Source organism: Tursiops truncatus, chromosome 16 (genome assembly GCF_011762595.2).
Source record: "Tursiops truncatus isolate mTurTru1 chromosome 16, mTurTru1.mat.Y, whole genome shotgun sequence".
NCBI classification, from domain to species: Eukaryota; Metazoa; Chordata; class Mammalia; order Artiodactyla; family Delphinidae; genus Tursiops; species Tursiops truncatus.
In genome coordinates, this window is record NC_047049.1 from 27,022,687 (window position 1) to 27,163,042 (window position 140,356).

Here is a 140,356-nt window from a genome sequence, read left to right on the forward strand (position 1 = left end):
AGTCATTAGGCCAGGATGTTCAGAGAGGCCTAAGGCCAGCTGCTTCTAGTGCTGAGATAAGGAAGTGAGGAAAGTTGGAGCTAATATCTAAGCTCCTAGTGCTGCCAGATTTTTTGGGAAAAAAGAAAACCCAGGGAATCTAGTCCACCCTGCAACCATTGAAGATGAGCATTGGCTGCTGTTTCAGGCAAGGCTGGCCCTCTCCAGCTCTCCACAGTCCCAACCAGGCTTACTTCCCTCACATAAGAATCCTGCTGGCCGAGCTTCCCTGGTGGCACAGTGGTTAAGAATCTGCCTGCCAATGCAGGGGACATGGGTTCGAGCCCTGGTCCGGGAAGGTCCCACATGCCACAGAGCAACAAAGCCTGTGCTCCACAACTACTGAGCCTGTGCTCTAGAGCCCACAAGACACAACTACTGAGCCCACCTGCCACAACTACTGAGGCCTGCGCACCTAAAGCCCGTGCTCCACAACAAGAGAAGCCACCCAATGAGAAGCCCACACACTGCAACAAAGAGTAGCCCGGCTCGCCGCAACTAGAGAAAGCCCGTGCACAGCGCGTAGCAACAAAGACCCAACGCAGCCAAAAATAAATAAATAAATAAATTCATAAGAAAGATTCTTGCTGGCCCATGTGGCCTTTGAGTTTATGATCCTTGAACTAGATGGTTACTTCAGCTCTAACATACAAAAACAATAGCTACCCCTTATCAAATGGTTCCAGTGTGCCAGGCACTGTGGCAAGCAATTTACATACATCAGCTTATTTCAAACTTACAAAGGTATTATTATTAACCTTAATTTTTAAATGAGAAAACTGAGGTTTGGACCTGTAGGTAAATTTGCCCACTGTCACACTGACCAGTAAACAACAAAGCCAAGACTTGAACCTGGGGCTGCCAACATCCAAGGCCCGATTCTAACCATCACGTTTGTTATCCTGACGATATCGCTGTATCTTTGTCAGCCTAATTCCAGTGCAGCTGGAGCCAGAACTGCAGCTGGTGTTTTATAATTTAAACACCCTATATTCAGGAGCCAAGCTGTAGAAATACAGGTGAGTGTGCGCCCAGACGGCAGATCAGGAGGTGGGGAGGTGGTGGGGAACCTCGTTGGTCACAGCATCTGGTCATCTGAGGCCAAAGTGCTTCAGGGTTGGCATCAAGAGAAGACAACAGAGATGAGCTGGGGCTTCTGGGGAGGTGGCAGGGGGGAGGCAGGTCAGTCCCCCGTTAGAGGCCTTGGGGAGAACCTCCAGCGCCTCCTGGTGCTGAGACAGGCGGGTGGGAGGCGACAGGTGTTACAGCTGATACCTGAACTGCTAGAGTTGGCAGGAATCTTCCTGGCTATAGGTGGCTAGGGTGGAGGGGATGGTGACTGGAAATGTGGTGGCTCTCTGAGCTGGAGGGCAGCGTGAGCCCCTGAGCCATAGGGCCTAGGGGTCCCGCCCCAGCCTTCCTCATTCTTGTCCCTCTCCCCTCCTTGCTTGAGTGGTCGGTCTGTGGTGACCAGCGAGGCTCCTCTGCAGGAGGCAGACAGCGACCTCACAGGGAAAAATAGCATCGGAGCCCTCCTTAGATGCAGACACACAGCAATTTACCCAAGGCCTCTGGACCACGGCCACGTGCAATGCGTGAAGGTAGGAAGGGAAAGGAGGAAAGGTCGCGTCCAGGGGCGCCTCAGCTCGGCCTGGGGGCTGGGCCGCAACGTGCATGGCCCGGCGGGTAGCAGGGAGGATGAGGCGCCGTCCGGGGGCGAGGGCACCGAGCGGTTCCGCGGCCCAGTCAGATGGGTGGCCCGGAGCCCTGACCCCGGCGGTTTGGGTGGGGTCCTGCATCCACGGCGCGGAGCGCCCTCTGCGAGGGCCGAGAACGCCGCAGGCAGATGGCAGCGCCGGGCTAGGTGGCCGGCGGAGGGAGCTCCAGCCCCGCCGGGGGAGCGGGGTGCGCCCCATACCACCTGCGCGAGGGCACCTCGCCTGCGGGAGGAGGGGCGGGAGTCCGAGGCGGGTCGGATTCCCAGCCAGCTCTCTCCTCACAGGAGGCGGCCCATTATCCGGCGTCGTTAAAGAGCAATTAGATGGAAATTAAGCCGAGAACAAGTATTGATTATCTCATTAAGGCCGGGGGAGCCCTTTCTGTCGGTGAGAGTTTACCGCCGCTCACCCCATTATCTGCAAGGTGAAAGCCTGCGGTCTTCAAAACCTAGTGAAGTATTGATCTGGTCTCCATCCCCAAACCCAGTCCCGCCCTTCCCCCCTAGCGTATGTGGGTTCTAGAGAGGTGACACGAGGGGTGTGACGAGGTGGAGGAAGAACTCAGGCCCCCACTCTCTCGTCTTAGTACTTCCTCTGTAGTTGCCTTCATTTTCTGCTCCCAAGTCATTTCCCCCCTGGAGCTGAGGGGTGAGGAGTAGGTGTGGGGATGGGAGAGGAAGATCAGAGACAGTTCACAACTCTCCAGGCCTGGAGAGATGAGAATCCCCTAGTTTTACATCCAAGGAAAAGAAACTAGAGTCGAGACTTAATGGAAAGAATTTGCCCCTGTTGACACAGAGCGTAGGGTGCATGTGGCGCCCAAACCCCTGGAGGGAGGGGGAAAGGCTTAGTTCTGGGTGACCACCATCGCCAAGGAAGAGACACCTGGGACCACCCCACACATTCCTCAACGCTTAGAAACCTCAGAATTCAGAAGGGGCTTCCTCAGGATCCCAGATGATGTGAGCTTTGGAGAAAAATCACAGTGTGTTGGACAGAAGAGTTGTTTTCATCCTGGCTCTGCTTCTAGTTGGTTGTGTGACCTCAGGCAAGTCACTTTGCCACTCTAGGCCACGGAATCCTCAAAAGAATGGAGTTGGAAGAGCTCTAAAGCTCTTGAGTCCTCAGGCACCATAATCTGACCGACTAAGTGCTGAGCTCCCAGCTGGCAGGCAGCTGTGGGCCCAGCTCCTGCCTGCCCTCCGGGAGCTATGACCTCAAGGGAGAGAAAACATCAAACTGATAATTACAGAAATAAGTTACAATTATAATACGAATTAGAAGAAAGAGTGCAGGTGCTGTGAGGGTGCTTAAGAAGGTGGTGGGGGAGTTTACACAGGAAACAGATATTTCAATCGAAAAACACAGGGAACAAGCCTGTTGCCCACTCATCCATTCAACACACAATTACTGAAGGTGCTCCAGAGCTCATGGTGAGCAAAGCGATAGTCCCTTCCCCCTGGAGCCCCCAGTCCAGTGGCGGAGACAGACAATAACGTAATCACACAGATAAAGGTGAAAGCACACATATGGTACATATACTGAAAAATATGACACGGGGAAATGAGCAAGAATAAGAAAAGGAATTGACTTGGGGGAGAGGGGGTCAAGGAAGCCTCTCCGAGAAAGCGAAGGTCAGTCCATCATTTAAGGTCAGAAATCCTTCAATCAAACCCTGGGGTTGGTGGGGGAGACCCCTGAAGAGGGTGCACCTGCCTCCCCTACTCGCCTAGCCTCAGAACAAGCCCAGGTCGGAGACAGAGCAGGGCCTAGAATTCCGGTCTCTGACACTCCCGACACCACTGTGGGACTCATCCGATAGCCTCAGGGACGCCTGGGGGCGGAAAAGGAGGTGGCAAGAGGGATGGCGGCGGCGAGTGGTGCGCCCGGCCCGCGCAAGGTTGGCCCGGCGCGGAGCGAGCGGCGCTGCAGCCGTATCTGGGCTCATCTCCCTGCCCCGAAGCTGGGCAACTATTAATCTTGGTTGACGGTTTCTAATGTCCTAATTGGGAGGTGGGGAGAGCGGCCCAGTCCGCCCTAAAGGTAGAAGCGGCTAATGGGCCTCTTCATCACCGCCAGGAGCCAGGAGCGGGTGCCTGGCGGAGCGCAAGGCGTTGCTGCAGCAGGTGAGACGCGGAGCCGGCGGCGGCCCTTAATGAAGCTGTCGGGGCTGCGGCGGACCGAGAGGAAGCTTGGGGAGGGAGGCGGTTCCGGGGGTGAGAGGACGGGTCGCCCATTCCCGTCCGAAATCCCAGCTGTGGGGCTCACCTGGGCGCCCTTTATCTGAAGAGGCCTCCTGGGGGCACAGGGCTGGGGGGAAGGTGCTGGGTTAGACCTGCGTAGTTAGGGATCTTTTCAGAGGAGTTGGGTGGGATACACGGGGAGGTGGAAGGTCTGAAAGCCCGAGTCTCCCTGCCGTAAGCAAGGGCCGGGCACAAAGTGGGCGCTCCGATGTTTGCTGACCTACGAGGCCTGTGCCCGACGTGTGCAGGGGGTAGATGTTAGGAGCAAGTGTGAATTCGCGGGCATCCATGACCCCATGGCTCCAGAGCGCCTCGTCTTTTCCTATTTGCGCTCCTTCCCCCTCTGTGACTCACCTTCCCTTCTGGGGCGGGTCTGTGAGCTCCCAGTCCTCCAACTCTCAAGCGCGTCCCCTCCTCCGGCATATGCTAGCGGGACCTGCCGCTAACCCAATCCTCCCAAGGCAGCCCTCCTCACCCCCACCCCCATCCAGGTCCAAACTGCCCGGGGAAGCAGGGTTGGGAGGGGATCGCCCATGCAGCCGCTCCTCAGCCCTCCCCTGGGGCCCGCCGCGCCGTGGAGCCCCGGCTTCTCTGCGAGATTCGCCGTCTCTCGCTCGCTGTCAGCCTCTTTCCCGCCCGCTCCCCGCTCCAGCCGCATCAGAAATATATTGTATTCTCACCTAATCCTGTTCAATTACAGCATAATAAAACACATAATAAAAACCTAATTCATTTTTCTCCCGTGCCCACCATCTCCCGGCATCTTTTTGCTCGGGATTAAAAATTTGTCTTCATGTTTGTGGCACCGCAGTCCCGGCGCCTCCGCATCTTTAATATATGAGCCGGGGCGCTAGGGACCCGCCAGTTCTGCAGTCTTCGCGCCGGGAAGGCGCCCACCAGTCACCTGAGGATGCGGGCGGGGAAGTAGAGAGAAGCATAGACCTGCATGGGGGCCCAGCGGCACCCACCCCCTCCCTCCCCGGGGATGGGGGCGGATCAAAGGCCCCAGATTTCCGGGGGCCGAGAGATAGCGCGTCTATTTGTCCAGCAGACCCAGTGTGGCCTCCAGGGGGCGTAGTGTGGGGCAGGTCTCTGGAGATTTTACCAAGGAGACTGGGCTACCTGGTGCAACCCAGCTGAAGGTGCAGAGCAGAGCCGTCAAGGCGGCGCCCCACTGTCCTCAGCCTCTATCCTCTCCTTTGTTTCTGATCTTCTGAGCTGACCAGGTCAACACGGCTCTGACTTCCAAGTTAACACCACCATCCCCAGTCCCTAGGGACACTCTACCACCCTCTGATCACATTGTGAACACCTGTATCACTGAAACAAGATTAGGACTCCCCAGAAGCAATTATTAAGAATTTAATAAGAGAAAGTTTCCTACAGAGGCACAGTACTTGCTGAGCTTACAGAGGGGCCAGGTCTGAGACCCAAATGCAACCCAGTGATATTCCCTCATTCCTTCATTCATTTAGGGCAGGGGTTCCCAAATTTTCTACATTCATGGAGCCCTTAGTTTTTCAGTGATTTTTTCACAGTACCCTAGGCCAAAAGAAATATCTTAACAATTCCCTTTAAATACTTAGGTCTAGGGCTTCCCTGGTGGCTCAGTGGTTGAGAACCTGCCTGCCAATGCAGGGGACATGGGTTCGAGCCCTGGTCCGGGAACATCCCACATGCCGCGGAGCAACTAAACCCGTGTGCCACAACTACTGAGCCTGTGCTCTAGAGCCTGTGAGCCACAACTACTGAGCCCGCGTGCCACAACTACTGAAGCCCGTGCGCCTAGAGCCCGTGCTCCGCAGCAAGGGAAGCCACGGCAATGAGAAGCCCTCACACCACAACAAAGAGCAGCCCCCACTCGCCGCAACTAGAGAAAGCCCGTGCGCAGCAACGAAGACCCAACACGGCCAAAAAAAAAAAAAAAGTACTTAGGTCCAAACAATTTAATAAATATTTACATCCTAACTCCTTCATAGCCATTTGAAAAACGAACACACATAAATTGGAAGAAAAAAAGAATATTTTTTACATTATTCTTAAGTTCGATTACTAATGAATGGAATGTGTGTCTGTTGGGCTCTGCATAACTTCTCAAAACTTGGAATCAGCTTGGATACTGCCACCAGTTCCTGTTCCACCCTGACTTTTGTGTAATTCTTGCTGTTTGTCACAGCAACCATCAAAAACCCAGTTTTGCAAAGACATCATTGAAAGTGATGTAGCACAAACTAATTTTGAAACTGTGAACTACCTCAAGCTAGTAGTTTGTGCAGTGTCTAGCAAATGTCGAGTATTGCTGGATTTCCCTCAAAAACTTTAAATGTCTGGCAGTCCTATGAGTTCATTGTGTCTCAGTATACAGTTTGGAAACCACAGACTTAGGGAATCTACCTGTTTTCTTTAAGCAACAAGCCTCCTTAGTGGTCTTGGAAAGGTTGGGACGGCTGAACAGAGGTCATCTGATTTGGCCACAGGAAAAGAACTTGAACCTTATGCACAACTCAGAGGTCAGATATAAGGAGGGGAGTCTGACAGCCTGGGGGTTGAGGTGTTAGTCTTACATCACTGTTATCCAGCACCACCTTCCACCCCACTGTACCTTGGTGCCCTGGAAAGGAGGTCATGACAATGAAACTATATCACCAGAGACCAGCAACTCTGCGTGGGACTACTCTATAGGAACTGGACAAGAATGAGGTGAAGGTGTCTCCTTTCCAGCATGCCTTAAATGATGGCTGCTCGGTGCCCTCCCCAAGAAGTGGCAGAGGTGGAGGGCAGGTCAGTACCCCCGGGAACTGCCAAAAGGAAAAGGCATTGGCATGTGCAAGGAAGCAGACAGCACAGTTGGAGACAGTGGCTCTGATTACATGTTAGATACTTTCTCCCTCACCTCCCTGCATTTAGGACTCCTAGAGAGACACAGAAGAGGGAGGGCTGAGCTCCTTCTCTTACTGGCTATCATATGTAGGGACATCTCTAGGGACAAGCTTCATTTTGCCTAGGGGACTTTTCAAGCCACATTACCCCCAAGATTCTGACATGCCTCCTTGGGAGGACATGCTCCCCATCCTTGAGGCTGAAAATCACTGAAGCTGTGAGCCATTGTTTCTGTTGTGAATATGTCATATCTTTTAGGTTTGTTGAGGAGTAGAACAGATTGAGAACCACTCGGTTAGTGGTTAGTAACCTAGGACCAACATATGAGTGGGGTTTAGGGCACTTCTGGATTCCACATTCATTTATTCAGGAAACATGTATTGTGTACCTACTGTGGTTCGGGCACTACTATAGGTGCTGTGGGCATATAAAAGTGAAGATATGAGTAGTTGCTTAATGGGTAGAGAGTTTCAGACATGCAAATGAAAAAGTTATGAAGATCAGCTCCACAACAATGTGAATATACTTAACACTACTGAACTTAAACATGGTTAAGACGGTTTTTATGTTATGAGTTTTTCATCACAATAAAAAGTGAGTATCGGGCTTCCCTGGTGGCGCAGTTGTTGGGAGTCCGCCTGCCAGTGCGGGGGACATGGGTTTGAGCCCTGGTCCGGGAAGATCCCACATGCCACGGAGCAGTTGAGCCCGTGCGCCACAACTGCTGAGCCTGCGCTCTGGAGCCTGCGGGCCACAGCTGCTGATCCTGCGTGCCACAACTGGTGAAGCCCACGTGCCTAGAGCCCATGCACCGCAACGAAGAGTGGCCCCCACTCGCGGCAACTAGAGAAAGACCGCGTGCAGCAACAAGGACCCAACGCAGCAAAAAATAAATAAATAATTTTTTTTAAAAAGTGAATATCACAATAAAATGCTGCCTGCCCTCAGGTTTTTCATTTAAGCTGGAGAAAATCATTCGTATAGGATCAATAGGAATGTGTTGTAGCAAATACCAATCAAGTTAAGTCCCAGCCAAAGTGAGCGAGTGGCATGGACATATACACACTACCAAATGTAAAACCGATAGCTGGTGGGAAGCAGCCGCATAGCACAGGGAGATCAGCTTGGTCCTTTTGACCACCTAAAGGGGTGGGATAGGGAGGGTGGGAGGGAGGGAGGGAGACGCAAGAGGGAGGGGATATGGGGATACATGTATACATATAGCTGATTCACTTTGTTATACAGCAGAAACTAACACACCATTGTAAAGCAATTATACTCCAATAAGGATGTTAATAAATAAATAAAGAGCAGTAATTATAAAAAACAAAACTTACGTCCCAGCTCACAACTGCCCTTCTTTGAGAACAGCCCCAACCACAGAGGTGGACCTGAAGTAATGATGTGTAGTGTCCTTGCAACTTGACCCTGACCTCTGGCCACCTCCTAGGGGTAGACAACTGATCTAAGCTGTACCAATTTTTCAAGCTTGAACAGAGAGACTGAAGCTGGCTGAAGCTGTTACCTTCATGGCAGTGTCCATATACTCCCATTGCTGAGGCCTCCAGAACTGCCCAGCTTCTTGCCCTTTCCAAGGCCTGGTTGGTTAGCTCCATGTCTGATTCTGAGAGCTATGGCAGAATCCTTCCAATACATCCCTCCATTTACCGAAGCTAGCCACAATCATTCTCTGTTGCTTTCTACAAATAACTTCAATTATAACCCAAACCAGTGGTGCTCCTTCTGGGAAATAAAAGTTGTCAATTGAGGATTTGCTGGTGATAGGGGAGGGGAGGTCTTCAATCAGAAAATAGCATGGGTGGTTGATTTATAGATTAAAATAGCAAACTCCTGTTGCATAAGCAAACACTTTACCCTGAAGGAGCTGTGTATTGCTTGCTACAGGCACAGGGTTATTTTCCTACTGGAGGTATGGGGATGGGAGGAGGACAGAGTTGTGGAAGTAGCCTAAATTATTCCGAGTTCCTCCCCCATTCTCCTGGTCGTTATTCAGTTGCCAAATGTCGCTGGTCTGAGAAGACTGGAAGGAGGAAGCTGGAGGAGGCTGTGGCCTGAAGCTGAGGCTGCTGTTGCTGGGCTGGGACTGCCAGTCAGGAGAAAGATGTGTATAAAAGAAGAGAGAAGGGAGCAGCCCCAGAAGCTGTCTTTTGGACACTGATCCAGCTGGTTCGAGGTTCCTCCACAATTCCTAGCAAAATGTTGCCCGGCATCAGGACCTGAGATCACTGCAACGTGCGGGGAGACTGAGGAAGAGGGGACCGAGAGAGGTGCCTTAATGCCTGCCCTGCACGGGGCTGTGTCCCTGCAGATGGGAAGGCCCTCTTCACCCAACAGCCCATTTCTACTCAGCGCCAGGCACAGAGCCACACTTAGCAGAGTTCAGTGAACTGTGGGATACAAGGGTGGAGAGACGGAGAGGCCACGGCAGGCGCAAGAGGCAGGACCAACAGCCTCGCAGGCCACTGGAAAAAATCGGGGCTTGGGACCCAGGAGGGGCCTCGCGTGATTCCTCACTAACCTCGCGGATTTCTAGGCGGGAAGTCAAAGGGCGGGCCCTGGGATGCTCTTGGATTTCGAAACTGGAAAGTAGGGAGGGGATTTGGCGGATTTAACGGTTCAGTACCGAGGTCATCAAGGAAGCGGATCTTTGACGTAGGTTCCAGGATCAGGTAGGCGAGGCGAATCGTATCCCCGGCCTGCGGCGCTGAAGTCACTGCCCGGGAAACGGGAAGGAGGCGGAGCCGGCCGAATTTTGACTGACAGGAGCCAAGCAGGGGCGGGACTCTGCTTCTGACTGGCTGTGTCCCCCACGAGGGGCGTGGCTCACCTATGACTAACAGGCCCAGGGGCGGGGCTGGCTTGAGACTGACAAGCTTGACGGGGAGGAAATGGGACTTGGTTTTGGCTCTTTGGACACCAGCCAGGGTGGAACTAGGGTAGTCTGACTGGCATGAGTCCACAGGGCCTGAGCTAAAGCTGGCCCAAACCACCTGTCCTTAAGATGCCGGCCATTAGCCCCAGCGACCAAGGAAAAGAGCAGGATATGGCCACCTGGTCCCCTCCCTATGGCCAGGGTAAGCCAGGCCTCCAGGTCCAAGCCATTTTTTCACTTCGAACATAGGCCAGGAGAGAGGAAGAAGGCTGGGGAGGAAGGCCAAGGATGCAGATGCAGGTTCCCAGAGAGGGTTCCTGGAGTCTGAGCACTGGGAGGAAGAGAGGAGGCCCAAGAATGGGGCCGATTATTTAACTGTGAGAAAAGTGCTATCTCTACCCAAATGCTGACTTCCGAGGAAAATTCCAAGCATGTGGAGGCAGTCTGGAAAACATGCCTGGCTAGGATTTGCCCCTAGAGAACCTGTGAAATTAGCTTAAACCAACCGTTTTTTCTTTGAGAAGCTGGTATGGAACTAGGAATGAAAGATGGCAGGAAAGCCTTCCTTCTAACTGGCCCACTGGTGCCCTGACCAGCCTTCTCTCTGACATGGTTTAGTATTATCTTCAGAGCACAGATAATTGTTATTAAATGTTCTTAATGATTTTGTTTTACAGAGATTCCAGCACCTCACTCCCCAAGTGGGTTTCTTTTACCTAGATTTTCCAGTAAAAGTGCAAGGCCTCTTTTCAAGGGTATAGCTGTGGGCAACTTCCTTAATGTCTTTAATAAGCCTGTGTCTTTGCTATGAATGGACATAACATGTCCGGCCTCACAGGGGTGGTTGTGGAGATCGAAGGAGACAATGAACTTAAAGTACTTGGCTTCAGTAAGCCTGCCTGGCACAACAGGGAAGGACTCAATGAGCAGTAGCTGGTGTCACCCCCACTGCCCATCAAGTAAACTCCTACTTCCTAAGAGGATCGAGTGAGCGCAGGCCAGGGTAACGGGTCACTTGAGGCTGTTGTGGGACCATTCAGCTCTAAAGATTTCTCCTGACCACCTAGTGTGAGAGCTTTAGGCTGGAAAAAAAGGGAGATGAGGGGTATTTCCTGCAGGGAATAGGGAATGGATTTTGTTATAGATTCATTCACGTTTATTCTTTTGAATCTTCCTAAGCCGAGACTTGGGGTAAGAGAGGCAACTATTGGGGGAATTCCCTGGTGGTCCAGTGGTTAGGACTCTGAACTTTCACTGCTGAGGGCAGAGGGTGCAGGTTCAATCCCTGGTCAGGGAACTAAGATCCCGCAATCCACAGGGCCAAAAAAAAAAAAAAGACAACTATACACTGTTTAATAGTAGCTCTCACCAGTTTTACACAGGCATGAACAGGACTTTGGGCCTTATTTTTCCTGGAAAAAAAAAGGCGGGGGTCATAAGCAGGGAGGGAGTAGAGGGCCCTGGGGTCGGGGGAAGGGGTGTTAACTAGCAAATGGTCCCGACCAGGCTTGTTCCAGTGTTGCATCAATGAGAGTGTGTAGGGGTGTAGAGGTGTGCTGGCGCCCTAACAACTTCTCTGATGGAGCCAGGCAGTCCTTAGCCCTCTAGCCTTCCTCTCCCAGAGGCCACCACCCCATGCCAAATGCCTGAAGGGAACCAAGAAGCCCAGAGCCTGAGTTGGTTTGTAGGTGTGTGATCAGCAAACCCGCATCCCCCGCCACCGCCCCCGTCCAGAAAAGAAGGAAATGAAGCCAGCACTCCATCTCCTGAGGGAATAGAAGGTGGAGGCAATCTACCCACATCCCTCCTACTTTAGTACTCAGGGTGCTGATGGAGGACTGATTTTTCTATACTCAGAGCTCCCTCTGCTGGGGGCTGAGGCTCCCTACAGAAGGGGAGGGAAGAGACTAAGAACTGAACTTTGTAGGGAGAGAATGGAAGGCCGCAGGCAGCAAGCTCTTCCTGGACACTCAGGACATAGAATTGAATGAAGATCAAGAAGTAGACAGGTTTTCGGTTTATTGAGTAACAGTGGCACCATAACTTTTATTACTGGTGGCGGTTGTTTGGGGGAGCAAGAAAGTGCTCTTAGAGGATCGCACTGGGGCCTTCACCCCACTTCAGCCAGAGGTCACAGGAGTTGGAGTCATGGTCCAGCTCTGCACTCCGTGAATTCACCAGCACATATTCCATCCCCAAGTCCACCTCCCCTATGGACCAGCCGTTGACTGCCGGGCCCTTCCTCCTCTTGGAGGTGGGGGTGTGGGGGAGCAGGGCCAAAAAGCCTCAAGAGAAGGAACTAAGATCAGGATCCTGCTGAACGTCCAGCAATATCAGTGGAACACAAAATCCCCTGTCTTGAGATCATATGCTCAGGGCCTAGTTGCCCTTGAGGTGTCCTAGTTACAGCCACTCAGACACCTGTGGAGTTTAAGCACCGTTCCCACGCTGTGTCCCTCCGTAAGAGGGTGCAGTGGGGGCTCTTAAACAGGAATGCTTGCTCTGCCTTTGTGGCTTTTTGGTTAGGGGAGGGGGTTGGGATTGTAACTTTAGACTTAAGGTTATGATGTCTTGCGGCCCAAGAACTCCTAAGATTGTGCCTGAAGATGCCCGTGCTACAGTGTGGGGGAGATGGGGAGATGGCAAGAGCAGTACAGGACACTGACACTCCTTTGTTCTAGCAGAGAAGAGGAGAGGAGATGACCCCTTCCAGGATGTAGGGAATGCGATAAGCCCCCTGCCTCCCTTATCTTGCCATGTCATCCTCTGCCAGCCCAGTTCCTGAGTCAGCTTCGGAAGCCAGGAAGCAGAAATCTGAAGGATTCAGCCCAGTTTAGCCTGCTAGTGTCCCTCAGTCTCTGTCCTGAGATCCTGGGTCTCCTCCTGTGTCCAGAAGGGGCAAGGTTCCATCAGGAACGACTCGGCTGGTGGAACTGTTTAGGCGAGAAAGTCCCATAGCCTGGCCGACTGGCAGGTGACAGGAGGCCAAGAAGGGAAGCCAGACATGAGGACATCCCAGGACAACCTGTACACACATGTATCACATATGTACATGTGTAGACACACTAGTGCAGAAGGGATCATGTGATCCTGCTCTTTGAAATCAGAGGAGAGAAAAAGGCTACGGGGGCACCTCTCCCAGCCCAATGGATTGCTGGTCTCAACGGCTGCTCCCACACCAGGCCCCCGCCCAGTACCAGGCAGATGGAAAAGTGGCAGGGACGGCAAGGCTCCACTAAAGCAGCAGCCCAAGGAGGTGAGAGAGGAGGCCAGGGGCTGACGCCCCCTCAAAGCCCCTTGTTGTAGTAAACCGCTTCGATACTGGGGTTTTGCTCATGGATCTGAGCTCTCAGCTCCGGCTCCAGCCTGCTCACGTGGATGGAGCTGCAACAGAACAGCGCAGGCAGGCTGAATGTCCCTTGAGCCCACCCCCTCAGCTGGGTGCCCCCCGATCACCACCCCTCTTCCTCCCAGGTTGCTGAATCTTCTCCTTCGACTGCCAGAGGCCCAGATCACTGTCACTCCCCCACCCCCAGAATAAGCTGAATGCCTGCCAGGCCTCCTCCGGGAACACACTGAAGGAACCTAAATCAGCTGCTCCCAGAGACGTGGAGACCTGTCTGAAGCCCCCAGCCAAACCTGGGGGCAACACTTACCTTCTCTGGGGGAACAGGGCACAGCACAGGGGGGTGGCAAATACCAGGCTGAGGGAGAAGAGTGTTGGAAAGGTTTGTGAAGCTCTGATCTAAGAGTGTTCCCTCCCGGCACCCCACCCCATCTCTGGAGACAGCCCCTAGGGGTGGAGACTGATGAAAGCCAACGATGACATTAGGTTCTGGCCGAGGAAAGAGCCTCCAGAGCAGTGACCCAGAGCGCCACAGCCAGTGACAGAATCAGGAATTAAAGGTGCATGAAACTCTGGGCTGGTACCAAAAGGTATATTTCCATGGTTTCCGTGGTGGATGTAGAACCCCTTCGACTAGATTCTTGACCTTCAAGAACAGAGATCACTCCTAACACACACAGTATGCTCTACAGGTGTCCAAGACCCCTACCAGCTGAATGTATGATGTATTTAATGTATTAAATTATCTTAATTATCTTATCTTAAAAGCAATAAGACCCCCCCACATCCACCACAGAAAGGATACTCCCACACATTCTAGCTAACTCCCTGCACACTTACCAGAAGCCCACCAGTCCCACCTGCAGGGGCGCCCCCAGCCAGGGGCGGCGCTGTGGGGAGAGAGAGAGAATGTAATGGTGTGTGTCCCCTGGCCCCCCTCACCCCTACACATTCACCCACCGCGGCTCTATCCCATCAGCGCTGCCTTTGAGCCTCTGATATGTGGCCCTTTTCTTTCCCCCAGTCCCATAACAGGGACTCACCACCCTGCACTCCAGCCAGGCCCATTTGCTGACACCCTCCCTAGCGTCCCACCGCCCATCTTCACCTCTCTGAATCGCTTCCCACACTTCCTTCAGGAGCTGCTTTCTTCAGGAAGCCTCCTCTAACCCTCCACTCCCTCCCTCCCATCCCACTGCGTGAATCTGTCCCTTTCCAAACACATCTCCTACTCTGCACACCCTTCTTGATTTGCTCCAGCCTTAGAGGCCACCGATCTGTTGCTCCATGTACATGGCTGGCACTCAATAAATATTTGCGAATAAATGATTCAACAAATGAGCCAGAGCTTGTATCCCTGTGCCTTGCTTCTCCGTCCTGTTCGCATGCGGGTGAGCCTGTGTGTGTGTCTCAATGTTTTTTGTAGCTGACAGCACGAGCACGATATCAAGCGTGGCTGTGATAGTCCATCCCTATGTGTGTCAGAGGTCTCTGGAGTGACACCAGCTTTCTTCAGGACAGAAGCCCTTTCTTTCCTTCCCTTCCCTTCTCCTCCTGCACCCTCAGTGTTCCTTCCTTCCAGCTCAATTTATTCTTGCTGAATGAATTAATGAAGGTGGAAGGGGTAGCACAGGGGTGAGGCAAACAGGTAGCAAGTCTTAGACTCAAGTCAGGTTGGAGAGGAAGTTGGGGACCGGTCACTTCTGCCCCCAGTCACCACTATTTCTAGGACGGGAGAGGTGAGAGTGATGTACCTTTAGGAAGTCTTTCTTCTCCAGGGTGTCCATGATCACTGGGGGAATGGCTGAGGGGAGAGCAGGGCAAGGAGGGAGGGAGTTAGTAGAGTGAAAGTCAGGACCCTAAGGAAGGGGCGATCCCCCTTTGCAGCTCCTCCCACTCCCCCCAGAGTCCTCAAACCCCCCGAATAACGGCACCCCCTTCTCTTAGAGCCGCCCCTGCCTTACCCATGGCAGGAATCGCCATGCAGATTCTTGACGTCACCACCTGGAAGATTCCTTGCTTGGCTGCGGCCACCGAGTGGCCAAGCCTCTGACCCTGTTCATCGGTCACTGGGATGCCCACCTGCAGCTCTCTGAGAAGGGAAGGGGGTGGGGGTCAGATCACAGGCCCCAAATCTGACCTGCCATGCTCTCACGGGCAGCTAGTCCCCTCAGACAGCCTAGATTCAAAGGCTGGTTCTCCCACCCCAGGATCCCAGCACCAGACCGAGACTAGGCCCAGCAGCTCGTGTGGCTGGCTGGTGTGCCTACGTGCACCCTGGGCGTGCACACGCCCGGAGCTGGGGCCTCTCACCTCTGCCTCATCAGGGGGATGTTGATGCAGTTGGCAGCTGCCACAGCTGCAAAGGGCACGAATCTGCCAACCAGCGGGGGCAAATGCTGGGGGAGGAAAGATGTCATTTAGTGCAGGGGTCCCCAACCCCAGGGCTGCAGACCGGTACCTGTTAGGAACTGGGCCGCACAGCAGAAGGTGAGTGGCAGGCGGGCGAGTGAGCGAGGCTTCATCTGCCGCTCCCCATCGCTCGCATTACCGCCTGACCCATCTCCCCACCCCCGTCCGTGGAAAAACTGTCTCCCACGAAACCGGTCCCTGGTGCCAAAAAGGTTGGGGACCGCTGATTTAGTGACCCTAAGGGCCATGGGGTGGTAAGGAACTCTGAGGAGAGAGATGGGGAGCCTGTAGGTTGGGGTGGAGGAGTGGTAGGGAAAAAGGAGGCAGATAAAGCGTGAACTGAGGGGGGGCAGTGGAATGGGGGGGATTTACCTTAGTGAGGGATTTGAGTCCCAGGGCCGTGGCCACAGCCCCGGTGGTAGCACTCACGTAAGCCGTTCCCAGCTGCCTGTGGACGGAAGAGCCAGGACACAAGGTGGGAGGTAAACAGTCCAGCATGTGGCTCTTTGCTTCAGGGACGTGAGGCATGGGAGGGTGGCCTCAGTGCAGAGAAACGTCTCCCCTGCTCCAGGGCAGACTTGTCTGGAAGCCCCAATCCCTACCCTTGAAGAGGACTGGGTCCCCCAAAGCATACACAAGAAGACCTCAGGCCCTCAGTCAGGCCAGGAAAGTGAGTGGGGGGCAGGCTGAGAGGAGGCCGCTGAGCCACTGGCTGCATAGGCCCAGGGGAACAGGAGAGAGCAATGGAGGGCCGGGAGAAGAGTCCCTGAAAACAAGCTCTCACCCCCCAGTGATGGGAGCATCGCCACTGCGGTTGGAGTAGTTAACGATGGCATTGAAGGACTGATTCACCCACTGCCAGAACACCACGGTTGGGGTCTTCCTGAGGGAACAAAGACACTTACTTCCACAGTGTCCCACATCCTTGGACACTGATAATAAAACCCCAAAGGTTAACCCCAAACCCTCAGGAGGGGCCCTGTTGATGCCCCTAGAACGTGCTCTGGTGACCCCTACATGACCCTCCTTACACAAACACACCCATTGTCTCTGGGGTGGGAGGACCCCGGGGGCTGAATTCTGAGGAATGGAAGGGATTCTAACGCAAGCTCTCACCCACCGACTATTTTCTGCCCAAACTGGCCCAGAGAGGAAGTGCCTAGTCATCAAGTCACACTGTACCTTGAACAGAGCACCCAGGGAGGAGACACACAGAATAGGACCTGCCTGTAGAAGGTGAGCATGCAGCCGGTGATGGTCATGTTCATGGGCACCTGGGCTGACATGCGGCCAATCAGGACCACCTTCTCCCCTGTGTCCGGATGGAAGGCAGAGTCGTACACATACTTGGCCCTCCAGAGCTGGTCCTCGGTGAGCCCTGGCGTCACCACGCCGGCCCTGCAGAGGTTGGCAAGGAGGAGACAGGCAATTCTAGGGGGTAGATCTGCCCTCCCAAGCCCTGCCCACCCAGCTCAGGGGAAGTCTGGGCAGAGGACCAGGCACTTTGGCTCCCAATTTCAAAACAAAGGAACTACTTGTCTCTGGGGAAGAATCATGTCTTGCCAGAGGGAGGGCTCCTATTTCTATTTCCCTTCTAGCCACACAAAGAGGGGTGCCCTTCTGTTTCTGCCCAAATGCTAGGTCAATGCTGGGTAATGGTGGTTTCCAATGAGTCAATGGCTCATTGGCTGGGGTGTTGCATGAGTTTTTCCTCCTGGAGACAAGGAGGCTGCCCTCCTACTTCCTTGGGACTCAGCTGAGCCCCTCTGTCCTTGCAGAGGATGGCCCAGCAGTGGGACAGGTCCTTGTACAGGGTTTGTGAAACACAGAGCAGCCCCCTACCCACAAATATCGACACCACCTCCTCAACCCAAACACCCTGAAATCCTTTAAGTTAAAGTTCTGTGCCCTAGTTGTCTGTGATTCCAACCGAGAGGGCAAGGGAGTGAAGGGGTGGAGGAGTGGAACAGGGTCACGCTCAAGTTAGGGGAGACAGGTGCAAAAGGTACTGTATTAACAGCAGGGAATGAGCCCCTGTGTTAAATGGGGTTGGGGGTCACCTGTAGTTCTGTACGATGTTCCGGGAAGCTTCTAGCTGTGCCCCAGACAACAGCAGATTTCGGGGGTCAGTCACAGTGAAGAAGTGCCGGGCTCTGCCCAGGAAAGTGCTCTGGTCCCAGCGAGGTTCCTGGATATTGATATCTAAGGGCAACTCACCCATTTTCTGCAGGGCAGGGACCAAAGTCAGAGGACTCCAAGGAGGGGTCCAAGGGGTCCACATGGGGGAGACTTTGGTGGTGCTGCCCTGGTCCCTGCCAATCCTTCTAGAGCTCAAGATGACTCTAGATAGGTAAGCAAGGATGTGGGGAGGAGCTGTGTTCTAGGCAATGTTCCAGCCCCCCTGGGCCACTAGAGAACATGGCCAGGAAAACAGATGTCCTTGCACTCTGGCCTGATACAGATTTTCATGAGTGAGGATTTACATGTGTGTGGTTGACGCATGAGCAGCAACTAATCCCATGCAGCTACTCTTGTGCTCTGTATGCACAGAAATGCAGATTATATGCATTACACATCCACGTTGATGTCAGCTTTAGGCCCCAGTTGCCTTGAGACCTACATACAAACCCCCAAGGCTGTTTGGGAAGATGGCATAAGCCATCTCACTCCCCAGGCCCTGACTGGAGGACAGCAAGGGTTCACTGGCAACTCCAGGGCTTACCTATTCCAGATCTCAAACAGGGGACTCTGATGCCAGCCAGCCAGGTGTGCTCGTGGGCATGCACAGTCCCCTCTCCAGACCCATCTTCCTCAGCCCACACTGTATGGCCCAAGGCTCGCCTTGTTCCCTAGCTGGGCAGGGCTGGCAGGAACACACATCCACCTCTCCCTGAGCTACCTACCTCTAAAGGAGCAGGATTCAGTGAGTGAACCCTCCACTCGGCACAGAGAAGAAAGCCTGAAGCATTCATCTGGCCATGTTGGGCAATATCCTACAGAATGACTAATTCTCTCCAACCACACTTCCTCCCTCACAGGCAGACACACCCTCCCCTCTAACACACTTACATTCACATACCCACACACAAAGACACCAGCATACACGCCCTACACAGACCTGCAAACAGGGTGGACATGCCCTGCATACAAAGACCGTTACTTACACACACACACACACACACACAGCTCATATCCATCAGTTGCAGACACTTGAATGTGTGACCATACAGAGTCTCACCCCCACATTCCCTCCCCAACCAACCTCCCCTCGTGCTTTAGAGCCGAAGATGCTGAATCTCGCAGGACGGAGGCAACTTTCCTCTCTGACTTCCAGCCCTCAAGCCCCTCTCCCCTGACCCCCGAACCCCGCCCGGCACAATGGGCACTCACGATTTCCTAGGCTCCTGGGCTCCCGTCCTCTGCAGCTCTCAGTCCCGCCTTCCTCTCCGCGCGACGCCCCCGCCCTCACATCCATCACGGGTAACGTCACGCGTGACGCTCGCCAGCCTGAGGGGCGGGGACTCCCTTGGCGCATCCGCCCGGCGAGGCCAGGGATTGGCAGAGCCTGGGGGCGATGGGTGTCATTTAAGGGCGACGCCCCCAGCCCGGGCCACTGAGACCCGGCCCTACGCTGTCTCCCAGAGCCAATCCGACCTCAGGGATCAGTTCTGGTCACGTCCCCAACCCGAGAGAGGAGGGTAGGAGCTGCCCCATTTGCTTGCAGTCCCCTGGCTGGCCTCGGGAGGCACCCGGCCTCTACAACCGGGGGTCTAGGTGCCCGGGGCGAAGGCGGGCGGCGTGGAGGGGCATCCTCTGACGGTACGCCCAGAGAGACTCGGGTTACCGCCCGGCTTGTTTACTTAATGGCTGCCTTGGCAGTGGCCTCTGCCTACTTGGACCCCTGGTCTCCTACCCCGGTTCCCTCAAGGTCCTCTCGCAGCACCTTGGCATTCTCACCCCTTCACAGTCCGGTTCTGCTCGTGCCTGTGCCTCTTCGGTGTCCCCAGCCCTTTCCTCCTCCCTAGTCCCCTTTATACTCCCCTCTATAACCTCTAGCTCCACTGAGTCCCCAGTTTCCTTATGCCCCAATCCCTACCCCTGCATCACAGACCCTGGCCACAGTCCCTGCCCCGGATGTGAAGGGGCAGAAAGCTCAAGGTACCTCTGTCTGCATCAAGAAAGTGGATCAGAAAGAGTCTTCCTCCTTCTAGTGTCCTGGAACCAGCTTCCCTGCCTTGCGTCCTTTCCAGAACTGGGTGGCCAGAGAGACACTTTCTGACATAGGAGGATGCATATGAGGGCAGCGCTCAAACACACACACACACACTCCCAACTCACCCAGTCACCATACAGAGCATGCGTGCTGCACACCCAGGTGCCAGCCCGCGCTCCTGCCCACCGCAGGCTCACGCCCCGCTCTGCCCAGGTGGCATTCCCTCGCTGAGGCCTCAAGGGTGACCGCGGAGGGGTGGCAATTCCATGAGCCCTGGTAGCTGGTTTGGCTTGGAGAAGACGTGGTTCTGGGCTCCCCTGCGCTGAACCGGTAGCGGGAGCTGGGCGAGCTGAGTGAGACCAAAGGCCTAAGTTCGCGGTGCGGGATGGGGCACCAGAACTCGAACTGGAGCGAGTAGAACACAGAGGCCCCAGCCCAGATTACAAACGGCCGACCGGGGCACCCAAGGGAGGTGGCTGGAGGGAGTGATTGGCGGCCCTCCCAGCCAATGGGAGCCCGGGGCTGCGCTGGGCGGCCCTATTCCTTCAGCCTCGGCGAGGCTTGGGCGGGGATCCCCCTGCTGCTGCTGCTGCTGTCGCCCGCGCCCGCGGGCGGGCGAGGCTGGCGGCTGCAGCACGCGCGAGCAGGTGAGGGGGGCCGGGAGGACCGAGCCGGGGGTAGGGTGCTGCGTTCTAGGTCCAGGAGCTGCTCTGAGGGATTTGGCCCAGGTTTTGCGCGGGATGTTGGGGGGCTCTCGCCAGCAGGTCCTTCCCCCAAGGCTGGGAGAGGTTCACGCCCCTCTTTGGACGGGAGGGAAGGGGGGACAGAGGGGACCGCAGCCTGGGGCCTGGGGATCTCTGGGGCCCTTGGCTGCAGCTGTCCCAGGTTCTGAAGCCCCTCGAGGCGCAAGTCCCTGGGGCTGGCCCCCTACCCACATACACAGGAGGGGTGGTTCAGCGAACTGTACTGGCCCAAATTTCTCTCACACTGCTTGCAGCCTTAGGGCCGGCAATATTCCCATCTCCACTATCTCAACCTCTACTGAGGACTGGGGACCTACCGGAGTAGATGACTCAGCTGAGAGCAGGAACTAGGGGTGAAAGAGAGGTTCTCACCCACCTTGTTGTATAAATGGCTCCAGAAGTCCACAATGGTGGCTGAACTGGGCAGTTCTCTGGCCAGGGGGTGGGAGAGGTGAGAGGCCTAAGGCATGGGAGGCAGGATGCTCCAAGCAGGGGGTGGGGTGGAAGTTCTGGGGGGCAGCGGAGGCAGCATTCACACCCCTTCCCCAATCTCTGCTCTCCTTGTGCAGGCCTGGAGCACACACTCCTGAGAGGCAGCAGAGATCAGGGACACCAGGTCCCTGAGATCCCAGTCAGCACAGAAGGCTCATGGAGCCTGGGGCACGTGGGGCCCTCCTCTCAAGGGCTAGCAGGTTCCCTCTGGACCTGTAGTGCACCACCCCCGTCTAGCCACCATGGCGCATGGCTTCCCAGTGGGCTTCGACCCAGTGGGCCTCAGAGACCTAAGCTCTGGCTCTCTGAGCTCCCTCTCCTCCCGAGGCCACCTGGGCAGCGAGTCAGGCTCTGCAACCCGATACCTGCTGAGAAAGCAACGGCGGCTGCTGAATGGGCCCCTCCGTGGAATCCGAGCCTCATCGCCCATGGGCCGTGTCATCCTCATCAACTCCCCCATCGAAGGTGGGAGCAGAGCCCAGCCACCGGGCCGGGAACTGCGGGTGGGGGTAGGGGACAGCAGGCACTAGGTAGGAGAGGGCAGAGCCAGTGTGGGTGGGGGAACTCAAGAAATGGCAATCATAGGGATGCAGGGAGAGAGAGCCTCTGGTAACCCATAGACTCTTCCTCATCTACCCTTTTCTCACCTTTAAGCCGATCCTTTAGTGTTCCAGGATTGTGGAGAGGTCAGAGGTGGGAGGTCTGGCATGAAGGTAGAGAAGGGGGGTGTGGTATGCCAGCCCCCAAGGAAGCAAGGCAGAGTATTAAATTGGCCCCTCACTCCTATGGACTCTTCCTTTCTCCAGACCCATTCATGTATGACTTTGGGGGGTGGGCAGGACGGAGAGGGACATTCTTCATCAACCAGTTCATTGTGAGCCCAGCTCTGTGCTGGGCTGTGAGGAGTGAATGTCCAGCTGGACAGAAAGAATTAAAGGCTTCAGGTGCAGAGGACGGAGACAGAGGTAAAGTGGAAGATGTTGCAAAGAGTGGGGAGAAAAGGAGGGTTGAGGATAGGGAGGGAGCCCCAGGTCTGGGCCCTGAGGGAGGGGGACACCTAATCTTATGTAGTTGCTTAACGTTTCGTTGCACACCTATTGTATACCAGCTCTCGTTAGGTCCTGTGGGAACCTACAGAGAAATAAGGCTCAATCTTCACCTTCCAGAAATTTCCAGTGTAGCAGGACTTAGAGCAATGACAGCAGCTGGTGGTGGGGTGGAGATATCACAGACAAGGTTGAAACGGAAAGCATGGAATATGATGGGTGGGCACTTAGGAGACAGCCTGGCTGCAGTGACAGATGTGAGGCGACAAAGAGCCGGTGACCAAGGCAGGACCTTGAATACCAGCAGGGGAGTGGGGCCCCCTGGGCCTGGGCTTTCCGTGGGTGGGACCAGATAAGTATCTCCAGCTCCGCTCTTCTCTCTCAGCCAGCAGGGCTCCCCTGGCTGGATCCCAGACTGGACTTTTCAGCCTGCTCCTTCCCGCTGACTCAGCTGGGTCCCTCTGTCCCCTACCCAGGGCACCAGGGCAGGGGAGGAGCATGTTGCTCAGGGAGCAGGCTTTCCTGCACCAGTGGCCCATCACGCTCACCCCCATCGTCCACCAAGCCCGGCCTCAACTTCAGGTGAGCAGCAGGGCGGCATGTCATTCTGGACATGGAGCAGAAGTCGCCAGATAAGCTAGGAAACACAGAGGGGGAGAGAGGAGGTACTGTAGCACGGCCCTTGCAAGTCCCATCGTATTGGAAGAACTACGTCATACCTCCCCCTCACACGCCCACATACTCCATGCCCAGCTGTGATGCGAGGCCTATGCACACTGTCCCTCTTCCAGAAGTTCCATGAGGGCTCTCTCCCTCTGCCCCACCCCAGTGCCCTAGTGCAGCCAGGAGAGATGCATCCCCTAGCAATGGAAGGACTGGGGCATTGCTCCAGTCAGCTGGCTTCTCTGGGTTGGGGGCCTGTGAGCTCAGAATCATCCCCTCTGCCTGAGCACAAACATCTCCCAACTCACCACAGCCTGGAGCCCCTCCCCCACGTTATTATCAATATTTAGAACTTTCCAGAGGCCTAAAGTTAACTGATAAGGGAGACACAGTGGGAAGGGGAACACTACCACCCATATCACCCAGGAGTTCCCACCAACTCCTCAAACTCAGTGGGTCCCAGAGAAATGGTATAATCTTTAATCCCAACCAGCCCTTTCTCCTCACTCTCCTAATTCATTCATTTATTCATTATTCCACTTATTATTTCATTGATTAAAAGAAGACTTAGCAAATATCAAGCACAGTGCACAAAACTGGGGATACATTGGTGGAAAGAATTACTAAGTCCCTACCATGACTGAGCTTACAGTCCAGTGAAAAGAGAGCAAGGATAAATAATATACAAGTAAGCAAATGATGAGAAAGGATGGTAAGAATCTTGAAGGTACTAATTTGGATGATATGATAGAGCAGTGGTTCTCAAACTTCAGAATACAGCCGAATTGCCTGGGGGCCTTGTTAGATAGGTTACTGGGCCCTACACCCGGAGAATCTGATTCAGTGGGTCTGTGGTAAAACCCCCAAGTTCACATTTTTAATAACTTTCCAGGTGCTGCTATGCTGCTTGTCTGGAGAGCTCGCTTTGAGAACCATTCGAACAAAGACTACCTGGGAGGAGGGGGAAGGGACTTTCTTAGGTAGGGTTGTCCAGGAAGGCTTCTCTGAGAAAGTGGTGTTTGAGCCAGGAGGAAGTGGAAATAGGAGGTGGCTTTATGAAGGTCTGGGCAAGGGCATCGCAGGCAGAGGGAACACTGAAAGGACTGGCCGGTGAGAGGAACAGGAAGGTAGTCACTGTGGCTAAAGGTCATGAGGCTGGGGAGGGTGGCCAGAGGTGAGTGTAGAGAGGTGGGCAGAGGAAAGCCCAGGGAGGGCGTTATTGGGCATGGAAGGAATGTGGAGCTCCTTCTAGAAGCAGGGGTAGGCACTGAGGTTTTTAATCAGGGGAAAGGCATGATCTAGTATGAAAGTTGACTCTGGCCACTGTGTAGAGAATGGACTAAAGGAGGCAGGAGGGGAGGAGATAGTGAGGGGCTGCCGAGTGCCTGGAGGGATGCCTGGTGGCCCCAGGCTAGGGCAGTAGAGGTAGAGGATCTTCCCTCCTCAGAGGCCCCAAGCTCCTAGGCTCAAAACCCCAGATTTGACATCCCCCTGGCCCAGGGCCCTAGGGAGGCCCCCGAGGAGAGACTGAGGAGAAAGAGGGTTGGAGGGCGGGAGAGCAAAAGACTCCTTGTCTGGGCTGAGAAAGTCCTGGGACCTGTGCAGATAGAATCAGCTAGGAAGCCCCAGCATCTCCCACACCTCTGTCCTGCACTGTCCCCACCTACAGGCTGCCCTTGGGGATTACTTCCTGAGCTTCCCTGCTCACGTACTGTAACCTGATTTCTCTTAGATCGAATAGAAGTGTGTGTGTGCATGTACGTGTGTGTGTGCGTGTGCGTGTGTGTGTGTGTGTGTGTGTGTGTGTGTGTGATATTTCTCCTCTCAAACACCTCTGAGTAAGCCTTCCCCAAGAAGAACTCTGACCTTCCCAACTGGGACCCAACTTACCCCTCCAGTCCCCTCACTTTTCTCTAACCAAAAGGCCACCTCTGAGCCTTTGCTCACTCCATCCCCTCATCAGTGCCTTTCCCTTCCCCTCCACCCATCCAAATCCCATCCTTCAAGAAACCTTCCCTGACAGCTCCAGTCCCTAAGGACCCCCTCCTCTGACTTTCCCCATCACTGATGGAGAGGACCACTTCTGTGCTCTGGGCACATACTGAGGCATGGTGGTTTGAGTTTCTTTCCTCATGTAGTCAGTTAGCTCCTAGAGCCCTCACCTCCAGGATCACAGAGTCTATGAGACACAAGGGGCCTCAGGGATCCTTCCACAACATCCCAGACAGGGACTTACTAGGTATCAGCTTGTATGCCTCCAGTGATGGGAAACTCACTACCTTTCCTTGGAAAATTCATTCCATTGTCTGCCAACTGAAGGTTTTAGAAAGTTTTCCCTGATTAAATCTTCCTCCATATAACTCCACTGCGTGGGCTTGGTTCTGCCTTATGGATTACACAGACAAAAACATCTAATGCCTTTTATAGAAGAGCTCTTCAACTATTTGAATATAGACTTACCATACTCATCTCTACTGCAAGCTGGAGAGCCCAGACTCCCTCAACTGTGCCTCGTAGAATGGAATCTTGAACATCTTTCCCATCCATCTGACTCTCAGAGTGGCAGGATTTTTCAGAATTTGGCCTATCCCAGGCCTGTGGTCATGGGTAGCTTAGTAAGGATTAGATACACACATACACAAACACACACACACACACACACACACACACACACACACACACAGACCCTGCATTATGAGGAAAGGAGGACCGTGTCTTCTACCATAGAGTCCTGTCCTGCCTGTTCCCACACCCTCCCTGGCCCATGGTCTCAAAATCACCCAGAGAGGACTCAGAAATTAGCTACCTACCCCCTCATTTAGGGCCCTGGGTGCCGGTACCCAGCAACCCAGCCTTCGCAGGCCCCAAGCTGGGGAGGCCAGGGTCCCTCTCTGCCCAGAATGGGCAGGGGAGTCATGCCTGTGTCCCTACGCCAACAGCCAACAGCGATGAAAGTGACATCATCCATGCAGTTCGAGTGGAGAAGAGTCCAGCTGGGAGGCTGGGGTTCAGTGTGCGGGGCGGCTCTGAGCATGGCCTGGGCATCTTCGTCAGCAAAGTGGAGAAGGGGAGCAGTGCAGGTGAGTGGGGCCCAGGTCCTGGCTTCGGACGTGACCCCCACTTTGGTGGGGTGTGGAGATGCTGTTGTCAAGAATAAGAGGAGAGGGCCCTCAGCTTTGGAGGGCCTGATCCAATGGGGAGATGGAAGGGGCTAATGAACAGGTAGGTCCCTGTCTGATGGCAGATACTCAGACCCTACCTGGGGATCCCAATCTCATCAAAGAGGTTTTACCCCAGGGAGCCTAGTCTGATGGGAGAGGCTCAGCCTCAACCTGGGGGACTTCTCCCAAGTGGCCCATGCCAGCCATGCCTCCCCTGGTGCAGAGCGGGCTGGTCTGTGCGTGGGTGATAAGATCACCGAGGTGAATGGGCTGAGCCTGGAGAGCACCACGATGGGCAGTGCCGTGAAGGTGCTGACGGGCAGCAGCCGCCTGCACATGATGGTGAGGCGCATGGGCCGCGTACCAGGCATCAAGTTCTCCAAGGAGAAGACCACATGGTGAGCAGGCCTGGTCCCACCCCACCCACCCCAGCACCACCACCCAAAGCCGTGGAGGGAGAGGCCAATGGCACAGGGCTCAGCCGGGGGCCTGGCTAGTATGGCTTCCGTTCTTCCCATCCCCTGGCACTGGAAACACAGGGATCCGACAGCCTGACCTTGAAATGAGAAAAGACCATTTCTTTCCCCGAGCCCTCCTCTCAACACTCTGCTGTCTCAGACCCCAGTGGCCCTGCCCCTCCGTGCTGCGGCTGTGAGCCAGGGGCCAGTACAGGGCCTCTCCCTCGGGGCCTGGGGAGGATTTGAAATGGGGCCTGGCAGTTAGAGCTGCTCAATAAAGAGAGATTTGCATGGTTTCCCTGGCTTGATGAAATCTATGGCCCAGTGAAGATCTCAGGTCTGAGAGTCCCCCAGAGGCAGCCCTGCCTTTCCTATGCAATTGTCTTGGCTGCTGGGAGGTGAGGGGGTGGCCGGTGGTGGCTGAGGGCCCCGTGCTGTTGTCCAGGGTGGACGTGGTCAATCGGCGGCTGGTGGTGGAAAAGTGCAGCTCAACGCCCTCTGACAGTGGCTCAGAGGATGGCGCACGGCGCATCGTCCATCTCTACACAACCTCTGACGACTTCTGCCTGGGCTTCAACATCCGCGGGGGCAAGGAGTTTGGCCTGGGCATCTATGTGTCCAAGTGAGGGCCGGGGCAGGGTGTGGAACGGGGTTGGGCTGGAACCTGGGGATGGGTCAGCAAGTGAGTCCTGGCCAATGACCTAGGTCAGGGATGGCATCTGGAGAGGGGGTCAGGGGTCACCAGGAGGAGGGTCGAGGGGTTTGACTGGTGTATCCCTGTATGCAAGTGAAGAGTCTGGAAGAGGGTGAGGGAGAGCAGCCAGGTGGCCTATCAGAATGCCTCCTTTCTGACCCCAGAGTGGACCATGGTGGACTGGCCGAGGAGAACGGCATCAAGGTGGGGGACCAGGTCCTGGCGGCCAATGGTGTCAGGTTCGACGACATCAGCCACAGCCAAGCCGTGGAGGTGCTGAAGGGCCAAACACACATCATGTTGACCATCAAGGTGGGCAGGGCTGTGGGAGACAGGGAGAGGCCAGACTCTGGGAAGGACTTCCCAGGCCACTCTAGCACTTAGTGTTGCCCATCGCTGTGCAACTTATGACTTTCCACAGCCTCGTGAAAGGTAGGGCAGGCATTGTCCTCATACCTATTTCACAGAAGAAGAAACTGAGGCTCAGAGAGGCGACATAACTCAGGAATCACAGTCAATTACTCAGTTGATCAGTAGGAGGACCTGGTTTCTGTCCAGCTCCCCACCAGATGCGTAGGCCAGTGTCCCTTTGTATGAGTGGTGGAGGTCTAGGGGCCTCCACCCAGAAAGGGGGGTGGTAGCTGTGGCTTTGGGCAGGACCTGGGTAGTGGGCATCCTCAGGGCACAGGGCAGGGAGGTCTGGGCTGGAGCCAGAGATTGTGTTTCAGGGGATACGCCTGGATTCATTATTCATGTGGGTCTCACACTTGCCTCAGGATCAAGTCCTTCTCACCCTGGCTCCCGGAGGAGGTGATGTCTCACTCTCCCCTAGCGCCCAACCCTGGCCCCTGCCCCCGTCGTCTCCCTTGTGAGACTTCTTCCCTCTCACCATTCAGTGCCTCCCCTGCCATCCCCCCCGCCACCGCCTCTATTTCCCACCTCTCCCACATCCCGTTTCTCTCTTTCCTTCCTCTCAGATTATCCCAAACACTCCTCCTCTCTCCCACTCTGCCCCCATTCATTCATTCAATATTTTTGAGTACCTACTACACGGCAGCCACTATGCCAGGTACTGGGTCACAGCAGTGAACAAGATAGACCAGGTCTCTGCTACTGGAGGGAAACAGACAAACTAGGTGCATGCGGACTGTGACAGCTGCTGTAGGGAAATTAACGGAGAGGTGGGATGGGGTAATTTGGGAAGGCTCTTTTAGCCAGGGGGGTCAGGACCTTTCAGCTCTGAGGAGGTGACACCTGAAGAGCTGGCCATAAGACGAGCTAAAGGAAGAGAAGCCAGGCAGAAGAGACAGCAAGTGCAAAGGCCCTAAAGTATAGAGGAACTTGGCACGTTCAGAAACAAAGTGGCTGGTGTGGCTAGAAGAACATGATGAGCTCGGAGGAGAGTAATCAGGTTGAAAAGTTGACTCCCGTCCCATCGCTCCTCCATTCTTACCCTCCCTCCTCACCCACTCCCCTGTGCCCTCCTGTGCCCACCATGCCCTCCCTAGGAGACTGGCCGGTACCCTGCCTACAAGGAGATGGTTTCTGAATACTGTTGGCTGGATCGATGTAAGTAGCCAAGCCTCCAAGGTTGGAAGGAAGGGGCTGAAATCTCTGAAGAATAAGTGGGCAGGGGCACCAAGATCTCCTCAGGACTTTCACACGCCCAGAGCCATTTATGGGCTCTCCTCCGAGAAGCTGCCGTTCCTTTACAGGCTCTCCTGGGGTCTGGAGTTGCAGGGGGTGGTTGAAGAAGTGACTTGCTTAAGATCTCTCAACCAGTCAGTGGCAAGACGGCTGAGCAGCTGGTTCCCTAGACCCCATGCTTACAACCTTGCTGCCGCCAAGCCCACGGGTGGCCTGCAGCCCCGGCAGGGCCCCAAAGCCACCCAGCCGGAATACTGAGACGCCCTTGCCCTCCCCACTGCCCGCAGTGAGCAACGGGGTGCTGCAGCAGCTGTCCCCCGCCTCGGAGAGCAGCTCCAGCGCCTCCTCGTTCGCCTCCAGTGCCCCCTACAGCTCGGCCGATGGCTGGAGCTCCCTGCCCTCGGACCACATGGATGTCTGCCTGGGGTCTGAGGAGCCGGGCAGCTGGGGGCCAGGCCGGGGGCGGGCAGACACGGCCATGCAGACGGAGCCAGACGCGGGGGGCCACGTGGAGACCTGGTGTAGCGTGCGGCCCACAGTCATCCTCAGGGACACGGCCATCCGCTCCGACGGCCCCCCGCCTGCCCCCCGCCTTGACTCTGCGCTCTCTGAGTCCCCCAAAACTGCTCTGCTCCTGGCCCTCAGCCAACCCCGGCCCCCCATCACCCGCTCCCAGAGCCACCTGACCTTGTGGGGTATGTGGGGGATGGGTGGCTGCTGCTCTCTCCAAAGCCCCTGCTCCAAAACCTGTCCCGCACCCTGCCCTGGGCCCCAAAGCTTCCTCTGCGCCAGGCTTTGCCCCAGCGCCAGCTGCAGAATACACTCAGACCCTGCTCTGGGCTCCATTTCAAACTAGCCCTGGACCCCAAACCTACCCTCAGCCCCAGCCCCAGCTTGTCATCCCTGGGCCCCAAACCAGCCCTAACCCAGCCCCTCCATCCTGGAGTTCCCAGCCCTGTCTACAGACAGACAGACACACGCACACACTCCTCACATAGCTGTAGCTGTGGGTGGGGGAGGGGTAGAAAGCTGAAAGAGGAACCCCAGCCCCGTGCTCATCCCCACCTCCCCACATGGCTGCAGATCCCGTCTGCCCCCTACTATCCCTTTTCTCTGCCCCTCCCCACACCCCTGCCCCTCGTCCTTCCCTTCTGCCCACCCCTCCAGCCCCCCGGGTGCTCCCTCGTGTCTGCAGAGGAGAAGAAACAGCGGAGGAAGGAGAAGTCGGGGTCCCCTGGGGAGAAGGGGGCCCTACAGCGCTCCAAGACCCTGATGAACCTCTTCTTCAAGGGAGGGCGGCAGGGGCGGCTGGCAGGGGACGGGCGCAGAGAGGCCTGGACGCTGGACAGTGGGAGCACAGCCAAGTCCCGCCCCCACCCGGACCTGGAGAAAGGTAAGTACTGGGCAGGTCAGCCAAGCAGGACAGAGGAAAAGTCCACTCTGGCCTCCAGCAGGTCTGAGCTTAAATCCCACACTGCTTCGTCCTAGCTGTGAGCCACCACTTCACCTTGCGAGCGTCATGAGTAAAATGAGAGTAATAATACCTATTTCTTTGGGAATAATGAGGAATAAGTGAATTAGTGTATGTTAATCATTTAGCACATGGTCTGACACACAGAAGATGCTCAGAAAATATAATGCTCCTTGTTATACTGCCTTATCTTCCCATTTTACAGAAGGGAAAACTGATGAGAGTCACAGCATAGACGAGAAAGCCTTGGGTCAGATCCCCGTGCTCTTGGCACTGAGGGGAGGCAGGGCACTCCTTTCCTAGAGCATTTGGCTTCACCTCCCCTGGCCAGAGCTCCACAGGCTTTACCCAATTCTAGAACCATCTTGAGCAAGGCCATTTGTAGATCAAGGGCCAGGCAGGAAGGCCTAGACAGGCTTCACTCACGTCAGGGGCTTCCTAAGGACACTTACAGAGGGTGTCTCATCTCTCTCTGGTGAGATTCAGAGACTGGACCCAAAATGGATGAGTAGAGACTATAGGGGTTGCCTGTAACAGAAACTCAACTCAAGCTAGCTTTAAAAAGCGCTTCTTGGCTCAGCTACTGGTGGAAGCTGGGTCTAAACGTTTAAACAATCTTCCCAGACATCTGCCCCCTTCATCTTCTGGTTCCTCTTTCCCCTGGGTTGGCTTCATTATCTTCCTGGCTTTGCCACTTGGAGGTAAGAAGGCCACTGTCGCTTAGCAACCCAGGGGAAAGAGCTTCTCCTTAAATAGTTCCAGCTTAAGGCTCTCATTGGCCCAGCTGGGATCAGGCGCCCAACACATCACTTGTCATCTGGGAGAGAGAGAGGTGCTTTCATTGGCCAGCCTGGGTCATGTGTCCACCCTGGAGTACAGTGACTGAGAATGGGGTGGGGGGGGGGTGGTCCCCAAGTAAAATCAGGGTGCTGTTTCCAGAAGGGAGAGTGGATGTTGGGTAGGCAAAAACAACCAGGGGATGAGGGGCTGGGCCTTGCCCCTCCCTGGGGTCTCAAGGTGACAGTCTCATGGGAGAGACAACCCCTTCAAATCAGGGCAGGCCAGCCCCCTCCCTAAAGCCATCTCTTTTTCCAAAGCCCTCAGGGCCCTGCTCTCTCCTGGTTCTCCTCCTACTTCTCTGGCCACTCCTCTCCTTCAAAGGCTCCTCTTTTTCTCTCTGTCCCTTGAAGGTAGGTGATTTGCCCTTGGGGTTCTTCCCTCCATTCATTTGCTTCCAAATGAACCTCCATGAGCAGGGTGCAGACTGGACCCTCTCTTGATCCAAAGCCTTCACTGACTCCCCATTGCCTGTGAATGAATCCCTGGCCTGAACATGGCCTTCAAGACCCTCCTCAATAGCCTGGCCTCTTGCTTCCCGGTCCTACCACCTTCCAGCCTTGAACGCTCCATTCCAGCCAGTGATCCAGCCAGTCCTGAGCCCCCAAACCCCATTTTCAGATTGGGGACCAGGGCTGCAACTGAGCCTCTTTCTTCTTCATAGCAGGGGGAGTGGGATCCGTGCAGAAGTTTGTCACCTGGAGGCTGAGACGTGGTAATGCATGCATCCCTCTGCCAAGCCTGGTTTACAGTAGAGCTGCAGATGGGGTGCATATTGGGGGTAGTAGCTTAGGGGCTTTGGGCTAAACTCAGTTGGGGTCAAGCATGGAGGATCAGACAGATAGGAAGGTACACACTGGGGGGCAGCTAAAAGAATTGGACTATACTTTCTAAGAAAGATAGGGTTGCAGACAGATATTGGGGTGCATTTTTGAGGAATGGGAGCTTGAGTTGGGTCTCCCCAAAGACAGATTTTTGGAGAGATGAGGGAGGTAACCTTGCTAGAACTCCAGTGGGGACATTCAGGGGGTCCAGGGGGCACTGGGCTAGGACTCCACTAAGGAACAGCCTGGGATAGGGGTCTGTGTTGGGGGCTGAAGGGCCTGGATTGGAGCTCCAATGATGAGCAGATTGTATGGGAGACCGTGGTGGGGAGCATCTGGGCTAGACTGGGATTCCGTCGGGGGTACATGGGCCCCTTAGCCAGTCTGTTCTGGGGTCTGACCCCACTGAGGGGAGGCCCCCTGCCTCCTCTTCTGGATGGCTCCTGGCTCCTTCATCATACCCTTTTGCTCCTGCCCTGCAGACCGGGAGAGGGGCCGGACTCTGCTCTCCGCCAGGTCCAGGAGCCCCTCCAGCCAGCTGCCCAATGTGGATGAGAGGGTGCAGGCCTGGGAGAGCCGAAGGCCCCTGATTCAGGACCTGGCCCGGAGGCTGCTGACTGACGACGAGGTGCTGGCTGTCACCCGCCACTGTTCCCGGGTGAGCCTCCAGCCCGTCCCCAGCCCTAGTACATGGTCACTCAGTCTCCCAACCCTTCATTCAGGCCACTATCAATTGACAAGTATCTGGGCTTGACACTGTGAGGCCAGTGGTAAATAAAAGCAGAAGTTACCCCTGTAACTCGTGAGTGCACACAGACACACAGACACATGGACACATAGACACACAGACACACACACACACACGCTGAGCTCACAGCCAGGAAGGGAAGATAGACAGTAACTAAAACCTAAGCACCCATACTGACAAATCATGTGAAGTACTGTGAAGAAAAAGAACAGGAGAAAATAACCTAAGAGGCACAAACTAGATGGCGTGGTCTGGGAGGGCCTCCCTGAGGAGGTGATATTTAAGCTGAGCGGAGAAGGAGCCAGACCAGACAGGTGATGAGTTCGGGACTTGAGTCCCTGCAGTCACCTGCTCTGTTCTCTGTTCTCTTCTAAACCCAGGCTTCCCCACCCCTCATGCCTCCTTCCACTCCTGGGTCAGCCAACAGGTCTGGCCTCATGCCAAGCACCCTCCCCTGTTACCCAAGTCAGTAATCTTTTGTCCTCCCAACATACCCCAAGCCTCCCCCAACACCTGCACTGTTGCTCTCTGTTTCGTTCAACTTCAGACAGAAGCAGAGGGCCCCACGGTGGGGCAGAGGGCAGATCTGAGGGAGTCTGTGTAGCCTGGGTGTTGGGGAGGCTGCAGGAGGCACAGGCCACGCCCTCCAGGAGGATTGGAAGGCCCTCTCCTACCCCTCTGCCTCAAGAACCTGCAGGTTTCCTGTGATGGGTTCCTTGTGCTCCATCTGCATCAGTGTGCGCGTGACCCTGTATACCAGGGCAAGCTGAGGAGTTTCAGGAAATTGTGGTTCCCCCGACCCCCTCACCTTGGCCACGGTGGGGCTGTGTTATGTCTGTGTGACATGTGCATTTGTTAATCTCTGGGGCACCTGAGTTTGTGTTGACTTAACTGTACGGTTGTATCTGTGTGTATGTCACCTGGAGACTGAGGCACACTAATTCATGCATCCTTTTGCCAATGCTTGGTTTACAGCAGAGCTACATATGGGGGTGCATCTGGGGGGCAGCTAAAGGCCTCTGGGCTAAACTCAGTTGAGTGTCACGCTCAGCTCTGAGCGCCATGTAGGGCTGGCTGTGCGTACCAAGCCTTTGTGAGCCTGCAACTCTAGGCCCTGGCCACTAGGTGGAGCTCTGCATCAGTTTCTTTGGTAGGCTCCTGTTCCTCCACCCCTCTGCTCCTCCCACCCTGCCCAGGCCAGGAGGGCCTCTCTCTGTGCCCCAGAGCACCTAGGGAGCAATGCCTACCACCCAACCTGACCCAAGCCCCACCCACACCAAGAGATCAGACCCTCGGGGTGGAGTCCTGGCTGGAATGATTAGTAAAGCTCCGCTAGTGACTTGGATGTGTGGTTCCCGAACCCCAAGCCTCCCTTCTCTCTCCCCCTCTGAGCCATCTCCCCACAGCCGCCAGACCAGGTATTATAAACCACCTCTCTGATCACTTTACACTCCCCAAGCCCCCTTGCAGCCTCATATCTTTGGCAGAATGGAGTACAAGTTCCTTATCCTCACATTCAAGGCCCTCCCTGATTTGATTCCCCAATTCACTAACCTCTGCTTTCCCATGGTCACCACATCACATCCTCTTCCCTTGGTATAACATATAACACTGGTTTATACAGCCTACGAATTGCACAACCCTAGGAGCACTACTCACACTGTAGTCACAAACTGTACAGCCTATATGGAGGCCCTCCATGTACCCCATGTTCCAGTTCAACCTCTATCTACCCATTATTCCACAGTACCCTTTCCTGCCAGCTATCATGCTGTTTCCCTGCATTTATCCTTAAGAGTCAGTGAAAGGCCATCTCCTCCATGCAGCCTCCTTTGATCTTCCCACCCTCCTCTGAGACTCCCTCTGCCCCGTCGCCAGTGGTCTGTAGTTTACTGGAGCATGTGGCTCTCTGTCATTGTGTCCCCACTGCCCAGTACAGGACCTGGCACTTAGTGGAAGCTGAACACAGGTTTGTGGACTTGAAGTGTGTGCACATATGTGACTGGTTCTGTGCAATTACGTGTATCTCTCTCCAGACAAAAGGGGGTGTATTGTCCATATTTGTAAGTGTGGGTCCCTGTAATTTTGTATGTGGTTTAGGGCCACACACACAGTTGAATTTCCAGATATTTATGAATGTCTCACTCTGGCCACCAGGGTGTGCTGTTTCCCTGTGTCTGTGCACGCCCGGGTTGCTCTGTGTGTGTCCCGGAACCAGTATGTGTGTCCCTCATAGCACTAGGGGGCAGTGTGCTGTCCAAGTCGGGTGGCTCCCAGTATACAGTTTGCCAGTTTGTCTGCGTCGGTGGGGTGTGGCTGGTGGCATCGGGGCAGTGCCAGGCAGAAAGGCCTCCACCACCCTGGGTACTGACTGGAGTGGCTTTCTGTAGGGCCACCCCTTCCCCAGAGTCCCCATTCCAGCCTTGAACAAAGCCTAATTTGTAGGTCTGTGCAGACACAAGCTGGGACAGCCAGGCGCACAGCCTAGACTTTGGCTCAAATTCCTTCCTTCAGCCCGGGAGGTGGGGTGGGGAGGAGAGTCCACGCCCTGCATATCCTTTTCCGGTACCACAGCAGGCAGGAGCCAGAGCTCTCAGGTTCCAGTCCCTCTTCACACTTCCTCATCTGTGTGGCCTGGGGCAAAGTCCTTCTCTCTGAGCCTCAGTTCCCTCATCTGTGAAACGGGAATAATTGACGTCTCTCTCAGAGTGGTTGCTAAATGAGGGACCGTGTGTACGAGGCCTAGAAAAAGGCCCAAAGCTGCTATTGTTACTGCTGTTACAGCTCTGTCATTATTATTGCAGGCTTCCACCCAGTCACCAAGATAAGACAGCCCGGGGGTGGGGAGAACCTCTCCAAAACGTGGGGTCCCTCCATGCCCAGGCATGCCCCCTCACCGGGCTCTGGAAGTCCCCGCTGCTATCTGACCTGTGGTGCCTCTCTCTGCAGTACGTGCATGAGGGCGGCGTGGAGGACCTGGTGAGGCCCCTGCTGGCCATTCTGGACAGGCCTGCGAAGCTGCTGCTGCTGAGGGACATCAGGTGGTGAGGGCCTGGGGGCAGGAAGGGGATCCCCGATACCTCCCCTAACCTCTCCAGGGCTGAAGTCCCTCCGGGCACCTCCAGAACTGAGCCCTGACCACCCCTCGTCTCTTGCCCTCCCCCAGGGGTGTGGTGGCCCCCACAGACCTGGGTCGCTTCGACAGCATGGTGATGCCTGTGGAGCTGGAGGCTTTTGAGGCCCTCAAGAGCCAGGCAGGTCAGCAGCCAGGGGGCAGGACTGTGGATCCCGAGCCACAGGTGGGGCTGGGGGCGTGGCCTCCCAGTGGAGAGGGGCAGAGATTGCCTGGGCCCTTTCAGCTGGGCCCATCAGGGAGCCTTCTTCCTGACCTGCTCTCCTCTCCAACCAGTTTGGCCTCCTGCCTTGCGACCAGCCCGGCAGGACACACCGCCCAAGCGTCACCTCATCACTCCTGTGCCTGGTCAGTCAGAGTCCCAGAGCCCGGGGAGGGGGCACACCCTAGGGGGGCTGGGGGAGGGAGAGTGAACCTTCCATCCTTGTCCCCATGTGGGCTGTCGCGGCTCCAGAGGTATGTGTGTTTCCCTGAAGGAAATCCCTCGTCTGCCAGAACCATTTTCATCATGTCCACTCACCATCTGTACTATTATTTACTTAATAATTAAAAAAATTTTTTTAATTAATTAATTTTATTTTTGGCTGTATTGGGTCTTCGTTGCTGCACGTGGGCTTTCTTTAGTTGCGGCGAGTGGGGGTTGCTCTTCATTGCTTCTCATCGTTGTGGCTTCTCTTGTTGTGGAGCACGGGCTCTAGGAGCGCGGGCTTCAGTAGTTGGTGGCTCGCGGGCTCAGTAGTTGTGGCTCATGGGCTCTAGAGCGCAGGCTCAGTAGTTGTGGCGCACGGGCTTAGCTGCTCCAAGGCATGTGGGATCTTCCCGGACAAGGGTTCGAACCTGTGTCACCTGCATTGGCAGGTGGATTCTTAACCACTGCGCCACCAGGGAAGCCCCTTAATTGGGTTTTAAATCCACTCACTTTTTAAATCATCTCATTCTATGCAATAACCTCTGAGAAATTACCAGCTTGGTGTGGGAGTCATATTTTTACTTGCTATTGTAATAGTTACTTAAATAAAACTGTAACTATGACAATAGAAAGTTTTAAAATACTATTGCAATAGAACCCGGGCACGCTGCCACAGGGCCTGAGCAAACCCAGGCCTGGGTCTCCCTACACCAACAAAGGCAAGGACTGGGGTCTGGTAAGGTGGTCTGGGCTGTTGAGGAGAAGGCGGCCTGACCTTGGCCCTCTTCCCCAGACAGTCGTGGAGGCTTCTACCTACTTCCTGTGAACGGCTTCTCAGAGGAGGAAGATGATGGGGAGCTGAGGGGGCGTCTGGGGGGCCTCCAGGTCTCCCGGGGTGCCTCTGCCTCCCACCACCCTCATAAAGGGATCCCCCCTCTCCAGGATGTGCCAGTAGATGCCTTCATCTCACGCAGAAGCGCCTGCACACCCCCTCCCCAGCCACCCCCCGTGGCTCCCCGGCCCCCAAGGCCTAACTGGCTGCTGACAGAACCCTTGACCCTAGAGGGCCCTCGGCAGAGCCGGAGCCAGGGCCCAAGCCAGAGCCGCAGCCGCAGCCGCAGCCGGGGCAGAGGCAAGTCCCCCGGACGCAGGCGTTCCCCATCCCCGGCACCTATCCCCACTCCCAGCACAGCCAGCGGGCGCTACCACAAGCCTCGGAAGGCCAGGCCTCCTCTGCCACGACCTACGGATGGGCAGGTGGCCAAGGCAGGGGGCAGTCAAGGGCCCTCTGAGAACGGAACTGGTGGGACAGCCGAGGAGGCAGCCACGAAGGTCCCCAGTGGGGAGCTGAGGACCGTCACACTATCCAAGATGAAGCAGTCCTTGGGTGAGTCCAGGCAGGACTGCACCTGCTGGGGGGCGGGGGCTCTTGGGTGTGGGTGAGGTTGGTGGGCTTGGTTTTGGGGTATAACTAGGGGACCTGGGACTAGGGAAAGAATCGGGGTATTAGGATATAGTTGGGAGGGTCCATATTTGGCAGGTTTGGGGTCTAGAGTGAGTTGAGGATTGAGTAGTAATAGAATCTGGGGGTTTGGGAGAAGTTGGGGGCTCTCTATTTAGGGCTGGGTTTTCCTGGGAGCTCTGGGCTTTAGGGGTGTGGCTGCATGGTGACCCAGTGTTTCTCCCTCTCACTAGGCATCAGCATTTCTGGGGGCATTGAGTCCAAGGTGCAGCCCATGGTGAAGATAGAAAAGATCTTCCCTGGGGGCGCTGCCTTCCTCAGTGGGGCCCTTCAGGTGGGTGAAGGGCACCCAGGCCCACTCCCTAGGCCCAGAGCTGAATTCTGGCAGGGGGCGGGGCTGGTACATGCTCATCTTCCAGCCAGACATGTTTAGACCAGGTCATGGGAGGAGGCTTGGGAGCAGCGGGGTTAGGCCTGAAGGATACGCAGACCTAGGGAAAAATCTGTCCTCTCATGCCAGCCTGCGCCTGAGGGTGGCCCATCCTGTTACACCGCTAGCCCCAAGGGACAAAAGGCAATTGTCTGCACCCCACCCTGCCCCCAACCGGCTCTGGACACAAAAGTCCCATTGTCCATCGCCTCCGCCCAGAGCCCAGATGGGGAGGAGTGTCCTAGCTGGTGGAGGTGAGAGGTTGGGTGGTGGTGTGGGGTTGACCTGAGGAGGGAGGTCTGTGATTCTCCCACCCCCATCCCAGGCTGGCTTTGAGCTTGTGGCCGTGGATGGAGAGAGCCTGGAGCAGGTGACCCACCAGCGGGCAGTAGACACCATCCGCCGGGCTTATCGAAACAAGGCTCGGGAGCCCATGGAGCTTGTGGTCAGGGTCCCCAGGCCCGACCCACTGCCCTTACCCTCTGACTCATCAGCCCTCACTGAACAGCGGCTTCCTGGTGACCATTCCCCTGCCCGCTGACCCCTTGATGGTACTCCAGCTACCTCCCACTGGCTCCCAGAACCTCCCATTAATGCCCTTTCCACCCATACCCAGACCCCTCCCGCTGATGCCAGGCTTCTCCAGCTGACCCCCAGCCCAGTGCCCTCTCCAGTCTTCCAGTCTCCTGATACTAATCCCAGACTCTCCCCGGCTACCCCGTAACTCTTCCCACTGACCCCAGAGAATCCTCCTGCCATCCCCTGGACCTCACCTACTAACCTCTTCAGGCCTCAAGAACCTGCCACTCCTGCTTGCCTTGCCTACCCGCAAAGCTCTGCACTGGTGGCTCAGATCCTCTCCCCCCACATTCTCCCTCCCCAGTTGTCACTAAGGCTCTGCCCATTCCAGATAAACTTGGTGTCAAGGACAAGGTGCTACTGGGCAGCTCTGTCACCAGCTCACTATCCCTAACCCCCCAAGACAGGAAGGGGGTTGGGAAACCCAAGGTCTGGGGCTTAGGATTGGTGTGCACTTTCTCATGATTCCCCCAGTGAGGGACAGGCACGCTCAGATAGGGCCCTCAAGGGGGTCACTGTATCTAGCCCCCAGCCCCAAGCAGTGTTCTGTGCAAGGGACAGGATGGGAGTCTTTTCTAGTTTCTCAAACCCCAAGAGCCCATTTCATGTTGTGGTCCACTAGGAACTCAAGATTTTCTGCTGGATTTGTCCCTCCCCCATCACCCTTTCTCCCCAGAAGACCTCCATGAGGGGTTAGGGGAATAGCCAGCAAATAAAAGAGGGCGTGGGGGTCAAACAAGTTCCCATAATCTTTATCCAGCACACTCATCATTTTCTAAAAACAAAAATTTTTTTTTTAATTTTTTTCTTTGGGTTTGTACAAGAAATTTACAATGTGAAAAATATACAAGTGAAAACAAGGCCATAAACCTGGGTGTTGGGGAGGGGCCACTTGGTCACAAATACAAATAAACAAGACATTTCTGAGTTCTTCCTTTGGTCTGACTATAGCCCCCTTACCCCAGGAGAGAGGCTGCAGAGCTGGAACCTGGGGATCAGACCCCGCTCCCAGCCCTGTCCCCCAAAACGGGCAGGGTGGGGGCAGGCACATCTGGAGCAGCTGGCGCTGTTTGGCTCGCTCTGGCTGTGTGATGGGGAGAATGTGGAGATGAGGGAGCCCCTTCCTCTTCCCAGCCCCCTGGCTGGGTGGGCTGGAATGCTGGGGGTGAACGGGGTTGGCAGAGTGGCAATGGCAGTAGTTGGTGAGTGAAATAGGCTGAGTGAGTAGGAGCCTCGGGGTGACAGTGAACACAGGGACCTTCAAGGAGTCTGATCTTGCTCATCCAAATCACAGGGCAGCCCTGAGTCCTTGAAAGAGGCCCAGAGGCCTGGATCACAGGGGACAAGTGGCCCTGGGGCCCTCCGACTTCGGGGCCCTCAGTGGATCTGAGGCTACCATCTGCATTCAGTAGACCTCCCCGCAGAGCTGGATGCCAAGGCCCTAGATTTCGGTGGCAGTGATCTCCTCCAGGCAGATGCAGGGAGCTGGCTCCGCCAGGCCCAGGTCCGCGAGTTCCCGGGCCTCCAGCTCCAGGCTGAGCTGCTGCAGCTCCTGCTCCAGCTGCCGGTTGCGTCGGTACATCTGGATGTAGTTGTGCTGCAGCTGCTTCTGGTAGCGGATCACCTGCTCCTTCTCCGCCTGCCAGGCCAGCCGCTCCTCCTCGAAGCTGTCCCGCTGCTCCTCGCCTCGCCGCCGCTCCCGCTGTAGCTCCACCCGGAGCCGCTCCACCTGGGCCCGCAGGCTGCCCCCAACCCCGGCTGCTGCCCGCTGTGCCTTGGCCTCATCACTCTCTGCCAGGAGGAACGGGTCAGCAGTGGCAGGAGGCACAGGGGGTTCCCGGAGGCCGGCCGCCTCGGTGTCCAACTGCCCAGCTTTCTCCCGCAGCCGCTCAGCCTCCTGGCGGTGCCGCTGCAGCTCCTGGGAACAGGCCTCCAGCTCCAGCTCCCGTGTTCGGGCCGCCTCCTGGAGGCCCCGTGCCCGGCCCTCACTGACCCGCAGTGCCGCCCGGGCCTCCCGCAGCGCCACTCGCAGGGCCACCAGCTCGCTGCCCTTCTGCACCAGCTCTGCCTGAGATTCCTTCAGTTGCTGCTTCAGGAGCGAGATCTCGCCTGACTTCTGGCACACCTGGGGGTGGGAGATAGTCAGAAAGGATGGTGAGAAGTGTTCTCCCAGGGTGTCAGGCCCTGACATCATGCTGGGCATTTAGGGAGAGGTGGTTTGATCATTACACCCATTTTACTGATGGGGATAATGAGACAGCTATTAATTGGCTACGGTGGAATACAGACCCAGATGTTTTGCTTTCAAAGCTGGGGTCTTTAAACCATCACAAAGCAGTAGCGCCCTGGGGACTGGGTGGTGGCGGGTTTGGTAGGAGTGGAAGTAACTGAGGGCAGTGCCCACATTTCCAGTTGAGAGGCACTACAGTATCCTGGTGAAAAGCAGAGACACTGGAGCCAGACTGCCTGGGTTCAGACCTCAGCTCAGCCACTGACTAGGTGTGATCTCTGGCTCTAGCCTTTCTGGGTCTCACTTTCCTCACCTATAAAATGAGGATATTAACAGCACCCACTTCACAGGGTTGTTACGAGGATTAGAGGATACACTCTACATTACACGCTTAGAATAGTGCCTGTTGAGCAGTAAGCACTACATTCTCAGTCTTATTATGGCGGGAAGGCAGTGGATAGGAACGTTACTGGCTACGTGCGCACTTAGACCAGACCAATGAGGAGACCAAATGTGGAGGCCCAAGAAGACCCGCACCCAGAAAGGGAGGTCAAAGGGGGAGCCTCATCTCACAAAGGTGAGGAAGGGGAGGCCCTCTGGGGGTGGCAGGTGAGGGGGTGTGGCTGGGCCCCTCCTTTCAAGGCTTACCCACTCCCCACCCCCACCCCCACCCCCCTGCCAAAGGCCCTGCTCCCTGCCCATCCTGGTCTGGCCCACCTCCCACTTGGTCTCCTCCAGCCGTGGCCCGAGCTCCCGCTGCTCCCGCTCGAAGGTGGCGCAGCGCCGCTCCAGCTGCTCACGTTCCTGCAGCAGCTGTGCAAAGTCATCCTGCAGCTGCCGCTTCTCCTGCTGCAGCTGGAACACCTGAAGCTGCAGCAGCTGTTGGGCCCGCTGCGCCCGCTGCGCCTGGGCCATGCCGTCCTCTCGCAGGGCCTCGCGCTGCCAGTGCCGCTGCCGTTCCTCGTACACCTATGGGCGAGAGGGTAGGCCTGGGTCCTGGTGGCTCCCCCAAACCTCAAGCCCTGGCCACCCCCAGCTCCCCAATCACCGACTGCCGTGGCTCCCGTCCTGGGCTCAGGGAAGGTAGATTCCATTCAATAATTAACAATAATTACAATACCAACAGTAGCAGCTACTTTTATGAAAAGCGACACAACAACAACAATAACAGCAAGCACTTCCCAGGTGCCAGGCATTAGTCTAAGCACTTTACACCCTGCACCCTACTTACTCTTCATGATAACCCTGAGGCCAGGAATATCCCCATTTATAGATGAGGAAACCGAGGCTCAGTACAACTAAGTAACTTGCTCAAGCCTGAAGGACAGTAAATGGTGGTGCTGTGTCAACCACTCTACAGTGTAAGCCAGACAGCTGGGGTGGGGATGGGGTCACAGTGCAATAGCCCGACACCTGCCCCTCAGCACAGACAGAAATGCTTCTTGTATTCCCAGCACCTGTGGATGTCCTGCCATGCCACCCCCGTCACTGCCACTGACCACACCCGGCACATGGTCACCTCGCTCTCGTCCAGACTGTCCCGTAGCTGCTGCAGCTCTGCCTCCCGGTCTCGGAGCTTTCCTTCCAGGACACAATGCAGCAGGGCCTCATCCGAAGCGGGTGGAGGGGGTGGAGGCGGTGGCGGGGAGCGTTCCCCACAAGAGCTGCTGTCAGGGGAGGCCCGGGGACCGCTGCCCAAGAGCCCCCCGGCCATGCGGCCCCCCAGGGAGCCTGTGCTCTTGCTGGAGGAAGATCGGCCGCTGTCTGAGTGGGAGGGCCCAGTGGGGGCCCCTCGGGCTGGCCCAGGCAGTGCCCCCCGCCCAGGGCCGTGGGAAGGCAGGTGCCCGCCTGGGGAGCTGGTGGCTGGCTCTGCACCCCCGGTGCTGTAAGTGGGCAAGCTGGACAGTGAGTTTCGGCCGGAGTCGGATAGAGTTCCCGATGGACAGCTGCTGGCCCAGCCACTCAGGGTCAGGGGTTTGTCGGCAGCCGAGGAGGAGGAGGAGGAGGAGGAGGAGGCAGGGCCCCCAAACAGCTGCGTTAGGCTGCCTTGGCTTCCTGACAGTCCGGCAGCCCGAGGACCCAGGAAGCTAGGTAGGGATGGTGCCCCTCGAGGTTTGGGCAGCACTGGCTTGAAGGCTGTTGGGCGGATCACAATTTTCTCCATGTTCTGAAATGAGGTGCCACTTGACAATGGGGATGAGGCCGCCCAATCTTTCAAAGCCCTTATCATACTCCCTGCCCTCCCATCCGGGGTCCCCAATCCCCATATACTAATAACAATTGCTCCCACTGGCTGAGGGCCTCCTGAGTGTCAGCTTTATGTCAAGTAATTTAAAACGTTCCTCTCAGATCATTACAACAGCCATACAAGCAAAATCACTATCTCGTCCACAGATGAGGAAATGGAGGCTCAGCAGAGTTACGGGCCTTGCTCAAATTCAAACACATTGTTTTAAGTATAAAACAGTATTTCTAAGCAGCTAACACTTATCGAGTACATATTACGTGCCAGGCACTAGGCTAAACACTTTACACACATGATTAGATGTAATTCTCCCAACAATCCTGTAGGAGTTGACCTATTACCTCCATTTTACAGATATAGGAACTGAGACTCAGAAAGGTTAAATGACTTCTCTGAGGTCATACAACCAGAATGAGGCAGAGTTGGGATGAGAACCCAGGTCTGGTGAATCTGGAGCCCACACTCCTCCCTCTAAATAGGTCTCCTAATTTTGGCTTCTCCAGGGGACCCCTGATTCCACCCAGGCCCCAAAGAAAGGGCTGGTCCTCACCTTCTCCAGCTTTCCGGAGACAGGGATGAGCTTTGGTGGGGGACCACGGAGATGGGCATTGCGTGCCCGCTGCTCTCGGGCATCTTCGATGTCACTGCTTGGGCTGGGGGGTGACTCTGTCCGGAAGTCTTCATTGACGTAGGTAAAGTTGGTGCCAGGGACAGCCTTCCTGGGGGGCACAGCTGGGCACAGCGGCTCCTGTGCCTCATAGCCACCCTGCAGCAGCCCATCCTGCTGGCGGAAGAAGGTGGGCCCAGGGGGACCGTGATGGCGGGGAGGAGCCGGCCCCCCAGGGCAGGGCCGGCCTGAGATGAGGCTGCTCACGCTGCCCATGGCTGGAGCTTGTGGGGCAGTGGCGGCCTCAGGAGCGGGCTCCAGTGGCACTGGCAGCGTCTGCACAATGGCCATGGCAGCAGAGGCTCAGGCCTGGCCAAGGGCCTCCAGGGAAACCTGTGAGCAGGGCAGTGGTGTCAGTGTCTCCATCTTGAGCTCCCTCCCTATATAAGGTCTCGAGTTCCTCCTGGTCCTTTGTCCCAGGTCAAACAGCCCCCTGACATCAGTAACAAACAACGATACCCTCCCCGCAAGGCATCCTCTCCGAGTCTTGGCAAGAACCTCAATTATCCCTGGGCCCCAGGCCACTGCCCAATTCTGGTCTAAACATGGCTGAGGACTGAATCTACCAAGCAGGGATGATGACGGAATGGGGCCCCACAGAGGCCAGGACTCAAGTTAGGGAGGGAGCCCTCTCTACCAGCTCCCAGCACCAGTCCTTGGTCCCCTGGGACAGGTGGCCTCATTAGAGGCAGTCTGGGCAACCTCAGGGGTGCAGTCAGCAACTCAGATGGTAATTAGGAAACAAAGAGCTAAGGCCAGGCAGTGCCCAGCCTCCCCCAGCTGGGCCTCAGTTTCTCCCAGACAGACAGGCGGCAAGGGTGGAGCTGGTCAAACAAGAACTCAGAGCTCTTAGGGAGCCCACAGGTACCCTCTGGGGTCTCCTGCCTCCAAGAGGTGGATGCAGGCTCATGCCTGTTTCCATGACAACTAGCCTCACCACACCCAATCAGTCGGGCCTAGAGAAGCCTACACAGACCCACTGCCAACCCCTATGAAACCTTCTAGCTTTGGACATTCCCCATTGTAACCCCAAGGGGATAAGGATAGAAGCTCTACCATCACCTCTGGCAGCTGCTCCAAGATCTCATTTCCCTGGAGCCCAGGGAAGAGGGCTCCACCTCCCCAGGCCCTGCTCCTTCCTGGAAGGGGACAGCAAGTCTCCACCCGGAACTCCCTCCCCAGTCCTGAGGCTGAAGACCAGGACTCAGGCATCTGCTGAAGTCATCATGCAGAACGGGAGCCAAGAAGTGGACAGAGAATTGCGTAGGAGTAGGAGTGTATGCATCTTACTTATTTGTGTGTGTGAAACTGTGTGTACAAGAGCATGAATCTGAGCACTGTGTTTGAAAATATCATGAATGAATGTGTGAGTATATATGTTTGGATAGATGCATTAGTACATTCAGATATACATGCATATGTATGTGAACTCATATGTGCATATCTTACAAAAGTGTGTGTGTAAATAGGGTGTCTCTCTCAGAAAGTATGTGAAAGTCACAAACGCATACATAAGTGAATTTGTGGTGTATGACTGTGACTATGTGACAGAATATGTTTGGTTAGATGTCCATTCATATATACATGAGTTTATGTATCTTACACAAGTGTGTGAGTAGGAAATGAGGGTGCACAAGTGTGTATAGAGCACCGTGTGTGCATGGGAGCATGTGAGAGAGAGGGTGAGAGCCTGGGTGGCACGCAGGGCCAACTGGGTGAGTGGGAGCCTGGTTTTTGTCACTCACTGGATTGTGGGGAGAGGAGAGACACGTTGAGTCTTTGCTTGATCTGCTCTCCTTCATTCTTGCGTGTGTTCCGTTAAGTCCGCCCCCACCCCCCCCTCCCCGCTCAAGTCAGAAGATCTGGAGAACCAGGGAGGTGTCCAGACTGAGGAAGGAGGAGCTGGGAGCTGGGGGTCGGGGTGACTGGTGTCCACGGAGCAGGGGCAGGGGCTGAGTCCACCCCACAAGCGCCAGCCCTGAGCAAAGCCAATGGAACACCCCCTCCTCTGCCCTCTCCCAGACCACTCCAGGGTCTGGAGGAAACAGTGGGGAAGGGGCTTCTTAGGGGGCCATGGGGGCTGGCATCTCTGTCTCCATTTCCCCACTTCTGTGAGCACAGAGAAAGTGGAAACTGAGGGGAGGAGACAGAGATTCAGACAGGGACCCAGAAGACAAGAGACAAAGACTGAGAGAGGCCCCAGGGTCAGGCAGACCCAGTGAGCCGGGGTCCCTGCGCGCCACGGAGCCAGGAGCCCCTAAACCCAGAAGAGACACTGAGCTGGGCCCTGAGAGCCAGACACCCAGGGAGCCAGCGCCAGGCGTCTGGAGAGCCAGGCCCAGCCAGCCCGGCTCCTGCTCTTGAAGCCCGAGAGAGAAGGAGGGGCAAGTGGAGGCTCCATTTTGAGAAGTGCGTTTGTGGCTGTAGGAAGGGAACCCCCAGCTCTCCCCAACATCCTTGAGGAACCGCTCCGGCACAGCACACACTCCCCCCGCCCAGTGGGGACTACTGAGGGCTGGGTCCAGCCGGGGTCCGAGGGAGGTCTGGCCGAGGTCCGAGCTCCCACAGACCTGTTTTGAGGGCAGAAGAGTTCGGGAAAGTCTCCCCCTCACCAAACTCCAAGGACCATCCAGCGGGATCAAGTCTGGGATCACGAGTTGCCATTCCGAGACCGGAAGCCGGGAGCCCCCAATCCACCCTCCGGAATCCATCCCCCTCCGACCCCCGCCGCTTCCATAAAGTGGGGGCAGCTGTAGAATGCCGCCTCCCCACGGGACCTCGGCCGTGCATAAGTTGGGGTCACCCCCAGGTCGCCTCCCAGCCCCGGCCCCCCCTCACCTCCACCGCGCTGCTCCATGCTCAGCCCCGGGCCGCCCCCAGCGCTCCACAGGCGCGCCGACCGGCTCCAGCCCGCGCGCCGCTACTCGGAGCGGCCCGGTCCGGCCCGGCCCCGCCTCCGGGGAGCCCCCGGCCCGGCCCGGCCCAGGCCCCGCCCGGCCCAAGTGGGCGGTGCAGCGCGGGGGAGGGTCCGAGGGGCGACCCCGCCCCCGGGGCGCGGATAAGCGTAGGCACCCCGTGTCACGCGTGTCCGGCGAGGCGCACGCACGCAGGGGCTACGTAGCGGGACTCAGATTCCCTCCCTCCGAGGCGCCGCGGCTGTGTGTCTGGAGGCTCGGTCGGCTCAGGACTAGGCGGCAGTGGGTCACCCTGTACCCCTACCCGAGCCCCGGGGCCAGCGGCTGCTGATCATTGTTCGAGCACAAAGGGCCAGGCGCCGCGGCGGCCGCCCTTCCCCCTCCGCTCCTCTGGTCGATGCCAACCCCGCCCCCCCACCCCCAACACACTCTCCGGCTTCGGAGTCCAGAGAGGGAGGCCGAGGGTCAGCTGCCCCCCACGCTGGGCCCTGCGCCCCAGCACAAGTCGGGGGCCGAGGTTTGGTAGGTGCTTGCCCCACCCGCAGCGGGTTGGAAGAGGCACGCTTGGATTTGCGGAGGCGGCGCCACCTAGCGGCCTATTCGGAGAACACGCCCAGTCACCCCAACCTTGGGGGGTCCCTACCCGACTCCCCAGCACTATGCCCTCTCCCACTGGAGCCCAGGCCTCCCCCGAGCGCGGCTCTGTGCTCCCCAACCTTCCCTCCGAGTCATTTGCTAAGAGAGAAGTCATTGATCGAGAGGCAGCCCCTGAACCCCCAAAAGTCACTGGGGTGAGCTGGTCCAAACTTACAGGCCAAGCCTACACGAGCCTCACAGCCGACAACATTCCACTGTCTTCTCAGGGTCAGGGATATTCTCACCCTCTGGCAAACAACACTGTCTTAACACCCACACGATCTTTCCCACATTCAGTCTCACACAGCCACAATCACACAGTCTGTCTCGTCCATCACAAGGTTCCATGTCCCTTCTTTCCATAATCTTCAGGCCAACTCACAGAGATACACTCGGTGTCACACGCCTAGTTGTGCACAAGCTTTCACAGCTCGAGTTCCTTCGCACCCAGTCACAATCTTAAATACACTTCGTCTCCTAAGTATGTTTCACACTGACAGTCTCATTCACAGTCACAAAGACAACTTCTTACACATACACGTTGTATTTCACAAACATTTTAACACATAGACTTGCCCGTAGGGGTCTCTGTGACCTAGTCAGGTCAGCTGATGCCCGCACCCCTGGGCAAGGACAGCCTCCTGCCCCCTAACCCCGCCCCCCAGGGCCAAGGCCCGCCGGAGCTCCTCCGCCCCAGGAAGGAGCATTCCCCCCCTTCCAGGCCACAGCCCTGGCCGGCTCTCAGCTCTATTTTTAGCTCTATGGAAAGGGTTGTTTTTCTTTCTTTTTCCCTGTAAAGGGAAACATAGCCCAGCCACCCTCAGGCTCACCCTAGACCCTCAGCCTTACAAGAACAGACTGAGCCCCCCCTCCCCCGTGGAGACCCCCTCTGCTGGCCTTACCCTGATCCCAGCCTCCTGGGACACCAGGAGCCTCCTCCCCTTTCTGGCAGCCTGCCCAGAAGCTCCGGCAGCAGCTGGGCTCAGCGAGTGTGTAGAGGTGGGGGGTGGGGCAGGGAGGGAAGCCGAGGGCCGCTGCCCACTACCTCATTCCCTGGGGGGAGGGGGGCCGTCCTCCCTTCTACCAGAGGGAGATAGGCCCACTCTGGTATTGAGGTGATGTGTACGCTCATGCATCCTCTGGGGAAGGGGGACTCTCACTCTTGCATGAGTGGGCCTTCTGCTTCTACTTTGGGGGTAGGAGCTCCCAGTTCTGCAAGGAAGAGTGGTAGTAGGAAGGGGACCCACAGGCGCTCCCGCAGCTGCTCCCTGGGCTGGAGGACCGGGCGGGGGCTGCTGTACACTGCCATCCAGAATAGCACCCCCTTCAGGGATACTTTCAGGGATGGGGGCACCATGTTCCGGAGAAGGAGGACGAGGAACCCAGGTAACCCCACCCCAGCGCAACAGTCTCTGGTCCTCCTGCGCTACCCCAACTCCAGGGGGCGTTGTGTTCCCATTCCTGGGGGAGGGCTGATCACCTCCAGGAGGAGAATGAAATACAGCCCGGCAAGATACCTGGCAAACTTGCTGAGTACCGCGGAGGGAGGTTCCCGCCCCGAGGCTGGGGTGGGGGGAGGACAGCCCGCTGGTGGGCGAAGCGATCACGTGCTCAGCGCCTGTTTACGTCTTAGTCTTCACCTGCGGGCGGCAGGGAAGCAGGAGCCTCCGGAGGTGTCCCACCCGGCCCGCCCCCATCCGCGGTCACTGGGCGGCTCTTTCCTCCCACCCCCATCAAGTACGCGACAGCAGCGCGCCCTGCCCGCTGGGGGGTCCTCGCGGGCCAGTGGCGCTGCTCCACGGACTACTAGCGTTAACTCACTGGGCGCGTCCGCCCCGGAATGCACGTGTGTTCGTGTGTCTCCAGTACGCGTGTGTGTCTGTGTGCGCGCGTGTGTGGGCCCGTCAGTGTGAGTTTCCGTGTAGGTTCCCTGTTCAGACTCCTGGCCTGCGGCCCCCGGACCGGGGACCCCCCCTCCTCAACCCCAATTCCCAGCTTCCCCAGATCGGGAAAGTTCGCTCCGGGGCGGTGTGCGGCAGGCGAGAGTTCCTGCACCTCCGCGGCCCCACCACTCACTCACCCAGCGCCACCTGCACCGCCGTTCCAGCTTCCGCCCGGCTTCTGCTCCAGAGCCGGTACCTCCTTGCCGCGGACCCGCCGGCTCCCAAGCCTGCTCCCAGTTGCGGACTCCGAGCGCCCGCCCGGCCGGGCTCGGTGGAGCGGGGCGGGGCGGCTGAGGCCGCGCCCCCGACCCCGGCAGGGGAGTGGTTTGCGCAGCACCCCCTCAACAGCCGACCCAGTACCCAGCCCAGCTGTGGCTCGACGGTGGCCCGAGACTGCTCCTCTGGCCTCTGACTTCACAGCTTACTGGATTTGGCTTTTGACTTACGAAGGGGCCAGTGGCGCGACAGCCAAGCTAAGCTACCTGGCTGCGCTAACCAAGTTGGCTATAGGGCTTTACTGCCACCCTCCTCTGCTTTGTAGGGAGCCCACCCTGGTCCACTCTCAGCCCACCCCCCAGACACAGGGGAAACCCCTGGGAATCAGACAAAGAAGGCTCGGGTTTCACCAAAACAGACCCCGCCCTTCCTCACACACACCTCGGGGCTGGGGCTGCCCGAGCAGAACCAGCGTCTCCCCCTCCCCTGGAGTAGGTGTCTGCCCAGGTGAGCAGGCTTGCCAGTTCTGGCCCTTACGGAGTATGGCCAGGTTTCTCTCAGGCTCATAAAGTTCCACCCACAGGCACAAACAGGAAGTTGACCTGTATTTCAGGGAGGCACAAAGGGCTCCCACCCTCCATGGCACTTAGGCAGCCTGTGATGTCTACAGGTATCTGGGCCATATTTGCAGCCTGAGTACCTGGGCAGCAGGAGTCCTGTGAGTTTAGTCCCTTCTCAAACCCATTCCCAGTAAAGGGATGGAGGACCAAGGCTGCCCCTCACAGGCAAGTGTGACAATGAATCGAGGACAAGGCTGCAAATCCAGCTGGACTCTCCTGGGCCAGGCTCTTCCTCAGCTCTCAGGAAGATTCTTAATGTCCAGCTGGGCACAGGCAATTTGCCTCAATACACTCTGGCTACGTACAGGGACAGTGACTCTCAGGGATCTTACACAGGACCCAGGGATTAACTACTGCTTTCTAGGTTCCAGGGACTCCTGAACACACTTTGGGCTAATTTTGATGTGAGGAGTTTAAGGCAGGTGTGGAATGGAAGGTGTTTGTATAGGGGGTGGGGCTGGGGGAACATTAGCTTCCCCTCTCCCCCATTCTGGTTTGTGCAGTGTGGGGGGTATCTGCTAGGAGGGTGGGGCAAGACAAGCAAGTGTGTATCTATCCCTCTAACTCCAATTCACACAGAGACCTCACAAAAGTCCCCTAATGGAAATCCCTAAAGGATTTCCTGAGGACACACTAGGCATCCTAGGGAGACCAGAATATGGAACCCACATCCTTATAGGTAGGACTGACCTGGTGGTGTGCATCTGGAAGGCATGGCTGATGTTCAACGTTATAGACCCTGGATGAGGCCTAGACCAGCCAGCGGCTGGGAATGATTACTGCAGGATTAGGAGGCCTGGCTCCAGCCAGTCTGGGAGAGACCCCCAAGAAGGGAGGCCCTGGAAGAGGTCCCCCCTCCCTCCCCCCCAGAGAACAGCTTTGCTCCAGGGTGTTTCAGGAGACAATTGTAGCCACAATTCTCACACACCACAGACCAGAGAGACCCCAGACCATTCCACAGGGTTCCAGAGCCCCCTCTTAGGTTGACAGGGAAACCTTGATAAAGCAGCCCTGCTTTCAGGAAGCAGGAACCCCACTGACCCCACCACCCTTTACAAAAGGCTTCTCCCCAGCCCCCTTAGAACATCTTGCATTCTCATCACGCTTGCAGGCAAATCTAAAGGGAAACAGACTTTAGGATATCAGAGGAAGTGAGATGGGAAAGTGTCACCATTTAGCAATATTTCTTTAAAAAAATTTTTTTCATTAGAAGCAGATTTCTTTCTTTTTTAAAATATTTATATATTTGGCTGCACGGGGTCTTAGTTGCAACAGGTGGGATCTTTATTTTTTAATTGCGGCATGTGGGATCTAGTTCCCTCACCACGGATTGAACCCGGGCCCCCTGCATTGGAAGCACCAGAGCCTTAGCCACTGGACCACCAGGTAAGTCCCTTAGCAATATTTCTGACAGGTCTCTGGGTAAGTTATCTTACAATCTCCGGCAGGGTTTCTTAAAAATGAGGAGTCCTTCAGCCATAAAAAGAAATGAAATTGAGTTATTTGTAGTGAGGTGGATGGACCTACAGACTGTCATACAGAGTGAAGTAAGTCAGAAAGAAAAACAAATACCGTACGCTAACACATATATATGGAATCTAAAAAAAAAAAAAAAAAAAAGGTTCTGAAGAACCTAGGGGCAGGACAGGAATAAAGATGCAGATGTAGAGAATGGACCTGAGGACACAGGGAAGGGGAAGGGGAAGCTGGGACAAAGTGAGAGTGGCATGGACACATATACACTACCAAATGTAAAATAGCTAGCTAGTGGGAAGCAGCCGCATAGCACAGGGAGATCAGCTCGGTGCTTTGTGACCACGTAGAGGGGTGCGATAGGGAGGGTGGGAGGGAAATGCAAGGAGGAGGAGATATGGGGATATATGTATACATATAGCTGATTCACTCTGTCATACAGCAGAAACTAACACACCATTGTAAAGCAATTATACTCCAATAAAGATGTTAAAAAAATAGGTTCTGCATTTTTAAACAAGAGCCCCAGTTCTGACACACACTAACATAAGAGAAAAGCTGAGAGGGTACAAGAGGAGGGAAATGTATGGGGTGGGTGGGGGGTGGCCAGATAAGAATATGCTGAGCTTGGGTCCACGAAGAGAGGTCAGTGAGTGGCTCATGTCACAGAGGTACAGCTGGTCAGGCAAAGCCTTAGGCATGGGGCCCAGTGATCCGCACCTCTGCCAGGGATCACATGGAGATCCTCAGGGAAGACAGATAAAGAAGCACCATCCTGTCTTCCCTAGGCCACAAAGAGATGTAAGGGTGTGCATGCATGAAGACCCTTTAATACCCCTGCTTTCTTGGGAGTGCGCAGCTCAGACAGGGTGGGGGAGGGGACCTATCTGCTCCCAATTCAAAGTGAGAGGAAAATCCAGTTAAAGACTGGGGTGACACCCAGTGGTCAAATAAGAAAAAGCACAGAAACAAAGGCAATGGAAACTTTTTTCAGTAAAACTGGAAAAGGCTCTACAACGTCATGATCGCAGCCACTCCAGCAGTCCAAGGCAGCATACCATGGAATGAGTGTCTAGGTGGCAGGCACCCTGGGCTAACAGCTCCCTTCCATGGCTCTCTTCCAGGATTCCACCTTTGTGGCTGTCCCTGGTATTATAAGGGCTGAGCACCTAGATCCAATGGTAGTAAGCACTACCTCAGGGCAGGCTCCAGAGTGGGGAGCAGAGGAGATTGGTATCCACCATGTCGCCCCTTGGCTCTGAAAGCCTGGGCTGGAGTTTTGGCAAGAAGTCCCCTATCCCCTTTCCAGCTTCCCCACTGCTTTTACCTCAACTTGCTCATTCCCACCTCAGGGCCTCTGTATTTACTTTTCCCTCTGCCTGGACTCCTTTCTCCAGATGTTCACATGGCTCAATCCTAGTTCTTCAGAGGCCCCAGCTCAAATGTCCTCTGCTCAGAGACACCTTTTCAGATCTTAATCTAAACTAGCCTGTAAGCATTATCACATTACTGTATTTTTTCCTCTAGAGCATTTTTCACTATCTAAAACTATGTTTTGTATGTATTTGTTCATTGCTTATCTTGTCTCTTCTACCACATTACAGGTTCTGTGGAAGCAGGGACCTCATCTGTCTTGTCAGTGCTATATTCGCAGGATGCAGAACAAAACCTGGCACACAGCAGGTTCTCAAATATTTGCTAAATTGAATTCTCTTGCAATGAAACCCTGCCCTAGGCTAGGCCCCTCAGATTGAGAAGGGCCCATAGGTCACAACTACAGGACAGAGGCAGCCCTAGCAGAGGACTAAGAGTCTCTACCCCAGCCTGTCCTGGTAGGCTCATTTCAGCATCCAGCTCTGCAATGCCTTCACCTTGAAGGCTTGGAGAGGTCTGGCTTGTTGGGGTTGGGGGCCTGGTCAGAGTGAGTCTCAGAGATCTGGGGCACAGCCCCCTTTTTGCCAGAAGAGGGCTTTTTGGCCACTAGCCCATTGTCATCCTTGATCTTCTTGAGCCGGGCCTTGCTCTTTGGTGGTATGGAGAAGGTGAGAGAGCTCTTGTTGAATTCAAGTGGGAAGACACCTACGTCTCCATCAAAGCGGTTCTTGGACACCTGTAGATACCGTTTCCCTGGTCCAGTTACCAGCCTCCTGTCCTGCAGGATCAGAACATTGTCTGCTTCCTGGCTTGCCTGGGGGATAAGGGGCAAAAGGAGGAAGGAGCAGTGAGAAGACGTATGAGAGAACCACAAAGGAAGGTTGAGGGTGCAGGGAGGAATAGCAAAAATGGGGGAAGGGAAAAGTACTTCCCCCATCACCAAAGCTCTTTGAACTACTGACCAGAATGCTGGGGCCACTTGAGCCTTTTAGTTCCCTGACAACCCTGTTGCTGTCCCAGATTGTGTACATGCTGTTCCCTCTGCTGCTAACATTTCTGGCTCCACAGCTCACTCAACCCGAGTTCCTTATCATTTAGGTCCTGGTCTAAATGTTACACTTCATCAGAGAGACCATTCTTGATCCCTGTAAATAAAAAAGGCACTACCATCTTTCCATTTCTGTTATTCTCTCCCCCAGTTCCATGTCTGTTCCATTGTGGCACATAGTTTGTGTTCCTTGCCCTGTATTCCCCGTGCCCAGCCCAGGCTTGGCGTGTAATAGGCACTCAGTGTACCACTGGAAGCTCCAGGATCTGGCTGGTCCCGCTGCCCAGAAGGCCCTCCCACTTATTTGCTTATTTAACACCTGTTGTTGGACAAAACCCAACCCAACCTCTGTTGACACATCTTCTAGGAAGTCTCCCCCCAGGCTGACTCAGATGCCTTTTCTCTTTTCTCCCAACACCTGTGCTGCCTATCGTAGCGCTTATCATACTGAGTTGTAATCACTGTCTCCTTTTTTCCCTGTTTTTTTTTTTTGGATGCGCCACGTGGCGTATCGGATCTAAGTTCCCCAACCAGGGATCGAACCTGCGCCCCCTGCATTGGAAGCACGGAGTCTTAACCACCGGACCGCCAGGGAAGTCCCTCACTGTCTCCCTCTTTTCCCCATAGAATATGTGAGTTCCTGGAAGGCAAGCAGGGCAAAGGACCCACCATTATCAGCCTTGTATTCCAGCACATGTGTTCCTCATGTCATGGCCCCAGAGGCAAGCTGCCTCCTGCCTGTTCCAGATGGACAGTCAAGATGATTTAAGGCCGAATGAGGGCTGTCCCTGGTCACACCTGCCCCCTCTACTTTCCATAGCTTGAGCTCCTCTAAAGCCCACTTACTTTGGCTGAGCCAAAAATGGATGCTGTCTGTAGTTCTTTATCATCATCTTCCTTCCGGGGGTGAATGACCAGTGTCACATGGCAGCTACTGTCTGTGGCAAACTTCCGAAAAGCCCCGATGATATAGTCTTGAGCTGCAATCCTACCCAACAAAGAGGTTACCAGACACAGAAGGACAAGAACAGACACATACTCCTGATTCGTTAACATCTCCCCACAAACCACCACAACCTCACTCTACTTCCCTCTACCTAAGGACTCACACTTAAGTCCCTGTCCATACTTCCCACCACCACACCCCACACCTCTACAAAGACAGAAATACATATGGGATGGTATGCTCCTGCACATATGTCAGAAAACAAGAGTACAGTGTGTCTGCCCAGAGGCCAGCTCCCTGAGAAGATGTGTGTCTAAGTGGGTTACAGCTAGACAAGAGGAGGATGTCACCTGTCTGTGGACAGCTGCTCATGACCCATCATGAATTGCAGATTGTCGATAACCACATGACAAATGTCATACACGTAGACTGCATGTTGCATTGTGTCTATCACAGTCCTGGGAAGAGGCAGAGACAATGAATTCAAGAGTCAGTTACAAGTAATCTCCAGACCATGGCAGCCAGAAAACTCTGTTGGGAGTCTGTTCTCCCACCCTCCTATTCTTTGAAAGCTCCACACCTAGGAATCTCACCTGATGCTCTGTTGCCCATGAAAAGTCATGAAATAGAGGGGCAGGTCTTCAAAGCGGTCGGCCCACTCGTCATATTTGTCCAGTTGCTCTTCCAGTCGCCCCACAGCGAACTGTGTCAGCATGACCCGGGCTAGTCTCACGTTGCTGATCTCAAAGCTACCCCATAGCGTGTTCACTCCCTGGGTACACAAGTCCAGGGCATATTCACTGATGAATGTCGTCTTTCCACTGCCTGTCGGCCCTGCATGGGGGGTTGAACACAGACCCGGGTGAGGAGTAAAGCCCTACCGTTGAAACCAAGACAGGCAAGGAGCTTCAAAGTTAGGAGGGGAAGGCGCCTCTTCAACATTTACTGTAGCCCAAACCCACATGCTTCAGTCATCTGACCCTCTGCCCCCAAACCCGCCCAAGCAGTGATTTCCCAAAGGGTCACCTGTGAAGACTGTCAGCTCGCCCTTCCGATGTCCCTTCAAGAGACGATTGAGGTCAGGGAAGCGGCTCCAGCGAACGCCAGCTGCCTGCTCCACATTTGACAGTTCTCCTAGCACCTCCTCCCGAAGCTGCCGGAAAGACACGATAGACTTGTGCCAGGCAGGCAGGGCAGTACGCAGAATACGAGAAAGATTTAAGCCTTGGTTCAGAGCCTCCAGGGGAGAGGGCTGCTGGTCCCCAGGCCGCACCAAGGAGCATCGTTTGGGGTTCAGTTTTCGGGCGAACAGCTTGGCAGCTTCCCAGGACCGAAGGTCATCCCCCAGCCAGAGCACAATGCGTCGAAACTGTTCGAGGTAAGGAAGCAAGACAGGGGGTAAGCAGGCTGTTCCTCGGGGTAGGGCAAGGGTGGGCAGCCCTGTGGACTGGCTCAAGGCCAGGCTGTCCAGCTCACGACTCGTCAGCACCACCTCAACATCTCGACGACTGATCAGGGGTAACCCAAACAGGTTGTGGAAGGCACCAGGCTGGGGGATGGTGGTCTCCATATAGTGCACTCTGTCACCCTGGCCTTCGGCCCCTAGTAGCTTCAGGCCTCGTAATCCCAATCCTCCAGGGGAGAACCAAGGAAAGACAAGGCTGTGAGCAGGCCGCAGGTAGCGCACACTGAAACGCTTGAGTGTGTCATCTGTCACTTTGGTGAGGCCAAACATCACGCGAGCCAGCTGGGCCTCTTTTGGTTCAGGCAGCTCCCAGAGAGGTACGGCTCGGTCCCAGATCCTCTGGACCTCCTCACTGTCCTCAGCTTCTGGGGCCTCACTAAGCAGGACCCCTTCTCTGGCCCCATCCCCTCGCCCCTCCACGCTGGCCTGGAAGTCTTCCCAGCTCCCCTCAGCTAGGCTGGTCATGCAGAGAAAGCGGCCTGTGGTCTTGTCAATGAAGAGGCTGAAGGAAGTGGCAGCACCAGTCTCGTCCTTGAGCTTCGAGGCACCCACAAAGGGACTAGGTGCCCGCACGCAGCTGTGCCCATCCTGGAAGGGGATCCCATGGGCCCGCAAATATTGCCGGATTTCAGTTGCTGTTACAGGCAACACTGGTACCTCCAAGGCGGCGAGAGCCTCCTTCCTGTACCGTCTGCGAGGAGGGCCCACGGCCAAGCTTCGTGGCAGGCCCCTCCACCCCATCCACAGCCCACGTAGTGGCAGCAGGATACGGAGGGGGTACCCACTTCGGAGGAGGACCCACATTCCTAGTCAAACGGGGGAAGTCACTGCTTGAAATGCCTTAGGTGCCCGGTTCGGGTGCCTTCACTACTAGGTCAGACCCTAGGGATCCTGCACGCAGCTCTCTTCTCCCTCTGAATCCTCTTCAGCCCCTCTACATTGCCACTTCACATCTATGCCAGAGGACACGGCCCTTTCACGTCCGTGTCCCTTTGGCCGGTTCCCTACCTCTGAAGTCCTCCACAGCTGCTGCCCCCGCCGCCTCCCCTCCGCGCCGCCCCTCGCCGATGCGGTTTTTCTCGATCATCTCCTCGCCACTACCGCCCCTCCACTGCCCCTCCTCGTCGTCCTCATCTCTGCGGCCGCCTGCGTCCCTTCCGTAGTCCCTCTCCTCTGAGCCCCCTGCTAGAGGACCGCTCCGCCGCTCCTTCCCTCAAGGGGACACCAGGCAACCTGAGCGCCACTCCTTCGCTCCCGCCGAGCTCCGCGCTCAGAGGGACGCCCGCCGCGCCTCCGCCGCGTGGTTTTCTCGGCTCCACTGCTAGGAGCTCCGCCGCTCCTGACCCCGGCCCCGAGTCACCACTTTCCTCTTGCCCCTGTTGCCTGCAACATGGGTCACTCGCGCCACTAGCCACGACCTCGGAAACAAAACTGCCGCGGCGCCAGTGTTCCAGGAAGCGGAAGCCTCGGGTTAGTCCCGCCCCCACACTGAGAGGCCGGGCTCGACGGCTTCGGAGCTGCGGCCATGACGGCGCGCGGGAGCGCGAGCCGCTTCCTGACCAGTGTCCTGCACAACGGGCTGGGTCGCTACGTGCAGCAGCTGCAGCGTCTCAGTTTTAGCCTCAGCCGTGACGCGCCCTCGTCCCGCGGCGCCAGGTGAGCCGGGGAAGGGCGCGGACGTGCGACTCCATGCCGAGGTTGCCCCGGGTCAGGAGTCACCTTGCTCACCCTTCTCCGGTCCCTCAGGGAGTTCGTGGAACGAGAGGTGACCGACTTCGCCCGCAGGAATCCCGGGGTCGTAATATACGTGAACCCGCGGCCGTGCTGCGTGCCCAGAGTAGTGGCCGAATACCGTAAGTGGGGCCGGACGAGGGCTGGAGGGAGGCGTCGTGGGGCTCGGCGCGCTTCCTGCCACTCGTGTGACCCCTGACCCGCTTCCTTTTATCCCCACCTCCGTTCGGCCAGTTAACGGGTCTGTGCGCGAGGAGAGCATCCACTGCAAGTCGGTCGAGGAGATCGCCACGCTGGTGCAGAAGCTGGCGGACCAGTCGGGTTTGGACGTGATCCGCATCCGCAAGCCCTTCCACACGGACAGCCCTAGCATCCAGGGCCAGTGGCATCCCTTCACCAACAAACCGACAACGCTGGGCGGGCTGCGCCCTCGAGAGAGGTCCAGGATCCTGCCCCAGCCTAGCGGCTAACACAATGAAGAGTTGCTCCACCTACTCCAGCCCCAGGGTTTGGACTCTGACCCCAGTAGAGCCCCAGTAGAGGTGGTTCTTCCTTCTGGTTTGGTTCACGGGAGACAGATGGAGCCCACCAAAGGGGAAGCTGATGCCAAATCTTTTGCTTGGGATAAAGAAGAGCTGCCTGTTTCTTTTTGATGTACCCTGTGAGGGGCAGAGACTGTGAGTCTCCTAATTCTGATCCAGCTGACATCTCGGAAACCCGAGAGTCTTCAGATTTTACTGGATCTTCATTTCTTAAATCCAGATCTCAAATCACAGTGAGAGGATTTAAGGCTGGCTTCTGAAGAATCCCTTATGTCCTGTGTTTGCAGCCATTGACCAAGAGAGAGCTAGTACCTTGTACCCTGCTGTGAGCATGGCATTGGGCTAGGTCCTTTATATCTGTGAATGTTTGTGTGCAGATTAGAAAACTGAAGTTAATAAACTTGTCAAGGTCACACTTGAAGTCTACTTCAAAATATGCACATATTTAAACTATAATGCCATTTTTTTATCTTAAAACCAGAAGCAAAATGAATAATAACTCTTCAGGATGGTGTAATATCAAAGGCCATGTGATTAATCTAGGCTTGACCCTTGGAGAGAGTGATTCTCAGGCCAGCTGATAAATAGGCAGCATCTTCTAGGCTTAGCTAAAAATGAGGTGAGGGATGGGGGGAGATGGTGAGAAAAAGAGCCAGGAGGTAAAAACCTAGAAACTGTTGTATGAATTCTTGAACTGTCGTAATTTTGTTTGTCATCCCCTTATCACCATGATCAATAAATAGTGAGAGCCTTTAAAAAAGGACTGTACCTGCCCAGGACAGTCAGGATGGAAGCTGAGGAGCCCAATTTCCTCTGCAAATGGCTTTATGGGAAGCAAAGCCAACCCTGCAGCACCTTTACCATAGGCTCAGAAGCCTGTCCCCTGGTGGTCAGGAGAAGACCAGTCTAGACCAAGCAGACCACTCATAGCTGTGGGGAAGGAGGGTATTTATTAACCAACAGTGGGGGGAGGAACTGAACCCAGCCTCCCCACCCTGTCACATGCCTCTCCCGCCTCCCTGGGTCGTGAGCGGGGGCATTCCTAAAGAATGGTAGCCGGTTTACAATAAATACATTCATTGTGGGGTAGAGGGGGGAGAGGCTGGGTGAAGGGCAGTAAAAATCCCGTGGGACTCCACGTTCTCAGCTACAAAAATAACAGTCACCCTCACCCAAGGGGAATGGGGGCGCTCAGTCAGGTTTTGATTGTCCCATATGGGCCTGGAGACTTCAGAGGCCCCTGGACCCTGAAAGTGCCCCGGTGAGGTAGGACAGGGGTGGGAGCCAAGCATCCAAACTCCCAGCCTCTTATCCTTTGCATAGTTCCAAGAACGGGCTTCATGTGCCAGGTGAGACATCAGATCTCTTCTCCCCCTGCTCTGGTCTAGGGGTAGCAAATGTTTGGTCCACAAAAGGGAGGCTGGCTCATTGAGTGCAGTGTTGGTCACCCATCCTAAGGAAGTGACTGTGAGGACAGCTAAATGGGAGAGAGCTCTCCCTCTGAAATGTTCATGGATCAAACCCAACAGACACAGGTCCAGCGCAGCAAGGGGAGGCTCAGAAGGTGCACGTGAGTGGAAATGTAAGCACATGTTCATGAGGAACACCATGCCTGGAACTGTCTCTGTCACTCTTGAGAGTGACTAAGGGGGTAAGGAGGCTGACTTACAAGGGCTGCACATTAAGGAAGAAGAGTGAATGATGCAGTAGTCTTACCTCCCCAGGCTGGCCTGTTCCCAAGCTCTTGCCAAAGAGGTCATCACATGGGGCTGGGACTACAGGAGAGGACTAGGTAGGATGGGATGTGGCAAATTGGGAGGGTACCCAAAGTCCAGAAGGGATGAAACAAGAATGCACCAGGAGGTGGGCGTGGGGGCCCTGCAGCCCAGCTGATAGACATTCTTCCATGTGCACACGTGAATGTACACAGGGCTCAGGTGGTTCTGGTGGCTGGCAGAGGTCTTGTCTGTTTTCAGGACCATCCAGCACATAGGGCCATGCAGAGGGTGGTGACATTGAGGCCATCTGGACCTGCAGAGCCCTGCCTGGGAGAAAGAAGGGTTTGAGCAGATGAATGGGGCAGGAGGATGGCATCCTCTCCTCCCAAGTGCTTAGGTTAAAAGGGAACAGGAGCTGGCTCTGGGTCTGCAGAGCCTGAGGGAGCACCTACCTCTGAGGAGCACCGGTTGGCCTGGGCTGCTCACAGATGGGTCCATGGAGACTGAGAAGGGGGCTTTGGCTGGGCCTGACTCTGGCCAGCCCTACAGGGACATCAAAAAGTTGGGAGAAGGGCCTGGAGTTGTAGGGATGAAGGTAGGGTGTCTGTGCTGGGGAGGCAGCGGCCCAGCCTGGGGCAGACAGGCTGGTTTGGAAGAGCATTTGTCCTGGGAGGCTGGGCTCAGACAGAGCTCTCATCCAGGTGCTCCACAAGCTGTGTGTGCTTCCTCTTCTCCAGGATGCGGCTGAGCTCCTCTGTGAAGGAGCAGGGCCCTGCCGGCACTCCATTGTTGCTCTGCCTCAGGAGCACGTAGCTATTGCCATTCATCCTGCGCAGCCGGCTGGGCAGTGCCACCAGCCCGTTGGTCAGCTCAGCCGGTGGTGGTGGGGGTGGCGGGGGTGGCGGGGCTGGGGCCCCCTCCCCGGGGATGATCTGGAGGCAGCCACCCTCCAGGCCCCCAGCCCCCTCCCCATCATCACCATCTTCCTCTCCGGAACACTGGCCTGACACTGTCTGCAGCTGCACAGCAGAGCCCCCTGCCCGGCCGGCCCGACCCAGTGAGTATTTCTGTCGGTGTCCTCGTCCACCTCTCCGAAGACAGGCAACGTAGAAGAGGGAGGAAGCCAGGATAAGGCAGAGGCCACCAAGTGTAGCAATGGCTAACACATAGAGCAGCCGCATATCAGGCGCCAGTTGTGCCCCAGGCATTGCAGGGGCCTGTGGAGCAGGGGCAGGAGTGGCTGGCCGCACTGTGAGGCTGTAGGAGGCCAGCAGGGTGCGGAGGCCATTCTCTTCAGCATAGCAGCCGTAGTTGCCACTGTGCTCAGGCTGTGTGTCTGTTACCAGCAGCCCATCCACACCCACGCGGTAGCCATCCTGCCCATCACTCAGGCCCATGCTCCCATTGACCATCCACAAGGCCCGGGCCAGGTTGGATGGCTGGTCACAGGGCAGTAGGACATCATCACCCCGGAGCACAGAACGGGTCTTCAGTGGTGGTGGTGGCCCTGGAGGGAGCGGGGGACAGGAGAAGTGGTCATTGCCTGCCTGTCCTGGGAAGGCATTGGAGATGGCAAGCCAGGTGGTCCACTGTTAGGTCCCCAGCACCAAGCACAGAATCTGGAATTACGGTGACAACTGACTAAGCTCTCTGTGCTCATGCTCCCACATAAGGTTCACGTTGGCCCTTCTCAGTGGTTTCAATTCCTGACATCTGCCAATGATTCCTCATCTCTACCTCCAACAAAGAGTTCTCTTCTTCTGAGCATCAGATTTGAATATCTTCCACATGCTGGGCATCTCTTGGACATGTCACAGGAACTAAGGCCAAAATCTCCCTCCCAGCCTACACCAGGTATTTTTCTTGAATTGTCATCACCATGTATGGTGCTACCAGCCATTTCCCAGAAACCTGAGTTTCCCTTGGCTGTCTCTCCCCCTCATCTTTCTATCTAACCCTCACTAAGATTCTGCTTCCAGAATCTATCTTAGACCTGTTCACGTCTCTCCTTCCCCAACTGCTGGCCCCCATCTAATCCATTCTGCATGCAGCAGTGGGGTGACCTTTAAAAAACACTATGCTGATCATGCCACTCCGCTGCCTCAACACAGTCCCGCCCATTTCCCCAGCCTCTTCTCTTGTTGTTCAAACACCAAGCTTGCTCTGCCTGCTCTTCCCTCTACTTGGGTGTCATCCCCCTCCCCATGCCCTCTATTTGCCCGGTTAACTTGGGGGAGAGAGCATAACAGTGATCAAAAGCACAAACTCCAGGCAGCCTGCTTAGGGTCAGGTTCAAATTCAGACCCTACTGCTTAATAGCTGATTTAACTTTGGGTAGTTTACTTATTCTCTCTGTGCCCCAGAGATTGCCCCTCACGGAGATGGTAATAATGGCACCTTTCTCATAGGAATGCTCTGAGAATAAATGAAATTGTTCATGTAAGTGTTTGATCAGTGCTTGGCGCATGGTAAGTACTCAGTACGTATTAGCTATGATTATTATTATGATTATTGCTCTTGCTTCAGTTATCAGCTTGGTCATCTGATCTTCCTTGGGGCAAGCCCTTGTCATAGTTGTAATTATTCCTTTTGTAATAAAAACCAAAGAAAATAATTGTAATTAATTGGTTGTGTGATCATTTGATTGCCTGTGCATATACTGGGCTGTAAGCTCCAGAAGTGACAAAAAACTTCACATCTTGAACCTGTTTCCTTATTTACAATTTTTTTTTGCAACAAATATTTGTCGAGTACTTACTCTGTGCTGGGTCATTCTCGCTGAAAGCACAGACACAGCCATTCAGAATCATACATGCACATACAAGTGGCATCAAATGGTAAAGAGGACAGGCTATGCAGCCAGATGCACACACATCTGTGACATCACTTACCTGTGTCCCTGTTGCCCTCACAGCCTCGGTTTCCTCTCTCTATGTCTTGTATCAGTGCTGTCCTGGAGATAGAAGATTGGGATTTATGAACAAGGAGAACTGGGCTTCAGTTTCCCCAGTGGAAGGGTCAGTAAAGCTGTTACCAACAACTGGTCCCAACTCCCTGCAGCTGGCAGGCCCTCCTCCACCCCTCAGGCCCGATCCCCTGGGCAAAGGGGACCCTCACACACCTCTATGGCCTCCCACCTGCTACCCTGGGATCTGTTGGCTCCGGTTGTGGTCACCACGCAGGTATGGGTGCCGGGGTCCCAGCCACAGTAGGGGTCCCGGGCCAGGATGCAGTCGTAGCAGGAGCGGTAGCGGGAGCAGCTGGACAGTGATAGCTGGATGACTCCACTAGGGGCCCCCACGTAGAGGCTATGCTAGGAGCCAGAGAGGACAGCTGGTTGGCAACACCCCACTCCCACTTACAGACACACACACACAGCCACTGCCCAGCCTCCCCACTCCCTCCACTTATTCTGGCAAGGCCAGAATATTGAGGGTCACAAGTCAGGGGCTACCTGTGTCGGAGAGATGACCAGGTTCTCCACAGACTGGGGTTCCTTGAACACCTGTGTCTCTTCAATAATGTGCATCCCAGAGCCCAGGACCACTGCCTTGTGGATCCAGCCATCAGCTGGTATGGGAATGGCAGAAGGTCAGACTCCAACAGTGGAATCTACTCTCAGCCCCCTGCAATAGCCTAATGGGAGCAGCTTGGAGTCATGAGGTCAGGGACAAGGATTCGGCCAGTAGCAGTGGGCCCTCTGGACATTGGGAACTCCAAGCTAGTCATGACAAGAAGTATTGGATTTAGAAGCATTAGTGACTAGGGTCAAATGTCACTGTGGTTGGTGACAGGAGTCAGCAATCACCAAGAGCTAGTGGTCATTGGGGACCAGTAGTGTTTATTGAAGAATCAACATCAGTGGTCATCAGGGTTTTGTGATCAGGGGTCATCCAGGGGGCTAGAGGTCAACAGGGATCAAGGACTCAGGCCAGCAGTCACCAAAGGGCTCAGGCCAGGGGTCAGAAGCACCTGTGCCCAGAAAGAGCAAGTCATAGGTGGGTCCAGCTGGCGTGGTGACAGGTGTCCCCGTGAGGTGTGTGTAGCGCACACTGCGCTTGAGCAGCAGGGGCCGTCCGCGTGTGGGTACCACGGGCCGAGCCATCAGTGGGTGTAACTTCACAAAGTCCAGGACCAGAGATGGCAAGTCCTGGGATGAGTTGTAGCCTCGGCTGCGCAATGAATCTGTAATGCACTGTGGTGGGGGACGGGGTGGTGAACCTCAGGACTCTGCCACCTGCCCGTCCTCCCCACAAGGCTAGACCTCCTGCCCCTCTCAGGGGTCCCGTCTGCTCAGCACTGACCCCAGGCCTGGGCACTCACCGAGCCAGGCCGGGGCTCCGGCACCCCTCCCTCGTAGCGGCCCCAGCGTCGGACACCATCCTGGTATTCCATGTAGGGGCCTGCGAAGACAGCCTGCACCTCGGCCAGGTCATAGCGGCAGATGGCTGAGGCCTCCAGGGTCTTCCTAGAGATGGAACATAGGGGAGGTGGCTGAGTCACACTGAATGGAGCCTGCCCACTTGCATGGCCTGGAGCCCACTGTTACCCTGACCAATCCCTGCTCCAGGCCCACAGGGCCTCTTCTGAGGGTGAGCAGGCCACTGGACGTGCCTGAAGTTCTCTGTCTGCAGCCAGCCTCCCCCCAGTGGATCCTATCTCATCTTCACTGAACTCTGCTCCAGCCCCTATGCCGTCCCCGTTCCTTGCCTCCCCACTGTCCCTGCACTGACCACTGTGTGGTCAGCGTGAAGGCCGCATAGAAGTGCGTGCGGGCCGAGGTGTCAGCTTCCAGACTGCAGACACCACGTAGTGTCTCATACTGTGGAATGTGGCAGATGAGACGCGCCTTTAAGAAGGAGGTCCACTTCTTCTGCAGGATCTTCTTCCCTCCCAGGTCTCCCTGGGGAGGTAGGGGCATGGGGTCAGGGGCCAGGATCAGAGGTTCAGCCTCTACACCCTGGCCCTTCCCTCAGTCCTCCTCACCTTGCACACACGGGCCACACGGGCCACACGGTGGCTGCTGCGGCTCTGAGCAAAGCTTCCAGAGCCCTCCTCAGCAGCACGCTCTGTGAAGAAGTAGTAAACCTTGTCGTCGTCACCCGCTGCACTGGCCTTGCTCTCCCGCACCAGGACAGAGAACACAAACTCAGCATCTGTGGGTCAGGCAGTTCAGGTGGCTTCTGAGTTAGGCTGGGATCTCCCCCAACCGCCCTCACTCAACAACACACAGGAATAGACACGATCACCTGGGGATATGGGGATGGGATGGTCAACTGCCCAAGGGAGTAAAGATGAAGAAATAGTCCCCTGCCCCCCATCATCCTGTGCCTCGTCCTCCTAACCATTGAGCCAGTGCATTGGTGCCTCCTCAGTCCTCAGGGAGTGCGGGTGGCGGCTCCGGCGGATGTCAGGGATGCTCCTGAATTCATACCGAGTAGCTGTGTAGAGGCCTCCATCTGAGGCAGGGACATGCCAGCCATAAGACATGTCACACAAAACAAGACACATAACACATGGGTGGCAAGTCCTAGCAATGAGATCCGTGTCTGCAAACAGCATGCTTGTGGATGAGGGGCCGATGTGGGGAGGAGGGCATGCTTACCAATGATGAGGCCTGTGAAGCCACGGGCTGGGTCATAAGGACACTTCTCCTTCCCCTCCTCAAAGCTGGTTGGCAAGGTGAAGGCCTCAGCATCCTGGGGGAATGAAGGAAGGGCCAGAGGTCATCGATCCTGAGGATAGGCCAGGGTTGTTGCCGAAGATCAGACCAGTCCAGGGTCGGGGACCAGCAATCAGGGCAGGGACAGGAATACTCACAATGGCTGCACAGAGAGGCTGGAAGGCGTGAGTCCCGCACGCATAGAGGTGAGTGGCATTGAGGCGCTGCAGGAAACGCACGTGGTTGAAGCACTCGGTCTGTGGGATAGGTGGGGGAGGGCTGTGAGCCCTGGGCTTCCTTAGAGACTGCTTCCATTAGGCCAGCTTTGTGGTCTGGCTCTTGCCCCCACCCACAGGACAAATAGTTCTTTCCAAGAGCCTGGTGGGCTTTCTCACTGCCCAGAACACAGACTATTCCCTGGAACTCACTGTCCTTTGGTCTCCCAGGGGCATGACCCCTTTTCCCTTGGCTATCTCTTAGATTGCCTGACACACTTGGCTGGCTTCTCCTGCATCTTCTATAGTCCCCTGCACCCCCCAGTTCGGGGGCTCCAAGGGCTCTCACCACCCTAAGATGCTTCTCTCTTACATCTCCTCAGCACTGTCCCCCAGTCATGGAGCTCCCACACCTGCTTCGGGGTGGCACTACCAAATCTACCCCCAGGTTCTAGCCATTGCTCCACCTGATATCCCACAGACACATCACACTCATGCTGTCAGAAACCAAGCTCATCCCCTCCCCTCCCTCACCTGCATCCTCCCTCTTAAAACTGTTCATCCAGTCTTTCCCACTTCATCAGTCCATCCCATCACTCAGTCCAGAAACCAGGCGTCATCTTTGCTGCTTCCCATTCCCTCACCCTCACACTCAGTCTCTCTCTGTGATTAAGTCTTTGTCCTACATGTTTCATGACTTGGTCTACTCCCCCTCCACTACCACCACCCTAGTCCAAATTACCACCATCACCTCTTCCCTGGGCAGCTATGCGACCACCTGGCAGCTCTCCCAACTCTCTGCCACTCTTTACAGAAACCATTTATTTATTCAGTGAATGAGGAATACATGCACACAGTGTAAAATTCAAAAGGTAGAAAGGGATATGTTGTAAACAGTCTCCTTTTTATCCTCGTTGCCTTCAAAGGAGACTGCTGTTACCATTGTCTGGATTTTCCTTCCAGAGAGATTCTCCCAGTCAGTACCGTCTTGCAACCCACTTTCCAAGGCATATTTAAAAAATGTAAACCAGATCATGTCACTGCTGTATTTAAAAACCCTTCAGTGACTCACCAGAGTCCTGAACATAGGGTCCCATATGCTCCCGGCCCTACATGATAGGGCCCTACCCCTTCCTGTGGCCTAATTCACCCTACTGCAGCTACCCTGGCCTCCTCTGCCCATCAAATGCCCTAAGCTGCCACCCTCTTGACTTCTTTGCCTTGTTAATGATTTCTCCTCCTGCTTATTACCCAGGGTTTGAGTCCATGCAGGCCTCTTTGTCTCATCCCGCTCCCTCACCAGGTGCAGTACTTTGGCATCCATCCCTCCTCTCCACAAGCCTGCTCAGGCCTCCCTCCTCTGACCCATATGATGCCCCCAGCCTCCTCACTGCCTTTCGTGCCTCCAGACTCACTCTATTTTAAGCCACCTAGTGCCTGGGACCAAATAAATATTCTTATAATAGTGTTTCCCCAAGATGTTTACATTAAAAAAATGGAGCTGGGAGGGGGAATTCTGTGGTCAAATAAGTAGGAAACCACAGGTAAAACCTACCTTTACTGAGGACTCCTCAAAGCCTTAAGGGTATTGCTGTGCATTGTGGGATTGAGCACACAGCATTTCCCAAACTCATCTAACTATTAAACATCTCTTTTGAAAATTAATGCTCCTCAGAACATGCTTTGGGAAATGTTCTAAAGGCAAAGTGTGGTTCGGGACCAGCAGTGTCAGCTTCATCTGGGAGCTTGTTAGAATTGCAGAATCTCAGGCCCTTCCCCAGACCTACTGTGTTAGCATCTGCATTTGTAATACACCCAGGTGATTCACTGCACATTAAAGTTTGAGACTCTCTAAAGTGTCATATGGTGAGGGTGCCCATTGTCCTAGAATAAAATCCAAACCCCGAGCTGGGTGTTTACAGCCCTCCATAAACTGGGCTCCATCTGCCTCACCAGCCCCATTTTCTACCCATGTTATACTAAGAGGCAGCCTTTGATGGAATCTCCTGGAGACGCCTCTTTAAATGCAGCTGCCTCAGCACCACCACAGACCCACTGAATCAGAATCCCCAGGTCAGTGGGCCTTGGGAATGTGTATTTTTAAAAAGCTCTCCAGGGATCTCCCTGGTGGTCCAGTGGTTAAGACTGTGCTTCTACTACAGAGGGCGTGGGTTTGATCCCTGGTCATGGCCAAGAAAAAAAACCAAAAAAAAAAAACCAAACCAAACAAAAAAAAAACCCCACTGTGTAAAAAGCTCTCCAGATGGATCTGTTACATAGCCAGACACAGGACCCCTGCAGACACCCTGTTCTTTAGCCAGAAAGGGCTGACACTTCACTAATACACCTTCCACGGAAAACTGGGTACTTGAGCTATTCCTTGACCAAAGCCTCATTTTTCTCATCTGTAAAATGGAGGATAATACTATTTTATAGGGTTATTTTAGAATTAAATGAGATAATAGCTAAGTCAGCACTTACTAGAGATTACTTATTGTTATCATGATTATTATTGGGGAGCCCAGAGGAGATTAAGATGCTGTCTCAGACCAAGCTAGTAGGTCACCAGATGTTTGGATTAAAAATACTGCTCCCAGGGCCTGCCACTCCAGTGGCACTTACAGTGCTTATTGTGGTTGCTGCAACAGACTGGCTGATCCGTACCTCTCCATCTGTGTCCCCACCAACCCTGACATCCCCCACTGAAAAGAAAGAGGAAAGGAGCTGGGGAGAGGGCAAACCACATACCTGGTTGTTTTTCCCTTTTTGATGACATTTGCTTTGCATCTCTGGGGAGGCCTCCCAGTGAATCTGGAGGGGGCAGTAAAGGGAATTGGCTGATGCATTGAACCCAATGCCTTTGCCTTTCCCCACTACCTGTGGGACAAGGTGATAGGACCCCAGCGTGGGGGTAAGTTTCAGGAAGAGTATTGGAGGTAAGGGAGACCTGGGCCAGGAAGGGCAGTGCTGTCTGACCAGGAGGCTATGGAAGGCTGACAGGGTTTCCAGGAAGTTGAGGTCCCAAGGAGCTGGATGAAGCTGGAGACCCTCTGGTGGTTCAAATTCCAGGGGCTGACCTCTTTGTGAGTCCCGTCTCCTATGTTGTGGGCATTGAGAGAGAACAGGGCGCCTCGGGCTCCCACCAGCAGCCTTGCTGAGGCCTCCTCCAACAGCAGCGTTGAGTAGTTCTGGGCTCGGCCCTTGAAGTGCTGGGTCCCGGAGAGCTCTGGGGAGAGGGGAAGCTATAAGCCCAGCTCTGGGGCTGCCTCCCCACGCCCAGCCCTGGCTCCTGCTGCCTTTCGAGGTTGGGGATGTCTAACCTTCGTAGGGGATGGTCATCCGCGGGGTGGCATCTAGTTCTCTGGATGGTCTCCGCAGCGAAGGTCCAGGGACTGCAGTTGCTGTGAGGAAGCTCAGGAGGAGGGGCCAGAGCCTCCCCCACATCTTCCTGGGGAGGCCCAGACCAACAAGACCCCCAAGGGGAGCCAGGGCCAGAGTTAAGGGGATGATGGGAAGAAGAGTCACAGGGGTTAAGGTCCAGGGAGGTGACTTAGAAGGTCAGGAGTCATGGGGCCAGGGGGGGTCCTGGAATTGGGGAGACATGGAATCACAGGGTTGTGTGGCCATGGAATCCCAGGTAAGAGGTCAAGAGGAGAAATGGATTACATGCTGCCTGTTGGCATCAAATACAAATGCCATGGTGAGAGGGAGTTGTGGGGTCACAGAGGGGTTGTAGGTCACTGATGGGGTCACCCTGCCCCAACAGCAGGACTGGTCCTGGTTCTCTGAGGTCTGTTTTCTGAAGAAAAAAAACAGGAAAAAAAGCCCTTTCATCTGTGGAAAGTAGATAGCATTACCCTCAGACTTCAGGTGGTACCAAAGGGAGGAGGCCCAGCATCTACGAAACTCCCACAAGAGGATGGATTCAGCCATTCTGTCCCCCTCGGTGTTCTGCTGCAGGACGTTGGGTGGAACTTGTCCACTTTCAAGACCCTAGACTCCCTTCAACCCAAACCCAAGGTAATAGCCCTCCTCTGACCGAGTCAGAAGCTTGGCTAGGCCTCCATCTTGGTGGAGCTCGGGTTCCTAGGGAGAGTGCCTTTTCCCAACAGGGAGACCCAACTCAGGCAGCAGCTGCCCCTGCCGCCTGCGGGGGTGCCTTATGCAGGAAGGCCTGGGCAGAGATGCTTAATGGGCCTTTGTTTATTTTGTTCTGTTTTCCCTTTGTTTTTTCTTTTCCCTGACCTGAAAGCTCCCTTTGGAATTTGTCTTTAATTAGATACTTCTCCTCCTCGGCATTCCTCTACAAGGGGGTGCACATCTCTGCCCTGCCCATGCGAGTCTGTACTATACCCTCTGGCTAAGCATCCACACGTGCCCCTACCTGCAAACAGGCACTCACAGGCACCTCGGGGTGTATCTGCCTCCCTCTGCTCTCCACCCCCCGCCACTGTACAGTTGTAATACCTGTACAGGAGTCTCTAGTGTGCAAGGTCACTTAATTGAGACATAAGCAACATGTAAAAGGTGAACGATAGGATCCCTGAGCTCTCGGCTACCTCTCCTGGCACATCTTGGAGACTATTCCCACACCAGGACCCTCCCTCACGCCAACCAGCTGGGGGTGGGGTTGGGATAGGTGGCAGGTCTGATGTGATCCCTGTAATAGGCCTGATCTCTGAAGTTCCTGAGGCTTGGCTGGGCTAGGTGTGGAGAAAAACCTGACCCACCCAATCTCATCAGACAAGGCCAGGGGGGCAACTGGCCTCTCCCTTTCCTTCCAGGTCAAATATTAACTATGTGGCCTCGAAGAGAGAGGAGGGACTGGGAACTGGCCAGAGGGAGAACAGGAACTTGGAGGGTTTTTTCAAGAGGTAAAGGTCACCACTGTGGTGGGCAGAGCCCAGAGAGAATGGAGTATGAGTAGACTGAGGAGAGTGCCGGGCTCACAGAAGGGGCATGGGCCCCTGGTGTGGGGGCTGGGGCAGCAAGAGGCCCCAGGCAAACAGCGCATGCCCCACCTCTCACTGTGGAGGCACATCTGTTTACCTTTGGGCCTCCTGTCTGCTTAGTGCAGAAGCGGGGGTGTGGGGGAGCCCTATGGCTAGGAGGGATCAGCCTCTAGAATTGGGCAAGAGGAACACACCCCGGGTCAGAGTGTGGTGCATGGCACACTTACACAGGGTTAAACGAGTCACATATGTCCAGAGGAGGGTGATGTGCATGCACATAGGTACACACATACATACATATTCATCAGAGGGCTGTGAGCACGTGTACTTGCAGGAGAGTCATGCACACACACATTCACAGGGAGGTTTGTGCACACATATGTTCACCTAAAGGGCCTGCCACATGTTTATACATACTTACATGTAAAGTTGTATTTACATGCCCATTTGTTCAGCAAGTCACCCAGCCTATGGGGTTAACAAGGAGGGTTATAAACCCACACATGTCCCTATGAAGGATTGTACACCTATTCACAGGAGGGTCCTGCACATACACATGTACATGTGGGGACATGCACACAAACCCATAGATATAGTGGGTCAGGCACCGTCATGTTTGCAAAAGGATCAACTACATGCGTACGCACACAGTCCTCAAACACACAGTTACATCTACGCAGAGACAAGCATATGTACATACAGGGGTCCAGTTTTCACTGCAGGCTTGGAGGCTGCCAGTGTCCACTGGGGGTGAGATGCAGAGCAGAACCCTGCCTCCTTTCCCGAAAGTCCCAATTCTAAGGCCAGAATCCAAGTATGTGTTTGTGAGTGTGTGTGTGTGTGTGTGTGTGTGTGTAGTGATGGGGGAAGTTTCTGACCTCGCATGCTCAAATAGGATGGGTGCATGGGTCAAGGCTGCTCTGTAAGGGAGGGAGGGGCTACCTAACCCAGGCAGGAGGAGGCCCCTAGTTTTAGCAAAGTAAAGATGCAATGGAATGTGTAACTTAGTCCTCCTCTACTCCCATGTATACTGCAGTTCTAGATATGGGAGTTGGGCAGGAGCTCTCAGCCCCCATTTAACTTGTTGGGAGGGAGGATGGGGCTAAAGGGGGGGGGCGGAGCTGCCAACCCCCTCCCCCAGTGGCAACGAGGCTTCAAGGTCTCCAGTCCACATCCCACACTCCACCCCCGGTTCCACAGCTTGGGTTCCTCTCCCAAGGCCAGCCCCCTGAACTCTGACCACCTTCCCTCTATTAGATCTTAGGGCGGAGGGAACTGAGGAGGGGAGCCACCCTGCAAACAGGATCAGTGTAGGATGGGCAGGCTCTCGACCTTCATCCCAGATGTCCACCTGCCTAGTGTAGGTGGTATCTCCCTCTGCCCAGTAGGATGGCGGTCCCTCCAGGCCTGAGAGCCCCTCCCCCGCTACCCCCTCCCTCCTCCATCCCGGACAGTCCGCGGTTCTCTCCTCTCCTCAGGTCTAACCTCAGTCTCTACTGCTGCAGCTCGAGGACAAGCTCTCCTTCGATGCAGCCAGATGCTGGGAGACGTGACCCAGATCCCAGGGAACACTGTTCGCCACGCGGGCCCCCGCCCCACGCCAGTTCCCGACTCTGCGGTGGCGGGTCTGCGCCCAGCGCGGCCCGAGGCCTGGCCCGCGCCCCTCTAGAGCCTTTACTCGGGACCAGGGGACTTGGCGGTGAGGAAGGCCTGGCCTAGCTTGGCGGGTTTAACAGACGTGGGAAGGCCTGGCCCCCGCCCCCCCGGTCCGGGCACCGCCGCCGCCCGCACTCCACGCCTCTCTCACCTTTGCGCTCAGATCCCCGGCCATAGAGACATTGGTGCGCGGCTCCGCGGCCCCACAGCACCACAGCACCAGCGGCTGGAGGAAGGGGCCGCGGCCGGAGGAGGGGCGGGGTGGAGGCGGAGCCGGGGGGTGGGGCGGGAGCCTGGGAGGCGGGGCCAACAGGGTGAATTGCGGGGAAGGGCGCTTCCCACCCTACACTATAGGTCAGGGCTCACAAACAGCCCTCGGGTGTCTGGCGTGCCCCGCCCCCTAGGGCCGCGGCCCCGGTAACGCCCCCTGGTAGTGGCTTCACCACCCCGTGCGCCCTCGAAGGGCTGATCCTACCTTCCCACCCCTCAGCCCTAGAACCCCTTGGACTTGACTGCTCCTGGGGATGTGCACACGTCTCTTCTCGGGGCTTAACTCTCCGAAGGCCCTCTGGCCAGTCCTCTAATCTGGAGCTCACTTCTTGTGCTTCTGCCACCTCCTTCTGCTCTCTGCCTAGGGCAGAGGGCCAGAGTAGGTGGAGACCAAGAGTTGGGGCAGCTCTCACCACAGAACAGTGTCTTGATTCCTAGCTCAAGGGTCTCCAGCCGAGGTCTGAAGAGGTGAAGGGGGTCAGGCTTGGAGGGATGAAGTAACAGCTTGACCAGAAGTGCACACAGAAAATGCTGTTTTTCTGATTAAATAAGCCACAACCATTTGCACCCGTCCACTCAACCAAATCTTAGATGTAACTGGGGTTCACCTCCTCGGGGACTGGGTCACTCAGACACCTGCCTTCCCTTCCAGCTCATCTTGAATATCATTCTTACTCCAGATCTTACAGTGAGCTCCTCCTAGGCAAATATCCTGCTCTGCCTAGGCTTAATCATTGTACCCAGCAACAACCTAGGAAGCCTCCTCAGAATCAATTCCCCAACTCTCTTAAACTCAGCTAGGGAAGTCCTCCCATGCCATCTGGCACCCCCTCTAGGGTTTGAATCAAACCTGAGCTCTAGCCATGATCTGGCCTGATCCTCCCTCTCTCATCCGTGACAGTATTGATACGGGCCCAAGAATAAGACCAAAATGATGAGGGCCACAGGGTCATAGGTAACTGAGTATCACATGTGCCTAAGAATCTGAGCTCTGGAGGAGCAGGCAGTGGGGGAATAGGCAGATGAGCACTGGCCTGAGAGGGAACAGGATTAAAGTAGCTGCCGTTATTTAACTGAAGGGACCCTGGGAAAGACATGTCATCCCTCTTCTCAGAATTCTCCAAAGCTCAGTTTGGCACTTCATCATATACAGTCTCGTAGTTTGTGCGGTTGTGTGTGACTGCAGACCGCTAGACAGCAGGGCCCACGTCACACTTCCACCACCCCAGCACTCTGTAAATAGGATGTGTGTATATGTGGAAGGGGAGATAGCTGGGGAGAGATGTTTATATTAAAGTATACACAGGGAATTCCCTGGCAGTCCAGTGGTTAGGACTCTGCACTTCCACTGCAGGGGGCATAGGTTTCATCCCTGGTTGGGGAACTAAGATTCCAAGATAAATAAAATGTACACAAACTTTTACAAAGAGTGTCCAACTTCTTTCTTTCATCGTAGCCTCATTCCACCCTGAGGGATTAATAGCCATATTTTATAGATTGGAAAACAGGCTCTAAGGGGTTAAGCAACTTGCCTTGAAATCAGGGCTGGAAAAGCCTGAGAAGAGGGAAGCAGGGTAAACCTGAAGGGGAATTGTCAAAGCAAAGGCAGAAGTGTGCAAGTTTGTGCACAGATGAGTGTTGGGGGAGTAGGCAGAAGGGAAGGGGCATGAAAGAGGAAAGTGAGTTTGATTTGATGAGATGAGAAGGTTCCTAGTAAGAAACAGAAGGGAAAAGTCAGCAAGTAGTGCAGAAAAGACTGCAGAAAAAAATCCTCAAAAAGAGCTGACGGATTGAGTAAGGAAGTCCAAGCTGGGAAGACCAGGAGAGACATGGCTATGAAAAATAAATCTGCAGTCCTTGTGGGAAAGTGGGTTGGGGGACAGTAGAGGGAAGGCAGGAAGACTGCTAGCCCCATGGTACCAGACAGGAGAGAAATTAAACTGCAGGGGCCCAGTGGGCTAAGGGACACAGCTCCTCATGTTCTCACAGAACTCAGTGCCAACCTCAGATACCTCAGGAGGTGGCAAGAAGGCCAAAGTGACCTGGTGGTCATCCCACTTGAGTACACTCTACGAGGCAAGCCTTTCTCCTCTAAGGAGGTCTCAACCTATGTCTCCTCTCAGGTGGCATATCCAGAGCTGTATCTGCCTGGCAAGTTGGAAGTGGTCCTAAGCTCTGCCTCTGCACTGTATGGCTTCCCCTTTCTTTGCCCTGAGCTCTAGAACAAGGGAGCCAGGCCAAGGGAATTCTCTTCCAGGCCCCTTTGCCTAATAACCGAAAATATTTTCACCTGGATTTCAGAAAGTAAGATTCATGAGAGCTGTTTATGTTGTTTACCTAAAAAGAGTGCTTAGCATGCAGTAGGTACTCAACAGTTGTTGAATGGACATAGTAAATGAGGTAATCTAAAAATGAGATTACCAAATTCCTGACTGCAAAGGATGCAGCAAATTATTAATTGGGTTATATAAAAGTGAACTATGTACAACTATGGCTTTATGTATTCCAGAAACAGGAAACATCAAGCTAAAAATCTGACTGGAGAATCCAATGCAAGAGGAAGAAAGGAAGAAATCAGTTTAAAAACTAGAGCTTCCCTGGTGGCGCAGTGGTTGAGAGTCCGCCTGCCGATGCAGGTGACACGGGTTTGTGCCCCAGTCCGGGAAGATCCCACATGCCGCGGAGCGGCTGGGCCCGTGAGCCATGGCCACTGAGCCTGGCGTCTGGAGCCTGTGCTCTGCAACGGGAGAGGCCACAACAGTGAGAGGCCTGCGTACCGCAAAAAAAAAACCCCACAAAAAACAAACAAAAAAAACAACCTAGGTGGGGCAGGGGAAGAATCAGGACATTCCAGATACTTAACCATCCCCACTCCCAAACAAATATTACTAAACACATGTCCAAAATGAAGAAAAAGCCATTTTAATAACAGACACATACATTCATAGGACTTAAAACAAGATGTAAATAGTATAAAATTAAAAAAAAAGAGGAAAGAAAAAGGAAATCTGCATTTACTTGTAAACTTCATAAAAGCTGGTGGATTAACTGGCTGATAGGATTGCCCAGGGAAAACAAACACACAGATAAGGAGGTGCACCAACACTGTTAATGAATAAGAAATAACTGCAGATCATGCTCTATATGCCCAAGCCACCTGTACCCTAACTTGTCTCCTTAGAGACAAACCAGAACAGTCCTCCCCTAATTCTCCAACTCAGTCACTTGTTAATGGGTCACCTCTTAAATTTTTGTTTTTTTAAATTTGAAAACTACTCTTGGTTTAAAGACTCCACACATTATTACTGGCCAGTCCCCACCAACTATACTTGTTTTGACAGAAATAAAAATACAAATGCTCCAACTGAGCCTGGATGACAACACACCATTTTCTTTTACATCTGGGGAGATTTTTGTGAAGTCCAAAGCAAGCTATTACTTGTACTTCAAAACAAAAACAAAATGCCAGCCTTCTAAAAGGTGACAAAGGCACCACTGCCCTCAGGAGATAGACAGAAAATGTACAAATGCTGTTACTTTACTGCTACATAGATGCATTTTGTGCATGGAAAGCCTCTTCATTTAACTTGATATACCCAAAAGAATTATATTTTAGGATAACAAGAAAAGCAGTTTAGAAAAGGCAAACAGTTACACACAGAAGCATAAACACAAGTACCTTATTTTTCAGCTTGCAATAAGGGTAATAAGTTTGACATACATATCCAGAAAATTAGACAAGGTGATTTTTGGCACAGTAATATTGCCAAACACACCACCACTCAGTGCAAGCTTTGTTTGCCAAGTCCAAAAAAGTGGCCTGACATTCTCTGTGCAATGAACATATTCTCCCCCACTACCATCCCATTCACTGGGCAACAGCAGCAGGAGGGAGACAAAGCATGGGGACTCAGAGGGAAAAGGATAATACTTAATTTGGGAGAAAAACCATGGGCTAATTGTGCTAAAGAGACTCACAAAATTTTTGAGAACCCCAATGCAAATACTGGCTGGAATATGACCTGGAGACTAAAGACACCTACCACAGTCATAAATACAAGGGTCCCAACTGATGTTTGGCCATTGATTTTAAAGGGACAGATGAAGTATTTTTCTCTAATGGAGAAAGACAATTAAAAATAGAGACTTTTCTTATTGGAACTGCTAAATAAAAATGTATCAAAGTGGTTTTAAATTTGATGGGCAGTTATCTGTTGAAACTGCAATACAAAAGGGTCACTCAAAAAAAAAAACCTGAATAACCCACTTGTCCCCCTGTCAATGTACACAATTAGAAAATATTTACACACTGTAATTACAAGCAATATAAGCAGTATTTTATACTTTGAGATATTGTACACTTTACACAATGCAAAATGAGAAAAATATGGACACTTATAAAATTACACACAAATAATGTATCTACAAAGTATTAAATTACAGAGAGTGAAAGCCCCCATTGTTGGGCAGATAGATGCCAGAGTTTCAAGCTTCTGTCAATATAACTCTTTGTATCTATCTCATTAACCATAAGTGGCATTTTCTAACAATACCCTTGAGAGGTAGTATCAAGATAATAATATTCTTACCAGTAAACTCAACACAGAATAAAACTTTTGTTGGTCTGACTCTTGAAGCCTCATTCAGCCTGGGTTCTTGGGAACTGGATTAACTTAGTCTTCCCTATAAAATCTCCAACTGCTCAATGCTTGACATGGGCTCAAAAGTTACTGATACTATTTTAAATGATAAATTTAAGATAAAATGGTTTTTACTCCTAAGCCTCAATTTAGAGGTAGAAAGCTAGTTTTCAAAATTTATTTTCTCCCCTCTCAAACCCATTTAAACGTCAAGCCCAATTCCCTTCCCCTCCATCATCCTTCCCCCACAATTGGAGGAAGCAGAGTGCTCAGGAGAGCAGTGTCATCCAAGTCAATATTGAAAGAAAGGAAAACAAAGCTGGCATTATCTTTCAAGAAACAAACCCTCCTAAAAGGGACAGTCAACAAAAGAATTTTTCAGTTAGCTAGTAAGAGGCTATTACTACCAAAGGCTTCAAAAGGCCCTTAGGCTAAGACCAGCATGTGCACTTCTACTAACCCTCCACCATTTAAACCAAAGGATGGCTTTCCAGTGTTTAAGAATTTAGAGCAGCTGTGGTTTTCAAGTGCAACAAATTTAAAATACAAGCACACATGCGCACACAAATACACACGCGTGCGTAGTGTACCAAAGAATAAATGCCATTCAGGTCTCTGCCAAGGTTATATACTCATGAAAGTAAGGTTTTTGGAAACTTGTCCAGATCTTTAAGCTTTTACAATATAGACTTCTGTAATATGGCTACAAAGGGCCAGAATTCTAAGATTTAGCCAAGATTCTAAAATTTAACCAGTATTAAAAAAAAAAAAATATATATATATATATATACACACACACACATATATATATATATATATATATATATATGCACTTAAAGAAAATCCAAAACAAACTGCATATGTATGTTTTGGAATAAAAACAGAGCCACTATTTTATAGCTTAAACTCTTCCCCTTAAGGGGATCTGACAATATACCAAACTTCTGTTTCTCAACTGTTTGTTTCGATGTATTTTAAAAACCCAACAGATTTATAATCTTGAATAGCCAAGAAAAATACATGGATTAAAACCCGCCAGTGGTTTGCAGGAGTAACAGAAGAGATTTATCCTTTCTATTAGTAAACTCAGTTCTAAGTGTTCCCTTTGAGTCGTAAAATAACCAAGATGGAAAATTAAACCAAACTGGAACTTGATCTTGGTTTCCATGTCCATCTCCTCAAGTTCATCCAAACCCTTTCTTCCATCCTTTCTGTGATTATCCAAGTGCCGCAAATACAATCCAAACAAACAAACAAAAAAGATAACTGGCTTAAAATTTAACAAGAGTTAACAGGGGAAGGTTAGACATGCAACTATCAGCTGCTTCCACCCCTCCCCTCTTGTTATGGGATTCTGCTCTTTTAAAAGGCTGGTTGCCTTTTTAAGCGGATCGCATTTCGTATCTGCTTCAGAAATGGCAATTTCTTCATTACCAGCTTCATACTAGATATTCAAGTAGCACATTTGCTGAACATTTTCTTGGCCTTCCACTGGGTTCTGTACTACTTTCTACTCCTTTAGGAAAAACTCTTATTGAATTTCTCTTGGTTCATAATTTTGCTGCTGCAACTCCTGTTAAGAATCTGGTACCCAGAAGTCATGAAGCTGCCCCTAGAAAAGGGAAGGGGGAAAAAAACAGAATAAAGGAAAATCAGATTATGAATTAATCCTTATAAAACCACTAATCATCAGACAATGCGCTTTGATAATGAAAGTAATAAAGTTTTGATATTATAAATTGCTCTGAAAATTTACAGTAATCAGATTCAAGTTTCACATTTTATAGTCTAAAAATTTTTTAAAAGTATAAATAAGTACAAGATGTTTTCCTCAGTAACACACACATGTGGAGCGACATATTTAAAAAGATTAAGTAAAAAGTTAAGCTGATTTTTAAAATATTTATTTATTTGGCAGTGCCAGGTCTTAGTTGCGGCATGTGGGATCTTTTTTAGTTGCGGCATGCGGGATCTAGTTCCCTGACCAGGGATCAAACCCGGAGCCCCTGCATTGGGAGTGTGGAGTCTTAACCACTGCACCACCAGGGAAGTCCCTGTTAAGCTGATTAATATAAAGTTTTGGTATTAAATTCTTTTCTGTTTTAATGTTACATGAACAAAAATGGCAAGCCTAAAAAAAAAGTCTACTGAGATTAAAAACTGAAACAAGAACAACAAAATGTTAACTTAAGATTTCTCAAAGACTTCTCTATCTTATGAAGAACACCAATAGCAAAAGAGCCAAAGTGTCATAACACAGTGAGACTGCTTTTCTTAACTAATCTTCAGTGTTCCTGCGACTTTTATATAAAATATAAGCAACTTCTAGGCCCTATCTAATGAAAGTATGGTCCCCGGATCAGCAGCATTGGCATCAGTCTGAGAACTTGTTAGGAATGCAGAATATCTCAGGCTACACTCCAGATCTATTAAATCAAAATCCGTATTTCAACAAGTTCCTTATTGAAGCCTATGTACATTAAAATTTGAGAAGCAGGGAATTCCCTGGCAGTCCAGCAGTTAGGCCTCTGTGCTTTCACTGCTGAGGGCACAGGTTCAATCCCTGGTCTGGGAACTAAGATCTCACAAGCCACATGGCATGGCCAAATTAAAAATAAATAAATAAAATTTGAGAAGCATTTTCGACAATCCCATATTAGTTGGTTTGTAAATAAGCAGGATGGCAAACTTAATATCAGGTGTTTAAACAATGCTCCTCTTAAGGAAAGTCTCCTTAGATATAACACCAAAACCCTAAGTGACAAAAGAAAAAAAAAGATAAAACCGAACTTCATCATAACGAAAAACTTCTGTTCTACAAATAATATCATCAAAACAATAAAAGACAACATACAGGATGGGAGAAAATACCTGCAAATTATATACCTAATGAGGGACTTATATTTAGAACACATGGAAAATTCTTACAATTAGAAAATTTAAAAATGGGCAAAGGATTTGAACAGACATTTCTTCAAAGAAGCTATATGAGTGGCCAATAAACACATAAAAAGATGCTCAACATCATTAGTTATTAGGGAAATGCAAATTAAAATCACAATGACATTCCATGTCCAACCCCCTACTATGACTATATCAAAAAGACAGATAATAACAAGTGTTGGCAAGAACGTGGAGAAATCAGAAACCTCACACATTCTGGTGGGAATGTAAAACAGTGAAGCCACTTTGGAAAACAGTCTGGCAGTTCCTCAAAACATTTAACACAGAATTACTATATGACCCAACAATCCCACTCCCAGGTATATGCCCAAAATGTTTTCATTTGAAATCATACATTTACACCAAAACCTATACACAAATGTTCATGGAAGCATTACTCATAACAGCCAGGAAGTGGAAACAACTCAGATGTCCATTTAATAAGTAGATATATAAAATGTGGTATATCCATAATGAAATATTATTTGGCAATAGAAAGGACATACAACATGCTACAATACGGATTAACTTAACATTATGTTACATAAAAGAAGCCAGTCATAAAAGACTACATCATATATGATTCCATTTGTATGAAATATAAAAAACAGGCAACTCTATACAGACAGAAAGTGGATTAGTGGTTGCCTAGGGCGTGGAGTGGGGACAGGAGTGCAGGTGGTTGGGAATGAGAAGTGACTGCTAATAGGTATGTGATCTCTTTTTGGAGTGACAAAAATGTTCTAAAGTTAGATTGTGGTGATGACTGCACAACTCTGTGCATATACTAAAAAATACTGTACACTTTGGGTGAAATGAATGATATGTGAATTTTATCTTAATAAAGATATTAAGAAAAATACTCCACGAGAAATAACCTCCATTTGATGCAGTGTAACATTTTAAAATGGGGTCAAACACCTTTGGAAATAAATTAATGAATATAAGAGCAAACAGAAATTTAAAAACCATACATAAAATATTATACTGGGGTTTTCAGTTCATTTTAGGATACCTAGAAGCAAGTGCTCTGTCATGATTTTTTTTAACAGTATGAAGAAATAACATTTAGCAAAACTACTGAGAATAAATGAAACTGTTTAATAAAACGACACCTGAGTAGGTCGACAGTTCTGGATTATTTCCTGCCATTTTCCATGTATCCTGGCAACCAAGTCTTTTACCTTAAAAATATCAAGAAGGGGAAAAGGGATCAGAGCAAAACAATTTAATGCTTGATACAAAAGACCTGATAGCTGTGACAGACCCACACCCAACAACTCAATGTGGTTTCTGTTAAGAAAGAGAGAATAAACTCCTCAACTTCTGGAGGGGCTTTCAAGTCATAGTGATTACTAAGACCTTCTTTCATCACCATATCTAAAATACTGAATGCTTAGGACTCCATTTTCCCATTAGTTACTAACGATCATCCAGAAAAACACACTCCCTGCCTTCAAGACACTTATATTTTCAACTTGCTGTCTTTTGAACACCCAAAAGGGAAGCTGAAGAGTGGCCTTTGTTACAGGACCCAAAGCTTTGGCGGTTCCCTGCCTTCCAAGTTCTATTTGAAAGACTCAAGGCCACAAAAAAAGGGTTGTCATCTGTTCCTTTTCACACTATTACAAGATCCAAAATTCAATGTTAAGCCTCTCTAGGTTTTTGCAAAGTACAGTGGACTCTTGAACAACGCGGGGGTTAGTGGTGCCAAGACGCCGCACAGCAGAAAATCATACTGCTCTCTCTGCCTCAAAAACAAAGAAAGTGATAAATGACTTACCCAAGGGCAGGAAGCTAAAATGGTTTGGACAGAATCAGTACTCAAATCCGTGTTGTTCAAAGGTAGACTACACTATGAATCCTCTTCTTTTTTTTTTTAGCAGTACGCGGGCCTCTCTCACTGTTGTGGCCTCTCTCGTTGCAGAGCACAGGCTCCGGATGTGCAGGCTCAGTGGCCATGGCTCACGGGCCTAGCCGCTCCGCGGCATGTGGGATCTTCCCGGACTGGGGCACGAACCCGTGTCCCCTGCATCGGCAGGCGGACTCTCAACCACTGTGCCACCAGGGAAGCCCCTATGAATCCTCTTTAAATACCTGATCTATTCCTGTATTTGGAGGTTTAGCAAGTCTCTGTGTGAAACTCCTACCATATTAGAGATTCTCAGTTAGTTCCTGGACATAATTGCTTGACAAAATGTTTTATTTAATTAAATTAATTTATTTATTTGGTCGTGCCACACAGCATGTGGGATCTTAGTTCCCTGACCAGGGATCGCACCCACGCCCTCCGCAGTGGATGCACAGAGTCTTAACCGCTAGACTGCCTGGGAAGTCCCAACAAAGTGTTTTAAACAGGTCAGGAATTTTATAGTTGCTTTAAGTTATTTCAAGGTCTGCTTTTTTCTCCATTTAGAGTTCAGCAGATTCAGTTTCTCTAAAACAAGCACCACCTTTTTCTACCAGAGGCTTGTGGAGAGGCATGCAATTCATCTATTTCAGCAAAACCATCCCCTGAAAGCAACTGCCACAGACCTCTGTGTCATTCTCTGCTCTAAGTAAGAGGAGCCCTGGCACCAGTCTATGCCCAGCCTCTTGGCTTTAAGAAACAAAAACCTTGGGTGGTCCTCCTTAGCATGTCTGTCAGCAGTAGCCACTACCACCAAGTTCTATGGGCCAGTAACTCTAGTTAATGTTCAAAAGAATGTGCTTCTGAAACTACAGTTTCCACTCTAAGGCAAAGAGCTATCCGCTACATGTATTTGAAAATCTGCAATCTGATACAATTTCATTAGCTGCTCATTTTTGTATTTAACTTAAATCTATTTAAATACAGATACTAAATCTAAATGGGAATTGTTGAAATATCTAACCTTTACAGCTAATTAATGTAAAATATAAAGTTACAAAGCTGAAACCTCACATTCAATGACTATCCAAACACAAATGGCAAGAATGGATCGGCTCTACACTACAAAAGCTAAAAGATGATTTAGAATAAAAAAAATCCTTAGAAGAAAAAGTTTCCAGAAAATCCTGTTATGTTTCAGGAAAAATCGTCAAATTGTTTTATTAATACCGAAGTTGCTTTCCTAACTCCATACTCATATATTCAGCTTGTCTTAAAATGTATTTGCTTTGAGATTCCCCCCCTGCTTTACTTTCAATCTAGCTAGAAGTACTTAGTAGAAGTTAATTTGTTATTAAAGGAGAAAGTCATATTTCTAATCTTATATGTTCCTTCTTAAAGAGAGGCTTATACGTATTACTCAAGAATTAACGAAACCAAGGTTAAACAAACAAACAAAAAGCTAACAATAAGAAAAACACACACTTACCTTAGTTCTATAAAACAGTCTTGCATCTTCCCTAATATCACACTTAACATGCTTTTCTAAAGCCCCACAGAGGTGCACAAAGTGTTTCTGTGTAAAACAAATGCAAGGGATGAAAACAACTCTGAAGCATTACAAATTAACAAAGAAAAGATCATGTAGCTAGGACAGCTAACAATCATTTTAAAAAATCTACCTTAGCAATTTCTGATATTAACTATCCAACATAATAGTCATATCAGTAAAAAGTACTAACTGCCACAACAATAAGACTGTTATAGTTTATTGCTAGTTAATGCATAAAATATACACAAAAATAAAGGTTGTTTTGCTATGTATTAAGGCACATTAATGAAAATTAACCCTAGAATTCAGACTGTGAAGTAGTGCCTAGAAATTTAAGAGTCTTTCCATTAACACATTCTCTAATGAAATATTCAAGTAACAGCTAACCTATTTTTTTCTCTATGAACAAAAGGAGGTTTAGTGGTAGTTCCTCGAAAAATTAAGTGCCCTAAGTTTTAGAAGTGTATAGTCCAAAACAGTCACACTCATATATATATACTAAGGTTGAATATACTAAGGTGAGAATGTAAATGAACATTTTTTGGGAGGGAAATGTGATAACAACCATTTTTAAATAATTAAAATTTGAAATATTTATAACCTTTGATCTAGCATTTCTACTTCTAGGAATTTACCCTACAGAAATGCTTCCAAAGGTTTGTGTTAGCACTGTGTGTAATCACACAGAAAGGAATGTTCATCAATAAACGTTTTGAAATACTACAGTTATGAGATAAACGTGCCAGTAATTTACAGTGGGGGGAAAAAGAAAGACAAGTTGCAAATAATATGAATAACATGACCTCATTAAAATATAATTATGTTAGTATATGCATAAATTATGGAGAAATTTATAGGAGGGCACTGGATTATAAAGTCTTTCACTTTCTACCTTATATGGTTTTATAATAATTGAATTTTAAAGCAATAATCATTGATTGTTTTCTAATCAGAAAAAAATAATTTAAAAATGTAAAGACCATATATAAGAACAGATAGATGACTATGTTAGGTTCCAATCAGGAGAGCAAACAATAGTTCTATGTACAGCAGTGTTTATAAAAAGACATGAACCAGTCTTGTGTCCTTCTGATCAGGCCTAAGGAGATACAAAGTTTTAAACAGGGGTTGGATTACCTAAGGTGTGAAACATGAAGAATTAAACAAGAACTTTCCCCAGGAGTATGGAACATGATAGGACAGGAAGAATAAAATAATTCAAAATGAAAATCTTAATATGGTGAGATAATTTAGAAATGCATATCTGAAGTAGCCTGACTTACCATCAGTTTAATTTTGAAGGCAAACATTATTTCTAAATAAAAAGGAAGTGGAGTGGGAGTAGAGATGGGAAGAAACCAGCTAAGAGCTAGCCCATTTGGTATCTGGTGATCTTGATATCTTATTAATGTATTACACTACTGCCAAGTTATCACAGTTAAGTCCCACTCCAGTAAACAGAACTAACATGTGTAAACAAATAATTTTTGTCAGTGACATGGCTGCAAGGTTACTATTACTTCTCTCTTTCCAGTGTACACTCGGATTTCTATAGAGAATCCAAAGGTAACTTGATAAAAGTTATTTTATTAAGTTTTCTCCTATATAAAGAATGTTCATTTATTCCATCAATAGTGACACTTATTAAAAACAAAAAACACTAAAAAATACCTACCCGTTGTCCAGAAGAAAAAGAGTGAGAACAACTAACTTCACCGACTAAATGAAGAAGAATGTAGGTCAGGTAATATGCCTGGTAGAGAAATGAATAAAATCAACACCCATGAATTAGCTAGGATACATGTCATCCCAGTTTATACATTAGGAAAGCTGCCTAGGAAGGATTAAGGATTTGCTCAAGTTAACTGAGCTGGTTAGTAAGGAAAAGCCAAGCATTTATCCCAGGTTTCTGATTTCTAACTCAAGTGCATTCCTTTTACCACCTCACGACTGCCCTAGTAAAGGGCTACAAAAAATACTCCCAGTATTAAATTACCAACAACCATCCTTTTACCTCAATCCTCAAGTCAACTGAAGAATTTCATGACAGTAATAAACAAAAATATCATTCACTATATAATTGTGTTTGCTAGAATGTTATCTAGTCTCTAAACCCAGAAACGTCCATGGTTAAGATCATCTTTTGAGATGATCTAGCCGTGGATACCTGCTTTTCAAGTTCCAAATGAAGACTATCATCAATAGTGCCATTTGGTTGTTCAGCCCTTTTCTTCAAGACCATTTTCTTCAACAAATCTGAAGGCTTCATTTGCACAAGATAGCGATGCAAGACTGATATCTATCAAAAGAAAGAGGAGACACTGAATAATTTTTGCCTTCTCTAATTTTGCCCCTTTAGCTTCTTATAGTCCAGTGATATTCACTTAACTTAAAAGTCCCCAATTGACCCACCAAGGTCATGTGACTTTTCTGTACTATTAAACTTCACTGCAATAAAATGAGAGTAAAAAAAAGTCCCCAATTGCTTTAAAGGGATCTTATTTTATTTTTATGGCTGTGCCATGCAGCTTGCAGGATCTTATTTCTTCGTTCAGGGATTGAACCCAGGCCCCAGCAGTGAAGTGCTAAGCCCTAACCACTGGACCACCAGGGAATTCCCTAAAAGGGATATTAAAGATTTAGTACTTGTAATTGAGGATGAAAACTTAAGGAGGAGACCAAATGGCATTACAATAGAGGTCAAAGGGAGGACTTTCTTTGAGAAATTATTTGAAAGGCAGCAGAGTTGAATCTTCCTCCCTGTGAGTAGCATTATTGAATTCTGAAAAGAATTCTTTTTAAAAATAAATTTATTTATTTATTTATTTATGGCTGCGTTGGGTCTCTGTCGCTGCACATGGGCTTTTCTCTAGTTGCGGCGAGTCAGGGCAACTCTTCGTTGCAGTGCGTGGGGCTTCTCATTGAGGTGGCTTCTCTTGTTGCGGAGCACGGGCTCTAAGCACGCGGGCTTCAGTAGTTGTGAAGCACGGGCTTAGCTGCTCCGCGGCATGCGGGATCTTCCTGGACCAGGGCCTGAACCCGTGTCCCCTGCATTGGTAGGCGGATTCTTAACCACTATGTCACCAGGGAAGTCCAAGAATTCTCTCTTGATGGCAGTAAATATCACTGAAAGGACTGAGAGCTATTTGCTAATTACCCTCGTGGCTCAGGTGTGGTCCCCCAAAAAAATCTAAAATGAAATCTACGTCAACTCTACTAATGTAGAAACCAGCTGTCCTTTCAATCTCTCTGTCTCACAGCACCTTGTGCATACTTCCATCACAGTTCTTGCTACACTGTACCACAATGGTTGCTTAATTCTGTTTCGACCACTACATTATATTTTCAAGGTCAGAGTCTCTATCTTATTCATTTTTTTTTTCTTAATCTGTAGGACCTAACGGATTATCTTGTACTGAACTGCAGTTCAAACAAGAACACCACATCTAGATCAGGTTCTGTGTTGAGTTTTCAGATTCAACTATGAATAACCCCATTAGTGTTACTATGCTTGTAAAAAGCCTTCAGGACTTCTCAGAGTGGGGTTTCTATAGGACATGTTTATACACACTCATATACACACTCATACATGATATATTCACTACTGGGCAACCACATTTAAGCTCTATAATTTAAAGACTTTAATATTAAAATAGGTACAAGATGAAATTAATGTTTAACAGTTCTACAATTTCTAATCTTGTGATAAAATTACTAACATTGACAAGGTGAACTAATTAAATAATGTCATATTTATATAGCACATTACGATTTTCCCAGTACTTTTTTTTTTTTTAAATTTATTTTTGGCTGCATTGGGTCTTCATTGCTGCGCGTAGGCTTTCTCTAATTGTGGCAAGCGGGGGCTACTCTTCGTTGTAGTGCGTGGGCTTCTCATTGCGGTGGCTTCTCTTGCTGCAAAGCACGGGCTCTAGGTGTGCGGGCTTCAGTAGTTGCAGCGCACAGACTCAGTAGTCGTGGCGCACAGGCTTAGTTGCTCCATGGCATGTGGGATCTTCCTGGACCAGGGCTCAAACCTGTGTCCCTTGCATTGGCAGGCAGATTCTTAACCACTGTGCCACCAGGGAAGCCCTTTCCCAGTACTTTTAATACATTAATTCATCTAATTGTCCACAACCATCCTATGTGGTAGAGGGTGTGATACTGTCTCTATTTCACACATAAAGAAACTGGGTCTCATTAGTTAAGTACCATGCTAAAGATTACATGAATAGTATTATGCCTGAGTTAGGATCTTTTTTTTTTTTTTTTTTTTGCGATACGCGGGCCTCTCACTGTTGTGGCCTCTCCCGTTGCGGAGCACAGGCTCAGCGGCCATGGCTCACGGGCCCAGATCTACCCGAACCGGGGCACGAACCCACGTCCCCTGCATCGGCAGGTGGACTCTCAACCACTGTGCCACCAGGGAAGCCCATAACCTCAGTATTTTTGACGTAGGATCCATCAATTTTCTCTACACGTCACTAGCTCTCCCATTTATTAAAAGAAAACAAAAATGTTATTTATACCTGCAGATTATTCGCATTAGGGATATCTTCATGTTTCTCATCCAAAAGCTTTGAAATAATCACTAGGCTGAGGCACTGTCTCAGTTGCCTGGAATTAGAATTTTAAAGTATTTAGAATGTGTTTAATGAATACTGCTTAAGAAGCAAATGAAGTTTGCAAAAAGAAGTTCTTCTAATTCGAAACATAGCTAATGTTTCAAAAGAAGGCTATACAAGAATATAAAAGCTATACTAGAACAGTAAAATTTTCATGTAAAATATTTGTACACAAAGTTTAAGTTGCCTGAAGCTCAGGAAAACCATTAAGAGCCTTTATCTTTGACCCTGATGATTTACTGTTAGAAAATCTATTTTACTGCCGGGATTTCTTTTTTTTTTGCGGAGCACAGGAGGCTCTGGACGTGCAGGCTCAGCGGCCATGGCTCACGGGCCCAGCCGCTCCACGGCATGTGAGATCTTCCCAGACCAGGGCGCAAACCTGCGTCCCCTGCATCAGCAGGCGGACTCTCAACCACTGTGCCACCAGGAAAGCCCTGGGATTTCTTTTTACTAAAGCCAAAAAAAAAAAAAAAGCAAACTGATTCATTTTCATGGTATATGCCATCTATATTATCAGATAAGCTAAAATTAAACATCAAGAATATTACAAACTGATCTAAGTATCAGAATCAGGCTGTCAATGCCTTTTCCCACAACTGAATATGAAATGAAATAAAAGACTCTGATTTAACATTCAAGGAATGATTAAAGGAAATAAAGGACCTAAAAGCATTTCATTAATGTAAACATACATTTTTCTTAGTGTTTAATTCTCACTTTTCAATACCTTCCACGTGATGTCCAGTTAGGGACCAGCTGTACCAACCACAGAAGGTTGTGGGGATGACTGGAGAGTTCATTTATGGCCAGACAGAGTTCAGGCACCTGAAAACAAACAGTGAGCAAGATTTTTCAAATAGATCAGTGGAATCAAATATCTAACAGATCACCCACATCCCTTCTTAATGAAGCATTATTATAAAAAGAGCATTCATTTTTAGAAACAGCATGGAGTACACATATTCAGTGTTTTTTTTTTGCGGTACGTGGGCCTCTCACTGTTGTGGCCTCTCCCGTTGCGGAGCACAGACTCCGGACGCGCAGGCCCAGCGGCCATGGCTCACGGGCCCAGCCGCTCCGCAGCATGTGGGATCCTCCCGGATCGGGGCACGAACCCGTGTCCCCTGCATCGGCAGGCGGACTCCCAACCACTGCGCCACCAGGGAAGCCCCCACATATTCAGTTTTATCTTAAACTCTAGAATAGACTGAATAGATACATTTACCAGAATTTCATTTGGCTTTTGTGTTTTGTGCTACATCATATCTATCTGTATTTAAACAGTCCTTCGAAGAATAAAGTCTAAGTACACATACCAGTTTCCAAAGGTATATAATGAGAGTTGCACAAGATAATACATGTTCCTGATTTGGGATTTCTTGAATTTTAGGAATCAACTATTCCAGTATTTAAAGTCTAACAGAACTGCTTCAAAATAATCCCTGAGTAGGGAAGGGAAGTATGGGATGAGGGTAAGAGATGAGATAAGATTGATTATGTCTTGATAATTGTTGAAGTTGGGTGATAAGTATTTAGGGGTTCATTAAACTCTTCTCTCTACTTCTGCATGTTTGACATTTTCCACCAAAAAAGGCTGAAAAATATAATTTAAAAAAACCTAACAAAAACTATACATGTTTACCACCAATGGCTGCAGAAATTCAACTCAACTTCTTGCTGTTATGTATGATTCACTCTATCATTTCATTTAGGTCTCTGTTCAAAGGTCACTTCAGAAAGGGCTTCCTTAACTGCCTCATATGAAATAGTAGCGCATCCCTGCCTTGTCCTGCTTTATTGTAATTTGTAGCACTTATTACAACTTAACGTGATATTATAATCTACATTTACATTGTTTATAACCTAACCCTTTGACTAGAATAGAAGTGCTGGGAGAGCAAGGGCTTTGTCTTCTTCACAGCTTTATCTCTAGCACCTGCATTAATGCTCGGCCCACAGTAAATCCCCAGTAAACATAACACATTTTTTGTGGAATGAATTAACTGCAGTTTTAGAAAAGATTCAGTTTCATGAATTTAAATACAGTGCCAGCACAGATAGTCGTTTCTTCAGTTTATTTTTCATCTGCTGAGCACCTTAACTGAGGTTACAAACTTTCAATTCTGCATGCACTATGAAAGTCAAATTGTGATGCTATACAAAAAACAATATTAAAATTTTAAGTAATGTTACCTTTGTATTCCAATCTCTGATGTTTTTCATCAGGTTTATCAGGAGGCTTTGAAAGTCTACTAGAGGAATCTGTTTCAGTTGTTTTTCCAGACTCATTTTAAACAACATTAAAATCAGTAACATTATTTCACAATCCTGGTAACCTTCCGGATGTATAGATGTACACAAGCCTAGAAACTTTGACACATATCAGAGACAAAACAACTTAAGGAGATATATTTTGCTTGAAGAGTTTAATTATAAAAACTTTTTAACAAAAAATGCAAAAGAGAACTATATAGAAATTGAAACATCAGTTGTCTAGGAAGAAGGCAAGAAATACTCATGTTAATAGTTGACTTGGTAAGTACCTTCTTCCCCATTTTTAATTTTCAAAATTTTCTTAACAGTTCAATATCATTGATTTGATTCAGCCACTAAAAATGTTTTAACACTGTTATTAATTCTTGGTCACTAAGTTATACTGTAAGTTACAATTTTTTTCTTCATATATTCTAATTCTAAAAAATTACTGGTTTCAAAACTACTAGTAGCAAAAAGCTTCTTGGTAAAGGTATTCCTAGAACTATTTTAATCACATAACTCTGATTCAAAGTTCCCTTTCGTTCCTAATATTAAAACAAAAATAAGGGACTTCCCTGGTTTGTGTCAGGGTTAGTGGTCCAGTGGTTAAGACTCCACGCAGGGAACTAAGATCCCGCATGCCGCACAGTGCGGCCAAAAAACAAAACAAAAAATAAATAAATAAAACAGCAAAAACAACCTTTAATATGAACATTATTGCTAAGAAATTTCAGAGACTAGAAATCCCATGGTAAAACACTAGTGAATTTTTTTTTTTTTTTAATTTGGCTGTGCTGGGTCTTAGTTGTGGCACACGGGATCTTCGTTGCTGTGTGCGGGATCTTCAATGCGTCCTGAGGGGATCCAGTTCCCTAAGATCGAACCTGGGCCCCCTGCATTGGGAGCGTGGAGTCTTAACCACTGGACCACCAAGGAAGTCCCTGATTTTGTTTTAAAACCATTAAGCAAAAAACTAAGTGGTTCCAGCTCTGTGCTAAAGACATACAAAAAAGAGTTTTCTCCTACCTTGACCACATTTAAAATGTTGGTTTCAGGGAGAGATGAAAATATTGGCTTACAAGAAGAATCTTCACTTCCTTTCACCCCCAGTGTCATCTGTGTTTCAGAACTATGGAAGAGTGAATAAAAACAATGTGAAATTATGCACAAAACTGTGAGAAGTACTGAACAACAAAAGTTTTACTGAGGTATAATTTACATACAATAAAAGGAATACACACATTTAAAATTTTGATGATATGTATACTAGTGTAACCACCATCCAAATCAAGAAACAGAACATTTCTATAATACCTCAAAAGTCCCTTCATGTCAGATCCGAGTCAATCGGCTATCTCCACTCCAGGTAAATTTGATTTCTATTTCTATGCATTAGTTTTCCCTTGAACAGCTACTTTTTTTTTTTTTTTTTAAGGTAAGAAATGGATTTATTTAGAGAGAAACACACTCCACAGACAGAGTGGGGGCCATCTCAGAAGGTGAGAAAGGCCAAACAGCTACTTTTTATGAGGCGTTCTCTCTGTTGCTCTTGGTGTCAGAGAGCTATGTAGAAGGTGGCTCTGACTACAAAGAACTCATAATATTTAAAGGCCTCATAAGTGGCCCAACAAAACTTCCACAGCAATATAAACAATTCTAAGCACCCCAATTTTGGTTGAGGAATCAGTGAAGGTTCATGGAAGAGGAGACACATGAATTTGGCCTTCAAAACATAGATAATATTTTCTTGCTTTATTTTTTTTTGAATAAATAACCCTTTCATATGGTTAAAAAAAAAAGTTAAAAGAAATTAAGGCACAGTGTGCTGAAGAGAATTGTCCTCCCAGTCTAGGCCTTCAGCCACTCATTTCCCCTCCTCACAGACGATCAGTACTAGTTTTAGTCCTTCCTCCCACAGGCATTTTATATACATATAAATAAATATGAATACACTCCCCACTGCTTTAATACAAATGGTAGCATACTATACACTCTGTTGTGCACCTCTCTTTCTTCATTTAATATGTCTTAGAGATACTCCTATAACTACATGGGAAGAACTTTATTTTTTAAAATATCTGCTCAGTAGTCCTGTGTCCATTCCTAGCTATACAACCTCAGGCAAGTTACTTAATCTTTCTGTGCCTCACTCACCTGTAAATGGGAATGAAAAAACTATCTAGTAGTTGTAGTGACTATTAAATGAAGTACTCTACATTAAGCCCCCAGAACCATGTCTGGCACATAGTAAACAATATGTAATGTTCGTAATTCTACTCTTATAAACAGTGCTTCAACAAGTGAGACAGATAATTTTGGTGAGCAGACACTGAGGATGGAGGTGAGGGACTAGCATGAGGAAGATCCCATGCAGCAATGGCTAATGTGGAGGAACAGCAACAGAATCAATTTGGTTAGAACAACAGGGTGAACAAAACAGAAAACAGGTCAGAGTCAACTGTAGAGTCTTAAATACAGGTGTAAAGGTTTACTAGTGGAGAAAAAAGCTTTCATAAAAGGAATCCTGTAACAATGAAAGGAATAAATATCTTGGAGGTGGAAAGCCCCCACGGAAAAGGAGATTTTTGCCAGGCTAGGCATGAAACGAGGATCTGAGTTAGACTGACACCGGGAATGAAAAGGCAAGAATAGTTGTGAGATAGGTAGAGGAAGAGGAACACAGGGATGTGACAACTGATGGAATACAGACTAGAAAGAGGTTAGGACTAGGTCTGTATTTCCTGCAGAATAATGGTAAAGAAAAGAACTGTCCTAGTATCCTTTAACATCTTACTCTCCCCACCTGAATATTTACTCTAACAACCTTTAAACATTTTTCACTCCAAACCTCCCATTTGGATAGCAACTTGCTACTGTGAACATGCACATATATACCAGCAAAAATGGATAAGCTGCATGTGAGTCCTAGTGAGAAGAGTCAGTTGTGATATTTCAACAGAATTCACTCTCGTGCTCATGTTGTTTAAACCGGTATTTGATTATGTTTCGCGGATTCCTTCACCAGCTTACTCTTGCTTACCTGTGTTCATCTTTGCCTACCACTACGCAGCAATGGTGGTGACTTACAGCCACCATATCCCGGCTCCCAAACCTGACTGAGGCAACTCTTCAGTTGGTAAATAATCAATCAAAAAAACAATTTTGCTAAATATTATTTGCATTTATTATGTCTTAATGAAATAATTATATATCTTTATTTCACTATTTCCACTACAGTACCTGTTCACTACAGTGAAGAAAGGAAAACAAATCTGTTGCATACAACATAAAAATTCACCACACACTTTTCAGTTCATTAAATGTTAAATAATAAAATAGTATTTTAACTTTCTAAATATAGGTATTTGAGTATTTTGGTCATGTTTGGGGTTTTTGAACGGTCTGAGAAAGCATTATTTTTCCTATTTAAATGGAATAGGATGGATGATGGACTACACTCTTTATGTGAAAATTTGCTATCCAACATATTTTCAGATACAGGTTATATCTGAGCAACAAGGAGGGATCCTGTATGGGGTGGAAAGAAATGGAGAGATGAAGAGTTTGGTTCTGGATATACCAAGTAACAAAAATTTGCTTTTTTTTTTTGAAAAAGTGAAGATGAGAATATTCTCATAAAGTTTAAGAACTGTTTTAATTTTTCTTTTTCTGCCTATTTCCTTTGCCCATTTTTCTAATAGGTTATTGATCTTTTTATTAATTTGAAATTAAGCCTTTGTTTGTGACCAGAGTTCCATTCTTATATAGTTGACCCTATTTTGCCCTTTTTTTTGTATGTATGTATATATGTATTTATTTATTTTTGGCTGTGTTGGGTCCTCATTGCGGTGCATGGGCTTCTTACTGCGGTGGCTTCTCTTTGTTGTGGAGCAAGGGCTCTAGGTGCGTGGGCTTCAGTAGTTGTGACATGCGGGCTCAGCAGTTGTGGCTCACAGGCTCTAGGAGTGCAGGCTCAGTAGTTGTGGTGCACGGGCTTGGCTGCTCCGTGTCATGTGGGATCTGCCCAGACCAGGGATCGAACCCGTGTCCCCTGCATTGGCAGGCGGATTCTCAACCACTGTGCCACGAGGGAAGTCCCTACACTTGACCCTTAAACAATGCAGGGGTCGGGGCACCCACTTGCCGCAAAGTCAAAATCCTCGTATAAAGTATAGTTGGCCCTGGACTTATTTTGTTCCACTGATGGAGCTATGAATATCTATCTGCATTTGTCCCATGTTATTATCTGCTAAGGTCAGTCCCACCTCATAACTCCTCTTTCTCAAAACTTTCCTGGGTATTTTTTTCTATATGGCTTTAGAATCACTTGTAGAGTCCCAACTCCCCTCGTCCCCACAAAAATCTGACTGGCATTTCTTTATTTTATTTTAATTTTATTGGAGTATAGTTGATTTACAATGTTGTGTTAGTTTCATTTCTTATTAGGATCTCATCAAGTTCACAGTTTACCTCAGGGGTAGCTCTAATGTATTTATGATGCTGAATTTTCCTATCTGGTCTTCTTTTTTGTCTCTTAGTAATGTTTACACACACACACACACACACACACACACACACACACACACACACTTCTATTTAAGTTTATTCCAAGGTATTTAATATATTTTTCTTACTATTGCAAATGAAGTGTATCTTTTAACTAGCTACAGTTCATATACCTTAAGGTTACTAATTTCTCTTTATTAACATTGTACCCTGGCATCCATACCAAATTCTCTTACTGGTTTGCCATAGCTTTTCAGTTGATTCCTAGGCTTCTATGTATACATTAAATCACTTTTTCTGCAAATAATGAATCTTTCACCAACTAATTTCCTATCTTTATATCTCTTTTTTTTTCTTGTCTAATTGTTTTGGCCAGTAGCTCCAAAATAATGGTAAACAACAATAGGCAGTCTTATTTAAAAAATTTTTTTTTAATTTAAAAAATGTCCCCATTTCTTCCCTGTTAAACATGCTGATGGCATTTAGATTAAGTTAGATGTTAAGAATATATCTAATTCAAGATCCGTTTCAACTTTAAGTTTTAAAAAAAATCAAGCATGAATACTGAATTTATCAAATGAATATTAACTGTTTATATATAAATTGTTTAAAAGACAATTTTTGGAGTTAATTATGAAAAGAACACTTACACTAGGTCATCTTCATTAAAGTCTGGCTGAAGATTCTCCAGAGGGAACAAAGATTTAAAATCAATTCCCATATTGAAAAACACAGCAGCTATATCAGACAATGATGGGATCCAAGGCCAAACTGGTGAATCACTGAAGGTATCTAGTTAACAGAAGAAAATATTTTATCCCAAATCCTGGGTTCACAAACCCATAGTTGCAAGATGACAGTCTGCACATGAAACATGGATTATTACTATGATTTTATAGAAATGGCAGCTGGTAATGATATGTTAACCATATAGTTATTTAGAATGATCATATAGGAATTACAGATTTTCAAATAAATGTGAAGGAAATGACATTTATGAACAAAATATCTGCAAGTGATGGATAAAAGGGTGTAACTCAGGAGGAACATTTTCAGAAGACTGGAAAATAACAACAGTGAAAAACCAACTACTGCTAACACGAAGATTTTACCATGTTCAGTGCCTATATAGTCCCAAGCCTTAAAACAAGTGAAAAAGGTAAATCACAATGCTTGTTTCATTATAAGGGATCTCACAGGTAAGAATGCAAGTGTCATAGTTTTGCAGTGGATACTTTCAATCTTCTCAGTGCATAATCAGTACAATACTGTTGCTCACCAAAAAGCCATGAAAGTTAATTGGCTAAATAAACTTGCAACTATTTCCACTTATTCAGCACAGTAAGCTATGTCTTGGTAAAAATTAGGTAAGGGATGCCACTTGCAAGATCTTATATCCTTTTTCTCAATGCAACTAGAAAAATGCACTCATTTTTTATTGGAGTTTCATTTCATTATTAAAGTCTTTATATTACAAAAATAATTTTTTATTCTATATGTCCAAATATCCTAATTGTTTAGTAATACAAAAGAGTTCATGTACAAAGCAACCAATAATTCACACTGTTAATCTCAATAAATTTATCTACTCACCATTTCTTATTGTTATTTCCATTAATGTACTTAAAATCTGCACAGACACAATACAGTCTGTATGAACTGACATCATCTGCCAAAGTAGATAAATGATAGAGTATTAAGAGAGAAGAAAGAGCAAAGAGGCTCAGAGAGATGAACATACTCCACCCAACATAATACATGAGTTGGAATTTAAATCCAGGTCTGATTTGTAAGTCAGAGCCCTTTCCATTCTAACATGCTGATTTTTCTTTTTTACAACTTTCATCTACAATTAGATAAATATAACTTTAAAAACTATCAAAAATACCTTTCTAGTTCATATTATGCCATGAAACCCAAAGACCATAAAGGAGAAGGCTACTAAATTGATCACATCACAGGCAAAAATCAAACCACAAACTAGTAAAAATATTTGAAAAGATACAAATATACAAATTAATAGACCAATGTATATTTTTAAGAGCTATTCAGTATCACTAGTAATCAAAGAAATGCAAAGAAAAATGACATGATATCATCAGCTGACTTCAAGACTGGTAAAGATTAAGAGTTTTCATAATACCCAGTTTTCACAAGAGTACTAGGAAAGAGGGAGTATGTCCAGTATGAGTGTAATTTGGTAAAAACTGTAAAGTCATTTGGTAATATTTATGCAAAATCATTGTCCTTACACTTTGATCTACTCAGCCTTTTTTTTTTTTTTTTTGCGGTACGCGGGCCTCTCACTGTTGTGGCCTCTCACGTTGCCGAGCACAGGCTCCAGACGCGCAGGCTCAGCGGCCATGGCTCACAGGCCCAGCCGCTCCGCAGCATGTGGGATCTTCCCAGACTGGGGCACGAACCCGTGTCCCCTGCATCGGCAGGCAGACTCTCAACCACTGTGCCACCAGGGAAGCCCTACTCAGCCTTTTTAACGTACAGGAATTTATATACAGAAGCATATAATGAATGTAATTTTACAAGACAACTTTTTGGGAACAAAATCTCAAGTTTAAAAGACGTTAAAAAATCATAACATATTGAAAGTTATTTTAAAGTGGTTTTATAGAGAAAAACATGGTGTATTTCTATTTCTCTTTTGTTGTGAAACCATGGATTATGATTATAATAAATTTAAATCTAAAATATAAGGGTGAACAGCCCAAACTCTGGTTTCAATCAGGCATATAACTTGAGTCATTTCCAAGTCAACCTATGTGAAAAAATGTCTTTGCTATGATGTTTGAGTCATTACACTCTGCCACTAGGGGCAGCACCATTCAAAGCCATGTTGGACACAGGACAAGTTCTGCATAAGAATCTTTTTGTGGGGGGTGATGAATTTTAAGGTGGGCATTACAGTACGTGAAGCTAAATAAATATGTAAAGAGATACATACATACATATAAAACAATCTAATGTCTGTCAATTGAGATTGGGTTAAATAAATAAATCATGGTACAGCACTACAAAGGAATACTATTACTATTACAATATAAAGCCATTAAAAAGAATGATAACATGTCTATACTGAGATGAAAATACTCAATAATTTATTGTTACCTAAAAAAAAAAGTTATAAAACAGCACATATTCTGTTCACATTGTCTTTCTGGTCAACTATGTTTAGACACATGATAAAATCATTAAGATGCAAACATTTCAATTACATTACAATTAAATTTCAAATTATCAGGACTATAGCATTAAAATGAATTCTGATATATTTTATAAAAAAAAAACTTGTAAGTTGGTAAGTCTCTCCATCATGAAAAATGGACTTGGAATTGAAAAGGAGAAATGAGACAAAGTGTCTTACACAGAAAAAGCACTTAACAAATGATTATTAGTTTGCTTTTCAAAGAATATAAAGAGTATAAAAAGCTGCTTACATGAAGATATGCTTGTATGTCATCATTAGGGTTTTAAAGGCTATAATGATGGGCCCTCACCAACAAGATGAAAACAGATAAATGCAAAGTCCTACTTGTAAGTTTAAGAAAAGATATATTACATAATTAGAGAATAATGAAGTCCTGGTGTGACAACAAATGAAGTTTTGAATCACAATAAACAAATATGTGGGGGCGGGGGTAGATGTGTAAGAGCCTTGCTGGAAACTGCTGGTAGGAAAGACCTTATCTGGAGCATATATTCATTTACTGGGGGGAAGGAGGAACACTTTAGGAGGGAAACTGACAAGCTAAAGGTCATTCAGAAAGGTGATCAGTAAAGGGACTGGATATTTAGTGACTCGAGAAAGTTTAGTGTGGGGAGTAATGAGGGTCATGATAGTTGTTTAACTGAAGGACTGTTAGACAGATGAGGCATACTGTGGGAAGCTATAGAAAAGATAATTAGTACTACTACTTAAAAAACCATTTGGAGGCAAATTTTGATTTAATTAGGACTGTTTAAAAAAAAAAAATCACTGGGATCCAAGTAGTGAGCTCCTAACAACTGGAAGCAAATGCTCCTGCCCCACAGTCTGTCCCACCTGTTATTCTCTCTGCCTAGAATGCCCTTCTCCCATTTACCATCTGACATATCTATAAACATACACACACCTGTTTATTGTCTATCTCCTCTGTACTAGAATGTGGGTTTCATGAAATCAGAAACACTGATTTTTTAAATTGCTGTTCTCTCCAGCACCTGGCACAGTTGGCACTCAAACATGGCAGCTATATGAAAAATGAATGAAAAACTATATTGGAATATATAGCTCTTGCAAATATGAGATTCTTTGAAATGTAACCTTAAAGCCCAGAATAGAAACTGCATATATTTTTCCCACTTCTCACTTCACATATATAGAGTAGTTACAGTTCTCTGATACCACTGATATTTATAAAGTTACCATGTAGATAATACAAAATTATTTATTTAAGTGCATTTAAAAGTTAAATACAAATGGGGAAAAGAAATATTCAATTGGATTTGCGCTCCCCGCACCCAGTTATGAATGGGGAAATATCAGTATACAAGTCAAGTCCTAAAAATGTATGTAGGCACCTCCACAAAAATAGGGGGGAAAAGGTAGAAAAAAATCCCCCCAGGTACACAAGCATTAGAAGACTTCTTCTAAAGCAAACTACAATAGTGATTTACCAGTGTGATGAAACGACTTAGGCACAACTAGCATTATTGCCTATCCTGCACACTATCTGCATTAGCATTTCTTTTTTTTTTTTGCGTTACGCAGGCCTCTCACTGTTGTGGCCTCTCCCGTTGCGGAGCACAGGCTCCGGACGCGCAGGCTCAGTGGCCATGGCTCATGCGCCAAACTGCTCTGCAGTATGTGGGATCCTCCCGGACGGGACACGAACCCATGTCCCCTGCATCGGCAGGCGGACTCTCAACCACTGTGCCACCAGGGAAGCCCCCCAGTATTTCTTTTTTTTTTTTTTTGCGGTACGCGGGCCTCTCACTCTTGTGGCCTCTCCCGTTGTGGAGCGCAGGCTCTGGACACACAGGCTCAGCGGCCATGGCTTACGGGCCCAGCTGCTCCGTGGCATGTGGGATCTCCCCAGACCGGGGCACGAACCCGTGTCCCCTGCATCGGCAGGCGGACTCTCAACCACTGAGCCACCAAGGAAGCCCAGCATTTCTTTTATAATCTCTTTATACTGACTCTTTTTGCTTCATTCTAGCCCACTAAAATCATGGGTTTGATATGCTAGATTTTTTCTCTAGTAATGTGCAAATAAGATTATATTTTAAAAGTTTATTTTTGACTGGGAAATATAGAAAGAGGCAACTATACCCCCCAAATATTTCTCTTACCCGAAACAGCCACTTTAACACAGGTACAGGACACTGGACATAGTGATAAGCAGAGGTAAGGAAGCCTTGTGTTGTCAAAAAAATCTGATCTGTTTTTCCTGATCTGAAAAAATACAGTGAAATCAATATGACTGTTATTTTCATGGCAAGAAACTTCTACCACCACATCTGACATAATCAGGGAAATGAGCAAGCAAACCATCGTAGTCCGTGGAGGTGGACTCTACCCCAATGTGGATGGGTTACTCATTAGAAATTCAATCAGTGGCCTAAAGCTGAACCAATCTGTTGGCTTGGCTCCAGATTTATCTGGTGGACAAATCTACAGTAGCTGGCAGTGTCAAAGAGCCTATCAAGTCTCAGAGCATCATCTGCTTTTGCCAGACTGGGTTTGTACTTCCATAAAACTTAGCACCACAATTAATGTGATCTGTCTGGATCTGAGCTATCACGTACTGAGAGAAATTAGACCAGTTTGGGTACTGTGGTAGAGACTGTTAATCCCAACATCTATTCTTGTCTTTCCTCTTGGTAACTGAACCCTGGGGTTTTTAGCTGGGCACACTGGCTGCCTGAAATGAAAATCACTTCTCAGCCTTCCTTGTGGCTAGGTGTGGCCATGTTGACTAAGTTCTACCCAACTAACCATAAGTAGAAATGTTGTGTGGGGTTTCTGGGAATTTAAAGGCTGGAGCTCCAGTAGCACCTGAAGCAACCAGGTGCTAAGGATGGTGGGGAAGAAAGATTATATGGTGAAACACCAGCCCTGGACTTCCTACCTCTGAACTTCTTCCACATCAGAAAGAAATATACTTCTTGTTTAAGCCTTGTTATTTTATTTATTTATTTTTAACATCTTTATTGGAGTATAATTACTTTACAATGTTGTGTTAGTTTCTGCCATATAACAAAGTGAATCAGCTATATGTATACATATATCCTGATGTTCCCTCCCTCTTGCGCCTCCCTAAGCCTTGTTATTTTGACAGTCACTGTTACTAGATACTGATCTTAACCCTAACTAATAAAGGCATGTAATATGCCAAGCGACTACCTTACACGGCTTCCTATAACTAAATAATAAAACACAAAGAGCAACAGTAATAAGTAAGAGGATGAGGAAACTGGATAGGTCAGAATAGAAATTAACCTTTCAGAAGATTACATCAGTCAGAAACCTTTCAATTTTTATACAAGAATAAGTTAAATGTCTATTTTCCTACTTACTTAAGAATAAGCTTTTCTACAGCACTTTGTCCGATAAAACCAGAGTCTCTTAAATCCAAGGTATACTGATTGAAAATTTTTCCAGAATTAAGGAAATTAAATATTTCTTCGCCTGGATGATGATCAGGAATAGCATCAATTGTAACTGAAAATTTCTTTAGAAATTCTCTGAAAAAAAGAAGTTATTGAATACTGAACAGTTATACTGCATATAATTTTGTATTTGAAGATTGGGTGCAAAAAACCCTTTTCTTAGGACCACTATTAATCCCACATTAGAAGATGAACATGAGAACACATGTTCTGCTCTCCCACTTTTTGCTAGTATTGAATATTTATAGTCCAAAGCCACTAAATGTGTCTGTGTGAAAAGGAGAAAAGACAAAAAATCTAACTTGGCCTTAAAATCTGCCTTTCAAATCCACCCCAGATGGATTAAAAACCCACCATAGATTATTCACAGAGTAAATAACCATCAATGGCTCATTTATTTTACGAAAACAAAATTTTAAAATGTATTTTTAATACAGCATACATCATGAAAAATGCTGTACCTGTGCTCTTTTTTCCTCTGATTTTATTTACTTATCCAGTTTTATTGAGGTATAACTGACATACAGACTGTTTAAGTTGAAAATATATAGCATAAGGATTTGACTTACATACATCATGAAATGATTATCACAAGTTTAGTGAACATCCACCATCTCATATTGATACAACATTAAAGAAATAGGAAATCTTTTTCTTGTGGGGAGAACTCTTAGGATTTACTCTCTCAACAACTTTCATACACAACATAAAGCAGTGTTAATTATATTTCTCATGTTGTACATGACATCCCTAGTACTTATTTATCTTATAACTGGAAGTTTGTACATTTTAACCACCTTCATTCAATCCCTCCCTGTCCCAAACCTTCTGCCTCTGGTAACCACAAATCTGATCTTTTTCTTTGAGTTTGTTTTTTGAAGTATAACTGACCTACAACACTGTTAGTTCCTATTACACAACATCATATTGATTTTGTACTTCTATACATTGTAAAATGATCATCATGATAAGTCTAGTTATGATACACCACTGTTTACAAAGATATTATACAGTTATTTACTATATTCCCCACATACCTGTGCTCTTCTAAGAGGCCATCTTCATCATCTGTACTGTCTTGATCGCCAATTCTGATTGGAGATTTAATGCCTCGGCCCTGCCTTATGTCTTCCTGTAGTTGCTTCTGCAGTTCATCTAGCCTGAGAATCGAAAGAATGTTATAATAAATGGCTTAAAGATTTTTTTATTTCTAGGGTCTGTCTAAAAGCAGCACCAAAGAAAACTCTCATTAAAAGATCTGAATATTTCTTTATGGCTAGGACTTCAAGAATGATGTCCAAATCATTTAGAGATCAGGGGAGGAAAAATCACAAAGAATAAACACCACTGATTTGATCATCCCTCTAATCTTTAATGCTCATTGGACTTCCAGTAGACCAACAACCTGATAACGTTAACTAGGCTTTCTAGAAGCAGCAGTCATCACCATTGTCACTATGATTATCACAACACCCAACACTTACTAAGCAGTTACTATGACACCGTACCAAGGACTTCATGTATTAACTCTTTTAACCCTCACAACAATTCCATGAGGTAGTTTATTACCCATTTCATACACGAGGAAACAGGCATTAGAAAAGCTTACTTGTTCAAGCTCACAATGTAAGGAGCTGGGATTCAAAGCCAGAGAGTTTAGCTCTGGAGTCCTTGCTTATATTGCTTGCCAAGATTAACTTACTTTAACCAAGGTCCTTATTCCCAGCTCCAGCTCCACAGTAGATGAGTATAATACAACAGTAAATGACCAGTAAAGGCACTGCTCTATCACTACAGGAAAGAGTTAATCATCAGATCAAACTAGAACCTCTGGGCTTCCCTGGTGGCGCAGTGGTTGGGAGTCCGCCTGCCGATGCAGGGGACACGGGTTCGTGCCCCGGTCCGGGAGGATGCCACATGCCGTGGAGCGGCTGGGCCCGTGGGCCATGGCTGCTGAGCCTGCGCATCCGGAGCCTGTGCTCCGCAACGGGAGAGGCCACAGCAGTGAGAGGCCCATGTACCACAAAAGAACAACAACAACAAAAAACTAGAACCTCTGCCTTTGGTCTGTGCAATGTTCAATTTTAAATAAGCAATTTCAGATCTGACATCACAAATCACATGAATTCATGAAACTTTTAAAGAATTTTACAGTTGACGGGAATTCCCTGGCAGTCCAGTGGTTAGGAATCCATGCTTCCCTTGCAGGGGGCACGGGTTCCATCCCTGGTTGGGGAACTAAGATCCCACATGCCACACAGTGCAGCTAAAAAAAAAAAAAAAAAAAAAAAGAATTTTATAGTAGAGACAAATTTCTCCAGTTAAATTCAGAAAGGGGAATACTCCTCACTTACTGTCTGCAATTCCTATGCTTAGCTACTTAAAGACACATATATACCAACTTCAAGCCAACTGAGTTTTCAGTGAATTTCTCTGCATTAGTTTCAAGGATAGTCTTTGAACTAATAAGGAATATTATTTTTCCCCTCTCATAAGCAAAAGCAGTTTGCAACTAGTTACATAAATTTCATTGGGGTTATTATAATGCCCAAACTTTCTGATTTCTATATGTGTGTGTGGGGGTGGGGTTATCAGTAATAATTCTAAACTTCTTCCTCAAAAGAGTAATTTGATGTAGAAATACCACTTCTGGTTATACTCATTTCAAAACTTGGACTAGGACGGCATACGAATGTTTAACAAGTATGAAGATGCCACTTCATACCTGTTAGGATGGCTATCATTAAAAAACCAGAAAAACCAAGTGCTGGTGAGGAGGTAGAGAAACTGGACCCGTGTGCACTACTGGTAGGAATATAAAATGGTACAGCCACTATGGAAAACAGTACAGCAATTCCTCAAAAAATTATGTATAGAATTACCATATGATCCAGCAATTCCACTTCTGGGTATATACCCAAAAGAACTTAAAGTGGGTATTTGAAGAGATAATTTGTACACCCGTGTTCATAGCAGCAAAATTTACAGTAGTCAAAAAACAGAAGCAACCCAAATGCGTCCATCAATAGATAAATGCATAAATAAAATGAGGTATATACATACAGTGGAATATTTTTCAGCCTTAAAAAGGAACGAAATTGGGTCATTTGTAGAGATGTGGATGATCTAGAGACTGTCATACAGAGTGAAGTCAGAAAGAGAAAAACAAATATTGTATATTAACGCATATACATGGAACCTAGAAAAATGGTACAGATGAACCATTTGCAGAGCAGAAATAGGGACACAGATGTAGAGAACAAACATATGGACACCAAGGGGGGAAAATGACGGGGGGAGTGGTGGTGGTGGGATGAACTGGGAGATTGGGATTGACATATATACACTAATATATATAAAATAGATAACTCATAAGAACCTGTTGTATAAAAAAATAAATTCAAAAATTCAAAGAGGAAATTCTGACACATGCTACAACATAGATGAACCTTGAAGACATTATGCTAAGTGAAATAAGCCAGTCATAAAAGGACAAATACTGTATGATCCCATCTATATGAGGTACCTAGAATAGTCAATTTCATAGTAACAGAAAGAGTGGTAGTTGCCAGGGGCTAGAGGGAGGGGAGAATAGGGAGTTATTGTTTAATGGGTATAAAATTTCAGTTAGGGAAATGGAAAATAAAAGTTCTGGAGATGGATGGTGATGATGGTTGCACAACAATGCGAATGTATGGTAATGCCAGTGAACTATACATTTAAAAATGATTGAAATGGTAAATTTTATGTTATATATTTTTGTCACAATAAAAAAAATACAAAAAATTTCTACCCATACTTTTGATCAAGAACTTCAGCTACCAGATACCAGCTGTGATAAGTAGAAAGGAATTCATACTATTAATTAATGCAGTATGCCATAAAAACCAGGATCTTTTGATTCAGCCTGTAAATAAGAACACCTTATTTCTAACATAGTTGACAGCAAAACTGTTATAATAGCACTAGCACAAAATACATGCTAATTTCTCATGTTTTTTTAAGGTAAATTAAAAGCCAGCCATACAAACAAACAGTATGTTAAATTTAGCAAGACAGTCACGATGCCAACCTACCTTTGTGTGTCTTCCATCTCCTTCACTAGACGCTCTAAAGTATTTGTGTAAGTTCCACTATGAACATGTTCCTAAAACAAGAAGAAAATTTGACAATACTTTATAACGTATCTTAGTAGAAGAATTGGGATGTTTTAAATTATTCAGAAGACTAAAAAATATTTTCTATTTCAATAACCTGGGCCAGGAGGATATCTTTCTTAAAAAGATAATTTTCACCATCATGCTTTAAATCTAGAATTTTGTACTGCAGGCAATTTGATTTTACCATCTATTAGGAAAGGCACTACTTATAAAAACCCTGCTAGCCTTAGGAACTGACTGTTAACACCCAAGGGCTCCATAGCTACCCTGTCTTTATTTTTAAATTCTATTTTAGTGGAATTAAACTACTAATTTTTAGGTGTTACCATGAAACATTAACACCTTCCCCACCATATTTTACACACATGAGAATTTAATTCAGCTTATTCCCAAGATAGAATGAAGCACTTTATAAATAAAATTGCACACCACAATTAACAACATTTCTACACTCTACCTTCATTTACAGCAGTGGTCTCCAAAGCAGGGGGTGTGCAAGGTGATCCATTGGGGTGCAGGAAGAAAATAATAGAACTTCTATTTATATGGAACTTCTATAGAAACTCCAGTAGAACTTACTCTATTTTAACTTCTATATAACTTATATAGGAAAATACTTTTTTCTTCTTCCTTTCAAATTCTGTTTTCTTCATATGCTTCAGAAAGTACATAGTAGTATAGTAGTACAGGTATATAATCTATAGGTATACATATATATTGGGGTACATGCTCAAAATTTTTTTTACTAATAAAAGTGTGTGTGATCAAAAAAAGTTTGGAGACCACTGATTTACAGTTATAAAGCTGAAGATATGGGAAATCCATTAACCAAAAAAGAACTATACCACTTTCAGTCTAATTATAATTGTAACAAACAGTGAATTTTAAAGTAAGTTCTAACAATCTATCCCTCGTTCACTAGTCAATCCATCTTTCTCTCTTCAAGTAAAGATAAATATCATAAAACTACTTACTGTATAGTCTGATGACTGAGATCTAAGCCCCTTAGAAAGAGCAGGAGGCTTTCCTGTAGTTGCAGGAGTCTGATTGAAGTTCAAAGCCATTATTTCTTCCAGTGATTTTAATGTTTCCTCTTCCTCATCACTGTCTAGGTTATAACCTAAACTTTCTTCATCACTATCAAAATCACCCCTTAGTTTTCTTTTCAGTGCATTGCTACCTGCATTGGAATTTCCTGAACTCTCTTTATCTGAAGGGGCTTTATCTGAAGGTGCTGTTGGGCTCGGAATACATGGCACAACTTCCAAAGCAGCCGGGGGAGACTTTGTAGGAGTGCCATATTCTGAACGCAAAGATCCCCCACAAATTTTCCCTGTAGATACGTTAGAATCAGCCTTATTAGTCTTTGCTTTGTGTTCCTTGTGTTTGGAGGACTCTGTAGAATGCCCAGAACATTCTTTAGATGAGGAACGCTCTTTATCTTTTTTAGGAACTGGAAGAGTGCAATTTTTAGCATTTAATGGAACCCGAGAGGAACCAGCACTTGGAACATGGGAAAGTAAAGGTAGAAGTTTTGTCTCCTGTGATGCCACAGAGCTAGCAGTTTTATTTTTCTGAAGGTTGCTAGCTTTTTTAACTGCAGACTTTTCCTGAGGTAAAGGTAAGTGGGGTTTCTGTATCTTAGTCTCTTTGGTACTTGCCACACGAATTTGGTCACTATTCCTGGAAGAATGGTGCCCAGTATTTGAAGGTGTCAAGCCTGCAGAGGAGCAATCAGCTTCTTCATTCGGTTCCTTGGATATATCTTCCAAGCGCAATACACCACCAGGTGTCTTCAGTGCAATATGCTTTATAAATTTTTCTCTCTGATGTGGTCCATCAGGACGCTTCTCAAGGAAGGACTCTTTTGCTTTTGGCATTATAGATTCTCTTGTGCTTTTCAGATCTGAGTCCACAGAGTTCCTTTTTCTTTTGTCAGGGAATTTATTCTGCTTAGAGCCTGCTAAAATTTAATTTTTGCCAGATTAGTGAAAAGTATACTTTCCTATCTTATTAAAGTTTATTCAGTAAGTGTCTAGAATACCCTGACAAAATGTTTAAATTCTAAAAGTTTAGGCTGAGATTATTAACCACATATGGAATGAGGAAACAGAGTTAATATTTTATTTATTAACTGATAAATACTAGTGTCCACGAAATTTAGTCCAAAGCTAATGACAAATGCTCATTTTCATTCAAAAGCTATTAAAAGTTTACCATCTAAATAGAATTAGAGGTGTTACACACCAAAACACTGCGTATCTGTAACAAGGAAAGGATCCTAAAGGCACTTTTCCTCAAAGTGCATATACTCTTTCTTAGACTAAAGCCTACCTGGTTCTAGAAATCTAACACTTTTACATCTAAATTTATAGTACCTTAAAACACATACACAATAACTAGTTGAAGGCAGAAAAATTTTAATTTCTCAATTAAAAAAATTCCCCTAAGTCTTTTTCCCTACTATTAAATTTTTTATTCTTTCCCATGTATCCCTCTAGTCTTCAGCTGTGTTATAGGTTGGACTGTAGCTCCCAAAATGATATGTTGAAGTGTTAACTCCCAGAACCTCAGAATGTGACCTGAATTAGAAATAGGGTCTTTATAGGGGCAATCAAATTAAAATGAGGTCATTAGGGTGGGTCCTAATCCAATACAACGGGTGTCCTTATAGAAAGAGGAAATTTGGACATGGAGAAAGACATGCAGGAGGAAGATAATATGAAGACACATAGGAAGAAGATGCCACGTGACTGGAGTGATGCACCTACAAGTCAAGGAATGCTAAGGATTGTAGACAAACACCGGAAGCTGGAAGGGCAAGTAAAGAGTGTCCCCTATAGTTTTTAAGAGAGAGCATGGTCCTGCTGATAACCTTAGTTTGGGAATTCTAGCTTCCAGAATCATGAGACAATAAATTTCTGTTGTTTTAAGCCACTCAGGTTTAGGTACTTTGTTATGGCAGCCCTAGGAAACTAATACAACCTGTCTCTGTGTTAGGAGCTCCATCCAGAAGCATGTATATCATCCAGAAGCACATATATTTGAGTTAACCAGTTTTTTTAAATTTCTGTGTTTAAAAATGTGATGTTTCATTAATTCACTCTTAAAATTTATTATTCATTAAAAATTCACTATTTATATAACTAGTATTCTCAAAATCAAATTTCCCTAAATCAAGTTCTTTCTGCACATGGACAGATGTCCCCAAATTCTTTTTTTTTTTTTTTAACATCTTTATTGGGGTATAATTGCTTTACAATGGTGTGTTAGTTTCTGCTTTATAACAAAGTGAATCAGTTATACATATACATATGTTCCCATATCTCTTCCCTCTTGCGTCTCCCTCCCTCCCACCCTCCCCATCCCACCCCTCCAGGCTGTCACAAAGCACCGAGACAATATCCCTGTGCCATGCGGCTGCTTCCCACTAGCTATCTATCTTACTACGTTTGTTAGTGTGTACATATGTCCATGACTCTCCCTCGCCCGTCCCCAAATTCTTAACAGCTTGATTTAAAAAACAAAAACCAAAAAAACCTCGAGAGTTAAGCAATTATTTGCATAACTTGATCAATACATACTCTGGAAAACTCAATTTATAAGAATGAAAAATCAGTTAATAAACAAATGCTCCTATCTATATTCTTCTACAGATATTTTTATTACCTGAGAAATCATTCCATGCCCACTAAGTTTTCTGGGGTTAAATGTCTTATAAAAAAGGACAGAGGTCCCTTATAGGGCAGGATGAGAAATCAGATAACTAAGAAAAAGAGAAGACTTACACTGATTATCTTAAGTTTGGGGGTTACAAAAAAGCTACAGAGCTGCTAATTTGAGTTTTGCTCCATTTCCTTAGAGAAGTCAATTTATACACAGCTAGTAATGAGGGGAAATTCCTGCTTTGTTTAAGAAGTAAAGACTTACCTAGGAGGAAAGAAAAACTGTGGGCAAAGTTTAGGAAAAAACAGCTTATTATTATTTTTTTAAAGTGGACGGTGTTTTTTTGTTTAATTATTTTATTTTTGGCTGCATTGGGTCTTTATTGCTGCGTGCGGGCTTTTCTCTAGTTGCAGCGAGCAGGGGCTAATCTTCACTGCCATGCATGGGCTTCTCTTGTTGCAGAGCACAGCCTCTAGGTGCGCGGGCTCAGTAGTTGTGGCTCGCGGGCTCTAGAGTGCAGGCTCAGTAGTTGTGGCGCACAGGCTTAGTTGCTCTGCAGCATGTGGGGTCTTCCCAGACCAGGGCTCGAACCCGTGTCCCCTGCACTGGCAGGCGGATTCTTAAGCACTGCGCCACCAGGGGAGCCCGAAAAATCAGCTTATTAAGAGCTTTTAACATCTAGTGTTAAGAGGAGAGTGAACTGGTACTACAGGTCTCCTTTTGCAAGCTCTCTAGGGCAGTAATGTAACTGTAAACGTTTCATGATTCTTTTCATACTTCTTGTACAACTTGTAGGCTGAATGTTTGTTTTACAACACTTCAAATATCTATTAATATATAAAATACTCAGATAAGATAGGGACTGAATTTGTAAAAAGAAAAAAAGGAAAACTCCACATGCTCAATAGGGGATTGGTTATTAATAAATTATGGAATAAACTAGGGAGGGATTAAGTTGGTCCTCAGAATTCAGCCGAAGGACAGGGCTCTGGAAGACCAAAGAGCTAAATGCCTACACTACCAACATTTTTGAAATCCCTGAACTTGTGTGTGATTAATGAATGTGTGATTATGTATATCACCACAACTGTTAAGTGTAATTAGCAGTAATATAAATAAAACATAATATTTGGATTATTAATATCTATTCATTATTTATCTATCAGATAAAGATAAACATTGTTCATGTTATCTAGAGCGAAAAATCCCCTTATGCCCTTTATATTCTGTTGATATTCAACAGAAGTATAAATGTATGTTTACTAAGATTACAACACCATAATTATTAATGAGGATTATGCAAACATGCAAACATATTAGAAATAAAAATACAAGTGAAGGCAATTATCTTAAACCTGCCTCTGAAAATATGTAGAAAGCATCCTTTTCAAGCAGTGTTCGAGAATGCGGGAAACAGTATATGGGAAACTACTTTAGTCACCACTGATGAAATCTGCAAACCCATGAACTGAAGAGAATTTTTATCTTAGTCATTATCAGAGAAAAAAATGCTGAACAGCTGGGTGGCAACACCACCACCAGTGGTCCCTTATACTAGCAGAGCTAGCCTAAAGATATTTTGTTTTCCATTCACCTCAGTGCAAAGTGATCATTTATTTAGTGTTACAAATATGTAACACAGTACAGGAGCAATCTAATGGCTCATGGCTGAGAAATTATTGTTCTTGTACTATAATGTCAAAATCCACTAAAATTTGATCACTAAAACCAACAATACTGTAAAATTTTTTAAAATTAAAAAACAACACATAAAACCTCAAATTTATTCTTTTATCCTAGAAGGTCCTTCTACAATAGTAAAATATGATTTCAGCCTTGGCTGCAGATGGATTTTAAGACTCAAGATCACTTGGTCAAAATGCAGTACACCTCTAGAATGTATAAAAAACAGAGTTTTACATGAAACCTGAAGAAGAATGAGTCAGAACTGTCTCTCTGTACCTGCTTTTTCATCTCTAAAAGTAACCACCTTATAAGGATGTGAATCAAATGATTAAAAGCATGGCACACAGTAAGTGCTCAATAAATGTTGGCTATTATCAGTATGTCCAATGTATCTTACTGATTGTGGAAATTTGTAAAGCCCATTTTTCAAAGTCTGCAGTTATAGCAGAAAAAGAAATTTGATACACCAGACTATTCTGAACAGTTGGCATTTCTGGGGGCCTTTCATTTTCTATGTTATACATTTCTGCGGTGTTTGAATTTTACACTGTTCTATCTTCTAGTTAAAAAGAATACTTTAAGAATTACTGAGTTAACAGTAGCTGTTTGTTATTATGTATTTTCTCAATCAACAGTTACTGAAAGTACAAATTAATATCATGTAGGTGTCCTTGAATTTGATACTAAAAAGGGACCTTTGTATTTGAAAAATTAAGAAACAGTTTTAGACCTTGATAACAGTTTCAAACTTAAACAAAGCATCTATAATATCAAGACCTCAGTCCATAATTCCAAGAATTTAAGATTATGCTTCTTAATGTAGCCAAGGATTCAGAAGTAGAACACTGAGTACCAATATGAAAAGCACATTGTTAGGAACTCTTGAAGAAGGCAGAGAAGAGTCAAGACAAACCACTGTTTACACATACTGAATTCAAGAACTATTCCTTCTGAATATAACATTACCAAACTTTTAACTAATCTGAGACACCGAATTTACCTCTAGGAAGGAAACTGCATATTTAAACAAATTTAAGTAAAAAACAGTTCCATTAAGATGCAAATTTATTTAAAATTCTGAAATTTAATTTTGATTCTACCTGAGGCAAGTTCCCATGAATCAGAAGAGGATCTTTTTCTTGAGAGAGGTCCATTTTCCTATTAGCAAAATGAGAAAAAAATAATTAGGAGTTGGGAGCAGTCAAGAATGTGAACTTTTCTTCATAATATTTAAACACAGATTTCTACTCTGAATAAAACAAGCACCAAATTTGGAGGTAAACCCAAACTTCTATAATAAAATATTTTAAATTCCTAAGTCTTTTCATAAAAATGAAGTACATTTGTATCATATGTAAAAATGTCAGTTTTCATAATGTAAATTTAGAAATTTTTATTAATAGCTCAAGATTAATATTAGAGCACTGTACTGTACTATTATTTTAATAAAGAAATAGCCTAATATTTGCCTATCAAATAGCTACAACTCTTCAACACTTCTGTTTACGTACTGATACACCACCAAACACTGAAATGTTATGAAAATGGACCAAATGTTACTAACTTCTATTGATCATTAACAAATCTCACTGGTAAAGGCACCAACTTCCTTGCAAACAAACCCATGAGTTTACAAATATAATTTTCCAGCAGTATAAAATACAACTCCATCCACTCTTAGAATGTCATAGTTTGGTTTATTTTTGGTCCATCTGATTTTAAAATCTCATAGTATCTTATCAACATAGCACTTTCTTGATATCTCATCTTCCTTTAGTTGCTCTGTATGTAGAAAAGCTTTCTGAAACAGATGTACTTAACAACTTGACTTTCCAGGGGACAGGAACAGCTTTTATGCTAATTCTCAAAACAGAAGTTTGATGAGCTTAAGATGTATCTGGATAGTTTTCATCATATTCTAAGTTTTCTAAGACCCATACTCAACTACTTAAGACATATAACCTAAACTAGTGATTTTCAAACTTTAAAGTGCAGCGGAATAATCTGGAAGGCTTGTTAATTGCAGATTGCTGGACTCTACTTCAGTTTCTGGTTCATTGGGTTTGGAGTGGGGCCTGAGAATCTACATTTCTAACAAGTTCCTAGGTGATGCTGATGTTGCTAGTCCAAGGAACGTTCTGAGAACCTCTGTTCTAAACCATTTCCTGTTGTTTTAGATTTTCCATTCCCTCAAGAATCTCCCTTCAGTGTAGCCTAACTTAAAAATGACTGCACTTGTCTACAAAAAAAATGCTTACTTTCCTGATTAAGAAAGATCTTTGTTCCTGGTCTGAAAAAAATTATGGGCAAAAAACAATGCTTTACTAAGTTTGAAGGACAGTTGGAGGGAATTTAATGAAACTAGCTTCTATACAAACTGTGTATCAGTATTTCCCTAACAAAACGTACCAAATTGTTTCTTAACAATTATCAAACATTTTTAGATTTAGTATCTAAATATGATAAAATAGTAGCCAAGCTAATTCAGCATTTATTGCACATACCAGGTTTGAAAGATTACTATTTCCGGCTGTGACATCATTCTGTTTACTCTGTTCCTGCCTTGGTTTGCATCTTCTTCCTATACTAGAGGATTTTAAGGAAAGAGTGCTTGCTGCTGAGAAAGAATTTTCTGAGTTGATTCTCTGCTCCATTTGCTCCCTTCTCAACCTCTTTAGTTCTCTTTCTCTGCAGTAAGAAGCTAGAGACAACTGGAACTTAGCTCCCAGTGGGCTTTCTCCTGGGTGGTGCCTGGACAGGCTGCTCCTGCTGCTAAGACTTCTGGAGCTGTTCTTGAAGATGTCAGCTTCTGTCACCGCGGCCTGCTTTTTAGAATCTGCACTGATTTTGCCTCGATCTCCATCATTCTTCTCCCTGCTATTTTCATGAATGAAATGTGACTTCCTTCCCTCTGGAGACTGATGTTTTTTCTTCGTCTCTTTTGACAAGAGATATGAAGGAGGAACGTATTTTGTAACTGCCTTTGGACATTTGGTGGCCAGTGACACACAAGGCTGACGTGACTCATGTACACCATGATCTCTATGGTGCTCTTTACCACCCTTCATGAATGCCTCTAAGACGGGGCTCTTTTCTGATGGCACCCTTTTGGGTTTAGATCTTTTTGGTGAGGATAGTTTCCTTTCAAACTGCTCTGTCCCACTGATGGACAATCCACTTTCTCCATATTTGATGTTCGATTTTTGTGGAGAATCCAACATATGTCTATCTAAATAGCCAATTAAAACACATACACATTGTATGTTATTAAAAATAGCACAAACTATTACATTTGTATATTTATTATAAATTATTATACTTAAAATATTAAACTATCACAAAAGTTTTCAAATTGATAATTAAATGATACACATATTATTGGGGGGGGGGAATTTAAGACATGATTTAATAGCCTTACTTTCACAAATCTCCCTTTTGTTACATCATGTAAGCTCCCTATAGCTCCACTTATGAAATAAGTTAATTTAATACAGAATCGAAATAGTATACATTATGAACATTATTAACTGGAATATTTTCAATTAAGAAAGCGTAACAGCAAAAAGTTTCTTCATGATGTTTAGAACTTGTTTATCTTTGTAAACAACACTGCATCTTCTTTATATTTTCTATTTTGAACACCATGTTTAATCAAATTAATAAGTTTAGAGTAGATTTAAAAATTGACTCCATCTTCCTCCCCAAAAGATCCCACAAAAAATGCATTAACAGTATACATACCTTGTTTTGAAGCTGGTTTGAAGAAATCTATAATTGACTGCTTCCTGAAAATAAAAGCATAACTAATATGGGATCACATTAGCAAATATTAAAACTTCAATAATTCAGATTAAGTGGAGAATATCAGTAGATTTATAGACTATAGGCTGAATTTCACTATCTGGTTTAATCAAGTTCTGACAATGACAATAATGCTTTGCTAAACTGATTATAAAAAATTTTAAAAATTAAATTCAGCACTTCCTGTAGGAGTAAATTTATAAAAGCAGTATTGAGGTTTATATACTCTATTGTACTAAAATGATAAGACTAGAGTGTGGATCTAAGGAATTGGTAGAGTATTTCCTAGGACTGAAAAGCTTGTTGCTATGTGGGAGAAGAAAAGAACTTGAGGGGATCTGATCCTATTCCTTCATATCTCCAGTGCCAGGTACAAAATAATGCTCAATAGATGTTTGCTGAACGAATAATGGAGATTATAAAAACTAAGTAAAACCTGAACAGACTCATAACAAGAGTAGATGGTAGAATGGCAAATATGGGTGATTTTGCTGGTCTGGAGAGGCAGATGAAGAGTGTGCTGGGCAAAAGAAAGAAAGGATCAAGTTCTAACCTTATATTATACTCTTTATACAATACAGTTAATGTTAATCTAAGTAACAGCAAAAACTGGAATGAATCGTGTTTCAAAATCTTAATTTTTTACTAAGAATTCTTAAGATATTTACGAAAATAATGCGTTGCCTGGGAAAAACACAAAACAGAGAAAAAGGAGTAAGTTAACAAGAATAACAAAAACCAAACTTTTAATTTTTAAGGATTTCTGCATCCTACAATGAACACAAAGTGAAGTAGGACCATATTACCATAATTTGTATTCTGATTTGTTCATGTGTTTAGAGTTGTCAACTGCATAGAGGGATGTTATTATATGTTGAGCAACAAATCACCTTTCTGGCAAATTTTGCTAAAATGTATTCATTTTAGCTGAAAGAAAATAAGCAGTAGATGAATTTCCCTAAATATTTATCCACTATGAGCTTGGAATGCTCAGAGGAAACTTGAACAATCCAAGTCCTTTGAAGGTTATTCTTCTTCTACATCTTGTACTCTTTACTTGCCACATTAGAATAGCAATGCCCATTCTTAATGGTTTAGTGAGAGTCCACAATGTCTGTTTGAGATGCTGGTAGAAAAGCTAAGCAGCTATGAAATGAATGAGTGGGAATCTATGCATTTTTTTCATAAAATAAATTATATCAGAGGGTAAAAGAAGAAATACTAGAGGTCTGCAAAGGGGAGAAGGATGATGCCTTCAGTTACTGGTTGAATAGACAGACATGAGAAAGGACTAAAAAGCAGCTAATTAACTCAAAACAATACTGAATGTTTTTATGTTAATTACTAAAAGTAACACTGTATCTCTTCCCTAAAGTATTACATCTTTTTGGTTAATACACCTGAGAGAAAAATGGCTTTGGGTAAAACATACAAGAAACCTGTAAAATAACCAGGAATGTGACTTTCAAGAAAGAACAGTCCCCTAAGTTCATATGCACAGAAAGGTCCATTACTTATTTATAACTAAACTAATTATAACTAATTAAAAAATTATTTGTAACAGCACACAAACCCTTATCTGAAACTTTTGGGGCCAAATGTGCTTTAGAATTCTAAATTTTTTTTTTTTTGGATGCATTATGTAAAGCCCCCAGTGGGGTCTGAGACTGCACCCTATAAGCAAACACATTAGTATTTCTCCAGCAAAACTTACGGAAAAAAAAAAAAAAACCACACAAAAAACAAAAAACTTACGAACACTCACACCTAATGAGATAAAGACCATCTATAGCCTTCCATTAGTTCTGGTCAGGTTTGGCTGCCAAGTTAGATGTGGTGCCAAACTTACTGAAAACTTTGGATTTTCATAGCTTTCTGAATTAAGATAAGGGGTTGTGGACCTGTACAACAATATCTGAAGATAAATTTACTGTTAAACTTACGTTACAAGCTTTCAAACTTAAAATAAAAAAGACAGTACCAAGTGCGTAGAGAATTTAAACATGTTTTATTGTCAGAGGATGTCATTTGATTAAACTCCCCATCTCATTACATAGCTCCCACAAAATCTTTACAAAAAAATCTGGCCTCTTGGAGAGGCGTAAAGTTACTGAAGGAGAAAACATATCACATTCCAAATCTGCATGTTTTTTAAATTAAGACTTATCGTGCGTAGTGGACTTTAAAGCAATTCGTGGAAGGATTTTCCGCATCACATCTTACATAATATCACCCACAATACAGAAAAGGCTTATACTATTCAACCACTAGGATCAGTAAAACTGACAGCGTACAGAAAACCACTTAAATATGCACTTAGCAGCCAGGGCCCCGGGTCCAGCTAAAGTAAAGGACAAAAATCACATTCTACCTAAGGCGGGTGGTCCGTAGCCATCCAGGCTGTGGTCACTAGACCAAGAACAGCGTCCCAACTACAGAAAAGAAGACTCCAGCTCCCAGCAGCCCCCGCGCGGAGGCGGGGCGGTGGTTTGCCAGGCCCCGGACGCGGAGGCCTGAGCTCGCGGAGGATGGCGGGAACTGGAAGAGCGGCCGTCCGCAGTCCTCCCTCATATACCCTTGCCCCCGCGACCCGGCCCCTTCTCAAGCCCTCTGCACGGTACCTGTCCCCAGGACTCTCTGTTCTCTTTCCCGCTGCAGCAGGGGCGGTACTACCGGGTCTCAGATGGCAGCGCGGGGGCGACGACCCCGGGGCTGGGGATGAGGGGAAACCTGGCCTAGCGGGCATGCAGCGCCTTGTCATGTCGGCGCCGCTGGCGACGGCGGCATGTGCTGTGGCTGGAGAAGTTGGGTGCGTGGTTGCCGTCTTGCTGCTGGGACTCGGGGAGGCTGTCGGAGCAGAGGTGGGCGGCACCCCCTTCTCTCTTCATGGCGGTTCTCTCTCTTCGGAAGTGACTCCGGTGTGAGCGGGAAGGAACCTGAGGACCAACAGGGGGCGGGTCTTACTTGAAGCGTCGCGTTCTGATTGGCTTGCACGTCGGTCATTCCTGTTGTAGCGCAATAGAAAGCCGCAGCCTCTCAGGAGAAGGCGGGGTTTCGGTGAGGGGGAGGAGAGAAGGAAAACTGCCCCTCGTCACGTGCACAGGGACGGGGGCGCGGGGGGTGGGGTGGGGTGGGGTGGGGGCGCCGCAGCCTCCGGGTCGCTTCGGCTTCGGCGGGCGGGCGGGCAGGCGCGGGCAGCAGAGCGCGCTGCGGCAGCTGGCGACACCCATCTTGAAGAGGGCGAAGGGCGAGTCAAACCCCGAGCTTGGTAGCTGACCTCAATGAAGATGGCCAACAGTTGGGCTTCCAGTGTCACACAGTTGTGCCTCAGAAATCCCCAGCTGTTCATTACATCGTCTCTTTAACATCTTAGGCCAAAGTGCCGTGATGCTGTCACCATTTCCTCGGTAGTCTGCTCAGCCCAATCTGAAGACTTGTTCATTCTGTGAGGGTTCTTGCTAAGTGCTGGGGGTGGCTCCTTTTTCTCTTTTAAAGAAGAAAAAAAACCTCATTGAAATAAAGACTTTTTATTCCACAAACGCATTTTGTTTCTCAGTTGCTGAAATGAGTTATCCATAAAACCTCTGCAGCCAGATTCCTGGGAGATTTCTGAAAGGAACATAGGCTCAGCTTTCAATTACCCATGTTAAGTGTGGAGAGCATAGGTTAGTGAAAACTGCCAGCAGCCTCCAATCCCCCTTTGCAAAGGGCTTGTGCTTTGGAGGCTGTTAGCATTTTCCCTACAAACTGAGAGGCTGGTCAGAGTATCTCTGAGCTTGTTTCCACATCTATAAAATGGGCATTCTACTTTTCTGGGCAATTGTAAACCATAAAAATGGTAAGCAATGCAAAGTGCACAGCTCAGAGTCTCTCATGTAATAAGTACTGGGCAAATTAGTGTTCCCTTCCCTTGTCCTTTAGACAGACTCTTTTTTTTTTTTTTTTTTTGCGGTATGCGGGCCTCTCACTGTGTGGCCTCTCCCGTCGTGGAGCACAGGCTCCGGACGCGCAGGCTCAGCGGCCATGGCTCACGGGGCCCAGCCGCTCCGCGGCATGTGGGATCTTCCCGGAGCAGGACACAAACCCGTGTCCCCTGCATCGGCAGGCGGACTCTCAACCACTGCGCCACCAGGGAAGACCTAGACAGACTCTTAACACTTTAACTTACTACAAAATCTTCCAGAGACAGGTCAGATATTATAATAACTATTAACCAAAATATCAATCTCAAGTTTGTTCAAGCCTTAACTGTCAGACCTGTTCAATCAGTTGGATGGAACAAAATCTTAAATGACACAGAATTTAGACGGTCTTTAAAGTTTATTGTACTCAGATTTAACTGCTTTGCGAGCTAAGCATGCCTGACTGGCCTCAAGTTCACCTCCTTCCCTTCCCCGTTAGCCTTCAGGAGGAAGAATTAATGAGGAACAAAGTGGCTAACAGGGTGGCAAAGTGGAGGATAGAAGGTAAACTGAATGTACAGGTCTCTCATTCATCCCCAAAGTATATATCCATAGGTATATACTAGGTAGCAGGGATGCAAGAAAGGAAATACTGAAATAAGAGGCATTTTTCTCCTCCTAATACTTGAGAAGTTACTGTACCTAGCATTGTTTCTTAGATAAAATAGAATATAATAAATGCTCAAAATGTGTTGAATGAATAGTGCCTTATATGTTTGTTTATTAAGGGCTTTTCACACATATTATTTCCCATCTCCTCTTACTGTGTTCTGTTGGATGTTACTACACTGGCAAGCTCCTGTTTCTATAACAGCACATCTACAAAACATTTAATCTGATTCATTTCATTGCATGCTTGGATCATAAAAAAGAGTAATGCATAAAAACACGTTCTGCATAATCAATTAGTTGCTTTTCTTGGATTATAGTATTTGAATCATCCAGCTTCCAAGCTGTCGCTTTAAAGTCTATACTCATGATACCAAACAGTAGTTTTTGGATTTTCTTAATCTGAGCAACAGATTATGGAGTTAAGTGAGGCAAGAAATCCCTAGATCAATAAATGGATATGGAGTCATAATGAAAACACAATTTAAAAAATCTCTTCTTAACAGTGAAGTAGTTATCCAAATCCTCAATAAGCATCAAGGCTCTTCTTTGTTTAAACTGTGTTTGAGAATGATACAGATTTGGGTTGCGGGGTGAAATATACTCAACATATCAACCAGAACTGCCGGGAGCCTCTAAGGCTCTTCCCGACCCCCCCCCCCAAATAGTGCTGGTCAGTCTATAATGTGTTTATATCCCTTCTCTCACTTTGAATTTGTGTGTGTGTGTGTTTGTGTATGTGTATACACACACACATACATACACTGTGTGCACACACATGGTTAATGTAAGGGATTTTTACACATTACTTTGTAGTGGGCTGGAAATAGAGGGCCTGGAAGCTGTACACTAGGTGAAAGATGTGAAAGAGCCAGGTATTTGCACGTGAGGAGACCAGGGGAGAGAAAAACTGGGGTGGGGCTGGGGGAAGAAAATGATGAATAAAGTAGACAAGACTGAATTAGAGACTTAAGACAAAACATCAGCCAGGATTGGAAAAGTAATTTAAAGAAATGAAGGCTGGATGACCATAAAAGGCTAGTTGGAGAAGATTTCTGGGCATGGGGATGAGGAAGCAAAGATCACAGGAATGGAGTGGCTTCTAGGCCTGAGGCTTCTATGGGGTACCCCTCAGCTCAGTTTAGCACCCTGAGCTGTTAAAGACAATAGGAGGAGCACAGACTCTGGCCTTGATGGGAAGGGATGGGGCAGCCACAGAAACAATGTTACTTGCACGACAGATCAAATCTGCTGGGAGCCTCAAGCCCAACGTGGGAGTCCTGAGAGGAGTGACAGTATAGCTGATGCCAGAGATCCCAGCAGTCACAGAGAGAAAACTATTTAGGGAGATTGGCTCACGCTGTACCTTAGCAGGCAGGGGCTAAGAGAACAAAAGGTCAGTAAATTGCGCAGAATGTTACTAATAAGCAGGGAACTCTACCTTTTGATTCAACAGTAATGACATACTTTTGCTCTGAGATTGCTGCACTCTGGAATAAACCCCAAGGCTCTTGTTGGAGGGTGCTCCACGGCAGGCGAGAGACAATGATGGGTTTGCTGCAGAGCTGCTTGATGGTGGCCAAGAATGTGTGTGTGGAGGGGAGGGTAGAGGGTGACCTGGGAAAGGGGATAAGGAACAGACTCAGAAAAACAGGAAATAATTAACTTGAAAGCCTGACAGAGAGAGACCACGTGATGATCTGAAGGAGGGAAGGCGAGCTCCAGCATCTCAAGATCTGCACAAATCACTTTGCGAATGGATGCTGAACTCAAAACTGCCTAACAAGTGCTTGGAAAAAGCACTAGCTTGGGTCTTAGGGGCTGCTTGGGAAAAGCCAAATGTAATATAACATAATGTCATGTCATGAAACCTAAACTTCCTGGGAGTAATTAGTAAAACTGTGCAGAAGCAGATCTAATGTTAAGGAAAGTAAGTTTCTTGTTATTTCATTATGGAATGGTGCAAGATAGAGTTTCCCACACTTTAGAACACGAGTAACATATTTGTAAATTTTGACATACCTGAATGTTTCCTATATTAATAGTTAATTAATATTTTTCTGTAAATCACTTTTTAAACTTAAATACATTTATTTTAGAAGAAAACTTAAAATCATTTCCACAAGTGGAAAATCAGTATCACTTGGAAAGGGATATCTTTTCAAATGGAAGCTAACTCTAAAAACTAACAAATCACTGAATAATAACTAGAAAAAAGTCTCTATGTTTCTTCTAGAGACATCTTGTTTTCTCTTGGTGGTAGGTACAGATATTACCCATACATCTGAAATATAAAAGACTCTTTGGGAAATATTGGTTTTGGGAAATCCAGCCTGGAATCAGGTGTTTTTCACTCTGGGTTAACAACCCATTAGGTTTTGAAATTGGTGTAATGGGTCACAGACCACATTAAAAGAAAAAAGAAAGAGAGAGAATGGGATAGAGAGTATTGATGCACTGCATACAGTGTATGAGTATGTGTTTTGCAAGACTTTTACTTATTCAGTTGTACATATATATTTTATATGGCAGTGATGTAAAAGGTATTCCTGTGGCCCTACTGTAGGTGGTGGCATAAACTTTTGAAAGTTGTTGCTGTAATTTGTATTCATATTTCACACTTCTGGGTATTGGTGGCAATGAACAGCAGAAGCTGCTTGGGGGGCAAAAGATGGGCTTTCTTTGGTCACTCCTGCTGGTGGGGAGACATAACTCCGGCTCTCCTTATGCCCTTTTTTTTTTTTTTTTTTTTTTGCGGTATGCGGGCCTCTCACTGTTGTGGCCTCTCCTGTTGTGGAGCACAGGCTCCGAGCGCTCAGCGGCCATGGCTCACGGGCCCAGCCGCTTCACGGCATGTGGGATCTTCCCGGACCGGGGCACGAACCCGTGTCCCCCGCATCGGCAGGCGGACTCTCAACCACTGCGCCACCAGGGAAGCCCTCCTTATGCCCTTTTAAGGCCATACCCTCCAGGAGTGGGAGAGGATTGTAGAGAGAGGCAGACTGTCTCTCCAAAGAAGCTTTCCTTTACCCCTCCCGGGCTGTAATAGCTTCAAGATGGGGAGGAGCGGCTGAAGTGGTCCTATCAGATCCCTCCTTGTCCTCAGTAATCTTGAGACTGCGAGGGAGAAATGGGAGAGAAGGGAGAATGATCCAAAAGAGGTGGAAAAACCTTATATCCCTTACCAACTTGCCCCTCACATAAAACCCCACCACCCTGGAAAGAAGAGAGTCTGTTGAGGATAGTACATGTGATCTCACACCTTTGCAATGCTCTTCCCAGAATTCATCACACCTATCATGACCCATAAAACCTTTCTTTATCGGGCTCAGACTTGCCTCTTCGGAGTCATTCTACCACCACTGTCCTTAAGCTGTAAACTTCCAGAGCACCAAAATACTGAACACTCTATGCCAGGCATGATAAGATGGCCTCCTGAAGGAGCCATCCTTCATCTCCTTCTTTTAGCTCCCAAAGAGGTTTTTTATTTTTTTAAAGATGTGGGGTAACATTTAAAACTCAAGAGATTTCCCACAAAATTCTAGATTTCTGGCTTCAAGAATTATAAAGAGCGGTCTCACATTTATGTCCACAGGGGCTAGGTAGACAATATAAGTATGTAAATCAGGTCAGTTCAAGGCCCCCGCAGGCTGCTTGGCCACACAGAATGGATGCCAAGGCAGCAATATATGGAGTAATTTAGCTGAACTCTCAACACTTGTAAACAATATAAACTGGTATGGAATAATCTCTAAAATATGTTAAGTGAAAAATTAAGTTGCAGAACAGTGTATGCTACAGTGTATATATATATTATGTTATTGCTTGTATAAATAAAAGGGGTTATTTGCGTGTATATGCCAAGAATATCTCTGGAAGGATGCTGTGCTTTCCAAATAACTTCCTAATGCAACATAGTATTCTACTGTATGGATCCGCCATAATTTACTTAACTAGTCCCCCACTGCTGGCCTAGTTAGTTTCCTTTCAGCCTTATGTTACTGATAATGATGCAACAAATACCTTTATACATCCACCTTTGTGAACATAGAAACATATCTCTAAGATACATTGGGAAGGGAATTGCTGGGTCAAAGGACATATACATTTTATATTTTGATAGACCTCAGCCATTGGCCCTTTTAAGTGTCTAACTTGAGCATAGGTAAATAAGCTCATAACAGCAGTTGCCTCTGGAGAGAGGTTTTCCCCTAGTTGTGAAATTTATATTTTACCCGGTGCATATATTACTTTTCCAAAGAAACACATATGTCTATCTCTATCTATCTATCTATCATAAAATAAAAGGTCAATGGATTTTGATGAAAAATTACACAGTGTTACATTAATTGCTTTCCATGAAGACTTCACCAGATATGTTCCACTATTTCTGTTAGCATCTGCTCATTTCTCCTTCGTCTCCCTCCTGTGGAACCTTGCCACTGACACCCCTATTCCTACCTGCCCCTTTCAGGCAGCGTGGAGCCTATTAAGTTATGTTGCCTGACCAGGGATTTGGTAGTACAAACATTTGTTGTTGGGTTCTCAAACTCAACGTGTCTTAAATAGAACTAATTATCTTCCCTCCCTGACCTCCAGATTTGATGTTCTCTCCTCCTGTATTTCTTATCTCAGTGAATGGTGTCATCATCTTCTCTCACCTGTCACTCCAACCAGAAACCTGGGAGTCTTACTAATCTCTCCCCTCCGTCACCCTCAACCCCCACCTGTTATGTCACCAAGTCAATGGTTTTGCTAAATATCACATGTATGCTTTCTTTTCTCTTAAAAACACATGTTCACACCTACCCATCCACCCATATTTGATTCTTTGTAGAAATGTAAAAGATATAGACAAATACAAAGAATAATATTACAAACACATATTCACCATTCTGAACTCACAACTGACTGTTAAAATTTTAACCAGTTACTTCTCTTTTCTGGTTTTCTTTATTTTTATAATAAACATTACAGGAGTAGCTAAGTCTCTTTTTATTGACACTCCAGTTTAATTCCCTTCTCCCCTACTCCTGTGGTTTTTCAAGTCCACAAGCCTCAGATTCTTCAGTTTTTACATACATGTATAGCTCGTCATAAAGAATATAGAGAATTATTTTGTATACGTTTTTTAAAAAATATGCACACATTTACATTTTATTTATGTATGCAGTCCATACATCACATTTTATTTGTCCATTACAAACAGTACTGTCACAGACATCTCTGTATATGTTTCTTTTCACCCATGTGCAAGAATTTCTATGGGTTATATAATCACAAGGGAAATTGCTGGGTCGTAGGGTATTTGCATTATCAAGTTTATTGTATGCTGCCAAATTGCTTTCCATGAATGGCTGAGTTAATTGCAGTCCCACTAGAAATATATGAGAACACTGTTTTCCTCCTGTCTGCTCAAATATTTGATATTGTCATCCATTTTTATTTTTGGTAATCTGAAAGGTGAAAATGGTTTCTCATTGTTTTATTTTGCATTCCCCTAATTGGGTATCTCTTCATACATTTGGGAGTGGGTCATTTCGATTCTTCTTTTGTTACTTGCCTATTTCTATATTTCACCCATTTTATAAGTCCCTGTGTTTTTCTTATTGGTTTGTAGAATTTAAAAAATGCATATTTTGAATACTCAAAAATTCTTTCCATCCCTCCTGCTGCACCCCAGTACAGGTCTTAATCATCCTTTGCAAAGTCTCTTGCAACAGCTTCCAAATTGATCTCTCTGACTTCAGTTTGCCCTTCTTCATTCCATCTTCCACACTACAGCCTGATTGATCCTTCTAACAAGCAAATCTGAGCATGCCACTCCCAAATTCATTACTGACAGGGAAACAAGGCAAAATAAAAACGTCATCATCAACAACACAATTACCAAATAAACCAACTTTAAAGCCCTAAACTCTCTGGCATACCATACCAGCTACTCCATGATCTGATCCCTCTCTACCTGTGCGGGGCCATCACGCTGTTCCTCCCCATACATCTTATATCCACCCATTCAGAACGATGGTGTTGTCCATTCTTTGAACACATCAGCCTCACTCATGCTTCTGGGCTTTTGTGAACCCCAATTTGTACTGCTATCTTGTCCTCCTAGAAAAAATTTCCCTGACATCCCTAAAGAGACCTGGTTGCTCCTTGCTCAACTGTTATATGCACTATAGCTCCGCTATAGTCTTTATGATTTTGCATTGACATGATTTATTATATATATGTCTTCTCTCTAGATTGGAAGCTTCGATAGAACAGGGCTCTGTCTCTTGGTCTCAAAAGGCAGTATAGCAGCATGGTTAGGAATGTGGGCTCTGAAGCCAAACTGTCTGGGTTTGAATCTTAGCTCTTTTACTGTTTGGGAAGTTGTTTAGCTTCTCCATGTCTCAGATTCCTCATTTGTAAAGTGGGGATAATAATAGTACATATCTCATCCACTTGTATTAAATCAGTTAATAAATATAAAGTGCTTATTACTAGCCAAAACGTGAAAGCGACTAAAGTGTTGATTAATCGATGAATTGATAAACAAAATGTGGTATATATATACATACAATGGAATGTTATTCAGGTTTAAATAGGAAGGAAATTTCTGACATGTGCTACAACATGGATTAACCTTAAAGACATTATGCTAAGTAAAACAAACAGGTCACAAAAGGACAATTACTGTATATAATTCCACTTATATGAGGCACCTACGATAGTCAAATTCATAAAGACAGAAAGTAAAATGATGGTTACCAAGGGCTGCAAAGAGGGGAGGTTGGAGAGTTAGTGCTTAATGGGTATAGTTTCAGTTTGGAGAGATGAAAAAGTTTAGAGATGGATGGTGGTGATGGTTGCACAACAATGCGAATATACTTCATGCTACAGAACTGTACACTTAAAAATGGTTAGGGAATTCCGTGGTGGTCCAGTGGTTAAGACTCCACACTTTCACTACCGAGGGTGAGGTTTCGATTCCTGGTGAGGGAACTAAGATCCCATAAGCAGCATGGCACAGTCAAAAAAAAAAAAAAAAAAGGTTAAAATGGTAAATGTTATGTATTCTTTATCACAATAAATGAAAAAAAGTGCTTATAATGGTGTCCAGTATATAGTAGGTGTTCAATAAAGGTTAATTCTGATTATCTCTATTAACAACCCATTATTAATAACCATTATTTATTCATGGTAGGCACATAGTATTTTTGCATGAATGCCTTGTCCACCCACTCTGGATATCTTAATGCTATCTTCAGAATTAGGACTGAGAATGTTGAAACACTTTTCCACTGTCCTTGAGGTGTTACAACCTCCAAGGGGGCTAGCTCCTACAGCTGGGTCAGTTCCCCCAGTATGTCTCCTGTCCAGTCCTAACTTCCTCTGATTTCCTGACACAAGGCCAATTCCTCAGAAGGAGATTCCTAGGGCAAGAGGATGTACTTGGTGTAGGAGCAATGCTAGCCTAGGTGACACTTGGGCATCCCCAACTATAATTTCAGGAGTAACTCCTACTGTTCACTTAATCCTGGCTTGAGTTCTTGGTCAGTAGTGACCCCCGCTTCCTTCCTTCTTTCCCCAGCTCATCCGTCCCAGCCACCTAGCTACCATACCAGAAATAAGTGGAGGCATTAGAAAAATACATTACATTAAATGAATCTGAGAACATTCTTAGCACTTGAAAAACCTGTGCTAATTCCACTCCAGGCCTCTCCAAGCCACTGACCAAATCTGTACTTTCTCTCTTCTCTTCACCCTAGATGCAGGCTTCAGTCTGAGGTCTCAACATGTGGTAAACCCAAACCATCCGTTCCAAGATTCCTCCAGAATCCAATTTCCCATGTTGGGGCCTCAGATGGTATTTACCATCATGTTCTCTTTTGGAAGTCTTTCAAGCACAAAATTCTCACTTTGTGTTCTTATGACCAGAATAGAAACAAACCTTTCCTGGGTAGTTGAGAGCAGGAGAATATGCTTTGTTTTTGTTTTTTAGAGCACAGCCTAGAAATGCCATGCCTGATTTTCTAGAGGCCCTTGGAGTGCTGCTGGCTTAGATCACAAATGAAAAATTCAGATGTGGACAGGTGTGAAAGTCAAGGGCTCAGCTTGGGGGATTCTGGGTGTCTCCAATTCAGCAGAACAAATGGCAAAACAACAGGTGTCCACAGATGTACCGACCCATGAGGCACTCATACCCAAAGCTCGCCTTGGGATTGAATTATCTCATTGAAATCTGCCCCCTCTTTGTGCGGCCCCCATCACCTAATCTCTGCAGGGCTTGGGAAATTATGCATTCTGCTGGCCTTATATTACAGGTACCAGGAGGTTATGTGTGACTCACCCAGGATTAGCTGGCTTTAGGACTAAAAGTTCTGACATTTTCAAGCTGTTTATTAGTCATAGAATGTTGCAGCCTACCTACAGATGTTGCATAATAATGAAAAACTATAGTTGGAGCAAATGCTCGGGGGTGACCACAACTGACAGGACAGAGAACTGTGGAACTGGGAACCCAGTCTAGGGTCTTCAGGGCCATAAAGCGTTGTCCTTTTTAAAAAATATTTATTTATTTATTTTATTCTTGGCTGTGTCGGGTCTTAGTTGCAGCAGGTGGGATCTTTCATTGTGGTATGTGGACTTCTCTCTAGCTGTGGTGTGTGGGCTCACGAGTTGTGGCACGAGGGTTTAGTTGCCCTGCAGCATGTGGGACCTTAGTTCCCTGACCAGGTATTGAACCCATGTCCCTTGCATTGGAAGGCAGATTCTTTACCACTGGACCACCAGGGAAGTCTCTGTAAAGTGTTGTCTTGAAATAAGACATTTGCAGGCTGGGGAAGAAGGAATACTATGGAAAAAGAATCAGTATGACTTTTCCTAATTAGGGGATCAGAAATGGTGCTGGTAAACCTTGGAAATTAGATATTCCATTTACTGTTTCTTAAGGTAGACAGAAACCAGAGCCAGGAACTATTAAAGTAAAAACTTTACAAGCTTTGTACCATCCCATATTTGTTCTTACTGTTATTCTGTGTTTGTTTCTTGGAGTGATGGCACAGAACACAAAAAACCAAAAAAGCCTGTGTGCTAGTCATCAGGAGCACCAGCAAAACAGGGAGCTTAGGTAACTCCATGCTGCTCCTTAGCCAGGCTTAGGATGGGTGGGTGGAATGGCAGCCTCCAAAGGAGAGGGTAGCAGGTTGAACACCTGAGTCTGCAACAAAGAAAAAAGAGGAGAGCTTTGAGTGTGGTACACAGTGGAAGGGAACAGTTGCCCTGAGAAAGGACTGAGCCAAGCAGCAGCAATTTTGTGTGTGAACCAAGGTTGCTCATAGCAACATTGACTGTAATAGAAAACTAGAAGCAACCCAAGTGTCCATCAACAGAGGATTGCTAAACAAATTATGGAGCAGCTCTACTATGGAATACCATTCAGCCATTAAAAAGAATGGAGAGGATATAAATATGCTGACATAAAAAGATGCCTGAGGTATGTCAAGTGAAAAAAGCAAAGTGTATAACAGTATACATACGTAAAGTCCCATTTCTACATGGTGTTTCCTTTAAGGTGAGGCATGTTAATATGTTTTTGCATTTTCTTGTATGTATATAGACAGTGTCTGGAAGAAAATACATAAAAAAGTTAACACTGCCCCACTTCCCCCCTCTGGGACTGAGACTTAGGAGAGGTATTAGAAATTATTACTTTCCACTTTATAATTTTTATTCTGTTTGAAAGTTTTAAAAAGCATTTATAGTTAAAAAAATCTTTTTTGTAAATCTTTTGAGGGTTTCAGCCAGGCAAATTTCAGGACTTACAATTATTGGAAACCTGTCCCTCAGTTCTAATTTCAAATTAGGAATGTGGACTTAGTTTCCTGATTTCTTCCTTCTCCCAGGATGGTGGACAAACTTGCAGTTTTAATATATATTCTTTTCAAGCACACGTGGAATATTTACAATAACCATGTTCTAAGTCACAGCAGGATTCAACAAGATGCCAAAGAACTGATAGCATGTAAATAACATTCTCTGTCCACAATGCAATAATATTAGAAATCAGTAACAAAAGCACCATATTTAAGCAAGAGTTAAATAACCAAATCAAGACGTAGTCTAATTCTAAATTCTCTAACAGTGATAACATAAAGGAAAAACTTCTATTAATGAATTTTCTCTGATTTTTACTTTCACCCTTAATTATGATGAGGATATTCACTGCTCCTAAGTTGATCTACGCTGTGACTAAATGAACGAGTCAGTTTATTTATTTATATCTCTTCTCTTTCCATAAAGGTTTGAAGGCAGTTCAGTTGCTTGAACTCAATTCTGAATCTGGAGGAATCTTCTTTGTCACTGTTTATAATGTTAGTGTATTAAAGCCATAAAATTCCTCCAAGATCCTTACCCTTGGCTACAGGCACCAGCAGTTGAAAGATCCTTTCTTTCTCTGGAGAGGAGCCCACACCTGCCAGTCACAATAACGTTTAGATACTGACATGGACAGATGCCCAAGATACATCTTACGTGAAAAAGAAAATCAAGTTACAAGACAATGTGTAATATATGTAGTATTGGATGAAAATGTGTAAACCAGGCATATACTTAGGGTGCCAAGAAAGCTAAAAAGCAGTTTCGAAAGAATATATATATATATATATTTTTTTAAAAAATACTGAAATAATAATTAAAGGAAAAATAAAAACTTTGACCTCCATATGCTTATTTTACTGTTTAGTATTTTTATTTCGAATGAAACACGGGTGGGGTAGGGGACATCCTAACCATTTTCAGGTTTAGGGTTGCCTAAGTTCTAAGTCTGGCCATGATTTAATGATGCTGACTTTGTAAAACTTTACATATATAGCAAATATTCATCTATGAAGAAAAAGCAATCTGGATAAATACACCTCTGATTAAAAGTGGTTATCTCTGAAGGATAGAAGTTTAATTTCTACATTATATATTTCTGTAACTTTTAACATTTTTACAATGAGTATGAGTTCTTTTGTAATCAGGAAAAGAATGAAGATTAAAAAACAAAATAAAACAAATTCATTTTAGGCAGCAGGCAGTTAGGCCTTGTCTGGAAATATCACTCATCAATTGTGTGGTTGTGTGGTCTTACTACTCGTTTTCAGCTTCTGAGATATTGCTGCCAAACTCAGGTACAAAATCTTTCCCACATGCGTGGCCTGAAGGTTCATCCTTGCTCACTGCAGTTTCCCATGACTTCTTTGTGACCTTCTGCTGCCACCTCTGATCTCTGGCCACACCCTTCTTGTCCCGTCGTCCAGCTGGGCTCGGTGGGTGTTCATCTAACTATTAAGATTCTCAACTCTTTCTGTTTTCCAGCTTGGCTTGATCCCCTGGGATTGACATTACTGCAGACCTTCTAATGAAACCCTACTTCTTTTTCCTATGTAAACAGGCCTTCTGGCCATTTTCATGCATGAGTCATAACTTTCTGTAAATGCTCTGGCAACTGGATGAATGTAAAATGTGGACGTGATCCATTAAAGATATTGAGCACAGTAAGTTCTTAAAGCTGCGCTTGAATGGGAGATGGCCGACACCAGGCAGAGGATGCTCACCAGTTTCCTGACAGTCTAGGGATGAAGGCGAAACCACTGGAAGAGAAGAGCAAGACAAGAGGTGGCTAGTTGGCAGTGAGGAGATAGCAGAGTTTGGGGAGGTGGAGGTATTGGGTGGCGTTGAAGGGTTTTGACAGATGAGAGACTTCTCTGGGTGGAGAATTCATCAGGGTCTGGAGCTTCCTGAAGGCAAAGGCTATTGGGGCCAACTGGGATTTACTGGGCTTTAGCTAATCCTGGGCTTGGAGACACACAGATTACCTGTCTGGCCTATTTGTGGGTGTGTCACACAGAGAACAAAACAGTAAAAGAAGGGTGGAAGAGCAGAACTCCTCTGAGGTGGAAGGACCCTTCCCCAAGGTAAAGCTGATGGCAAGTCAGTAGGCCTCGCTTGGTGAATAGTTGGCCACCCTAAGAGAGAGGCTCTGAGAAAGACTGAGAAAGGGAACGAAAGGGGACAGAGGCAGTCCAGTGAGCACTTCCAGCTCCCATATTAGAAAGGAGACAAGAGCCAGCCCTGGGAAACAAACCTGGTGACACCTGTATGATTCTTTTTTGTTGCTGTGTTGGGTCTTCATTGCTGTGCGCAGGCTTTCTGTAGCTGTGACAAGCGGGGGCTCCTCTTTGTTGTGGTGAGCGGGCTTCTCATTGCACTGGCTTCTATTGTTGCAGAGTGTGGGCGCGTGGGCTTCAGTAGTTGTGGCACGCAGGCTCAGTAGTTGTGGCTCACAGGCTCTAGAGTGCAGGCTCAGTAGTTGTGGAGCAGGGGCTTAGCTGCTCTGAGGCATGTGGGATCTTCCCGGACCAGGGCTCGAACCTTTGTCCCCTGCATTGGCAGACGGATTATTAACCACTGTGCCACTGGGGAAATCCCACCTGTATGATTCTTAACTGTTGTGTGGCTTCCACATTAGTGGTGTTTATGTTTTTCCATGTCAGTTTCCATGGTGATTAGCGTAAACCAGTAGCAGTAAAGCAGCAGAAGCTTTAAAATGAAATGGGTTTGTCTTTGGGGGCAGCAAGGATGGGGGAGCTGGGGAGGCTGGCAAAGGCACCTCCCTAAGGAGACAAAAGCCTGCCAGTCCCCAGGGCCTACTGCAAGAAGGTGGAGGAAACCTGGACCAGGCAGCAAGTTGGCGCCAAGGAGGGCCTTAACTTAAAAAGAAGCTCTCCCTGTGGGATTTTCTTGCCCCTACCCTCATTTTACTTATCCCTCTATGTGGCACTTATTTTGCACCTCATAGGAGAAAATAACTTGCCCTGTGACTTTTGCTTTTACATTTCCAACTAGAGTGAAACCGTGTCTCACATGTTCCTATATTCTCAGGAGCCTTGTATAGAACTGAGCATGTAAGAGGCTCAATATATCTTTATTTTTGTAAATTAAAAATAATTTTACTTTTATACAGATATATAATGCGTAAGTGTGTCCTTTTTGTTTACTGTTTTTCCCTGTCTCTGCCCTCCTCCTCTTCTCATATTCTTACGACCATATATAAATAGGACACACACACACACACACACACACATATATATTTTTTTTGTCGACAGATGTTTTACAAAAATATAATTATGTCATCTTAAACATTTTCTGCCCCTTGCTTTTCTTCCTCAACAATACCTCTTGGAAATCTACCAAGTAAACTTCTATAGGATGACCTTGTTATTTTTAATGGCTGCAGAGTAGCTCAGGGTATGGCTTTGCTATAATTCATTCACGGTGGGATTGTGCTGGAGCCCCCAGCTTTCTAGAGTCGATTGCTCACATCTCTTCCCAGCTTGGCATTCAGTGACACTAGGATGGTAGCTTGAAATTGGGCATGGTGGGAATATTTACATGTCAGGAGTATGCAAAAACTACAAATCAGGGCTTTTCCAATGGTTTTAACTAGCAAACCACTGATCTCTATTAATGGATTTTAGTTTGTTTCTAGTTTTTTTTCTGGGGTGGAGGTGTAGGGGGAGAATCGGCCAGTACAAATAAACAATGCTGATACACATACACACACACACACATACATACATACATGTGTATATACCTATATCTCTTTATGTACTGGTGTTTTCATTTCTGTGGGATATAAGAGTAGGATTGATGGATCAAGGGAATACATTTTTTTTTTTTTTTTTTTGCGGTACGTGGGCCCCTCACTGTTGTGGCCTCTCCCTTTGCGGAGCACAGGCTCCGGACGCGCAGGCTCAGCCGCCATGGCTCACGGGCCCAGCCGCTCCGCTGCATGTGGGATCTTCCCGGACCAGGGCACGAACCCGTGTCCCCTGCATCGGCAGGCAGACTCTCAACCACTGTGCCACCAGGGAAGCCCGGGAATACATATTTTTAATTTCAAAAGATGTTCCCAGATTATAAAGGATTGTAGAAACGTACATTTCTACCAGCAATGTAAAAACTTTTTTCTGTGCCTCCCTGCCAACAATGGAAATTAGCCTCATTTCAATTTTTGCTAGTTTGAAAGGTATAAAATAATATCTCATTGTACTTTAATTTGCACGTCTTCGAATACTAATAATTTTGAGCTTTTTTTCCTAAGCATGTTGACCATTTAAATATGTTCTTTTATGGGGTGCTTTCTAATAGCTTTTGCTCATTTTTCTATTGGGTTATTTGTCTCCCTCTTGTTCATTTATAAAACGTTCTGTTTATTGTTGTTTTTAATTATCTGTCTGTCCTGTACATTATGAATATTTTCCCCCAAATCTGTTGTTTGTCTTTTGACTTTATTTTATTTATTGCCACACAAATTGTTTTTATAGTTACAAGGTAAAATATATCTATATTTTCTTTTATGGCTTCCAGATTCCAGTCTTGGTTTACAAAGCCCCCCACAACCCCCACCCCTATATTGAACATGTAGCCTCCTAAATTTTCAAGGTTATTGTCTTATTTTTTATATTTGTCTTTAATGTATATGGAGTTTATATTTGTATGTGGTATAAAATAGGAGTCCAGTTTTATCTTATTCCAGATGGAAGCTGTCTTGGCACCATTTATTAAATAATCCATCCTTTTTCATGGAATTGAAATACCAACTATGTCATACAGTAAATTCTCACATATACACACTTGGTCTATTCCTGGGTTCTCTATTTTATTCCAATGATACATTTATTTATTCCCATGTCAATACTGAATTGATTTAATTACAGTAGTTTTATAGTACATTTTGATATCTGGTAAGACAAATCTCACCCTTTTTCTTTTTCATGTTTTTATTTGCCATTCTAAAGCATTTATTCTTCTATGTAATTTTAAGTTCATTTTATTCAATTTTCCTCCCAAATCAAAACTCTCTTGTTATCTAATTACAATTGCATCAAATCTGTACATTAATTTTGGAAAAAAATGACATTTTAATCAAGACTCTTTCCAAAGATATTTACTGAGTACCTACTTTGTGACAAGCTCTGGGGATATAGCACTGAAAAAGACGGATGTGGTCTTTGCTGTCTTTGAGTTCAGGTTGGTTTTTTTTTGTTTGTTTGTTTTTGCGGTACGCGGGCCTCTCCCTGTTGTGGCCTCTCCCATCGCGGAGCACAGGCTCCGGACGCGCAGGCTCAGAGGCCATGGCTCATGGGTCCAGCCGCTCCACGGCATGTGGGATCTTCCCGGATCGGGGCACGAACCCGTGTCCCCTACATCGGCAGGCGGACTCTCAACCACTGCGCCACCAGGGAAGCCCCAGGTTGTTTTTTTTAAATAAATAAACAGCCCAGCAATTCCACTCGAGTATATACCCAACAGAAATGAGTGCTAACATCCACCAAAAGACGTGTATAAGAACACTCACGGCAGCTTTACACATAATAGAAAAAAAACTGGAAGTAACACCAATGTCCTTTCAGTAGAATGGATAAATAAACAACGACGTAGACAAATCTCAGAGATATTATGTTGTGCATAAGGAGGTGGACACAAAAGAGTATATACTCTATGGTCTCATTTATATGAAGTTCAAAAACAGGCAAACCTTATCCTGAGATAGGGTAGATATTATGTTGTGCATAAGGAGGTGGACACAAAAGAGTATATACTCTATGGTCTCATTTATATGAAGTTCAAAAACAGGCAAACCTTATCCTGAGATAGGGTAGAAGATAGAGGATGGATGCATATTGAATGAGGGGACACAAGGGAAACTTCTGGGGTGGTGGTAATGCTTTACATTTGGTCTGACTAGTGATGACACGAATATATATATACTTTCATCAAGCCATACATTATGCACCATCCACTTTACTGTTTGTAAGTCATACTTCAATTAAAATGTAAAGGAATAAAAAGGAAATTTATCCTCACAAAACTGCCCTCCTCCCCTTCACGTGCCTAGGGTGAGCAGCCAACTGCCCACTTCTATCTTCTGCCTTCTCCATCGCTGAAAAATGGATTTTTCTAGTACTTTCTAGGCTGGGCTATTGCTGTCTTGAAGTGCCTGCAGCTGCTGTTCACTTCGTGATTTTCCAGCTCCCTCCCTGCTTTTAAAAAAAATATTAAAAAAAAAATATCCTGATGGAATACAGTACAGTATTGTGAAAAAGCAGCAGGCCTGGACCAGCCAGCTGAAACTCCCTCTGCCCCACTGGTCAATAAGAAACCCTGGATTTTTGTGCCTTACCCCCAAAAGAGTTATAAAGTTCAGTAAGTGCCTGGAAAGCAGGCAAGACTCTGGGATGCAATCTGGATCACCCATTACCAATTTGCTTTGCTCACCCACCGTAGTGGCTGGGCCTTATGCTTCCTAGGGGAAAATGAGCAGTTTGAATGCCTGCCCCTCCTCCCTTCTCCCATCTCACCCACTCTCCTCCCTTTGTTTTCGATGAATGGTTCCCGATGTGGGGATGCCTGTATTTATGGCTCTTTGGGGAGAAAACTTTGAGCCCAACTTGGGGTTTCACATGTAACCCCAAGATGATAAGCATCAGATGCAGCCTGCAGCGGTTACAAAAGGCAGATTACCGTGTAGCGCTGCTGAGCTGCAGTTCATGTCATTTTGTACTTCCGCCCTCTAGGGTAGTGACTCACTGCTTTGCAGTTCAATGTGGGGACATGTCCCACGGTGCTGACTGCCTGATGCTCCTGGAGGACATTCCTAACCCACCGCTCAAGTTATTAGAAATCTAACTCCGAAATCACTAATCCCCAAACAGCCTCTATTCTCTCAACTGATGGCTTCCTTGCTTTGATTTTACGCACAGTAGTTCTAAACTCAAGGCCAAAAATTCTACCCCATGCCGAGCCACTTTCAAAGGAGAACCAATATGCTAAGACTAGAGGGGGATCTGAATAGTGGCTAATTGTCAGTTTGTCTAGTGAAAAAAGCTTCCTCTATCCCCTGAGTGGGCTGGTTATTTGTTAAAGTTTGCTGGGGTTTTGGAGCACCTCGCTGTTAGGGGCAACTCAGACTCAGCAGTTTTAATTATTAATCAGGTCAAAGGCTGATGACAATTTTTCTTCTCTTCAGGGGAGGGTCTTGAAAGTTCACAGGAGGGGCTGTCCAAGCCCTTGTCCTGTGATGGGTGGAAAAGAGGGAAGAGGGAAGCGATTCATGCCAGAACGGTCTGAGTTCTTAATGGTTGCCCTAGACAGACTGTGTTGGAAAGTTGCTTATTCTGCCTCCGGATTGATTTTTAAGTGAATATAGGTCTTTATACTTTCCAGGGGGTTGTGGCCTTCTGACCTGAACAAATTCCAGACCTGACAGCACACGTGAAAGCGTATCCAGTTGTACCCTTGTAAATTGGAGTGCAGGAAAGGTGCTATCCTCTCCAAAGAATGTGTCCATGTGGGGCATCAGCTCACTCGGGTGGCAGTGGGGAGGGCTTCTCTGTACTTCAGCGCACTTTGGGAAAGGCACCCGGCTTTTTCCAGTTTGGGTTTCTGACGTTTCCAAAAAGGCTGCCTCTATTCCTGCCCTGCCTCCCACGCTTCTCTCCTGGTGTCTCTGGATCTGCTTTCTCTTTTTGGCCTGAGACCCCAGGTTGACAAGATCCAGAAAGGTCTCCTTTTCTGTCTGCCTCTCCGTCAGCCATTCTACACGATTCCAGCAGGCCCCGCCTCCCGCCCCTGTTGCTAGGCAGATTCCCCTGTTGCTAGGCCACCACTGCTTCTTACCACCCTGAGAAAGAGGCACAAATTCCCTGTGACCCACTCAACCGTCTGCCCACCTAGCCACACGCTGACAAAACAAGTCGATCCCAAACATCTGCTATACGTGAACTCCCGTGCCCAATGTAGAACAGTTACAGACGGAGAAGAGGCAGCAAGCCCAGGGCTGTCAGAGATAGGGGTGACCAGTTGTCCTGGGGGTGGTGATCCGGCTGTCTTCTGGGAGGTTTCTCAGGGGATAGATACTAACTTGAAGACTTCTCCCTGGTCCAAGATTTGACCCTCAACCTTACAGGTTCAGAAAACTCATTTTGCGTGCAGCTAGAAACAGATCTTTGTCTTGGTAGCAAAAGGATATTAATGAGGCTTGAAAGACTGATACCTAAAATGAGAATGTGAATTTATTCATTTATAATGAGAAGTCTGTCACATGGAGATAGGACACTCCTGCAGGTATCACTGTCTCACGGAGGAGGCCGACTTTTCTGGAAACGGTAGCATCACTGAAGGATATTGGAGAGTTGATATGAAGCACCAGTTTGCCTAAGAAAGGGAGTGTATTTATATATATCTATACCCGTATATCTATTTTTTTTTTTTTTTTTTTTTTTTTTTTGGTACGCGGGCCTCTCACTGTTGTGGCCTCTCCCGTTGCTGAGCACAGGCTCCGGATGCACAGGCTCAGCGGCCGTGGCTCACGGGCCCAGCCGTTCCGCGGCATGCGGGATCCTCCCGGACCGGGGCACGAACCCGTGTCCCCTGCATCAGCAGGCGGACTCTCAACCACTGCGCCACCAGGGAAGCCCTATCTGTATATCTATTTTTAAAGATGTAATTTTGTTAATTCCTCACATCAGCCATGAGAGGGAGCTACAAACACTCATCCCCATTTCACAGAAAGAAAGCAGTTCAGGTTAAATTGCTTAACTGAGGTCATCCAGCTAACAGGTGACAAATCCAGGGTTGGAACCCACAGCCTATTGTAGAACTAATAGATCTCAGCTCCCTGGCAATGTTGAGATGACAAATTCGGTTGGGGGCGAGTTGGATAATGGATACTGAGGTGCTGATGACTCAGCCAGATGGAAATTTCCTTTAAGTGATGGGACCTTTGGAAGTGGAGCTCAGCTGAGCCTAGATCTTGAGGTGGAAATTAGAAGCACCATCCAACATAGGCTGCACCCCTTCTGGAAGTGTTCTGAGAGAACAGCTTTTAAGTTCTTATTGATAATGGATAAGTATCTGTGCTTTTTAACTCCACTGTAGTAATAGAATGCAGGAAGGTCACCTGTGCTGGGTAGGCATCTGAACAGGGTAGGACCGGGCACCTGAGGGAGTTGCCAGGGTTAGAAGCTCAGAGGAGAAAGGCTTCTGGGGTAGTGGCTTCACCACCATCTTGCCAGTTGGCCATTAACTCAAGAGGCCCAGTACCTCAGCAGACCAAGAGACCAAGATCTTAACTCTAAGGACAGGTAGAAGCAGCCTTGGGGAGAAGGTGGTATTCACTGAGCTCCCTGGAAGGGGCAGCCTGGAGCCCCTGTAAGAAGAAGGGGACAGAGAAGTGCCTTCCTTGTCCAGGGGCCTGGTCAGGAGCCCCTACCAAAGGGCAGGGCAGATGTGCAGATAGCCCAGATCTGGGAGCTGGATCAAGACAGGGGCCAGAAGCCTCGCTGCACAGCCAAAGAGAGAGAGAGAGTGAGAGAGAGAGAGAGAGAGAGAGAGTCAGAGATTGAGAGAGAGAGAGTCAGACAGAGAGTGAGAGAGTCAGACAGAGATTGAGAGAGAGAGAGAGAGAGAGAGAGAGAGAGAGAGAAAGGGGCCTGGATGGCAGTTTCTGAAAGCAACTAAGAGCTCCATCAGGCATGGCCATCGCCTTTATCTCTGTTAACCTCTATCTCTGGCTAAAGTGTGAGCATCTTTATTCCGTATCCAAGCCTTAAAGAACTGAGAAGGAGTGAGAGGCAGGAGACGTGGGTGTCCAACAAGCTGTAGCTTTTCTTCTCTCCCTTTCCCCCCATCTTTCTTATTCACGTATTCTTACAACAAACTTTCCTGTGTCTAGACTTGAGTCATTCCGGGAGAAGGAATCTGTGCTCTATAAGCTGTCTGTTTCTCTGCTTTTGTAATTTACTTTTTTGGCGTTCCCCCCAGTTTCCTAGTGAAGCACTTTTTGAACAATCTTAGCCTTGTCTGGACGCCTGAGATTTGCCCGCATTTGGGCCAAGAGAGTCAAGGGGTTCCAGGGCCCCTGGAAATTTAGCATGGTAGGCCAGCAGCTGTCTCAGCTGGATTTGCAGGAAACAGCTGGTGGAGCCAGGGCAGAGAGAGGTGAAACCTCGAGAGAGGAAGAGATTGAGCAAGAGAGAGAGATGGGAGCAGCTGCGGTAGCTAAGCCTTCCCGCCTGGGCTCCTCCATCACGGAGGCCAGCTAGGCTCTAAGGCTCTCCACCCCGGAGTCACTCAAAAAGAAACAAACAAGTTAAAGTTATGCCCCGAGGACTATAAACAGCGGGCAAGGCCAGTATCTGATGGGGGAATCAGACTAGGGCTCTTACCTTAGAGCACCGGGTGCGTTCACCTGCAAAGCTTAAGGGTACCTGGGGTGTGATTCAGCTAGAGGGGGATTATGCCCCAGACATTAGACCGTGACTGTTTGGGGAT

General features: G+C 47.8%; 7 protein-coding genes across 20 annotated transcripts; 2 read left to right on the forward strand and 5 right to left on the reverse strand.

Annotated features, from left to right (window-relative positions):
- Positions 1-11,775: 11,775 nt before the first annotated feature.
- SFXN3 (sideroflexin 3) lies at positions 11,776-20,097 on the reverse strand. 3 transcript variants are annotated; one of them, XM_073794062.1, is made up of 13 exons: positions 19,870-20,097; positions 19,694-19,783; positions 18,922-19,096; positions 17,592-17,755; positions 16,755-16,929; positions 16,316-16,410; positions 15,904-15,979; positions 15,433-15,518; positions 15,084-15,211; positions 14,874-14,923; positions 13,960-14,009; positions 13,430-13,477; positions 11,776-13,157 (listed from the first exon to the last, which is right to left on the reverse strand). In XM_073794062.1, the coding sequence occupies exons 4-13, from the start codon at positions 17,750-17,752 to the stop codon at positions 13,061-13,063; spliced, it is 966 nt and encodes a 321-aa protein (XP_073650163.1). In that variant the 5' UTR covers positions 17,753-17,755; positions 18,922-19,096; positions 19,694-19,783; positions 19,870-20,097; the 3' UTR covers positions 11,776-13,060. The 3 variants fall into 3 exon arrangements, with proteins under 3 accessions (XP_073650163.1, XP_073650164.1, XP_073650162.1); XM_073794063.1 differs by lacking the exon at positions 19,694-19,783; XM_073794061.1 differs by lacking the exon at positions 19,870-20,097 and having other exon boundaries at positions 19,694-19,832.
- Positions 20,098-20,212: 115 nt separating this feature from the next.
- Positions 20,213-39,471, forward strand: PDZD7 (PDZ domain containing 7). The gene is given in 17 exon segments (XM_073794064.1): positions 20,213-20,391; positions 21,057-21,444; positions 25,628-25,768; positions 26,073-26,247; positions 26,753-26,929; positions 27,166-27,313; positions 28,510-28,570; positions 28,936-29,343; positions 29,844-30,041; positions 31,621-31,671; positions 32,263-32,438; positions 35,478-35,569; positions 35,695-35,786; positions 35,938-36,009; positions 36,864-37,457; positions 37,766-37,866; positions 38,288-39,471. Coding segments are annotated over 16 exon segments (3,108 nt in total). The 5' UTR covers positions 20,213-20,391; positions 21,057-21,221; the 3' UTR covers positions 38,687-39,471.
- Positions 39,313-49,464, reverse strand: LZTS2 (leucine zipper tumor suppressor 2). Of its 5 annotated transcripts, none has more exons than XM_033841725.2 (5): positions 49,315-49,464; positions 43,567-44,016; positions 42,291-42,938; positions 41,489-41,740; positions 39,313-40,666 (listed from the first exon to the last, which is right to left on the reverse strand). In XM_033841725.2, exons 2-5 carry the CDS (start codon positions 43,972-43,974, stop codon positions 39,983-39,985), a joined length of 1,992 nt encoding a protein of 663 aa, XP_033697616.1. In that variant the 5' UTR covers positions 43,975-44,016; positions 49,315-49,464; the 3' UTR covers positions 39,313-39,982. The 5 variants fall into 5 exon arrangements, with proteins under 5 accessions (XP_033697616.1, XP_019795396.3, XP_033697615.1 ...); XM_019939837.3 differs by lacking the exon at positions 49,315-49,464 and adding an exon at positions 46,522-46,965 and having other exon boundaries at positions 42,291-42,954; positions 43,567-43,797; XM_033841724.2 differs by lacking the exon at positions 49,315-49,464 and adding an exon at positions 46,522-46,964.
- Positions 49,465-51,275: 1,811 nt separating this feature from the next.
- TWNK (twinkle mtDNA helicase) lies at positions 51,276-57,848 on the reverse strand. Of its 2 annotated transcripts, XR_002177248.3 has the most exons (6): positions 55,881-57,848; positions 55,448-55,688; positions 55,205-55,312; positions 54,755-54,896; positions 53,823-54,005; positions 53,543-53,674 (listed from the first exon to the last, which is right to left on the reverse strand). XR_002177248.3 is itself a non-coding variant. In XM_019939834.3 (5 exons), the coding sequence occupies exons 1-5, from the start codon at positions 57,121-57,123 to the stop codon at positions 53,354-53,356; spliced, it is 2,055 nt and encodes a 684-aa protein (XP_019795393.1). In that variant the 5' UTR covers positions 57,124-57,848; the 3' UTR covers positions 51,276-53,353. The 2 variants fall into 2 exon arrangements, 1 of the variants encoding a protein (XP_019795393.1); XM_019939834.3 differs by lacking the exon at positions 53,823-54,005 and having other exon boundaries at positions 51,276-53,674.
- On the forward strand, positions 57,798-59,005 carry MRPL43 (mitochondrial ribosomal protein L43). Its single transcript, XM_019939835.3, is given in 4 exon segments — positions 57,798-57,975; positions 58,066-58,172; positions 58,285-58,481; positions 58,484-59,005. Coding segments are annotated over 4 exon segments (465 nt in total). The 5' UTR covers positions 57,798-57,844; the 3' UTR covers positions 58,514-59,005.
- Positions 59,006-59,523: 518 nt separating this feature from the next.
- Positions 59,524-73,054, reverse strand: SEMA4G (semaphorin 4G). Of its 5 annotated transcripts, none has more exons than XR_004522462.2 (16): positions 72,947-73,054; positions 69,508-69,986; positions 69,265-69,413; positions 68,936-68,998; positions 66,131-66,229; positions 65,916-66,009; positions 65,656-65,769; positions 65,297-65,466; positions 65,044-65,213; positions 64,634-64,778; positions 64,283-64,505; positions 63,765-63,880; positions 63,463-63,623; positions 63,202-63,263; positions 60,763-61,817; positions 59,524-60,637 (listed from the first exon to the last, which is right to left on the reverse strand). XR_004522462.2 is itself a non-coding variant. In XM_033841660.2 (15 exons), the coding sequence occupies exons 2-15, from the start codon at positions 69,629-69,631 to the stop codon at positions 60,991-60,993; spliced, it is 2,532 nt and encodes an 843-aa protein (XP_033697551.1). In that variant the 5' UTR covers positions 69,632-69,986; positions 72,947-73,054; the 3' UTR covers positions 59,524-60,990. The 5 variants fall into 5 exon arrangements, 1 of the variants encoding a protein (XP_033697551.1); XR_004522461.2 differs by having other exon boundaries at positions 59,524-60,633; positions 63,448-63,623; XR_004522459.2 differs by having other exon boundaries at positions 63,448-63,623.
- Positions 73,055-75,971: 2,917 nt separating this feature from the next.
- SLF2 (SMC5-SMC6 complex localization factor 2) lies at positions 75,972-118,525 on the reverse strand. 3 transcript variants are annotated; one of them, XM_019939828.3, is made up of 20 exons: positions 118,040-118,524; positions 115,359-115,402; positions 114,122-114,846; positions 112,718-112,775; positions 107,240-108,225; positions 106,182-106,252; positions 103,143-103,265; positions 102,013-102,180; positions 100,786-100,888; positions 97,033-97,108; positions 96,090-96,231; positions 91,960-92,062; positions 90,871-91,047; positions 89,405-89,502; positions 88,579-88,666; positions 86,217-86,348; positions 85,725-85,802; positions 83,987-84,073; positions 81,764-81,832; positions 75,972-79,317 (listed from the first exon to the last, which is right to left on the reverse strand). In XM_019939828.3, exons 1-20 carry the CDS (start codon positions 118,177-118,179, stop codon positions 79,282-79,284), a joined length of 3,504 nt encoding a protein of 1,167 aa, XP_019795387.1. In that variant the 5' UTR covers positions 118,180-118,524; the 3' UTR covers positions 75,972-79,281. The 3 variants fall into 3 exon arrangements, with proteins under 3 accessions (XP_019795387.1, XP_019795386.1, XP_033697543.1); XM_019939827.3 differs by having other exon boundaries at positions 107,240-108,228; positions 118,040-118,523; XM_033841652.2 differs by lacking the exons at positions 75,972-79,317; positions 81,764-81,832; positions 83,987-84,073; ... (14 more) ...; positions 114,122-114,846; positions 115,359-115,402 and having other exon boundaries at positions 117,408-118,525.
- Positions 118,526-140,356: the final 21,831 nt, after the last annotated feature.

Coding starts and splice junctions, on each gene's coding strand:
- TWNK (XM_019939834.3), bottom strand. CDS start 57,123: ATGTGGGTCCTCCTCCGAAGTGGGTACCCCCTCCGTATCCTGCTGCCA. Junction 55,313..55,447: donor CATGGGCAACAGAGCATCAG/GTGAGATTCCTA, acceptor GCCTCTTCCCAG/GACTGTGATAGACACAATGC. Junction 54,897..55,204: donor GAGCAGCTGTCCACAGACAG/GTGACATCCTCC, acceptor TTTGTTGGGTAG/GATTGCAGCTCAAGACTATA.
- SLF2 (XM_019939827.3), bottom strand. CDS start 118,179: ATGACAAGGCGCTGCATGCCCGCTAGGCCAGGTTTCCCCTCATCCCCA. Junction 86,349..88,578: donor CTAATGCGAATAATCTGCAG/GTATAAATAACA, acceptor TTCTTTTGATAG/ATATCAGTCTTGCATCGCTA. Junction 79,318..81,763: donor AGAACTGTCGACCTACTCAG/GTGTCGTTTTAT, acceptor TCCCTTTTCTAG/GGGCAGCTTCATGACTTCTG.
- SFXN3 (XM_073794063.1), bottom strand. CDS start 17,752: ATGGGTGAGTTGCCCTTAGATATCAATATCCAGGAACCTCGCTGGGAC. Junction 15,212..15,432: donor ATCCCCCTGATGAGGCAGAG/GTGAGAGGCCCC, acceptor TTCCCTTCTCAG/AGAGCTGCAGGTGGGCATCC. Junction 13,158..13,429: donor GCCCTGTTCCCCCAGAGAAG/GTAAGTGTTGCC, acceptor GTTCTGTTGCAG/CTCCATCCACGTGAGCAGGC.
- LZTS2 (XM_033841725.2), bottom strand. CDS start 43,974: ATGGCCATTGTGCAGACGCTGCCAGTGCCACTGGAGCCCGCTCCTGAG. Junction 41,741..42,290: donor ACAGTCTGGACGAGAGCGAG/GTGACCATGTGC, acceptor TCTCGCCCATAG/GTGTACGAGGAACGGCAGCG. Junction 40,667..41,488: donor TGGAGGAGACCAAGTGGGAG/GTGGGCCAGACC, acceptor TCCCACCCCCAG/GTGTGCCAGAAGTCAGGCGA.
- SEMA4G (XM_033841660.2), bottom strand. CDS start 69,631: ATGTGGGGGAGGCTCTGGCCCCTCCTCCTGAGCTTCCTCACAGCAACT. Junction 66,230..68,935: donor AAAAAGGGAAAAACAACCAG/GTATGTGGTTTG, acceptor CCTATCCCACAG/ACCGAGTGCTTCAACCACGT. Junction 66,010..66,130: donor AGCCTCTCTGTGCAGCCATT/GTGAGTATTCCT, acceptor TCATTCCCCCAG/GATGCTGAGGCCTTCACCTT.